Here is a 118870-nt window from a genome sequence, read left to right as displayed (position 1 = left end):
CTGTTCCCCATTAGCCACTGCTGCACTAAGCCACCGTGAACTCCACTACCAGCATTGCCCTGAAACTGATCCCCCAACTGCCATGGGCTCCCAGGCTGGGAAAGTGCTCTGGGGCCCAGCCCCACGCACTGGGGACCCCCCACACCCTCCTGCCCTGGCCAGCCCAGGCCAGCCCAGCACTCCAGATTAAAGTGGGCTCCCTCTCCCCAAACCTGTGGGAGCACAAGTTGGGGGTCTCCAGCCGCTGCTCTCTGATGCCTGTTTTGCCCCCCCCTTGCCCTGTGGTGCCCAGCAATGACGGCAGTGTGGGCAAGGAGGGCTGCAGCTGTCTCACCCCCTCCTGCCAGCCTGCTCTCTGGGTCTAGGGTTTCATCTAGGGCCAGGCTTTGCCGGCCGTTAGTCCCAGGATCTGGTTTCCTCCTTCAGCTCCCAGCTGCACTCACAGCCCCCTGCCTGGAAGCTACCTCTTCCAGCATGGAAGCTGGCTCTCTGGCACAGCCTGCCCCAAAACAGCCCAAAGTGATGGGGGCTGGCAGGTGCTGTGTGGCAGGACCTCGGCCCAGGGCAGCTGGAAAGGGAGGCCCTCGATCCTGGCTACTGCTGTGGTGGTGCCCAGATCTGAGATCACAAGAGACACAGAACTTGGGACTTGACGCAGCCATAGGTGCTGTGCCTGTTGTGAATTGTATCTGCTGGGGGCCCAACAGCTTTCAGAGCCATCCTGGTGTCCCCTCCTTCTCGCAGCCCCTCACAGGGCTGCTGGGGGATCCCACTCCAATGGCATGCTTGCAGCCTCCATGTCCAGCCCAGCTCCCCTGTCTGTTGGGACGAGCCCCCAGTCCAGCACGGCGGGAGGAGGCAGACACTGGCAGGTGTGAAACCTGCCTGTCCCGGCGGCCTGCCTGCCCGGGAAGGATCCCAGCTGTCCCATAATGTGCCAGAACCAATGCATTTCCCACAGCCCTGAATAGGGCATTCACACGCTGAAGGGCAAATTGCCCAAGCTGCCCACAGAGGCTGCCCAGGTCCTGGCCAGGATTGAGACTGAACAGGGAGAGGGGCTGTGCCCAGCATGCCCCTACCTCACTTCAGACCGGGATCCCCGTGCTGAGGGCAGCACAGAGGACAGGCAGTTCTTGCTCACCCTGCACTGCCCTTTCCCTGGAAAAAGGGGCCACAGACAATTTCACAGGGTGAGGCATAGGTGGGTTTGCTAATGTTTAATACCAAAGGGAAGGAGGGGGCCAGAAGGGGACTTTGTGAGCAGGGACCTGCCTTCCTCTCCCAAAGCCTCACTCACTCCATGCACATTTAAAAGGCTTGCTACAGGTGCAGGCAGTGCCTGCTACCCACAGCCCAACAACCCACACCAGTGCAGCCAGGGATGCTTCCAGAGTTCTGGCTGTGCCCAGTATTGTGCTCAATTGCCTGCCCCTACTTGGAGGGATGGCCGTCAGCCCATGCCCAGGCACCACTGCATCCCCCAGTGAACCCCCAAAAGCTGCAGCAGTGAGTACATGGGCTGTGCCCGAGCCAGCTGTGCCAGGCACAGGGCAGCCGAGGCCATGGCTGGGCAGGGAAGCAGCCAGAGGCATCCTGCAGCCCCACGACAACTGGAGGCAGTTTTTATTGTTTAACATTCCTGGTATTTTCTGTCAGGGCTGAACCAATTGTCCTTAATCCGCCAGGCTCTGCTGGCCAAACAAGTGTGGCTGAGCCACCAGCATCCTGTCCGCACGAACAGGCCCCTTTTGTGAGGGGGATTTAGTGTGTAGCCCAGTAAATCCTGCTGGTTTCCTGAGGCAGCGTTCCCACACCCCCCACCATTACAAACCCCCCTTGCTGCCTGCTCCCAATCCCTGAGCCCTGGCACCGATCCCTGCCTGGCCATGCCCGCGGGCATCCTGTCTGCCCAAGTTCTGGGGCCATCTACCTGCTGCCCCCTCAGAATCTGCCCACTCCAGGGCTGCAGATTCCTCTTGCACATTTCTGGGATATGTCTCTGAGTCCTTATGGGATGTGGGGTGTTGGTGGGACTGAAAAGCTTCACAGCCACCCCACTATGCTGCTGATCCTTCATGGGATTCTGCGGTCCCTGGCGGGGAGTACTGTGGTTCTGGAGGGATGCTGTACTCCTGGAGCAGATGCAGTGATCCCCGGGGAAATGCTGAGCCCTAGGGAAGGTGGTTCTGGTCTGGAGTGGGGAAAGGGGGTGTGTGGGGAATATGCTGAGTCCTGAGGGAGCTGCTGTAGTCCTTGGGGAAATGCTGAGTGCCGATGGATCTGGTTCTGGTCCTGGGAGGAATGCTGAGCTCTGGGGGAAACAGCACCTCAGGGGCCAGGACACCAGCTGGTTCCTCATTCCAGCTCCGGGATGTGGCTCGGAGCCCCCGGCCGGAGATGCCTTCGCTTAACGACTCTGTTGTTTGGCCTGGAGCTGATGTTGTCTTTTCTCCACAAAACAAAGGCGACAGGATTTTATCTGTGGGGAGAATCTGGTTTCTGTGCGGTGCAGAAAGCCTCTGCCCCCGGGCAGGAGAGGGGGGGCGGAAAGGCACCAGGCTGCTGTCTGCCCCACTGGTAGGAGGAGCTGGCACTGCCCCTCTGCCTGCTCCTGCTTGCCACAGCCCCTGTTCCACGACCTGCCCGTCATTGTCTCATGACTGTGCCCCATGTGCCCAGGCAGCGAAGGGAGGGAAGAGCCCCCATGGGCCAGCAGGCAGAGAAAAGGGGCCCATGAGCACCCACACATTGGAATAGAGGCTGAGGCACAGCCCCATGTCTCCTGTGGAAGAATCCAAACATTGGATCCTGCCACAGGTCCTGCGTCCAGGGACACCTCACACACTGGTGTAGGCACACACAGAGACGTAGGCATGTGCCCAACTCTCATATCCACACAGAAGCACCTGCACACGCACGTCCATGTGTGCACACTCACGTCACCCTGCACACACAGCTCAGGCACACCCTCCAGGAACAACCCCCCATGCATGCATCCACTTCCAGCCAAGCACACACACTACCTCTCCCAAAAAACCCCATGCACTCCAACACACCCGCACGCACCCGCTTCCACGCACACACTTGCACAGCACCATCCCTATCCACACACACTCACACACACTCACGCACACACACCTCTGCGCCTCTCTTCACTCATCCCCTCTCCCCCCAGCGGCAGAGCCGATGCTCCAGAGCCACCGCGGACCCCCAGCCCCGGTCGGACAGGCCAGGCTGGGGGTGCCAGCGAGGGCGGTGGTCCCATGCTGCGGGCCCCCCGCCCGTAGCCTCCCGTCGGCCGCCCAGACCCCGCGGTGCTGCGGGAAGCCGCGGGCTCTCAGCCCCATCTCCCGGCCGGCAGCAGCAGCTGCGCGGGGCGGGCAGAACGGAACGGGCGAGCGGCTCCCCCGCCGCACACCCCCCGCGTTTCGGCTGGTGACAGTGGCCTTCGCGGCAGGACAGGCACGGCACTGTGTTGGAAGGCTGACAAAAGCGACTGGGAAAAACGGTCTGCGGCATGGGAATGTATCCTGGCTCTGCTCTCCATCACCCGCACGGATGGATGGGGCTGGGAGCGGGGCAGGGCAGGGGATTGGGCTGCAGAACTACGCTGTGTCCCAATGTGTATCCCGTTTGTATCCGTCCGGGTGACAGGACCAGTGTGGGGAGGGCACCTCATGGGCACTCGCGAACTTGTCTCTATCTTGCATGGATGGATCAAAGCCCAGCGTGAGCTCAGCCTCGTTGCTCAGGGCTGAGAGTCCTGCGCAACCCCTAAGCTGAGAATGGGGGGCAACCTGAGGGCTGGAGAAGCAGCGTGGTCCCCGAGAGCAGCTGCAGCGCCCAGACCGGCACCCTGAGCCTCGGCCCCGCGGGATTATCCCCATGCTGGATACGGCTGCTGCAGAGACCGGCCTCCAGGTGACAGTGCAGCGAAAGCTCTTCCGCGCCGGGCGGATTTGCTCAGCAGCGATGGCTCCTGTCCCCTGCAGCTCGTGCCAGTCGTCCTGCCCGCACCCACCGCCCTTGTGTGTCAGTGGGCTGCCCCGCAAGGTTTTGGGGAGCTATGGAAACACCTGGGTAGGGGGACTGCGAGGTGAGGGACCTGGGAAGCAGAGGTCACCCGGCAGGAGGAGCAGCCCCGGCGCCAGGGACACCGGGCCGGTGCAGCCGCGCCTGCGGGCACGGAGCCGGGCTGAGCCCCACCCATCGCCCCTGCTCCCGGCGCTCCATCCCTGCGGTTTCAAGCCACGCAAGCCGCTTCCTGGGGGAAAGGGGGCCCCCGGCAAACCCTCCGGGCAGGATGCTCTCCGCTCCTCTCCTCCTCTGCTTCCTTCCTCTCCCTTGGCCGGGCCAGCCCTCCCCCTGCCCACCGCGACTCCTTAACCCTTTCGCCCACGCTCCCGGCCGTGATCCAGCCCCACGGCCGCGGCTTCCAGCCACCGCCCCCGGCCCTTTGTGCAGGATCCCGGTGCTGCCCCCGGGGTCTGCGCTCCCCCCAGGCCCCGCCCCGGCGAACATCCGCGGCCGGAGGTGACTCGCAACCAGCCCATCCTGCCCACGGCTCCCGCGGGGCCCGCATGGCCACAGCTCCCCCCACGCTGGGGTGTGGGGCTCCCCTCCGGCTGGCCGTGACGCCCCCATCTCCCTCGGGGGGAGCCCGCGGTGCGGGCCGCGGTCCCTCCGGCATCCCGGCGGCGGCGGGGAGCGGCCATGGCGGGAGCCGGGGATGCGCATTCCCGCCGGGCGCGGGGGCACCGGGCCGTTCCCGTGGGGGCACCGCGCCATCCGTGCGCGGGCACCGGGGCCTGCAGAGGGAGCCCGCAGTGCCGGGCGGTTCCGTGGCTACCGGCCTGAGCGGCGGGAGCGGGGCTGGGCTGAGCACGATGGCGGGGTGGGGGGCTGAACGCCGCGGTGGGGAGGCCGCCGCCAGCCGCGCTCCCCGCTGCAGCCCGCAGACAAAGCCCTGAGGCGGCAGGGCCGGCCACGCTGCCCGCTGTGCCGCACATCCGGGCGGAGCGGGCGGCAGCGGCCGGGATGCCATTTCCCTGTTCCTCTGCCGGAAGAGAAGGGCCGGAGAAGAGCGCTGGCCGTGCCACGGGCAGAGGTGACACAGCAGATGGGAAATGCGTCTGAGGGCATCCCGCCACCACTGCCCTGCTCCTGCCTGCGCCAGTAACCACATGGCTGCAGGTGGATCACTGCAGGGCCCACTGGGACAGCGGGATGTGGACATGCCTCGGGGTGCACAGAGCTGCCTGGGCATCGCTGCCCAAGCAGAACAGCCCCTGCACACAAGTGGTCCCATCGGGATGTGCTGTGCCGTATGCCCATGGACCAGGGGGAAAGCAGGCTGGGACGTGTCCTGATGGTGGCCCTGACTCTCCAAGAGGGGGCACTTCAGCAGAAAGAGGGCAGCTGGTGACAGTCAGTGCCCAGGATACAGCTGCCCTGCTTGGAACAGCCCTAAAGATCTCCCCAGGTGGCTCACCGAGCCTCAGACACCAAGCTCTGGGAAGACACCAGGCGCTCCTGCTCTGCACACGCCCTGCCTGCCCCTGCGGGGGTATAAATAAACCACTAGCTTTATTTTGGGAACGTGTCAGAAACGTGCGTGGCAGGTTGCTCCAATGGGAAGGGAGGAAACTTGGCTGTGGGGCCCTCTCCCAGGTGTGCCAGGCTGCGGCTACCAGTCGATCTCTGAGAGGTGGACAATGTATTTCACCCATTCAGGTGTAAAACAAGGGATCCGGGCACGCTGGGTGATGCCCCAGCTCTCTGAAGGTGGGGATAACTGTGTGGATACTGAAACGCAGTGCCAAGTTCATTCAGCACTGGGACACAGCGAGGCCCCAGCTCCCACGTGTCACCATGGCACATGAGCATGGAGGGAAAGGGCCTAAAATAGGTCAGGTGCCACCAGCTGAGCCTTAGGCTGGGACTTCGAAGGTATAAACATGTCATGAGCTTCCTGCCGAGTCACCCCACCCTCCGTGGGTGTGCTGGAGTGGCATGAGCTGAACATGGCAGCCTCTCTGTGTAGCAGCACACCAAGTGGGGTGACAGTGGGTCGGGGACCTTGGGGCGGCTCCTCAGGAGCAGATACTGGGAGAAATGGTTGCTCCATCACCAGCCACAGACAGGGCAGAGGGAGTGCTTGGGCAAGCACCAGGAAGCCAGGTGCTCTCAGTGGGGCTGCCAAGGTGTACAGGCAGAGGAGGCAAGTCCTCAGTGCCCCGCTGAGGTGCCAGCCCGCAGCCGCTCCAGGACAGCGTTTCAGCGGGGAAAACCTGCGCCTGCGGGGCAGCGAGGCCCGGGCAGCGGGCGCTCCCTGCCTGGGTGTGCAGAGCGGCTGCTCCGGGGCCCAGCCCGGCGGGGGGAGCGCGGCGCCAGCACGGCCGGGGGCTCCCGCACGGCCGGGACGTGGGGAGCGGGGGAAACAAAGGGCAGCGGCGGGCGGGGGGAGCGGGTCCGCCCGGGCAGCCCGCGGCGGCACCCCGGGGGGCGGCAGCCCGGCCCTGCCCCCCGCGCGGCCCGGGCAGCACCGCCCCGGTGCCACATCCCCGCGCTGCCCCGGCTGCCCCCCGCCCCGTGCCTGCCCAGCCGTGCCGGTGCGGCGGCGGCGCGGCGCGGCGCCCGGACCCGTGCGGCTGGCGGCGGAGACCCCGGCCCGCATCGGAGGTAGCGACGGAGCCGCCGCCCGCCGCGGGCCGGTTGCGGGGGGCGGCGGTGGCAGCCCGTCCCGGCGGAACGGGCGGGCGCGGGGCCGGTGCGCGCCGCTCGGCGGCGGGAGGGCGGGTGGGAGCGCGGCTGTCCGGGAGCGGCGGAGCCCGGCGAGGACAGCCAGGCCGCGGGCACCCGGCGCCGCTCCCCGGCGGGCGAGGCTCGGCGAGGCTCGGCAAGGCTCCCACGGCTGTGCACGGCAGCCCCGCGGAGGGCGACGGCCCGGCCCGCCGGTGCGCGGGAGGGCGGCGGGGGAGCGCGGCGGGGGCGCCGGGCCGGCCCGCGGGGCGCGGCGGACAATGGCAGGGGGTAACCCGAGCCCAGCGGGGGCGGGTGCCGACCCGCGCCACGCGCCCCCGCCGACCGCCCGCGGGCACCGGGGCCGGGAGCGGTGCCGAGCGCTGCTCGGGGGCCGGCGCCGCCCGGGTGCCCCGCCGGGGCGCAGGGCCTGGCCGACTCCATTTTGTTGGCGACCGCTCCGCCGCCGTTCGCAGGCCCGCGGCCTGCCCGGCGCGGAGGGGGGAGCGGCGGGGGAGACACCGCGGGGCCGCCCCGTCCCATCCCGCCCGGTGCCCCCTGCCGCCGCCTACGGTGGAGGTGCGGGCGGCGGCCCCGAGGCCGCGGTGCCGGTGGGGGGATGCGGGGAGCGGGGCAGGCCGGGCCGGGCCGGGGCGCGCCGGGGGGGGGCAGCACTGAGCGCCCCCTCCCCACCTCCCCCTCCCGGAGTGGGGGGGGGGGGGCCGTCGATGGGGGGGGGGGGTGCTCGTGCGGGGGTGTGGAAGGGGGGGGGGCCAGGCCCGCGCGGGCGCGCGCGCGCTGATTGGCCGCGGCCGCCGAACCCCGGGAGCGGGGGCGCGCGGGGCGGGCGCGCGCCCTCGCGGGATGGCGGCGGCGGCGTCGGGCGCGCGCATGCGGGGGAGGGAGGAGGAGGGAGGCGGCGGAGCGGCGGCGGGGCCTGGCCGGGCCGGGTCGGCGCGTCTCCCCATCCGCCCGCTCCGGGGGCAGGCGCCGAGCCGCCCGCGGCACCCGCAGGTGAGCGGCGGCCCTGCGGCAGCGCTCAGCAGGCCGAGCGACCCCGGCGCCGGCCGTGCCGAGCCGAGCCGGGGTGGCTGGGCCGCGGCCTGGGGCCTGTAATCCGGCGGTGGCGGAGCGGGGCCGGCGGAGCCCAACGCGGCCCCCGGGTGCGGCTGCCATTTTGCGGTGCAGGCTGGGCTGACCCCATTGTGCTGTGCCCGCAGGTGGATGCCCGCCGCCCGGCATGGAGCAGGCCTGCGAAGTGAGCCGCCGCAGCTGCCTCGTCCCCTTCGGCACCTCGCTGTCGGCCGCCGAGCCCAAGGGCGGCCCCTTCGGCGAGGCCCGCGGCCCCGAGCCGCCCGCCATGCAGCTGGCGGCCGCCAAGCCCGGTTACGGCCAGGACCCGTCGTCCTGCTACATCCCGCTGCGCCGGCTGCAGGACTTGGCTTCCATGATCAACGCCGAGTACCTCGGCGGTGCCGCCGACGGCGCTGAGGCCCTGCCCGACCCTGGCTCGCCGGGGCCCCGCCTGCCCGCGGCGCAGGACCCTGCGGCCGAGGTGCCCCGCGGGGCCCGGGCCTTCCCCCTGCTCCTGCGGGACGCTGGAGAGGAGGCGCTGGAGGAGGAGGAGGAGGGCGCCGAGACTCCGGAGGAGGAGGAGGAGGACGACGACTACGACGACGACGACTACGAGGAAGAGGAGGAGGACGACGACGAGGAGGAGGAGGAGGCGGCGACAGAGCCCGGCCCGCGGAGCCGCGGCCGCTCCGCTGCGCAGCGGGGCCCCGACAGCCGCCTGCAGCCGGCCGAGTCCGTGCCGGACGGCGGCCCCGGGGAGCAGCCGGAGTCCTCGGCCGCCCTGCAACTCGTAAGCACCGTCGGGGCGCGGGCGGGGGGGCCGCGGCCGCTGCCATTTTGCGGTGCGGCAGGGCCGGGCCGCGCCGGCCGCGCTGCCTCCCTCGCCCCGGCAGCCCGGAGGACGGGAGCCATCTTACCGAGCGAGGGGACCGGGACCGGGCCGGGCCCGGCTGTCACCGCGCTCACCGCGCACCTGTGTCCCGGCGCGGCCGCCCGCGCTCCCCCCACCGCGTTTTCTCCCGTCAGGAATAAGAGGCATCGTCCTTCTGCCCAGCGACTCGCTGCGGAGTTCGGTGGAGTTTTTTCCCCGTTGGAAGGGGTTTTTTTGAGCGCAGTGCAGATGAGGAGGGCAGGAGGGAGCGTTCCCATCTCCTGCCGCTCCGGCTGAACGCTGTCAGAGGCTCTTTGTCTGGCCAGGCCTGAGGTTCCCGAGCTCTGAGACCTTGGCGGTGGCCGGGGAGAGACCGTGTCATGGCCTGACAGACCTCACGGGCAGCAAACATTGCCTCTTATTCAGGCGGACTTTTTTTTTTTTTTTTTAAGTAATTTCTCTCTACACTCACAAATTCCTTTAATTATAATATAATTAATAAGAAGAAAAACCGATGGAACTGTAGTAAGAGTTCTGAAAGGAGATGCATACAGTAATTTTTTTTGTGTAATTTGCTTTTGAATCCGAGTATAAGAGATGTTTCTCAGTGTAACCTTTTATTTGCAGCCATATATGTATATTTCCTGCAGTTTTCGGTTGTTTTGGGCTTTTCTTGTGTATTTCCTCAATATGTTTTTCAACCTCAAGGTTCCCTGCTGGAGCATACTCTGGACTTAAAGTATTGATGTAGGGTTTGAAGATTAGCTCCCTTGATAGGACTAATACTGAAACCATCTTGCTCTCTAATTTCAGTAGAGCCACTGATGCCGGACAGATCCTGCTGGTGCGTGCAGTGCTTGGGAGGCAGGGCTGTGTTCCTTCGGGAACACTCAGTGTTCCTGCTGTCTGCTCTGGGAGGTGGGGAGACCTTGTCACAGAGTGCCCGTGCAAGGGGCGATTTTAGGAAAACGCTGACCGCAGCTTCATTTGTTTGTGGAGCAGTTTACACTCTTCAGCGTTCCTTGGGAAGAATCCCTCGGTCTCTGGTGGTCAGAGGCTGCTGTGGGTCTGAGGTTTATGAGTCTCTTCAGCATTGTTTTGTAGAGGAAAGCAGGGATCTCTCGCAGACATGTGCTCGGTGATGCACTTGTGGGAGGGTCTCACTTTGTAAACAGAAGCTCGCAGAGGTACTTTCACAACAGTTGCCTTTACAACCTGAACTGCAGCTGGTAGAGTGACAAAACCATTCTAGTGACAGAGCCTGTTATTTGAATATGCAACGAGGGTTGACTTTTCAGTAAAACTGCCATACCTGTGTGCTGTAGTTAGCCTTGCTGGGTTGTTCTGGCAATTTCAAAGCACAGCTGCAGTCCTAAAAAAAATGCAAAGAAGAAAAGCATTTTTTAGGCAGCCTGCAGTCCTGCTTTCCCTAATTCTTGCATTCTTTCTTCAGTAAGTAAATGCATGTTGTCTGAGTGGTCCTTCATTTTAGCCCCATTGCTTTTGGAATGGGAAGAGACAGGGCCAAGTGCCAAGTTACCTCTGAGGCGATTCAAATCTTTTAATTGTTTGACATGACATAGTAGCTTGAAATATCCAGGTTTGCTCTTCAGGTCATGTTTTCATTTAGGCATTTAATTCCAGTCTCATCTGTGTTTGGTAACTGGAATTTTTTGGTTTTTGAGAACTTGCTAAAACTTAAAACAAAAACCCACTCCAGAAAAAGCATCACAAATCAGTGGGAGTTCTGCACAGCTGTTTGTCATAGCTGGGCTACTCTTTACGGGTATCAGCTTTATGTTGCTTGTTGATGGGGCTCCACCTTACAGCATGACTGTCTCAGAGCTTTTATTTTTGAAGCTCATGGCTCCGAGTGTGCCACTGCTGCTCAAACTTCCTGTTTTGCCAAGAGGGAAGTGTGTGTGTGTGTGTATTTCCCATGTCTGTGTCTGCCCCTTGTAAGAATAGATACTTGCTTTGAAATGTCAAGAGTGCTTGCAGCAGAAGGGCCAGAATTTGGTTTAGTCTTAAGTGAGGTGCAAAGACCAGCATTTAAGTAATGCCTCTGGGCAGGAGGGGTGGTGGCAGGTATTGTTTTTCATGGGGATTTGTTAATAGCCCTGGCACCTGCTGCTCTCAAACATTTCCCCAAACAGGGGAGGTTGCTCAGGTACCATTCAGTTGTAAAGAGGGATGTGCATATTCTGAACTAAAACTATTTTAAGTGCCACCTTAATCTTCCCTTAAGGGTGTCTGGAGTTTCCAGCAGCTCCTGACAAATTTTGTGTTGTAGAGAAGGAAATGATAGCATCAATTCTTGGGTCTTGTTTTCCAGAGGTGGTGATACAGTGACTGCTGGCAGCTGCTGGCTTGCTGCCTTGTGCACATGTTGGGCTATGGCCCTTTAAATTTTAATGGGTGGTTGTTCTTGGATATCTCTGTTCTTTACCATCCTAATGTGAGTTTGTCTGTAGTGCTCTCCTGGCATTTCCAAGTTGCAGAGGCCCTGGGCAGCATTATGTGAGTTGGAGGGAGAGGTGAGTCCAGACCCTGGTGCTGGGGAGGGTGGGTACAGCCCTGGAGGTTGGAGATATTGCTTGAATTTAGATGCTGAAGAACTGGTGCAAGGTGGAGTTGTTTCTTGCAAAACTGTATTGGAAAATTTGCTCTTCTAATGTAACTTCTGATGCCTTAATACTTCAGTTTCTTGGTTTGTTGGTTTTTAGTTACTATGCACAAAGTATTTTGAGTAATTTGATTTGCAGAGTTGAGCGTTCGAGGAAGCGGAGAGTTCTTGGATTCAGGTACATCTGGGCCTCTTCTGCTTGTGTGTATACATTTTGCATTCTCAAGCTGTTTCCTCCATGGGGCTTCAGGATGTGCAGAGGCTTGCATGAGGCTCATGTTGCTTTTAATTATTACTTCCTTATTGTCCATTCCCACGATGCAGGAGTGTGGTGTTCGGGTAATGACAGTGAGGTAGTGAGGTACAGGGAAATTTAGAGCCAGATGTTTTATCCCTAAGAATGGCTACTTACAGAGGCTGGGTGTGAGGTATAAGTGAGGCATGTGTGTTAAGGCTCCTGGAAGGTTTTTGCTTTACCAGAATCACACTGTTTGCACTGTGTTAGAAGTACTGAAGGCCAGCAGAGTCCTCTCTAGAATTAGTCCACTATGAGCTTGAGTTGTGTTCTGATCTGCAGCTGTGAGAGGGTACTTTCATTTTAAAGTGTTGGTGTTGCCTGTGTGAGAGTTCCTCCGGTGCTTGGTCTATTAACTGACGTGTCTGGTGCCATTTCTCTCTCTGCTAAAAATAAAATGAAGGAACTAAAGCCACGTGATCCTTGCTACTCCTCTAAACATTTCTGAAAGAATCTCCTACTACAGACTGTTGATCCGAGGTGCAACTAACTACTGATAACATTATATCCCTGAGATACAGTAGATATGGCAGTGGTTTGTTTAAGCAGGGAACATAAATTTCCTTGGTCAATTGACATCTTCCTGGTGAGGAGATGAATTCTGTTTGGCTGTCAGTGATTCCTGCAAGCATCATCTCCTGCTCTGTGCATCTGGAGAGAACAGCATCTTTGTGTGCTACTGTCCCCATGCCTCTGATATGGCACACATCCCCCTTTGCCACTAGGATTTACACTGTTTGGAAAATGGTATTATTTCACAGAAAAGATCCCGTAGCTGGATCTTGCCTTGCTGTGCAGCCTGATGGCACCCACCAGGCCTTGTACTGAAGGGCATTCCCGTTTCAAATAGCTCTAAACTTACCTATAAAGGACTTCAGTGAGTGTCCAGAAGAATGGGAATTTCCACCGTGGGGGCCCTGTCCTTGCCTGTGTTATTGCTTGACCATAAATTTTTGAGGTCCTGAATGACTTCATGCTTTCACGGTGTGATGATGCTGCATTGCCACTTGGTCATGGTGGAGGGGTGTTAGGAGCTGTCATAGCAGGACCTGCAGTGTGTGAGGGTGTGAGAGCAGCTCCTTCTGAGGGTTTTGAAAAGTCTGTAGAATCCAGAGCTCTCCTGCACAGCAGGTCGGATCCTGGAAGTGTTTTATCATAGCATTTGGCTGAGATTGCCCTTCCTCTCCTTGTTTCGTTGTATTTGTTCTCTGATTGCTGATTAGGTGTGAAATATCTGTTTGTGTATGTTGTGTTACAGGAAATGACTTGGTTTCTTTAGAAAATACCTGGTGTGCCGTGTGAAATGTGAATGACTGATGCCTTTGCGGTTCATGTTCTGAAGCTGAACCTGTCTGTTTGCAAATAGCAAAACCAGAGGTATTTTCTTGCAGATTGGACAGTTTTGAAAGTGATGTTTTACCGGATATAACAACAGAAGCCTCTTTAATTTCTGCTTTCCAAATTTTAAACTTACTTTTAAAACTTGAGCAGGAGAGAAGTTGTTCAAACAATGTCCTGGTTAATACACTGTTTGCAGTTGTAAGTCTGGCAATAGTAACAATTAAATTGACTTTTGCAGGTGTTTTTTTGGGCTGGATACTGTTTCTCAGACCCTGCTAAATGACTATACTTGCTGGTGGGTGATTTCTTTTGGAAGAGCATGTTTCCCGCAACTTGAACCTTTTTTTCCTAAAGAATCTTAGGTTGTTGAAGGTAGTGATTCAAGTTTAACTGTTACAATTCCTTCTCAAGCCTTGGTAAAATCAATTATAGTGGCTCAGTTTGATGCTATAGCAGTAACCTTTGACTTTAGAGCAGCATATTCTGCATGAAGTCATGGATTTGTTCATTGCCTCTTGCAATGTAGCAGCTTCTTGTTGTACCATATTACACCCTTGTTCCCAGAAGTGGGGTTAAACTGTGTGATGTGCAACAATTATTAAGTGGAGTTTTTTAAAGTTTCCCCAAGTTAGCTGAACAAATCTGTAGTTGAACTCTAAATATACTTGAACTCCATAAGCTACTTGAGCCCCAAGAAAAAAAAAACAGTATTCTCTAAGATATAATTGAGATTGTATTAAAAATATATTTGTTACTGAGAAATTTGTGTTATGGATGATGGTCAAATTTCAGTGCAGTTGCTTGGAATATACGTCTGCTTTTCTTGTGACTGACAGCTTATGTATAGTAATTTTGATTGCTTTTAATTGCTTTAATATTTTCAGTTATTTGCTCTGACATTTAGAAAGGCAAAGAGAATAGAAACATTGTAGAGAGGAAATCAGGCAGGGGGTTGTCCTAGGAGTTAAAAAACTCAACAGTTTAGGTGAATGCCACTTTTAATACCAAAAAACTCTGACCTGTGTTCTGTTCTGTGTGCACAGAGCCATGTGGTGAAGAATGGTAACATGAGGGAGTTTGTCATGGCTGCAGAGCTGTGGTGCCATGCTGAGGGAAACTGTGAGGTGGAAAGTTTGGACCCCACTGTTTCAGTGCTGGGTAGGAGCACAGGCACTGCTTTGGCTGATCCAAGTGGGTGCTCCTGACCCCAGTGCCAAGGAAGGGGGGAGATGCTGCCATGTGTTGGAGCAGGTGAAGTGCTCTGTTCCTGTTACATTAGAAATCTGGTTCCAGTGTGCCTGCTCACAGTAGCTCTGCAGCAGTGATTAAATGTGTGACAGAGATAAAGATGGCCTGGGTGTGCATTTATCTCTTTTGTGTCCAAAATCATTGATGAAGCCCAGAGGAATTTCAGCAGTGTGTCTTGCCTCTACTGAAGGATGGTAAAGCACTTGTTAAAATTGACATGCTGACTCTTTGTGGTTATCATTAAGATTTATTTCACACGATTCTTTGGAAAAATGGCAGAGAGAAGTTGGGAGGAAAGTCACCTTGTATATCACTTCTTTCCCTCTCAAGGACAGGCTGGTCCTGGCTGGATGCCTTCGCTGCTGTCCCTAGCACAGCCAAGGCAGAAGGGTTGTGCTGAGTTGTCCCAGCTTATTGCCTGGACTGGTTGTAGCCTTGGCAGTGATGGAGCTGCACAATCCACAGGTGAATGATGACTTTTCCAGCAGCATCCCTGCTGTCTCTGTGGGGCTGAGGTGCTGCTGGGGTCCTGGGTGAAGAGCAAGGCTGCAGGTGGAAGGGGCACCACGTGAGTGGCATCAGGGAGGGGAGTGTTTTGGGAGCACTGTCGGTGACTGGATCACAGGGAAAGGGCAGGACATATCTTGTCCTGGAGGTTTCCCCATGTGTTTTTCCATCCTCCTCCTCATGGAGTAGGCCACTGGGGTAGGAAGGGTTGACAAGAGAAGCTTTGAGTGAGTTCTTGGTAGGGAACTTGTTCTATTGGTCATGTGCAGTAACTGGGACATCTGTGAGTGCTGCTGGAGATAGCACATCCCACTGCTGGGATCTTCAGGAAAAAACAGTTATATAGTAAAATAATTACACAATAAAATAGCAAAATAGCAGAGTAATTTGCTTTAACATTCAAACACTCATCAGAAATAATGCACTGGGGACTCCTTTCATATTTTCAGGCATTGACTTTTGCATGTGAGACACCAGAAGTGTTGAATTGGGTGGAGCAATTCAAATGTTGCATCCAAGCCAGAGGATGGAATGCCTTTTGGTGTGGTAGTCTCTAGGAAAAAGTGAACAGTGAATTTCCTGCACAGTAGTATCTCAGCACACTGGAAACTGCCAGTTTCTTTTTCAGCTCCTGCAGTGCTGAGTTTGCAGTGAGGCTCCTGCCCTCAGCCCTGCTTGAAGCTTCCATGTTCCACTTGTTTTGGAGGAGTGTGTTCATGACTTTGCCCTCCCATTGTTGGTGGAAAGATAGAAACCTGCTGTTGTCTCACGAGAAGGGTGAGGAGCAGAGTGGTTATCACCCTTTTAATAGTTCCTCCCCTTGCCCTGATGTTTCTTTGTTGTTTGGTTTTCCCCAAGTACCTGTTGGGACTTCCTACTGTTCTGGCTAATGTGGTGACTGCCTGCAGATTTCTAAATAACAGCAGTAAAACAAATCAGGTTCCTCTTGGTTGTAGTTGGCAATCCTCTCACAGTATGTTCACAATGTTTGGGAAGCTGGATTCATCACAGAAAGGTTTGGAAGCATAAGTTTGTAGTACCTGGTGCCTTAAGCATGAACCTTCCTCAGGTCATGGCTTTGACTGTGGATATAAGAAGAAATAAAAAAATAAATAAGAGAAAATAAGTAATAAATAAATAAGCACAAGGTAAATTTATTGCCCTGTTAGTGTTCATAAATTCTGATCTCAGTTTTAGTAGGAACTCAGAAAAAGCAGTCAAACTTTTAAGTGCAAATTCAAACTTGATTTTATATGAATAGAAATTTTGTTTCTTTTGGGAAAATGATGCCATTGGGTAGAGGGACTTACGTGCTGAATGCCACCTCATTTTCAGGAGGTTATGGTTTTGTGTAAGAGGCGTCTTTTTATTTGGACTAGCAAAGTGGGATTACCCCTTTCATTCCCGTGAGTAAATAAAAACTTCTGCAGAAGATGAGATTTGTAAGCCCCCTTTAAATGTTTGTTGCTTTTAAAGAATCCCCTGAACTTAAACCCAAACAACATCAACAACCAAATGAAAACAAGCAACAAGCCAGTTAATTTAATTCAACCCAAACTAACACTTTCTAGCTGTTGAGGTTTTAGTACAGTATTCACTCTTTGCACTGTACATGTTGTTCTCTAGTTCTGCTTCACTCTGGTTACAGCTTAAGCTGTAATGAATAGAACATACATATATAAATTAGACTAGCCAAGTTTCATTTTGTATAGTTTGAATCTGTTTTTCATTTCATGGATTTAGAAACTTCATGTCTGAAAAATGAGCACTATTTATCCGATGTCTTGCTTGTGAGCAATCTGATAATACATAGAGGAGCACAAAAGTAAGGCTGAAAAGGGGACAAATCTGATGACCTGATTTCAGTTAGTGATTTTTTTTGCTTGTTCTCTGAAATAAGAAGATATTTGTTGGTAATTGTGAGAATGTGCAAAGTTTTGGTAATGCCAGCAGTTCCTCACTCACTGGAACAATTAGTGCTGGTTAAAAGGAGCCAGATTTAAAGAGAATGTGGTTTATCATTTAAAATGTGTGCAGATAAGCGAGTATCAGTCTGTCCTCTGCTTCAGGCTCCTAGAAGTGGTCTGAAGTCTTCTGTGTGTTAGTGGATTTCTCTCCCCAGGGGATGTGGGTGAGATGACACCCCTTCTCTCCCACTTCCTCCTCCTGCCTCCCTCAAACCTTGCTGGCAGGTGGGTTTCTGGTAGTTAGGACAATGAAGTGCCAAAACTTTCTCTTGCACTGCTCTTCCACCCAAACCATAAGGAGAACTATCTCCACTGAGTGAAACAGGGATGATGTTACCAAGTTATCTTGGAGACTGAAAATTTGTGTTCTCTTGTAGGTACATTCTTTATTTAATATCTGTATGTGGATAACTCCTGAGCTTGATAGAGATGCTTCAGGATGTAGGAATTCTCAAAGTAGTCCAATCTGCTCTCTTAATTTTAACCTTTCAGGGTGGTTCATATGTACATATGAACCCTGAAAAACTTCAGTACCATGGAAAATGGTAGTAAAAACCGGTCAAAGACAACAAATACCCACAAGCATGTTGATAACAGAAGTTAGGTCTCTGTCATAATCTCTGCTGTATTTTTTGCTAGTGAATACTTGATTAGTGAGTATCTAACAGTTCTGGATGATAATCATCCAAGGGAAGAGGTAGTGTACTTTCTCAGACATGAATGTAGGTCAGACGCCTGTTTGCTTTTTGCTGCAATGCTGAAGAATACTGGAGCAGTTGGGACAAAGAGCATGTCCCCAGGTCCCCAGCAGCACAGGCTGCCCATGGGCTTCCAGCAGGCTTCTCCAGCTGCTCTGTTTGATTTGAAGCTTGCCATGAAATGCCAGTGTGATTATTACTCTGGTTTCTTCAGATATGCCATTACGTGCCATGGTTTGGGTGGGGGTTTTGTCCATATGGACTCCAGTTGGGCCTGCCCCTTTCCCTGTGCAGGGGTTGAAAGCTCCTGTGCTTGGTAATGGCACTTTATGTGGAGGAAACTTTGGTGATCTCTGCTTCTTTTCAAATATTTCTTAAACTATCAAGTATATAGAATTTCTCTTGGGTTTTTGGGTTTTTCTCAATCGATTTAGTTTTGATTTCAGAAAATGTTCTTTAAAACATCAATCTTTGCTAATGAGGATTATTATTTCGGGTTTCCATCACAAATAGTTACTGATTTGCTTTGTTGTTTTTTAGTCTCCTCCTTTTTATCTTTCCATGCAGCATTCCCAAGCAAAGGTTATTTCCCAATTCCTCTCTTTCCTTCTCTCTTTGTCTGTTCATTTCTCAGTGCACAAGTGCTGGGGCTGAGTGAAGTCATGAACCACGGATCACTCAGACTTCTTTCCATTCTCCCTTCATTAAGAGCAGTACAGAGGTAGGAGCTGACCTTTTAACTATCTGTCACAGCAGTCACTGTATGGCAATGGCTGCTTCATTTCTATGACCAGAGTTAAAGGATCTGGATCCCCTGGGATAGGAGCTGTATGGACAGCTCAGTGCTGAGATTAAAACTGCTCTGCTTTGTCTTAAACTCTGCTAACTCAGTGAGAGTGTGCTGTAGCTGGAGGGAAGTTCCATCTCCTGAAGGCTCTTTGGGTGGCTTTAGCAGTGCCCTTCCAGGCTTGTTCTGGGAGTATTTTAATAGGGAAAACTTGTCCCAGTTGCTGCCTCTCCTTTGTGAGGGCAGAGGGTGAATAACCTGTTCCTCCGAAATGGCAGGAGCTGGGAGTGGCCTGTCCTAGGCATGGGGCATTTGTGACACCATCTGTGGGGTTGGTTGTGTTAGTGGATAACTTCTTTATAGAATCACAGAATGGTTTAGGTTTGAAGGGGCCTTAAATACAGTGTAGTTCCAATGCCCTGGGACATTTTCTGTTAGATGAGATTGCTCAGAGCTCTATCCAGTCTGACCCTGAGCACTTCCAGGGATCCAGGGGCAGCCACAGCATCTCTGGGCAATGTGTACCATGGCCTCACTACTTCACAGGGAAGAATTTCTACCTCACATTTAATCTAAACCTACTCACAGATGATGGCCATTCCCCCTTGTCCTGTCACTCTGTGTCCTTGTAGGAAGTCCATCTCCAGCAGACTGTTAGGTCCAGGCTACCCAGGTGCTTTCAATCATCATCTTTCCCTCAAGTTCATTTTGGTAGGGTTTATTTCTGGTAAAAAAGCTGTTGCTCTTCAGCCAATTCAGCCATATGTGGCATTAGTGGCTCATAGGAGTTAGATGGACTTCTTAGCATCTCATCCTGTTAGGGAAAAATTAATGATCACTAAACTTAAAGGAATAAAAGGTGGTGGTGGGGGCAGGCTGTGGACTGATCCTCAGCAAGCTTCCAGTTTTAACTAATGAGAAGCAGGTATTGGGAACAACTTTATCCTGGGCACAGATAGAATGCAGGGAGAAGCACGAGAGTTGCTGGTCTGGGAATGAGGCTTGAATAGAGCACTGGAAGTTTGTGGGGCAGGGTTGTTGCTGTTCCTGCCCCTGGCAGTGATGTTTGGGCTGGCTCATGTGTGGGGTGTGGCTCACCTGCAGCTACCAGCGTGGTGAGATCTGCTCAGGAGATATCCCTATCCCATGCTACTGCTGCCGGGCCCTGCTGTACACTCAGAGGAAAAGGTTATTAGTGTCATTGTTTACACTGTATTGGTTAATTACCCTTTGGATGTGGCCACTTCCTTTTATTTTCATCTTTGGCTTTGATTCTGTTCAGTTTGTGCCTGAAACAGGCTTGGCAGAATCTTCCTCCATTATTTTTGGGGGATCAGTGGCTTCTTTCTTGCGTTTCATCATCGTCCTTACACACAGTGTCTTTTGCTGCCCCAGCCTTTCTGCAAAACATGTTCTATCCCTGGCTTCATTGAGTAACACTGTTTATAATTAAGTCAGGGATAAACTGTGATAGGGCTTTCTTAGCCAAGTATTTCCATGATGGCTTTCCAAAGCAGGTCTGAATTGAAAGTGCAGGGCTACAATGGCTGCAGATCAGTGCTTGATCTCTGGACAGATGTATTTTTTGCTATGTGAAATATCAAATTTGAAATTGCCTGTAACAGCAGACATATCTCTGCCCCTTTGTGTGCAGTTCAGTCTTGCTGTGGCTCTGCCAAGGTGGTCACATCCCTGGTCACGCTGTTGGGGCACGTGGGGTGTCTGCAGCTGCGTCTCCAGCTGCACTGGAGAGGCTGGTGCTGCTCTGATTTTTATTCAGAGATGTCCAGTGCTGCAGGAAAGGTGCACCTTGTAGCTGTCAGCATTGTCTGTGTTTGTGGGCTTTTGCTTTGTGCCACTTCATCCAGCAAGATGAATGGATTGAACAACAGCTTCCAGTGACAGAGCCAAGAGTGGTTAACTGGATAAAAGTTATTTTTTCCACTTTGTAATGATGTGGTTATTTTTGAGAGAGGAAGAATAGTGAGGACGGTTAAGGATTGACAGTATGTTTGCCAAAATAAAAAACACTTGGAAATTTAAGCTTTCTTTGCTTGATATGTTTCATTATTTGCAGTATGGTGAGAATTTCAGGAAGGTAAAAGTACTTGCCTTTCAAATGGAAAGCATCCTTCTCATGAAACGAGTGCCAATGTTTGGTATTTCACTTAGTGAGTTGCAGACTGGTGTGTTTGGTTGATGTAGCACAAATTCAAGAGGGGACTTTGCAGGTGGCTTTTGTGTCATCCTGCTGCTGAATCTTGGCTTGTGACCCCTTCCACAGTGATAATTTGGGGTCTTTGGTGGAGAAGGTTTGATGGAAAACATCTGCAAGGTACAGTCTTGTTTTGTCCAAAAATAGCACAGAGTGATCTGAAATGCTAAATATCATCTTGGGTTTAGGCTGTAGCTTGTCTTATCTGAACAGCAAATTAATGTCAAACATTTTGATAACAGAGTAGACAGTACTGACTCCCTTGAGGAGAACATCAGACAAATCAAAACTGTTGTTCCTTATCAATGGAGAAGATCCTGTCCTTTCCTTCCTCACTAACCAAGGCTCTTACCTGGTTTAATTTCTTCAGTGTATGTCCACTGGGTTACAACATGGATCTTGCCCAATCTGGCTCACAAATTTTCTTGTTATTTAAATACTTAGATATTTCCATGTTCTGAAGGTGAACAGTGTTGTGATCAGATGAGCGGGACTACATCTGAAGTTTATTTTTTTAAAAACTTTGGCTTTCCCCAGCTCACAGGAAAGTCACTGTTACTGCAGGGCTAAATTTTTGGCCATCAGGATTTATCAGCAGTTTAATCTTGGCATAGTAAATGCTAATTTTAATAGGAGCGAAATTTGTTGTATTCTGACATAAGAAATACATGCTTTGGGGCTATAATTTTTCTATCGTGCTGCAGCATTTAAAGAAAGAGACTTAACTGTACCAGGAAAGGACAATAACTGCTGCTTTTGCTCCTTTGCTGTTGGCTGTTCAGTGTTACTCGTTTTGAAAGTCCCCAGCAGATTTTTTTTTTTTTTAATCGTGCAAAGAATAAAATGTTAAGGCATCTCTGGCAGGTTGGTGGGATTGTAGGGAGACTAGAGAGAAAAATTATGCAAGACAGTGAGCTGCTGCAGTGCATCCTGTCACAAGGGTTCCCTCAGGACATAATGCTTCCTGATCTGCCTGTGTGACCCACTGGTGGGGACTGTGTGGTGGGTGATGGTGAGTCCAGCACCTGACTGCTTATGCTGGGGAAATGGGAGAGGAAACTGGGCAGGAATGAGAATAGCTGCTGACTTCTTGGAAAGAGGTTTAGGCATTGTCTGAACAGTTTCTTGAAAGCCACCTTTTCACTGGGCTGGGGTGTTGGAGGTTGACAAAGAGTTGATTTAAATGCAGACTTGCCTAAGGGCAGGGGTTGTGGATGTTGTTCAGGTGGATCAATGTGAATGGCTCTGGCAAACCTCCAGCGAGGTTTTACTGCCCTGTCCAGTGACCTGCTCAGGTTACAGTTGTCAGTAAGATTCACATCTATTGTGTGTGTATGCACAGCATCGGAGATGATCAGCTGGGATATACTTGTGCCACTCAAAGCCCTGGCTGGAAATCTGTGTCAAAAAAATTTGAGGCCCAAATCACTTTAACAAAAACTCAAGCAGGGAAACAGACTAAATTAAGACAGGGTTTGCATCTGAAAGTGCATCTGCATTTTAAAAGCAACGGCCAAGGCAGCACCTCTGGTTCCTGTGCTCACAGATACAGCTGGAGACACAGAGGCTGCAGCAAGGCAGTGGCAGAGAGAGGGGCTGCAGCCCCCTGCCTGGTGCTGTTCATGAACTCCTGCTCAGCAATAAGTTATTGTGTGGCTTTTGATGAGTGAGTGAGAAGAGTTTCAATATGTAGTCTGTAACATCATTACGTGCCTTTTTTCATGTGACAGGGTTTATTTTTTTGTGTTTTCTTTAACCACATGAAGAAGACTCATAAAACTCAATGAGAAACGGAATATACCTTTTATTAGAGAGGTCTGTTGTGTTTTAGTTGCTGGGATGTTGAACTGGGTATGGCAAGAGACGTGCCTGGAGCAGGGTGGTTAGCAGGATGGAGAAGTGAAGCAGAAAGGTGTGTGTTTGTGCTGTAACAACTCTAATGAGGAGCATATTGCTTGTACTTACTGGCAGGAAAAATACCTAGAGTGTTTTTTGGAGCTCTTAAAATGCTGAACCCACCTGGGACATGTTGGTGGGTGTTGCTAAACAGGCAGGATATGTCACAGCTGGGTGCAGGGACTCTTGTATCCTGTGAGAATCTATTGTATCTCGTCTTGGCTCAATTATTCACAACACCAAAGCTCCTGGATCCTCTCCTTGGCAGAGGTCCTGCTGCTAAAGCACATGCAGCCAGAGAGGCTCACAAACAGCACGGGATCTGCTCTCAGCTCTTGGGCAGTGACACAGAAATGGCATTAAACAGCTTTAGCATTTGTGTATTGAAAGATTTTGGTGTTCTTGTGGCTGCTGCGCAGCCCTGAGAAGCTGAGTGGATTTGGGTGGCTGGATCTGCAGAGTTGATACTTGTGAGCAGCTTTGGAGACAGGCAAGGTCAGTGTTGTGTCCTAGAGGGGGTGACTGTTGTTACACTCCCTTTCTGCTCCATAGTTACGGAACAAAGCAACTGGTGTTCATACAAGCTCATCCAAGCTAAACATCAGTGTATAAGGTTTTCTGTGGTTGTACCTGTCTTTGGTTTCAAATATTTTCTGGTGAAGCTTTTTCCTGAGCACATAGGAGAAGCAGGAGAGTTACTACTTGTAGATACCAACTTCTTTTTTTTTTTCTTTTTTTTTTTTTTTTTTTTTTCCCTGATGATAAACACTTGCTATTCTTATAATGTTTCAGTCAGGAAAATTTCACTGCCTCTTACTGCTGCTTTTCCCATATGTTGCAACCTTTGAAGTGAACAAACTGGTGTTGGTGAAATAATGGGGTCTAGTAGTGACTCCAAATATTTACCTGTTCAAATGTATGACGTTTGAGTGCAGTAATTTACCAGAGGTCATGTTACTAAAAAAATAACAAAAACCTTCTCAAATCCTCTTATTGTTTTGTTTTTTCAGAAGAATGAGGAGAACCATTGTGTTCTTTGAAGGTGTAGGAGCCACTAAGTAAAATCAGGACTTTCTTTTTAATGTAAATGTCTCTGCTATCCCGGTAATCTGCACACTGGGGGGGAGGCAAATCTCTTCAAAAGCATCTGGAGCTTTAGTGATTTCTTGTGTTCTGGTTTTTCCCCAAAGATCCCAGCCAAGAAGAAACCTCCAGTGAAGTATGAAGTTGGGGATCTTGTTTGGGCCAAGTTCAACAGACGCCCATGGTGGCCATGCACAGTTTGTCATGACCCAGTGCTGGACTGTCACTCAAAAATGAAAGGTACTGTATCTACTCAGACCACAAAGTGGAGGTGTTATGTATGGCAGGATCCTGCAGTTTTTAATTAATTTTAAAAGCATTTCTGGCCTTTGAAAGGTGTGAAGAAATAGACTGCTGTGGAAAACAAGACCTGGATCCATAAAGTGGAGCTAAATGAGGGAGGTGGCAGGAAGAAGGGGGTGTGGGTGATGAAGTGGCACAGATAGCTGTTGGACATTTAGGCTTTTCTTCCCAGACTGTAGGAAAGACAAAATAGCTGGGCTAAGCTCAGGGCAGTGCAGAAGAAAGAGCAGCTTCTCAAAAGTTATGTAGAGAAAAAGGAGATTGATCAGAGAAGTGTAATTGGTGAGGAAGCTGAGCTGGGAAGATTGGAGTGTGTGAGGACAGAGAGTTGTTCTTGGAGAGCAGGAGGCTGGAGAGGCTGAGGAGTCGAGTGTGGGGTAGTGCAGTGTAGCTTCTAAGTGCCTGAGGGTGTGATGGGAGTATGTGCATGGAAGTGAAATTTTTGGGTCTTGTTTGGCACAAAAAAGTAAGGGGGTGTTGATAGGGAAATTCTGGAAAAACCAAGAGATGGAGCCACATATGTGAATGTTTAGGGTAAAGTGTGAGTGAGCTGAGTATGAGGAGGAGAGATGGGCAAATATAACAGAGCTGTGTGTGCTTGACCACAGGAGAGAGCCAGGAAGGGAAAAAGAGTCTTAAAAGATCAAGACAGAGATAGGCGAGTGATGGAGAGAACAGAAGGGAAATGAGGAATTGTTTGCTTTTAGTGTCATACCAGATGCTACGGGGACACTGCCACCACCAGAAAGGTTTATTTGTTCCTGGTTTCCCCTTCTGATTCTTTTTGTTCTGTGGGCAACTGGAAACCCCTTGAACTGGTATCCTCTGCCACTGACAGCTCTAGACTGGTGAGATTGCCACTCACTACTGTATTTGTCTTCAGGTTTTGTGGCCCTTGCCAGCCTAAACACAAGTGCTGGGCATGAGTGCAGTTCTATTTGAGTGGCCATCAGCTCACTCTAGAGCTGTTTCTCTAGCCTTGAAGTAGCTTTTCCTATGTGGTGTTCACATCATCCCCAAGCCTGGTTGCTGAAGTCTTCTTTCTTCACCTCCCCCTTTATCCTTTGGGGAGGCATTTGTCCTGATTCTAGAGAATACTGAATGTGGTGTTTTAAATAGTCTGTTTTCAGCTCTCAAACTCCTGTCAGAGATGTTTCCAGAAGATATGCTGATATATATTGTTCCCCCCACATTCCTCCTCATGAAGTTTTGGGCAGGATTTAATGTCCAGTGTTCCCCTCTCAGCTTGTGCATGAGAATTGGTAATAAAGGAATTCTGCAGGGAGGAAAAGCTCTGTCAGCAAGTTCCAGCCATCTCATCTCCAGCCACATGATAGAGTCTCATCCTTGTTTTATCTGTGTTCATACCAATGGAACTCAGAGGAAAATTGTATTTTCCAGCTGTGGCTGTATGTAATCTGCTTGTCCTCCCTTCCCAATGCCAAGGTGGCAGAGCAGGTGGATCTGAACTCTGGCACTTTTGGGCAGGAAGAGCTGGGCTCAGTGTGCATTGTAGGAGCACAGTCCTACTGCCTTGGCTCTCCTGTTGCCAAGGGAACAAGCCCTTCAAAACAAGGCAGGTGGCTTCAACCTTGTCACTTGTGTTGAAAGCTCTTCTCTTGGGATTTGAGGAATGGTGTTTAGTTGAAGGCAGTTTACCTTTTTTCATCAAGCTCTTGGCTTGGAAGATTTTTGGAGCTGGAAGATACAGGCTCAGTGGCTTGAGTCCCAGAACTGTGAATGGGGTGGATGAAGGCTGTGATCTTTGCACGTGGTTTAATGTTGTTCTGGTCACTGTCAACTTTTCAGTCGTCTTGGTTAGAATCTCAATTTCAGCATCACTTAAGGCCAGGCTGCCACACTGTGCTGGCACCCAGGTAGAGGCAGCACAAACCAAGTGGGCTGGAAGTGTAATCTGCCTGTTCAGAAGGTGAAGGTGTTTCCAGGAGAAAGTTAATACATTGCAGCAAACTACTGGGAGAAATTTGTATCCCTTGTTTTCAAGTGTTGTTTGGTCTGTTCAAATGCTTGTGACCTGTCCTTTTCCACCCAGTACTGATTCAGTTCTTATTTGTACCATGTGTGTTCAACCTGCATAGAAAGTACCTTTAAAGAATCTTTGAATGTACCCCTATGATTGAATTTCTTCTCTGCAGCTCTTGTGCCTGAAGTATGGAGGGACTCATTGCAACTAATGTGTCATGTTGCACCTAATCTTTTCAGTGTGTGTGCATGTGTTTGCTTAAATGCTGCTGTTCATGTTTTATGTTGTAAATAAGATTTTGTTTGGTATTAAAACATAGGACAAGATGGGATGTATTGTGATGGAGGAGGCTCAACCTGTGAGAGTAAATCCTATCCAGAAGGATATCAGTTCTGGGTGTTGCCAGCACTGTTGTGTTTTCCCAACGGTCAGGTGCTCTGGACTGTTTAATCATTAATCAGAGAGTAGCAGAAAAGAAATGTTCTGCCTTGTGTGTTGTGTCTCTCAAGGAAAAAATATTTAGATATTTTTGCCTCTTTTTTTTTTTTTTTTTGCAAGCAATCTTTGCTGTAGGAATATGACCAGTCATAGGCATGTCAATCAATTGTCTGTAAGAAAAGAAAGCCCAAACAATTTAAAAATAGAGTAGCAATGTAGAATATAGACAGCAGCAAACAAAGGGGTCTCCCTTAGTTGTGAGTAGAAATCCCCAGAACTGGCATTTATGTGGGAATGTTGTTAAGCAACATGTAATTGAAACTTACCTCTCACATTGTTACTGTTTTCTGTGTCTCTTTTTGTGTCTTTATTCTGTAACATACAAGGGGTAATTCTGTTAAATTTCTTGAAATAGTTTCCGGTGGGAGACCATACCGAGAGTACTATGTGGATGCCTTAGGAGAACCTTCAGAGAAAACCTGGGTTGCTGGAAAAGCTGTTGTCCTCTTTGAAGGGAGACATCAGTTTGAAGAGCTGCCTGTTCTCCGGAAAAGAGGAAAGCAAAAGGAAAAAGGATACAAAAATAAGGTGAAAGAGCTGGTTTGTGTAATATGTTTTTATTTCTTTGAATATGCACAGAACAAAATATTCTTTTATGCCTGGGTTTGTACTTTGACAGCTTCTGTGAGACTGAGTGCAGCAAGTCAGCCAGGGAAGGGATTCTTTGTGTCCTTACAGCAGCATAGTTTATAAACTGCCAGGAGTTTCCAAGCTCTCTTCTGTGCTCGGGTGTGGCCTGTTGCTTCTATTGCCCTGGACAGCTCTGGAAGGCAGAGGAATCTGGGCTCTGTTGGTGTGGGATCTGTTCAGCCGTACAGCCCTGTCCTGATGTGGATTGCAGCACTGCTAAAAAACTTCTGTGCTCTCTGGCAGCCTCCTTTGGCTGATCTGAACCAGAGGTGGAGTTGCATGCTTCACTAGATCACTGGCTGAGATAAAGCAGTGGGGTTTTTAGCACTGCTTCAGTAATTCTCTTTATAGAAACCTGTTAGGACTTATAATTTGACTTGGAAAATGCTTTGTCAGTGAGCCTGTGGGAATGAGTTTTGTGGCTCATCGCACCATCTCCGTTTCCAAACATAACAGCCCTGAGCAGTTGTAGCCAGTTAATGTAATGTGACACAGGGGTCTGGTCTATGTCTTTAGGAAGGTGACTGCAGAAATTAACTCGTTAGAATTGCTGAAGTGAAGAACTACAGAGGCTACTGTGTTGCTGTAAGAGAGCAAATAGTTACACTAGGCAATGGTATCTGGTTTTTCTTTTTCTCTTAGTCTAAAGCTTTATAACCTATGTTAGTGCAGAAACATCAGATTGAATGTGCTCTTGCAGATGTGGCCCTGGGGGCAGCGGCCTTATTTGGTTTTTCTTTTCCAAGGGTATGTTCAGTATCTTCTTTAAGGACTTTTCTCCTTTTGCTCTCAGCCCTCCCAACAACTAGTGACATGCTCCCGAGTAACTTCACTGGTCCTACAAGTGCTGCATGGCTGAAATCTCATTCTGTATGTCAATGGAGTGCCAGCATGCCTGCAGTAGAGGGAATCAAATGTTTGTTACTCACATAAATGTCCAGGTTTGCACCCCTGGAAGCCAGAATTGATGCAAAGCTGAGAGTATTTGGCTGGATTGCTTTGTGAAACTTCTTGAGTCTTCCGAGATGAGACTTTGTTGTTTTGGGTTTTTCCTTTAGAAGAAAAGTGTCAGCGATGTGAGTTGTTCCTCCTGCCTTGGAATTGGTTTTGATTTTTTGAGCAGTTGTGAAGCTTTTGGTTTGCTGTTGTGCAGCCAAAAACTACACATGCAGATAAGAAACAAGTTTCATGTTAATTTTGAGTATTAGCAGAGGTTCCTGTTAAGTATGCAGAGAGCTTTCTGGTTTTTCTACAGATACAGAGTACAGGAATGAGGATTATAAACTTGATAGAGCACATCTTAGATGTGTGTGGATCTCATGTTAGTCCCGAGGTGAGTTGATGGAGAGGGCAGATCGTGCTCTGAATTCAGGGTATGCAGGAAGAATCAACAATGAGGAGAGCAAACAGGTCTGCTCAGATATTTTGAGGAAAACAATGCTGCATTTGCCTTGTGAGGCTTGCTGGCTGTCGCTTTGCATTTCTGTGCCAGGGACCCATACCATATGCATTGTCCTTTACGGACTGTTGTGTTCAGGATGTGTTGGCATGCCAAGACATCTGATTCTTTGGAGACCTTTACTTGCCAGGGACCTTTTTACTGTTTGGTAATGCACAGAGCTCAGCTGGAATGCAGGGTGCTTACCCAGGAGCAGTACTTCCTGAGTCTGCCAGACACAGTCCCAGGGAATCCATGTGATTTTCTTAAAGATGCAAAATGCAGGAATGTCACTGTGTTCTTTTATCTCTTCAGGTACCTACTCAAATTTTGTCTTTTTGTTTTTTGTCTCCAACTTTTAAGGTTCCTCAGAGATTTAGGGCTAAATGGGAAGTCAGTGTTGGACAGGCAGAAGATATTCTTCTCGGGGGGCCAGAGGATCAGAAGTGCAGCCAGAACTCCAGTGAGCCAGACAGCGAGAAGGACGAGAAGGACGTGCAGTTGGAATACTACACCAATGGCCCTGGAGCAGAAAGGGACACACAACTGAACGGCTGCTTTAAATCCTTGGCTTTTGACTCCATACATGTGGCCAGTGAAAAAGGAAAATTGCACATCAAGCCACACATGAAAACAACCTCTGAAAGCAGAAAAAGGACTAAAGTAAAAAAGAGTTGTGCAAGAGGGGAAGCATCGAGGGAAGAAATCAAAGACAAAACACCAGAGAGCGTAGTTAGAAAAGTGATTGTTGGGGACCTACCAGAGAAACACGCATCTCATGAGCTTCGCCGGATTGCTAACAGCCTGACAGCATCCAGTAGCACCAGGGAAAACCATTTGCTTTCCTCCTTTGGAGAACGACGTTTTGAAAAGACACCTCAAAAACCAGACTATGAGAATCGTAAAAGTGATGCTCTGAAAAACACCCTCCAAGGAGATTTGTTTTCCAGCCCATCTTTTGAGAGAGAGAAAAGCTCCCTGGGCATTTTGTGCAGTTCCAAGTTACAAATACACTATTCTGCATCTGATGCTGATGTTGAGAAAAAACAAACTGAATCAGATTCATCTTCTTCCCTCTCTGATGGTGGAAATAGTGATATAGATACCATGGACCAAAGTTCAGAGAGAGCCTCTAGTACTCTTGAAGTTAGTGATTCTTCAGATAAAGTGGAGAAGGACTTTCCTATGACATCAAATGAAAACATTAAACTTTCCATGTATCTTTCTCAGAAGAGCAGCAGAAGGGCCAGGAAGAAGTCGCACAGAGATCGCAAAGCTCTGGGAGGTTCAGTAACCAACAGACTTGATGCTGAATTTGTGGATGGGGAGCTTGAAGTAGGTTTGTCTGATGCTGAGATGTCATTGACACCTCTTGAGTGCTCTTCAGATGTGAGAAATTACAGTCTTTCCCTAGCAAACAAGCACACTACCCCACAAAGTGTTTCCAAGGACAGCTCCTGGCCTGCTGTTACAAATCAAGCAATCTTGAAACAGAAAAGCGTGAAATTACCCCGAATCAGGAGTATAAAATGTAAACATAAAGAAAAGGTTGCTGGGTTGGAGCCTTCTCTTGTGGAAGAGGAGGGTGGTGTGAATCGCTCTTCCTCAGATACCAAAGGTTTCTCTGGCCTTTCAAGAGATTCTCTTCAGAGAAGTGGAAAAGTTGATGGTCAGAAACTGTTAAACAACATGCATGAGAAACCCAGGGATTCTGCTGAAATCGAAACAGCCGTGGTGAAGCACGTTCTGTCAGAGTTGAAGGAACTGTCCTATCGGTCCATGAATGACGATGCCAGTGACTCTGGCACTCCAAAGGCCACAGTACCTTTGCTTTTCACTTCTACTTCTGGTCATGGTCGTTTGCCTATTGAACCAGATTACAAATTCAGCACCTTGTTAATGATGTTGAAGGATATGCATGACAGTAAGACAAAAGAGCAGCAACTGATGACTGGTCAAAATATAGTCCCATTTCGTAATACCAGCACGGGTGATGGTTCTGAAAGCAATTCTGCAAGTGGTCTCAAGTCTTTGTCTATTGTAGGTCCTCCATATAAAATAGAAAAAAACGGAGATTGTGTCCAGGAAAGAGTAACTCCAAACTCTGCTATAAGCAACTCCTCATTTTCACGTGGTCCTCCAACCAAGTTGACAGGGATTGGTACTGGTAAAAGGGAGCCTGCGAGTGCTGCTGTTTCTGGGACAAACGGCACAAATTGCATGTCCAAACGCAACTGTTCAAAATCTAAGCAGTCATCAAAGTTTGGAGATAAAACAGTTTCAAACAGAAAGGACTTAAAACCAGGAGGGCCAAGTAAGTTGCTAAGTCGGTTACCCAGAGATTCAGGAGAACATGCATTCCGTGTGCACAGTTCGGTTACCAGTCCTCTAGGGAATGAGGCAGAAGATGCTGAGAGGAAAGAGTTTATTGATTTAACAGAGCAGTCAACTGATGAAGACTCTGCCTGTTTATCTGATGACAATTTAGGTCGTATTGGAAGGAGACCTGAAGCTGGTAGAAATAAAGAGAGCTGCAATTCTGCTGAAAATGGGGAGAGTCCAGACTTGGATTCAGAGGCAAATAGTGAGAGCTCTCTTGGTGATGAGTCTAATGATATCAATCACGTAGCACCCAAAAAGCGATGGCAGCGTTTTAACCAAAGCAGTGCTAGATCTAATAAGCACATCAGTAGATCTAGGGAACAAGGAAACTTGGAGAGTGCCTTTGGCCTGAAATCTCGAGGCTTTTCACTGAAGGGAAATGAGTGCTTGGGAAGTAGGCATTCCCCTCATTCAAAGGTGCTTGAGGGAGACTTGGCAGTTCAGGACTTTGAGAATCGTTTAGACTTAGTTGATAAACGTTTGAATGTATGTGGTAAGCCAAACACCAGTGTGATGGACTCAGAAACAGAGCTTGGCAACTTTGCTCCCCAGTCTGAATTCTCTGCACAAGGTAAGGGAGCTGGACTTGCGCCAGAGTATTTGTATACATTTTACACTTTTTCATTTAAAGGATAAATTACGGAACTTGGGGCTGTCTGACAATGTGAAGATGTCTACTTCTGAGCAGAAGAAAGTGTGGGACCTTGATCTGAGTTCTCTGTAAGCATGGAGAACAAAGGAGGCGGAGTAATTATAAGTTAACTCAGGTTATTGGTCAGAAAATTTTGAACACATTAAAAATCTTTACTTCTTCCACAGTGAAAGGTAAAATAAGAAGCCTTCTGAGCCTGGGATTTTTTTTTTTTTTAACTTGCACCTTCATAATGTGTTCCTTAGAGCCACAAGCTTGGTGTTAGTGGGATAGGTCAGTGCTAGAAGATTCCAGGAAACTGAGCCTCAATGGCTGCTCTGTTTTCTATCTTTCATAGTGCTGTTTGACATAGTTTGTCTTTGGTTTGTTCTGTAGGATTTCCTCAAGACAATGTGTTGGGAGTTTTTTGGGTTTTAGTGTGGAATTTTATTAGCTGCTCATAGTGACTTGTGGAGCCCCACAGATTTCCTAATTTACGGTTCTGCTGTGGCTGCCTGATGGGTGAAAGAGAGAACAGAAGAGAGGGAAGCTGCCAGAGAGGCTGGGCTGGAGGTGGGTCTGGAATGTGGCAGACAGAATAAGGCAGCAGCATTGGAAGGGAATTGACCTAGAAAGGAGGAGGGTTCTGAGGACCAAAAGGCAAGAGAGCCCTGCCTCTCCCACAGAGGGACATCTGGGTAAAGCCAAAGGAAAAAATAAAAGGATGTGTGGAAGGAATAGGGCCAGCAGAATCATATTTGACACGTACCATCCTCTGGCTTCTGTAGGGAATCTGGGGAAACACACCTTAATAAAAGCAATAAAATTAGGATTTTGCATTTGTTTCACCACACTAAATTGCTCTAATCTAATTGTGATATCATAAAATAGTACAACTCATCATAATTTTGAGCCTGTGTGCATTCTGTCACTTAAGTATTCTCTCAGTGCAGATTTTGATGTGTGTATTTTGCTTTTTGTGGCTGCTGGAGGCAGCCTGCACTTCTGTTTCAATTGTGGCAAAGGCAGCTCCTGGCTTAGTGGTTGTGGGACCTGCCCAAGGCAAGTTGCAACAGGCAGAGGAAACAAGCCTATAGGGTGTAACACCTGGGGTAAAAGTTCTGGTTTTAAGTCATGACCAGCTTAATCATTCACTGACTCTGGCTGGGTCTGTGTGTTTTTGAGGACTGAAGTCTCTATAGAGCAGGTGAGAGGATGCACATTCTGGGCTGTGCTGTGGGTTCTTCCCTCACACTGAAATCCTGGCAGGTTCTTAGGGCTTCGTGGTGGTTTAGCAGTTGAAGCATCCCTGCAGTGATGCTGTGTGAGGTGAAATTCCCCTGCCCTAAATAGCAAGTGAGCTCTGTGCACATCCACCCCCTTTTTGTACAGATGTGCTGTGGGGAGGCATCGGTGCCACTGTCAGGGCTGCTGTAACATCCCCAGTGCTGGTGGGACTGAGTAAACATCTAATGCTGTGTTGAGACCATTCCTGTATGTTGGGCAAGGCCTAGAAAGTAGAGAAACTGATGCTGGAAACTAGACTGACTGCAATGCTGAGAGATGTGACCAATCCTTGCCCACAAAAGGCATCTTCAGTGTAAGAGATCAGAACAGATTGTAGTCACAACTGTGCCATTTCCACTAAGCTCAAACTGCATAAGGTCTTCATCATAGTTAAATGGCAGCACTGGGCATAATTTTGCCACAAACCTTGTACAGTGGTTTAGAGCAAATAAGGCAGACATGAAGATTGGAGGAATTGGCTGATGTAAACCAATTTTATAAATAATAGTTTCATCAGGTCTGTGATTTGCCACTGTCAATCTGCATTTGGGATTCTTGTATGGGATTCCTTTTGGGAACAAAAAGCAGTTAAGCCAGCCCTTCTGGCACAGTGCTGTGTACTCTGCTGCACGATTTTGGGGCTCTAAATAGTTGCCTGGTGAGGATACTCGTCCCATAACTGCTTATGTGCTGAAATGTGTGTTTCACTCAGACACCTGTGCAGAGTGTTAATAGAGGCTGAAAATAGAGCTGTGTTTGAGAAAGTTGTTTCTTTCTTCTTTTGGCCAAGTTTGACATTTTCATGCTTGTTTAACCACAAAGCCACAATAAAATGTAGCAATCTCGTCCAACATCCCTGTTCTGAAGCGTTGCATTGAAATGCTTTGTTATAAAATGCTTCTGTTCTAAAGAAGAAAAAGCCACCTCCTACAAATGAAATGAAGTAAAGAGAATATTTATTGTTTGTTCCAAAACTTCCAGGAGACCACAGGTGTTTTCCTGTCTAGGGGGAATCTTTGGGCAATATTATTTAATGATTTTGAATGCTAAAAAAGAGAATAGTCAGAGATATTCAGAGATACCCTGGGAAGTGAGAAAAAGACATAAATGTTCATCACCTTGCCTTTGCAGCTTGCTGAGAAGAGATGTTATAGCGTCAGGGTTCTGTTTTTTGGAGCTTGCCTTGTGTTGGTGTGTTGAGGTGGTGTAGCACGGGTGGTTAGGGTTGTGGTGAGGAAACACCTTTTACCTTGCAATGCTACCACACTGTGCAGAGACGAGAAGTGCCGCAGTCACTGGCTCCTGATCTCATTGTGGAACAAACAAAGCAATAAATGGGCTCACAGTAGCAGATGGGGAATTGTAGTATATAAAAAAATGCCAGAGAGGAGAGGAAGGGAAGGAATGAAGTTTATGTGTTCCTAGTGAAACTAGTGACTGAACTGTGTTTTCCTGTGCCCCTGCACTAAAACCAAAAGGGTTTGGGTAAACAGCAGAAGAGTAAAGAGTTGCTAATGACCTTTAGTTCTGGTAGAAGTATTGCAAGGAAATTAGATGTAGCTTGTAGGGACATGTTGGGTGAAATTTCAGGAGCCTCTCAGTCTGATGTGTTTTGATTTCTTACCTGAACTGCTTGAAGACCTTAAAAATCCCCCCCTGCTAAGTTGGGATTTTGGAAAATAGGAAACTCAAAAAATTCTTTGGGCTGTCACAAAGGGAGAATTATCAGTTCTTCCCACATGGAACCTCTGGAAGAGAAGGCAGAACAGCTATTATCCACAGATGTCTTGTGATCATTTCAGAAACACAGTCTTGAAGCTGCTTTCCTTTTTCTTAGCACATTCAGAGAGGAAGCGCCTTAGAAAGCCAAGTAAACGGCTTCTGGAATATGCAGAAGAATATGATCACTTGTTTGCACCCAAGAAAAAATCAAAGAAGAGCCAGGAGCAATTACAGAAGGTGGGTGAAGGCCAGTGTGCTCTTTGTGGTTATTTCTTCAGGGCTCTGGTCTGTGTGTGTTTATGTTCTTTGTGGCTGAGTGTTCTTGCTGTGTGCAGTGCCATGCAGAATGAATGTGTTCACCAACATATTTCACCATGCCAGGTGAATTCTGTGGCGAGGTCTGAATTTGAAGGAGGAGTTCCTGCCCAATGCAGTCCTGACAGAGATACCCAGCGGGGGCCGAGTTCTTTGGTTTCAACTCCATCTTCAACCAAAGAGTCCCCTCCCGTCCTTGAAGCAGAGTGTTCCTTCTCAGAACTAGGATCCCACTCCACTGATCCCCCTAGTCAAGCTCAAAGAGGATCTTCAGATTTTCCAGAGGTGGTGGTTCTGTCTTCCTCAGATGTTTCTGAAGTTTCTGCTTCTCCAGATGCAGAAGAGGGATTCCTGAAATCAGGTAAGTGGCAGGTTGTGTGATGCCGCTTTTTTAAGTAAAAGTAGCTCAAGTTCAGTGAAAAATTATTTTTGGGGCAGTATGAAAAGATCAGTGGCTGTGGCCGCTATTTGTTCTTGCCTTCCTTCACTCACTGACTGTTACTGTGTTGAGAAGGGAGAAGAGGGCAGGTGCAAGGGTGTCCAATGACCTGGTGCTGTTGGCTTTCTATGGACTGTGGTGGTCCTCTTAGATCCTTGCACAGAATGCCTCTTTTGTCCATATGAAGGAGGCCACAGCTCCTTCTCTGAGTCCTTGCTGTCTGTGCTTCCAAATAGTGACATTCCTTTAGCTTGATGATCTCTTGCTGCTGTAAACCCCTTTGAATGGACATTGCTGTGCTGAGGGTGGTGCACAAAGTCTAAGCTTCATTGCTCATGGAGTGATCTTTTGCTCTCCTAGGGAGCTGTAGCACACAATTCCCCCTGGAAGAACTTCCTATTTAATTGGTTCTAAGCATCTGTAGAATTTTTTGGGGACTAGTGTGAGCAGCAAGCCAGGGTCTTGGTCTTCAGTAAGGCATGGTATGGGAGGAGTGTGGTCTGAGGGGCCTTTTCCCCTTTCCAGCAGTGTCAATCTCAGTTCCTTTTAGTATGTTTATTCTCTGATAGCATCTAAAGATATGTCCAGAGTTAAAGCCCTGGTGTTCTGGCTGTGCTAGCTCAGAGGGAACACTGTTCCTAAAGGGCTTATAGTAAAAGAAAAAAAAAACCAAAACAAAAAGACAAGCAGGCAGATTCATGGTCAGTGGGAGGTCAGTTAGCCTGTCATGTGTGAGGGAAGAGGGATTGCCTCTGGAAACTTGTGAGTGTCACAAGGTAGTGGGAAGTTGGAGAGGATTAAAGGAGGAAAAACTGAGGATGTGAACCCAAGATTGGAGATGCAGGAGAACAGAACAGGTGCAGCAGTGGGAGCAAACATCCAGTCTGCAGAGGTTGTGTAGCTCTTTCCAGTCATTTCCCCTCACCTTTTGCTGAAGCACCCAGAGTGGGCAGAAGCTTGTCTTGAGGGTTAGGAGTGTGATGGATGAGCTGTGCCTACAGAGGTGTCAAAGGGCACAGCTGAGACTGTCAAAGCCAGTGGATGAATGGGGTGGGATGGGTAACAGGCTGTGTCTGTGAAGTGTCTGCATCAGCATCAGCATTTCCTGGTTCTAAGTTTATACTCCTGCCAAAAGTAGTGAAGGAGCCCAGGTCTAGCAACTTGCTACCTGCTGAGGGCCAGGATAAAGCTTGAGTAGGAAATAGTGCAAATTACACCTAGTTTTGTTAGGGTATCTTTTCTCAAGTAGTTTTAACCAGGATTGTGATCTTCAGCCTGTTTACTACAGCAACATAAATGCTGGTGTGAGGGGTGTGGGAATGTAGGCAAGGCTGTGTCAGTGGTAGGACTGGCTTATGCAGATCAAAGTTTTTGGGAAATTATGATGTGAATTGTGCTGCCAGCATGTGTTACCTGCTGGCAGTGAGTTCACAGCCTCTCTTCTGTGGGTGGATTTTTATATTACACATTGAGGTGAGCCTGAAGGTCATGGCAGACTGAGGTCTATTTTTATTGAAGTTGTACAGAAGCAGGTAATTGGCATCTCTGCCCTAGGAGCTTATGATCCCAAAGACAGGGTGAAGCAGATTATTTTGAACTGTTGGCTGATATTTACTTAATGGTCTTAATCTGATTGAAGACAAGAAAACCCCTGTTTATCTGATGTGAAAGGGTTTCATTGCAGGAAACTTCGAAAGCAAGCGTCAAAGGAAGCCCACTAAAAAGCTCTTGGAATCCAATGACTTGGACACTGCCTTTATGCCAAAGAAGGAGGAATGGACTCCCCAAAAGAAGGTACTTCCCTTCCAGCTCTTTTGAAAACCAGATGAAAACAGGCCCAGACAGCAGATCCTGCTAAACAAGGCCCAATGCAATGGGATGTGGTTTTTTGTTGGCTGCAGCCCAGCAGCAAAGATCCACCCTTCCCAAAGGTGCTGGTTGCTGTGTTATGATGAAATAATCCACTGTCCCCCACCCCTCCCCAATTGTAATGGGGATGGGATAGTTCTGGCTTAAAATCTCATTTTTAAAATTGATGTATATATGGAAAAGGAGTCATCTGGATGCTGGCTGGAAAGGTATGAGCATAAATGTTCTGTACAGAGGCTTTCTGTCATGTTACAACGTAGCTTGAACTTGAACCTAAGGCTTTGTCCTTTTCCATTTGATTTCCTCTGAGCAGTGTTTTCTTTGTTACCTTCCCAAATGAGCTGGTGAATGCATGTAAGTGCAGAGCTTGAAGCAGGATGGAGGCTTGAGGTGAATGACACATAGGATACCTTGTTTAGTTCAGATTTTTGAAGAAAATGCTGCTCTTCTCCGCTGAATACTCTATATTCAGTGACATGGTTTGGAAAAATGCAACTTGTATTTATTTCAGATCATGTGCCTGCACAGAACTTATTGCCACTGTTCCTAAAGTTGATTAATAACACTTCTTTTCTTTTTCTTTCTCTGAGAGGCACAATCTTAGTACAGTTATCTCCACTGCAGTAATGTAGAGGCCAGTGTAAGTGTAAACTCAGAAGAGAATGTCTTTTCCCAGCACCTTGCAGACTATTAGCAGCCTTTTTAGGAAAGCACAGGAAGCAGTGAATGGTGCTGATAGGCACAATACACATCAGACTCCACATTCCTCCCTTCCCAGAGACAGATTTTACATGTGTGATTTATCACACACACAAACCAAATATTTTCTTGGAAAATCTCTAATGACCGAATGCATGACCTGAATGGTAAATTAGGTGTTGCAGTCATTCCAGAAGGTTTCACAGCTGAGGAGTGTGTGCCTCTGTTTTCATCTGGTGACTTGACTCTCTCTCCTGTGTGTTTGTAGGGTACTGGCCCTTCAGAGAGTGACAGCTCTGAGCTCTACTCACCGGCCCACTTCCAGGACCTGGGAGAAGGTAAGTGAAGGCAGGGATAGCAGGGCAGACTGCTGTGATATTTGGATCAGTGCTTGTGGCACTGTGTGTATGTACAAATGCTTCATGCTCTGGATTCAGTAGCCCAGCAAAAGTTGCTTAAACCAGTATGAATTGGTGGTTCTGTGGTGGATGCAGGGCAGAGGGCTGAGTGCCTGGAGGCTGGTATTACCCCAGCCCTTAGGCCCTCAAGGAATATAGGACCCAGCCTGAAGCTCTCAGGCTGTAGAACTTGCTGGTGTCACCTGCAGCAAGGGAATTATATCTGTATTTTCCTTGAATGGTGTTTCTGTTGCATCCCAGCTTCTGAAAAGCTCTTGGAGAAACAGCGAAAGCGGAAGAGACAGCGCCATACCTCTGCTGCAGTCCATTCCAAGAAGGAGAAAAATGAGGAGGGGCTGGGGGAGACCCCGCACTCTGAGGTACTGTTGGATCTTCATGCTCTCATCCCTATAACCTGTTTGCTATTTCCCAGGGTACTTGGCAGAACCTAAGCCAGAGACATCTTTTGTCCTGTCATTTGAAAATTTGTCCCACTGCTGCAGCTGCATGAGCTTGGGTTAGGCTGAAGATACCTCCTTGATCTAGTAGCTATTTTATAATGATGCTTAACTCAGGTTCTGTTTTCAAACCACTGCTCAGCTAATTCTCTGTAAGAGAGGCTGTTCTGAATTTGGAACCAGGTGTTGCCTGGCACCCTGCTTTGCACCTCAGAAGATCAAACTGCTGTAAAAGGTCTTCCCTGGGGGTGGGACTCCTGCCCTTTTACAAACCAGTTTGAAGCACAAGCCTTAGACTGGACTTCAGCTCCTCCTGCTTGCACCTGAATGCCAGGATGAGTCAAGAACCCCATTGGAGGGGCTGGGGGGGGACGACTGTCTGTGACTGCTCACAAGAGCCTCTGATTGCATCCTGCCATTAGCAGAAAAGGATAACTGGGGCAATTCCCTCTGCTACATATTAGCAGGGTCAGTGTACAAATACCTCTGACAAGCACGTTTTGCCTTTTAGGAATGAGCCAGTTATCAGCAAGTGTAGGGGAAGCAAGAATTCCTGAGAGAGGCAGGACACCTCTGGGCCTCTCGCCATCGCCTCTCACTTCCAGTGGCCCAGGTTCAGCAGCAGGCAGGATAGTCAGTATGTATTTCAGGAGCCAATTATAGATCAATATTGTTATATTTGTTGTTGTAACACAGTTTACAGGAGAGCACAAACCTCGCACCACTTTAAACAGTTCCAGCCATCCTGTTGTATTTTGGAAAGGGCATTTGTGATAAAATTAATAAATTGGGGCAATACCCTTGATCCATGTAAGCTTTCCTGTGCTGGTGTTACTGTTCTTTTTGAAGTGTGCTCAGCTGGACTAATGTTATAAAACAGCCTGTTAAAATACCTTTGCCAGTGCTGGGCTGGGGCAGTTAACATTGTCTGCTGTATCCACTAAGAGACAGCAAATTCTCTGAGAAAAGAGGGGCAGCTCAGAGCAGCAAAGATCTAGGCTATGGCTCTGAATCCTGTGCTCACCACTCACTGCAGAGGAAACCCAGTCTTAACTGCCCCTAGCTGTAGACATTTGTATTGATTGAGTACCAAAAGTCAGATATGGTGTAAACCATGCCAAAAAAAAAAGGTCAATGCTTGGCACCTTTGCCAGCCTCCCTTTTTATATAATTCTGTCTCTTTAGATGGTGTGGTGGGTGTTCATCCCCTGGCTTAGGTAAGTATTGGGATGCTGTGGAGATGCAGTTGTGCTTTCATGTGGAATTCAGACCATGCTGGTCCCTCAGTGACTGCACACGCTGGGCAAGGAACTCCACTTTGCTAGAAAAAATACATTGTTTGATGATACAGCACAGTGAAGCCTTGGATCTAGCTGCCTTCCAAGGAAAAGAGGGCAGAGGAAAGCTTGTCAGCCTGGGCTGAGCTAAGCAGCTTTCTCTGATCTTGCCCATCTGTGGAGCCAGGAGTGCAAATTTACAACATCAGGGCAGTAAGAGACTGACAGAATGGGATGGAAAATGCTATTTAAATGGTTGCCAAGGTTGTGAGCCAAGGTCAGGCTGTGCCAAAGAACAGGTCAGGCTTTGGGCTTGTGCCAGACAACAGCAGCAGGGATAGTTCTGGAAGAAGACCTGGGATGAGCTTTTCTTTTTGCAGGAGGTATGTAGTGTTGCAGTGCTTGTGCTGGGCAGAGGAAGGAGGGGAAACAGGCAGATCCTTGAGTGGCAATGCCTTTTTCCATGTTCACAAAGGATGGCTTTGCCCATCCTGCCTAACTCTGGGCAGTTCTGGGAGCAGTGTTAGAACAAGGCTGTACTCTGTAAGGTATGTTGGAATGGCAGTAGCCTGTAGTTGGGACTTTGCTTTTTTTCTTTTTTTCTCTCAATAAAGTCAGTTCATACCATTCATCTTTGTAATGTGTACTTCAATATACCCTCAGTGTATCTGTGCATCAATGCTCACAGAAGGCACCTGGCTTTAAAGTGTCCCCAAATAAAGTCATACTGCTACATTCAGGGAATAGGGGAAAAAGCAAAAGTTCCAGGCAATGCAAGCATCATTATCTGAGCAGAATACTAGCTCCAGGTTCTTCCAGCTTTAAACTTTAGAAGTCTTTATGTCCTTTTTTTGCCCAGATTCAGAATGTGTTCAAAAGACATTCAATTCAGCTTACAAGCTTTAGTAGCATCACAGCTCAGACTTCCCCATACAGAAAGTGGTGCAAAGCTCCCTCTCGTGATTGTTAGCTGGACAGGCTTGCACCAAGCAGGCCTGGAGGTGTGGGAGTGATGGCTGCTGCTTCTGCCAGCAGTTTGAATTCCTCACAGGGTCTCTCAGGTGTACTATTTGTGCCTGGGTATACAATGGCTACAGCTTGGTGACCCAGGGAGGAACTGGCAGCTGTGCACGATCACTCAGCTACCTGCAGTAAGCTGGCTTATTTAAAAGTGGCAGAGTCCTTAAAATATTCTGGCTCAAAGCACGTAGCTAAAGGCATCACTTTGGTGCAGTATTAATAGTCCTTAAATTGTACCTACTCTGGAGTGGCAGCTGGGGCTGCTGAGGCCACTGAAGTGTTGTTCCCTAGAGCTCCCAGGTGGGCTGGAAGCTGGCAGGATGGTGTTTCCTGGCCCTTAGTTGCCTGTTCTGACAAAATCCGTGGCACTGCTGACGGGTGTAGCTGCAGGACAGACGTATTTTATGCTAGAACACGTGTCTCTAGGATACCTGCTGTTCCTCTCTCTTAACAGTGCCTGGGCAGGTCCCATGGACACTGGGAAGCCTCATGGCAGGATCCTTCACTTGGCCCATGAATATGTAGTTGGACCTTTATCATTTGAAACCCAGCCTCTCCCCAGGATGGTTTTTCACCAGTGGATGTTATGGGCAGTGCTGTACACTCGTACAGGACAGTGAGAGACTCCACACCTCAGTCAGGATGGGGTGTGAATGCCCTGCTGTGCTGCTCCTTTTGGTGTTGGCTGTCTTCATACCAGCACAGGCTTTGAGTACCTTTGTGTCTCTCTTTTACGTGGATTAGGACAAGCTGAGATAAGTGTAGAGGAAAAATGTAGTTCATTTAGTATGTGACAGGTGCTATGAAGATTGAGGATTTTCATTTGTGTTTCTAGTGCAAGTAGATACTGGGGTGCTTCTGATTTTTTAGCCTGCCTGATTTGTTTCCATTCAGGGCTCACTCCTTGCTCAGAGAGGGGTTATGCACAGGAATATAATTGTATTAAGTGTGTATTTTTAGTAACCTAGTAAAATAAGAGCTCTTTCCTTTCCTTTCCTGTAAATCTTTTGGTGGAACTGTAATGGGGAATATTCTCTCCAGGGTGGGTAACATGCAGATCACCTGCCAAACTCATTAAGTGCTCAGTGGCTGATTTGTAGTTTCCAAGTCAGGATAGGTGCTACTAACAATCCTAATTCTAGTTTTCTCTTTAAAGGGGGAAACATCAGTTCATGGGACTGCTGCAAGCCCCAAAGAGGGTCATGAGGAGGGGTCAGAGAATGACCATGGAGTGCCTTCATCCAAAAAGATACAGGGAGAGCGTGGAGGAGGAGCAGCTCTCAAGGAGAATGTGTGTCAGGTAGTGTTCCTTTAGAAAATCTCTTTGAAACTATCCCACTGTAAAGTATTTTTGTGTAAGTTCTGGGACACATTGTGCCCCAGGTAAGCCCAGGTAGCCTCCAAATGCTTATTGTAGAATTAATCAGCTTTTTGTGCTCTGTATCAAGCATTTCTCCTGCACTGGCATGTCTTCCTTTTAATGTTCACAGAGGTTAAGGAGATGTGACCAATGTAAGATACCCTACATTGGCTAAAATGTATCAGGGAGTTGGATGGTAAATGACAGTGGCTGTACACAAACTAAGGGAATTAACTGACACAAGGAAAATGTAACATTTTTCCTTGGGGAGGTCTCTGCTGGCAGTTCTGACCAGTTGCTGCTGCGTGGGATGCTGCTGGGAAGAAAATTGCTCAAGCTGCTACTGTGTTTCTTCCCCACAGATCTGTGAGAAGCCAGGGGAGTTGCTGCTGTGTGAGGCGCAGTGCTGTGGTGCTTTCCACCTGCAGTGCCTTGGGCTCTCCGAGATGCCAAAGGGCAAATTCATCTGCAATGAGTGTTCCACAGGTAGGGCAGCTTCTGTGAGTGCAGGACTGTGGGCTTACCTGGTGCTTCCTTGACTGGAGTGATGTGCCTGCTGTAGGACTGCTGAGTAGCTCTCAGTCCTCAGATTATTGATTTGATGTCTGATAATGACTTTCTGATTAGAATCACCGGGTGATTTGGGTTGGAAGGGACCTTAAAGATCATCAGATTCCACCCCCCTGCCACAGGCAGGAGCACCTTCCACTAGACCACTCCAAGCCCTGTCCAACCAGGGCTTGAGCACTTCCAGATATGAGGCATCCACAGCTTCTCTGAGCAACCTATACTAGGGCCTCACCACCCTCACATGGAAGAATTTTTTCCTAATATTTAATCTAAACCTACTCTTTGTTGATTTGAAGCCATTAATAATGGCTTCAAATATTTACCACCCTTACTGTTAATTCAGATTTGGTGTACAAAGAAGTAAAAGTCCATGATCTGCTAGGAAAGAGATAAATTTGTACCTGAGACTATGGAAAGGGGTCAGGTGAGGAGGAGAAGTCTTTTTCAGGCTGGAAAGGAGGAAATCTCAAAGTAGGGTTATTTAATTTTTTTAATTTTTTTTTTCCTGGCCTGAAGTCCCAGCTATAATAAAATTTCTTTTGATGTGGAGTTCTACTGCAGCTTCAGGCCAAACCAACCTGGTGCAGAGACCTGTGCTGTGGGATGGGTGCAGCAGGCTGGGAAGTTGTGCTGTGCTATTAGGCAGCCTGGTGACAGCATCAGGTCCTCATTTAGCCCTCGTGTGTGACCAGTGCCTTGCTCTTTCTCCAGGGGTCCACACCTGCTTTGTGTGCAAGAGCTGCGGGGAGGATGTGAAGCGGTGCTTGCTGCCCCTCTGTGGGAAGTACTACCACGAAGCCTGCATCCAGAAATACCCACCCACAGTCATGCAGAACAAGGGCTTCCGCTGCTCCCTGCACATCTGCATGACCTGCCATGCTGCTAACCCAGCAAACATCTCTGCCTCCAAAGGTACCCGAGTCCTCCAGGGTGGTCTGGGGGTGTAGTCACCTTGTGTTTCACATTCACCTGGTTCACCAGTTCTTTGCACTGTTGCCTTTGTGTCCTTGCCACAGCACTGGCTGTGTTTGCTGAGGAGTAGCTGCTCCCAGGGGAGTGGAAGGGGTGGTGTCAGAGCATGAGGCTCAGCAGCACTCCCCATGGTCGGCCATGGCAGCTGGAATGTTCTCAGGCTGTCCAGAGGCTCAGATTCCTGCACGCCCAGCCTTGCCTCAGGCCTCTGGGTTTTTGAGTAAATCTCTGGAGCTGTACAGACACGCTTGTGTTTCTCCCACCTGCTCCTCACTGTGCCAGTGCTGCAGATGGCGCCTTGCTTAGCAGCACGGGCTGTCAACACAGTGGCATCAAGAGCTGCACAGGGCAAACTATGATATTGTTCTACTAATCCATTTTTTTCTATGTAAACTCTCACCTTGTAGTGGAGACACCCTTGGGCTAAGCTTCCCAGGCAAACATTTGTTTGAGCTGTTTGCAGCAATACCTTGACCTTTATCTCACATGATCAAACTTAAAACTTTTGTGATTGCTGTGTATGTTTGCTTCTAAGCCTGCTTTTCTTTAATCCTTGGTATCTTAAGATGAGACAATAAGACCAGCTCTATTTTTATCCTCAGAGTCTGTGTTAAAGTTGGCTTTTTTGCCCCCATTTATCGATATTTGGTGTAGAAAACAGCACCAAGGCCAAAAGCCTGCAGCCCACAGCTGGCCTCTTCCCCACTGAACATTTCTTGACTGGCTGCTGCTTCTTAGTGGTCACATTTACCCCTTTTCTCCCACCTCTTCTTCCTGTTTATAGTCTGCTGTGAGGAACTGAAAAGGAGCTCTTAAAAACCTCACATAAACTAGGCCTGTAGGGAAGTCTGAATTGCCTGGAAGTTCTGGAATTTCAGGGTAAAATCTGATAAACAAGGGGCAAGTGCTTGTGTTTTCAGAAGCTACATGGATTGATTTCATTATGTGCAGCTAAGCACTTGGAACACCCCATCTGTAATTACTGTCGGAGCTGATTTAGTAATTATTTGTGCATGATAGGAAGCAGTCCCAGTCTGTGAACTCTTGAACTGTTTCTGCACAGCATGCAGGATATTTTTCACTTCTAAATAATGTCATTTTATCTATGGTATAGGTATTATAGATTTTATAATTTTATATATATTTAGTTACGTTAAATAACTTAATAGAAATCCAGTGAGTATATCATGGGTGATCTATAAAAATTAAAAGTCAGCTTCCTTCTCCAAAGCTCATTTTGAGCTTAGGAATAAGTAGAGCCTAGTTTTAGTAGGAGGGAGTGGTGGTGCTGCAGAGGCTGACTGTGTTGGGGCTGTTTGGTGCCAGGTCGCCTGATGCGCTGCGTGCGGTGTCCGGTCGCGTATCACTCCAACGACTTCTGCCTGGCCGCCGGCTCCGTGGTGCTGGCCTCCAACAGCATCATCTGCCCCAACCACTTCACCGCGCGCCGCGGCTGCCGCAACCACGAGCACGTCAACGTCAGCTGGTGCTTTGTCTGCTCGGAAGGTGAGGTGCTCAGTGCTGGGTCCCCTGCCACGGAAGGCCCTGGCAAGAATTCATTACAAAGGGCAGAAGCTTTTCCCATCCAGAATGTCCCAGTAGCAACTGCAGAGAGCAGACTGCCTCTCTGTCATTCCACATTTAAGTCCAGCTTCAGGCTATGACTTTTTCTGGAGTTTAGAGGGGTTCTTTTTTTACTACGAGTAGGGCCCAGCTTTTGTAAAAGGGTTTGCAGGAGACCATCAATTCACTTTTTCCAGGTCTGTCTGGAAATGGGGAGTGAGGGGCTTCTGCAGTGACTGATAAATTCTTCCTCTTTCTCTTTGCTTCTGCACAGTGACTGATAAATTTCTCCTCTCTCTTTGCAGGGGGCAGCCTTTTATGCTGTGAGTCGTGCCCGGCTGCATTTCACCGTGAGTGTCTAAACATCGAGATGCCAGAGGGAAGCTGGTATTGTAATGATTGCAAGGCAGGCAAAAAGCCACACTACAAAGAAGTAGTCTGGGTGAAAGTTGGGCGCTACAGGTAGGTGAAGATAGACCAGACTTGTCCCCATCCCTTCTTCATGCAGTGCTCATGGTGATGGAAGTGAGGAGCTGCTCCTCTCTGCAGGGTTCATTGTAGCAGGCCTCTGCATTTTTTGCATGCACATTGCTGGTAAAATATGAGCTTTCCTCCTTCAGTAGCCTCTTTTCTCCCCACCAGCCTTGCTGGTAAGCCCTCACACACTTTTTCCCATGTCTCCATGCAGTAGCATACTTTTGAGGTGGCTGAAAGTAGGGAAGCCAGAGGTTTCATCTGCCCTTTCCTGTGTTGTAGGTGGTGGCCAGCTGAGATTTGCCATCCTAGGACAATTCCTGTCAACATCCAGAAAATGAAACATGACATTGGTGAGTTCCCTGTGCTGTTCTTTGGCTCCAAGGACTACCTGTGGACCCACCAGGCTCGTGTGTTCCCTTACATGGAAGGCGATGTCAGCAGCAAAGACAAGATGGGGAAGGGCGTGGATGGCATATACAAAAAAGGTAACTTGTCTTCAGGGAAGTACATGGTCTTACCCTCTTCTTTCCTCTTTGGAAAAGTGTCATTCATGTAGCAGAGAAAAATGTCTTCTTATAACTGAAGTGAAATTAAATTTGTAGAATGAGCTGCTGCTTATGTATCATCCAGCATGCTCAGAGTGTTTGTTTGACTCCCAGAGAGGGAGAAGGGTGTGCAGATTTCAAATCTTTGTCCAGCTCTGACAGAACATCTCAAAATTTAAGTGAGCTGCTGCTGTGTCAGCTTCTTTCTGTGAAATGCAGTCATTATCTTGATATAAATGTGCACTTGAGAGTCGTGGATGTAGCTGCATGGCATCTCTGCCCAAGAGAGCAGGCAAAGATAACCAACAGATGGGATGCTTAATCACCTATGAGCAGACTCTTGACTGTAACTTCTGTACTTCCCTGCTGCATTGGCCTTTTCTTCACCCTCCTCTGTTGAGCCTTGTGAACACTGAGTGGACAGTGGCTGCCCAGCTCTCTGTGAGCAGAGGGAGTTCCTCATAACAGAGCCTGTTTTCTCACTTAGCTCTTCAGGAAGCTGCTGTGAGATTTGAAGAGTTGAAAGCACAGAAAGAACTGAGACAACTTCAGGAAGACAAAAAGAATGACAAGAAACCTCCTCCCTACAAACACATCAAGGTGAGGGGAGGTGGTGGGGGGCAGGTGCGGAAGAGAAGTCTTGAGCTGTCGGTGCAGGTGATTTACAGGTATACAGAAACATTTCTGATGTTTGGGTGTCTGGCTGATATTGAAGGTTCCTTTGATCGTCTTTTCATCCTCAGCAAGCTGGGATGCAGTAACAGGGGTGCTCTGGTTTGCTGGAACAGATCTGGTCATGTCTTTGCTGTCCATGTCAGTTGTGTGGTCCAAAGGAAGTGCCTACCTTGAGAACTCGTGGGAAAGGGCTGGTAATGCTCAGTGTGGTCAAATGCTCTGTGCTGCTGATGGCAAGGTGGGCAAACCAGGTGGTCAGGGTGCAGTGCAGCAAGGCTGTGTGGAGGGTGGTAACCCACAGTATCTTCTATAATCTGCTATTGTTTTATATCTCTATCAGTTAGTGACTGAACAGAAGTACTGAAGCAGGGCTACGGGCTGCAATATCAGCCTTTTTCCTCAGTTTTGGGGAACTATTCATGTTAAGGGTTGTTAAATATTATAAATATTGAGTTAGAATTGAAGCAGCACTAGATACAGGATGGAGGTGACTTGAGAGGAGAGCTGGGGCCAAGCATGTACTTGTGTCTGAGAAGTGGATCCCAACTGACGAGAAACCCATTGACTCAGGGACTGTGTTCTTTTTTTACTGCTTCTGTCTGCTCCTTCCCTTTTTATGTGGCAAATTATGAAAGCTTAACTGATTTCTGGCACTTTTTGTATCTAGCTAGGATTTTTAGGCAGGCAGGTATATCCTTCATGAGTTACTGTGTGGTGTAAAGAGCACAACTGAATGCTGTGGCAGCAGTATGGGCCTTGCAGCTTCAGTGGAGGAAGTAGTTTCTCATTATAGCTATTTTTAGGCTTCTCTGGCCGCAACATGAAGGAACTCTGGATGCAGTTTAGAGCCTTTGAAAATACCCTTTTACATAAATAATGACGGTTGTGGTCATTAGTCATGGCAGCTCTTCTGAGGTCTGGGTGCAAGCTGTTTGTCTCTCTGAAAGCAAAGTAGCTTGCAGGAGCAGATGGTGAACTGGAGAAGGCTTCAGGATGGAATGGCTGAAGCTGTTTGTGTCCACTCCTTCTAAGGAGATCCACATCTCAAGTCCATTCCAAGGAACACCCACACGAAAGGCTGCTGCAGAATATACTTGGGATCCTTCATCACATCAGGCTTCTGATGAGTCCAAGCATTGCCCTGTTTTGTTTTTTTCCCAGCAGTGCCTCATAGGATAGGGCAGGTGTGCTGGGCATATGTGGTGTGGAGTGGCAGTGCTAAAGCAGTACCAGTGGTGGATTGACCCATTCCTGTAAGTCTTGCCACTCTTGATGAGTCTGGGTAAGAGACAGGAAGCAGCAGAGGAGAACCTGAGTGACAAGGAACGTTGGAGGTGGGGCACAGTTCTAGGAGGAAGGTGGGGGAGACTGTGTTGAAGTGATTAACGAGGAGTTTCTGCAGGGTTTGTGTTTAAACAAAGGGGGATCAGGACTGGGCCAGCCTCAGACAGGCTGTCAATGTGGAAACTCTGTGGGTGGGACTAGGTAACTTATATGGGGGTGGAATAGTTTTGCTAAAATCCCTTCCTTTCATGTTCTGGGAGAGGAAAGCGAGACAATGGTTCACTCAGGGAAAGAGCAGCAAGGAGCTTTTCTAGTGTGTCTCTCTCCAAAGTCCTGACTTTCTGTTGCCTGCTTTTCAGCGTTTGCTGCCTTTAACCAAACCCCAAGGACCCAGCTCATGCCACAGACACGCCAGTCGCTTCTCCACCTGGTGCTGCACTCTGCTTCCCTCTGGAGTGGTTTTTAGAGAGCTCCTTGGCTTAACTCTGAGCTCCTCTTTGGGCCTTTCAACCCCAGCCTTGTCTGGTTTGGCTTCCATTTACATCTGCAGGACAGTTGGGTAGGGAGGTAACTGCATGGTAGGCCCTATGTCACAGGTGTGACAGCTGAGAGCACAAACCAGCTTGAAGGTAACATTCGAAAAGCAGGGCAGTAAGGGAAAGCTGAGGAAAAGCACCTGACACTCAGACTGGAAAAGGTGCAGTTTGATGCAGAAAATGGTTTGGTGCTGATCACAGTGATGCTGTGTCCCCAACAAGAGCACTGGGCTGGCCACCTGAGCTGGATGTGGGCTCAGTAATGATGGGAGGGGGACACTTGGCAGCCTCTCGCCCTTCCAGGGTCACAGAATACACACTGCACCAGGTGATGCTAATGGGGAAGCTGCATCCTCCTGAACTCTTTCCTCTAACCTTCTGCCTCTCAAAATAGCATTCCCAGAAGTACAGCTGCGCCTGTACTTGTGTCCTTCTGCCCCTCGCTGTCACTAAGTCACTACAGCCCGTCATCTCGTAGGCGAGGGTGGAGCACAGAAGTGCCTGTCGGGGTAACCTGTAGCTCCCAAGAGCTCATGTCCCTGGTGTGCATTGAAGGTGAACCGGCCGGTGGGGAAGGTGCAGATCTTCACTGCAGACCTGTCCGAGATCCCGCGCTGCAACTGCAAACCCACGGACGAGAACCCCTGCGGCCTGGACTCGGAGTGCATCAACCGCATGCTGCTCTACGAGTGCCACCCCTTGGTGTGCCCTGCTGGCGAGCGCTGCCAGAACCAGTGCTTCTCCAAGCGCCAGTACCCCGAGGTGCAGATCTTCCGCACGCTGGCACGAGGCTGGGGCTTGCAGGCCAAAACGGACATCAGGAAGGTACCTGGGCTCTTTCTGTGTCGTGTTCTCTTGTCGCTTCTCTCTTGATCGCTATTGGTTTGAAAACTGAGTTTGAAAAAGACTTCTTGCTGTGGGAATGCTATTTAGACACAAAATTGATTAATTTAGTCATTCTAGTCTTGAAGACAGTGTTATGACTCAGCTGACCGAGAGAATGATTTGCATGTTGATGTCCCACAGGATAAGAAAGGTGATTGCTTGGTCAGTCTGCTTGTAAGAACAATGGAATGGTGCTCAGGATTTCCAGATGGGGAATAGTGATTATTCCTCCCCACCATTTTTGACTAGCCAGGCTTATCCAGCATGAGAATCTTGTGTCAGAAACAGAAACCAGGGCTTGGATCCTAAAAAAGGGCAGTGTCTTGGGCATGGCTGTTATTACTGCTGAAACTGATTATCTCCACCTAAAACACTTGTATGTGTTTTTTAAATGCAAGGAATAGCAATTATTTGGACTCACATCTGTGCTGAATGAAGAAGGAGGAATGTTAAATCCAAAAGAGCCCCAAAGCTAATAAAGAATAAAGTGAAATAGAGGATTATTAGCATAGTAAGAGAAGAATGTCTGAAAAGGGAATAGTGATGACCTGATAAGAGGGAGGCCTTGATAGAAGAGGCAAAATGTTATTTTGTCCTGTTGAAAACTTTGTTGTCTGCTGTGCCATAAGTTAAAGGATATTTCTACCATTCCATGTGCTTGTTTCACTTTCAGCAGACAGTCTGGAAACAGAAACACTCAGTTATTTAGTGGGGGGACCTATTAGCCCCACAGGAGCAGAGCTAGGGTTCTCTTTAAAGGCTGGAGTAAGGTCTCTGCAGTACTTCACCACAGGAGAACTCCTGCACTCACTGCAGGAGCAGGTGCTCCAGGTGCATCCTGCTGCTCCATGTGGTTGGTCCCCAGAGGGATATTGTTTTCAGCTGGAATGCAATTAGGGCAGTGCTTTGAGCTTTGCAGCAAAGTGCTGCTCTTGTGGTTAGCTTCTGTGCTGTCCCTGGATGCTTATTCTTTCTTTGGCACAAAGAGTAACCTGATGGTCACAGTTCTTTATTTAATTTATTTTGAGTTATTTGAGCATGTGAAACGGATGTATGGTTCAGGGCTCTTGGTGAAGGTTAAGGGCCAAACTGGCTGTAGAGCACAGGGAGAGATTTTTAGGAAGGAAACAGGAGCTAAGTTCTAGCACAAAGGGAGACATCCCTCCATCCTGCAGATAATTTGTCTTATAAACTTGTTGTTTTGTGTCTGGCAGGGTGAATTTGTTAATGAATATGTTGGGGAGCTAATTGATGAAGAGGAGTGCCGAGCCCGAATCCGCTATGCTCAAGAGCATGACATTACCAATTTCTACATGTTGACACTGGATAAGGTATGTGCAATGAATCTCTTGCCAGCATTCTGAACAGAAGTAAAAAGATGGGAAGGAAGTCGTGGTACTCCATGTAGCAAAAAGATGCTAAGCATTGCTGATGAGCTGGTCTTCATTTCCTCTGAAATTACTAAATGAGTTAATGTGTCGTAGAGGAGCTTCAGGATGGATTTCAGGGTTAGGAGGAAAGTCTGAACAGGCATTACCTGAGTTTGTTCAGAAGTGAGGACAGTTGTCTGAGGACTGTAGATCCTACTTCTGCATAAGAGGTTGAATTTGGGAACATTGGGATCCTTCCTAGCACCTGAACTTTGGAGAGCCCAGAATGGGGTTGGTGTGTGCCAGAAGAGGCAGGTAAGTTATAGGCATAGCAAGACCTTCATCTCAGTTCAGATCTTAGGTCTTGCTGTTCTCAGTAGACTGATGGATTTAGTTACACCCACAGGGTTCCCAGTGGCTCCTGCAGGCCAGGTTGTTGCTGTGAACTCTTGATTTTCAGAGGTTTAAGTGGTTTTGTCAGCTGCTTTCCACACTTTGTCACTCAGCCATGGAAAGATGGGTTACATGAAAGCAGGCATGGGGAGGAAGCTGTAGAGTGTGGTCAGGATAACAGTGACTGCTTTCTTTCCCCTCATCCTGCTGCAAGTTCACGCTGACCATATCTTGTTTTCCTTGTATGGCTGATGGGGCAGACCCAAGTGTTAATATCTCCCTTATTACTAGAAAAGCAAATCTCAGTTGCAGCTTCCCTCTCCTCTCCAGCCCCACAACAAGCTGTGCACCAGTGTACCTCAGCTCACACACTCTTCCTCTTTTCCTTCTATACACTGACATGCAAGAAATAGGAACTTCTATTTTGCTTTTAAGCAGAAGTTGGGGCCTGGAAGCAGAAGCACTGCCTTGGAAGTGTGCTGGGGTGGTGATTATCCAGTACTGATGCCACAGGGAGACCTTTTTTTCCAGAAAGCAACAGTGGCACTGTCCTGGCTGTTTAGGAACCCCATGTCTTTGAGGAGAAGGATGATGTGCAGGGGGCTGTATTGCCATGTGATCTGCCAGCAGTAGCCAGAGGCATCAGAGTTGGTTGATTGCAGTTGATGACAGATGATTGAAATGTGGTTTTTCGGTTTTGTTTTTTTTTTAAAATTCCAGGATCGAATCATTGATGCTGGGCCAAAGGGCAACTATGCTCGGTTCATGAACCATTGCTGCCAGCCCAACTGTGAGACTCAGAAATGGTGTGTGAATGGTGACACTCGGGTCGGGCTCTTCGCACTTGTAAATATCAAAGCTGGTAAGGAACACGCTGCTAATGCCTGCAGTAACCTCAGGGGTTTTGTAAGGAAAAGGGAGGGTGTGTAGCTCTATGGAAGGGGATTTAATTTTTATTTTCATAGGGGTATTATTTAGGCTTAACAGCAGCACTAACGTAATGAAACACACAGCCATGGTATCAGTGGAGGTTGGTACAGGGCCCTGCTACAGAATAAATGCCCTTTTTAGCTGTAAAATGTGGTAGGGATGAGGGATCACACTGAATTTTCAATCTACACGGATCTTTGGGGGAGATGAATAGTTTGGTGTCTTACGTAGTGGTGGAAGTGACTTGTGTCATTGTATTTAAAAAGTGCTTTTACTTTAGCAGTAAAACATTTTATCTACTCTGTAATTCATTAACAACTTGCTGGGTTTTGATCTGCTCTTGTGCCAGGGACTGAGCTAACTTTCAACTACAATCTGGAGTGTTTGGGAAATGGAAAGACTGTTTGTAAATGTGGTGCACCAAACTGCAGTGGCTTCCTAGGAGTAAGGCCAAAGGTACGATGCATGCTTTAAGCTTTTGTTCTTCCAGATTGCCTCTTTGCATAGATGTGTATCAATCATTGGTTGCAGAGGTTTCGTGTTGAAGAGATCATTTAAGTGTGGCCATGGGAACAAGTGTTTGAAATGAGTTAAATATTCGAGTTTTCATTCTGAGAGAGCAAGTCTTAGTCTTCAGTTATCAGAGTTGCTATAAATAATGACAGGAAGCTTTATTTTACACTGAAAGAATAAGAGAAGGAGGGTGGTTCTTTAGTATTTTTTTTTTAATTTTCTACTTCTTATCATTACATTTTCCACAGCACCAGAGGAGCAAAGGACAGGCATGGGAAAGACTTTATTAGATAACCAAGAAAACACAACAGCCCATTTCCCAAAGTAAAGGCTGAGTAAATTGTAAGCATACATGGAAGGCCAGCAAACTCACATTCCTTCACACTGAAATTGCTTAGAACCAGAATGCTGCGACCTTACCATGTATTCTGCAGCAAAGTTCTTGGTTTTAGTCTGGGTTTAATGAAATGAGTGATTTTTACACATCAGATAGACGTGAAGACATTTACCATATCTGTAGTTGGAAAACCACCAGCTTTTAGAACTCAATGACTTTTTGAGGGCTTCGATTTGTAACTATAATGTTGCAGTAACAGGAATTGATTTCAATTACCTCCTTGTGTGAGCTGGTTCTCACTGGGAAAAGGAAATAACAGGAGCAGTTGGCCAAGTTCCCAGCTGTCACCCGCTAAATCTATGTCTCAGCTGTTGGTTTGTTACAAGTGCTTCACCAAATCAGTCTGTTCTGGCATGTGGATCATGCTGTGCCCACAGTTGAGGGTTAAAAACCTCCAGTGGCACAGTTGTTGAGCCCCATCAATATATAGGGAAGGTTTTATGAATTCTCCAGAGATGAGTTCTTGAGAAAAATTAACTTACAAAACTAAAAAATGGATGTCTTCAGAAGCTGAGAGATGAGGGGAGTGGCACATCTGATGTATTTAGTTCTTTTTCGGGTTGCAATTTAAAGTTCAATTGATTTTGTGCTGCCCCTGTGTTATACATGGTTTGACTGTCATTTTTGCCTTGAAATTGCAGGCTGCACGATGGAAATTAGAGAAAGGTGCCCTTTAGTTGGCATTCATGTTCCATTGTGATATCTGAGGCGACTCATTCCATCTTGATGAGATGGGCTAAGGAACAGCACCGAGAAAACAGTACCTTGGGGTGTTTTTTAAAAAAATTCTTCTCACAATAGATGCATTTTTAAGCTTTCTGAAGATACAGCAAGATAAAACTGATTATACTCAAGTTCACTCTTAAAAGTGCCTTCTAACAGAGAGTGTGGAAAAATGTTTGGGAGTCTATGGTACTGCAGGGAGCAAGTTGGAATCAGCTTAGTCCAGCTGTTAGACCTCTCTTAGACATTCAAATTAGCTGTGAAGGGATTTTCTTGTTCTCTTTGTAATTAGGTGGCCAAGGAGCTAGACTTAAAAATGGGTGGCATAGTTTAGGTAGAGGAATTTCAGTGCCTGCATTTTCAGTGATAAGAAAGGCTCAGCTTGTCCCCATTGTCAAGGGGAATGATGGTATGAAAGCAGAAACATCCACATATGAAGGGGAAGGAAACAATCAAGAGATGTAACTCCTTGGTGACAGGAAAGCTGAATAGCCAACTGCAAAGTTCTGAAATTGTAGGTCTGGAGACCAAAGTTTTTAAATGTTTTGGTGATGAAAATATTATGCACAATATTTTTGCAGAATAAGGGATGTAAAAATTGCTTCATAGGCATCGTCTCAGAACACAGATATATCCTGCATGGAGAACACACATTTGAACACAAGGAGATGTAGAAAATAGCACAGAATTTAGCTCATGTCTCCTTAGATAAACTAAACTGATGGTGCTTTGATAAGGTCAGGGCTGAGGGCAAGAAGCATCATCTTTGTGGAGTTGAGTGTTGCACACAATGGGAGGCTCAGCCTGGCTTGGAGGGGGAGTTGGAAGAGCAGGCTTGGAGGAAGCCTTAGGCCAGAGAAGAGAGCACTTGAACCATTTAATTGCCTGTCCTTGGTCCAGTTGTTGTTACTTCACTACACTGATAATTTAACTGTACTGATATGCAGAATTTGGTTGTCATTGGCATGAGAGAGAGTGAGAGGATGGGGCAGTTGCAAATGAATAACTGCATATAGGGGGAATGGCAATTGGATATTCACATGTGGAGAGGTTAACAGCAGAAACAAATCCACCATGAGAGGGTCATAGCTGGGCAGTCGTGGTAGAGAAGGAGCCACTCTGCTGCTTAGCTGCCACAGGACTGAGCTGTGGTGTGACCCAGCTGTGAAAGAAGCAAATGGGGGCAGTGCTTTGGGGGAATTTCCTGTTCTTTTGGCTAAGTGTTGATGTCTCTGTACACTGTCTGTGATGTGTTATCTGAGGTAGCATGTGTAATTCTGTAATTTTTGTTTGGGATAAATATACTCAATGAGAGCAGAGAAAAGCCACTGAGAAGACTGAGTGTGCAGACTGTGAAAGTTTCAGTTTGCAAGCAGGAGAGTGTGTCCCAGAGATTTCTTCAGGGAGATAGAAAAGTTTCAAATGTTGAACTTGATCTTGGAGGTCTTTTCCATAAAGATTTTGCAATTCTGGTGCAAAAGAGCAGCATTGACACAAGAACAAAGGTCTAAACTGATGACAGATAAATTCAGACTGGAAATGGAGAGGGAAGTGATGAATGTGAAAAAGTGCAGGAAGGCTCTGGGTAGACTCCTTATGAGTCATGTGTGCCAGGAGACCTGACTACTTTGACCTGAAGAGTCTGGGACTGGTGGCACGAGCTCAGTGACACCAGGCAGCCCCAGCTCCTCATTCTGCTGTTGCTGGTTATAGAAATCCCATGTCCAGTCAAGCTTTGCTGCACGACTTCCAGGCTCTTTCAAAATAACTGGGAGCTAGTTCCTGTCGTAACTTGGTTGCCAAACACCAAGTAGCACCAGAGATGCTGCGCAGGTCTCAGGTATAGCTGGCAGTGGGATTTGTGTCAGCAGGGTTTGCAGCAGGAAGGGAGCAGGTGAATGGGGCAGAACCTTGCATTAACCAACATCTTTTCACCCCCAGAGCCAGCCCAGCCTCAGCGAGGAGAAGTCCAAGAAGCTCAAGAGGCGGCCGCAGATGAAGCGCAGGTCGCAGGCGGAGGTGATGAAGGAGCGGGAGGACGAGTGCTTCAGCTGCGGGGACGGAGGGCAGCTGGTCTCTTGTAAGAAGTCAGGCTGCCCCAAGGTGTACCATGCTGACTGCCTCAACCTGACCAAGAGACCTGCAGGTCAGTGCTCTGCACAGCTGGGCTCTGCTTGGCTCACAGTTTTGGCTCTGGGTGTCGTGGGTGCTGCTCGTGACCTTGCATTCTATTAACATTTAGAGAAATCTTTCTCACTTGAACAGATCTTGTTGTCCAACCAACCCAGCCCTGGTTTGCACCCCACTGTGACTGCAAAAGGTGAACTAGTTGCTGAAGGGGGAGCAGGTCCTTGCCTGGTGCTTGTGAACTGACCCCATTCCTGGGTTCTGGCAGAGCACAATCCTAACAATAGCTGAGGTATTGGTCATCACACTGGCTGTTTTCCCAGAGTTGAAGACAGTTGTGAGTAGAAGCACTGCTGGAAAATAGGAGTTAGAAAAGAATCTCTTAAATGTCTGAACAGCCATCTTTCTCATACATAAGAGAACTATACCAAAGTATATTCTAGTTTGTAGTGAAATGAGGGCAAAAATTTGAAATAAAGATATACTCAAAAAGTACAGTCCAGCCTCCAGCCTGTTCACCTGCTTTCCATTTGCAAAGTCTCTCCTAACAGCCTGACTTAAAAACACAAAGGATTGCCAGCTCTCTGATATATATTTTTATATAGTGGAAGGTTGTTGTCTCAGTCCTTTTCTGGCTTGTACAAACATAGCCTGAAGTTTTTATTCGTGATCTACTCTGGACTGTGTCCCATTTGCCTACACATTTTTTTAAAACTGGAAACAAGTATTTTAACAACATTGCAGCTGAGACCTTGCTTTGTTCTGACAGAAGACAAAAACTGTTTTTTACATAAAATGCCTTTGGAAATTATGTTTTAGTTGTTTTGCAGAAAAAACTTATGTGATGTTGATGGTTTGCTTTATCCTTCTTGAGTTTTCATCTTGATAATTTTCTTATATTTATTTCTTCCTTTTGCAATCCTGTTTTGCACTTGTCTTTAATTACACCTTGTTGGTGCAAGAGCATTTGTCCAGTTTAAATTCTGAGCCTGTCCAAATTGATTTTTGCATTCCCTTACAGGTTCAATGTGATCTACCTGTATCTGTAAGAGTATTTACTGTTCTGCTTTCAGAAATTTAAATAATTGTACAGATTAAAATACACTCCTGAAGGATGTAATGTGAAATGGCTCCTCAGCTTGCCACAAAACCATTAATAACTGTTTTTTGAGAATGATTTTCAGTCAGTTAGAGCAATTTTACTCTTTTTATATATAGGCAGTGACTTTCATGGCCTGCTCCTCAGAGTATCACTCAGGACATGAAAGGTTCAGCACTTTCTACTTCAAATGTTTCCTCTGCCATGGGCATTGCTGTCAAGTAATTGGAATTTCCTGCTTGTTTGCATGTTTGCTAATTGTGTGATCTTACTTGCAAGAGCTCCAGGCTGTCCCTGGAGAGGGTGCTTATTCATTAGACCTTTTTATCCTGTCAAAGACCATTAGAGTAGTTTGATAGGATTTATCCTTCCTGCAACAAATTAGCAGGTTTTGACTTTTTAAATTTTCCATCTGTACAAATGACCTTTATAAGAATGGTCCCAGGGTCTTTGCAGTGTTGTGTGGGTCTCTGGGATGCTGCTGGTGCAGGGGGAGCAGTGACAGCCTGTGCTGCAGCACCATGAGCCAGGAGCAGGGGAGACCATGGGAAGTGTTAAACATCCTCATTTAGAAAAAAATGCTGAAAAATTGGAAAAGATACATAAAAGCAGCATGCATATTTTGAGACTGAAACAGAAGCCTTGGACTGGCTTCAAAGGAGGGGAAAAACTTACTACATGTTGCCTTCAATCCCAGGGGGAAAGCAGCATGAGAGAGGGGAGTGGAGAGCTGCTGTTGCACAAGCCCAGGGAGCAATGGCCACAGCTGCTCAGTCTGTGCTGCAGGAACCAGCCTCCCTGGAAAGGAGCTGTAGCCACAGGTCTATGGGTTTGGTTCAGGCAGGCTGGGAAGTGCTCTGTCCTGGCTGGTGTCTGTGATTGCCCTCTGGCTCAGAGCTCTGTGTCAGGGCTGCTCTGCGAGGAGCTGCTCCCCACAGCAAGGCAGGGAGCAGGAGAGATGGGGGATGTGGGTGCTGGGAAAGCACAGAGGCAGGAGGTGTATTTGGAAAAACATCTTTGCTCATCCTGTGGTGAGAGGACAGGAACTCAGCATGTGTCTGGTTGTGTTCCTGATCTGGAAGTGTTTGGTATAGACAGACACAGCCTTGGCTGAGGGAGCAGGAGGCTGAGCCAGTGAGGTCAATTACAAGTGAGAAAAGCAGCGGGCTCTGAAGTGTAATGTTGTGTTTTGCCTGCTGGTGGTATTGGTACTGATGGTCAATAGCTTGGCTGTGAAGATGGAACTGCTGGGAGAGCAGTTTTGTTTTATCGTGGCCATACATGGCTAGAGCTTAAGGATGTGCCTTTGAGTTCAGAGACAATAGAAACTTACCCCTTGTGATCACTGCTCTCTCACTTCTTCTTTCTAAAAAACGGGAAGGGAGGTTTTTGACCCAGGATTAAAAGATGAATCTGACATGTTTGCTTTAAAAGTCCTTTGGGTGTTGTGTACAGATAAACTCTGCCATTTTCTATGAAAATTAGAGCTACAGAGATGTGAAAACAGTGGATGTCTGCTCATCTCTAGACACCTCTGTTGGTTAGTGCTGTGCAGGAGCCAGGTGGGCTTTTGGTGTGAGCTGATGTGGCTTGTGTTTGTCATGATTATCATTGCCCTTGCTGCTTCTGAAAATGCAGATTTGTATTAATTACCTGTTGAGCTAAGCCAGAAACTGAAGAGGCCATGTAGAATTGTATGTGGGTATTTACCAGAGTGTTCTCACTTTCCCCTGAACTCCCTTTACAGCAGGCCTTTGTGTCTTGCCCTTGTCCTACTCCTAAGGTGTGTCTTTTCTCCCATGTCCATGCTGCAGGAAAGTGGGAGTGCCCGTGGCATCAGTGTGACGTGTGTGGTAAGGAAGCAGCTTCATTCTGCGAGATGTGCCCCAGGTCCTTCTGCAAGCAGCACCGGGAAGGAATGCTCTTCATCTCCAAGCTGGATGGACGATTATGCTGCACAGAGCATGATCCCTGTGGGCCTCACCCTTTAGAGCCAGGAGAAATCCGTGAGTATGCACCTCCCATAGAAGACCTGACTAACGGCGAGGACACCCAGCCACCAGAGCAGTTGCCTGCAGACACAGAGGCAGACACAGACCTGAGTGTTCAGCCCCAGGACAGCCTACCTCAGTCTGTGGCCCTCAGACTGCAGTCACCAGAAAAGCCCCCTGCTACCCTAGCGCTGAGGCTGCCTTCTTCAGACAAGCCCCCCACCACCCTTGCCCTGAGGTTGCAGCCATCAAACAAGCCCCCCACCACCCTGGCCCTCAGGCTACCTTCACCAGACAAACCACCTGCCACCCTGGCTCTGAGACTGCCACCGTCAAATAAACCCCCCGCCACCTTGTCACTGAGGCTGAAGCCATCCAACAAACCCTCCACCACCCTCTCGCTCCGGCTTCAGCCTTCGGACAAACCTCCCACCACCCTGTCTCTCCGCCTGCAGCCATCAGACAAGCCCCAGGCTGCCCTGTCGCTGAGGCTGCAGTCAGAGAAGCAGCCCATCATTGTAGCGCTGCGGCCTCAGCAGCCCGACAAACCTCCCAGCAACGCGGTGCTCTGGCCGCTGGACGAGTCCTCCAGTGACGCCTCGCAGCCGCAGCTGCCGAGCAAATCTCCTCCGGGATCGCCGCAGTCCCCGTTGGATGCGTCACTTGTTAGTGCTGGTGACCTGCAGCTCCAGCTGTCAGATGAGGCTCCTGACGCCCCCGAGGTTTTGGAGTTATCGGACAAGTCCCTCATTGACAGCAGGGACCAGCAGCCCGAGCTGCTGGATGAGTTCCCCGTGAAATGCCTGCATCCTCCCCTGTCTGACAGACTCCTCACCACGGTGGGGATGCTGCAGTCCCAGCCGGAGGATGAGCCTCCTGAGGCCCATCAGCTCCAGCCGCTGGATGATTCCTCTGCCCAGAGTCCGCAGCCACAGGCTGTGGAAGAGGCTTCCAGCTCTGTGGTGCCAGAGGTCCCAGCATTGGAGGTGGCTTCCAGTCCTGAGGTGCTGTGGTCTGTTTCCGTTGACAAAGTCCCAGACTCCCCAGTCTCACGGATCCTGCCCTCAGAGAAGGCTCCTGGATCAGCTGTACCACAATCCTTGCCTCTAGAAAAGGCTTCCTTCTCTGGGGTAGTGTGGGTTCCAGACACAGAGAAGTCTCCCAGCTCTGGGTCACCCCATCCTGTGCCTCCAGAGAAGGCTGCTGATTCGGGTTTGCCTCAGATCCTGCCCACTGAGAAGGCCCCTGGCTCCCACTCACCACATGCCCTGCCCACAGAGAAGGGTCTCAGCTCTGGGGCCCTTCGGATCCCGCTCACACAGAAGTCTCTCTCCCCCGGGGTGCTGCGACCCCTTCCTCCAGAGAAGGCTGCTGACTCTGGGGCCCTGCGAGTTCTTCCTTTGGAAAAGGCTCTCAGCTCTGGGGTGTCTCGGCCTCAGCTCTTGGAGAGGCCTCTTGCTCCTACAGCCCCGTGGCCTCAGGCATCAGATAAGCTGGCTCCTGCTGTGGCTCCTCGGCCTCAAGCCTCGGACAAGCCTCTATCTGCATCAGCTCCGAGGCTGTTGCTGTCAGAGAAGGCGCTGCGTCCTGTCGACCAGAACGCTCAGCTGAAGGAGAGAGGAGCCCCAGCCATGGAGCTGAGTCCCCAGCAGAAAGAGAGGACCATGTTAGCTGGGGAGCAAATCTCTTGGTCTGCTGGGAAGGTGGTGACACAGGTTGGACAAGTACCTTGGCCTACAGAGAAACTACAGACGCATGAGCAAAGCCACTGGTCCACCACGAAAACCCTGACGCCTGCGGAGCAGCCTTCCCGGACAGCAGAGAAACTACCAGAGCCAACCCTTCAACCCAGCTGGGAAGTGGCCTCAGCCCCCTCAGAGCAGACCCCGTGGACATCAGAGAGATTGTGTGCATTCGAGCAGACCCCTCGGCCAGCCAGGGAAGCGCCGGTGCCCCCGGAGCAGATGCCGTGGATTGTCACAAACATTCAGACAATTGATCAGATTTCTTGGCTGAATGGAAATGTACAGACTCCTCGGGGGCAGGACCCTTTGCCTGAGCAAAACACAGCGCTAGCCCGTAACCAGGATTCTGTCTGTCGTGAGTTGGCTGACTCAGAGCCAAAGTGAGGTTGGTGAATATGGGAGGCAGGTTTCAGTCGTTTAATGTTTAGGGAGGGGGAATTTTTGTTTTGTTTTTTTTTTATTCACTTCCCTGAGCCCAGCCCCTAACCCATGCACATCCCATCCATATTCTCTTGTGACACGAGCAAGGACATTCTCTTAAATCTGAGTCTGGCCCAGCCAAAGGAAGAGAGCATCTGTGACCTTCTCATCTTCCTTTTACAAATGGTAAAGCTGAAATAAAGAGTCCGCTCTGGGTAAAAATCTCAAATTCCATTGAAATAGTCACATTACTGATCCAGCGTGTCCAAGCTCCAGGTTTGATTTGTAGGTGGGCTCCTAGGCACAGCCAGGGGCCTTGCTCTTGTTACTGCATTTAAAGAAAATGGATCAGTCAGGCTGCCCTGGCACTGGAGATGTTTCAGGGATCACGCAGTGAGCAGTCAGGTGTGTGTCCTTGCCAGACTCCAGAAGCAGGGAAAGGATTTTATGTCACCTGGCCAGGTCTCTGTCCCTGCAGGTCGTTGCTTTATGAGGTTTGTCCATGTGTTTACTGGGACATGCTGTGTGTGTGGTTTGCTCAAGGACAGGGATCATCTCCAGTGAGATGGGAGAGGAGCTCCTGCCCTCACTCAGTGCAGTTTTCTCCAACAATAGGCAGTATCCATTCAGGCTCCTTTTTTACAGAGCTGGCCAGGCCCAAGGAGCGGGAAATGTGGAGAAAGTCAGGGAAAAGAGAGATCTTGGAAGAAGTCATCTGGGAGTTTTTTCATTCTTGTGTCTTAATCCTTTAGCACAGGACACGTGGAGTGTTTTCCTGCACTTGACAACGTAGTGACCCATAAAGCAGCAATAGCAGAGCAGAGTGGGTTCCTGGAGGTGCTGAGCACTGCCCTGCCAGAGGGACAGTGCTCCCTTTCAAATTTCCATCCAGTCTCTTCTAGACCTCTGTTGTCAGCGTGAGCCAGCAGACTGAGCAGTCCTTTCTCCCTTTGCCTCAGATGTGTTCGGAACGCGTTCCTGTCACGCCTGGTGTTGCCAGCAGCAAGCCAAGCCTGTCCCGCTCACTGCACAGCACAGAGACAAGGGTGCCCTAGCTGGATCGGGACCCATCTCAACACCTTCCCCTTGTGTAGCTTCTGGCTTAACTCTTCTACAACCAAAGGAGACTTGAATTAACTGGACTGTGTCGGTGTGCATGTGTGTGTGCGCGTGTGTGTGTCCATCCAACTGAATTGTAGTTCTCACACTGGAACACGGTGGACTCCAGCAGCAGGCTGGCTTTCTTTTTTTCTCTTCTCCCTTTTACAGTGAAGGCGATGTTTAGTACCTGGTGGTCATCGGGCTGGTGTGCAGACTAGGCCTTCTGAAAGCCGTTCACTCAAGCGTTGAGGCAGAAGTTGGCTTGGCTGTGGTGCTCGTGGGGCAGGCAGTAGAGTCCCAGGGACCTGAAGCATCTTGTGACCACCGGCACCCTCGCAGGCAGGAGGAGGACAGACCTCCTTTGGTGGCACTGCCTGGCCTGGATAGGGTTGGTATCCTGCCGAGGAAACGCTGCTGACCAGCTTTTTCCCACTCTCACAACACATTACCTCTGTAATTACCTGAGCTCCACCAATCTGGGGCCGCAGCCTCGGACCTCCGTGCCACAGCCAGACCCTTGCGCAGCTCCAGTGTGCGTATCCTTCTTCTTCTTCTCCTTCCAGGCAGATCCACAGGCCCCTCCCAAGGAAGGGAGAGTCCAGCCCCATGCTGACCTCCTTCCTCCAGCATGGGAGCAGGTCCTTGTTCCCACCTGGCTTGCAAGTGCCTGCTGCTCCCAGAGCAGACAGTCATGAGCTTTGCAGTTTTCTATGAAGGGAGGCAGACACCTTGTACCAAGACAAAGCCTGATCCGTTCTCCTTTCCTGATGTGTGCACCCTGAGACAACGTCCTGCTGTAAAGGCCGGGTGTGCTGGGCACAAGGGGACATTACCAGTGCTGTCTCTTCTCTAGTCCGAATCATTTCAGATGCTTTGTAGAATAGCTCACAACTTGGAAAAGCTTTATGGCTTATGGAAACTTACTTGTTTAATGTTGTTTTTTTCCGGGAAGACTGGCAGGTCAGTTCCTGCTTGCTGCTGAAACTAGGGAAGTGCAAGCATTTCTGCGTGACTCCTCCACAAAGGGAATCAGGACAACTCAGATCCATTGAGAGAGAAGATTACTTTAAGGGCATTCATTAAGGTTTTTAAACAAAAATGAAAAAAAAATTATGGCGTTCAGTATATTAAGTATTTATCATGTGTGAGAAGGAAAATAAATCTTGAATTTACATTTATAAGCCTTCCATGAGCTGGACTTAGTCATGTAGATTGTGTAAGTAGGGTTTCCTCAGTGCCAGCACCCAGCTAGCTCCCACTGTAACCAGAGAGGTCTCTGCACTGCTCTGTCCACCTCCGCTTTGCATTGTCACGTGTTAACTAGTTACTTGTTTCATGAAAAAATAAACTGTGAATATTTTTGGTGCAGGCTTTTTTAAATCTGTAAAATGGAGAAGTTCTCATTGAATTCTCACAAGAGCAGGTTTGAAAAAAATCACTTCTATAGATCGTGGGCTCACGTAGCAGGGTGAGGCTCACGGCAGCAGCCGCCTTTCATGCCAGCAGGTGCTTACCCAAAAGCTTGTTTGGAACAGTGACTATGGATTAAACCTTTGCATGGCATTTTCCACAGCCTACTTTGTTGCAGCTACTGTACCCTGTCTCTCTTCTTGTCTCCCTTTTCCACAAGGATCTGGGTTTTTGGCTTCTTACCTTGCAGCTACTGTTGGAAACTTGAGTTCAGCATAGCTTGGCAAAACTGGTGTTGAGGAACATCACTGAAGGAGGAAGACAGGAAGCTGCTCTTCCCTCTTCACCCTTGCTGGAGCCTTGGGCGATGATCTGTCAGATCAGAAGGGCTTTTCAGAGGAAGCAGTGGTATGTTTGGGAGTCTCTGGGCTTTCCTGGGTCACGTAGACAAGGTCTCACCAGCTGTAGAGAGAAGTTCCAGCAGCCCTGCCTTTGTCCAGCCTGCCCTCATTAGGGAGCATGAGCTGGGGAACAGCTTCAGGCAGCAAAACCCCTGTGGAGGAAATGTGGGCATCTTCTGTACTCAAGGTGACTCACTGGTGGCAGCTGGCAGCACTGCCTTGGAGGAGGAGAGGGACATGTCTGTGTTGAAGCAGTTAGGTAAGTTTGCTGCCATTTGTTACTGCCTTCAGAATTCAGCCAGTTTGAATCACAGGGGATTTCAAAAATAAAGGGTCGAGGCAAGGTAACCCATACCCCTGGCAGACTTTGCAGGAGAGACACTGCTGCAGCCTTGAGCTGGGCTCAGACCTGTGCAACAGCTCCATGCCAAGGTTGTGATGCTCTTTTGCTGTGTTGGAGGGATCCAGTCACCTCGTCACTTAGTCCTGGGTCAGCCCTAATTGCACCCAAGATGGGTGAGAGGTGACTCCTGTGTTGATTCACTGGTGTGGAGCACTGTAGAAGCAGAATCAAGGGTGTAATTACCTCTGTCCCTTCCCTGGTGTCCCACAACGGCTCACAGGAATTTTCCAGACTCATTCCTGGTAGGAGTGGCTCTCTCTTCCCATTTCTGAAGGGGATGCAGCCTCTGCTCCTGTGTGAACATTTTGCTGGTCAACATCCCTGCTGCCAGGATAAGTGCTGCCCCTGCTCAGAGCAGTGGGCTGGGGTCAGCAGTGGGCCCGTGACCTCCACCCCACTGGAGGACCCACTTTAGTGTTGGATTTCCACTGTGGGCAGGAGGGTCCCAGGTGCCCTTTGGTGACAGAGGAGCTCTGATGAGGGGTAGCAGCGTGGTCAGGGCCTTGTGCCCCATCGGGATGAGGGTTGCAGAGGAAGAGCCACCACAGGACATGTGGGATGTGTGGGCAGGAGGGGAGCTTGTCCCATCTTTCCCAGTGCCCACTGTCAGCCAGGGCTCTGGTGAATCTAGCAGGAGGTTATCACTGTAAGGAATAATCACCTATGCACGTCTCTAAATGCAAATTAGCTCATGGTAGCTTGCTTTATTGTTGTTCTCCAATTAAAACTTTTCCTATTTAACAAAAAAGCTCCGGAGGAACCAGAATCACGTCAATACACAAAGCATCTGGGTGGTACTGTGGGAGCACGTGTTAATTCAGGGTTAAACCCCTGCAGGCAGAGGCTCTGAAGGTGTGGCTGGTGTTAAAGTTTGGGAGATAAGAGAGGCGATTGAATGTAAAGGACATTAAGGAACTAAAGTGAGACGGTGCATTTGCTAGAAAAGCTTCAGCTTAGTTTCACAGAAAAAGAAAACCGAAGAGAAAGAAAAAGCAGCTCTAACCTTGATGCTCTTGGCAGTGTGTTAGCCCTGAGCTGCTCTGGGTGTGCCCATCCTATCTGGACACCACATCCAGTGTTGTGACAGGGCAGGCACAGTTTGAGAAACTTCAGACCTTCAACACCTTCTGTTTATTTTTAATTTCAGCCTTAACTTCTGATTTTGCTCGATGTTTGGAATAAGCATAATTGTAACCTGCTTGTAATGTGCTTTGCCCTAAATTACTGATGAGGCTTTGGCCTTTGCTAGCCAGTGAGTGTTAAAGCAAAGTGGCAAATTGTGCAGCTACTCTGAAAGTACAGGGGGATGCTGTGTTTGTTCTCCCAGGCTTTGCCCGTGCTAATTACCCACCTTCCTGTGATAGTGATAACGCTGGTGGCAGCATTTGCAGCCAAGGCTGTTCCTCCTGCAGCAGCACAGCTGGGCTGATGGGTGCTTGGGGCTCCCTGGGCCTGGGACATGGGACACTGGAGCTTGGGGACTGCTCTGCCACGTGCCTGGCTTCAGCAGCAGTCTCAGCTGTCGGGTTGCAGGAGATGGGAGGATGCAAGATTCCTGCTCCAGGTCCTACAAAAGTGATGTAAGCAAAGTTTGGTGCCGGGGGAACAGGACAGATTGTGTGAGCTCGGGCTGGAGGAGCAGCAGTGATGGACAGTCCCTACAGCACTGAATCTACCTCCTAGGGAAATCTGAGAAATGGGTGTTGCTATGGCCTATTTCAAGGTAAAGTTTTAATCATGTTTGCCCTTGGCAAAGCCCTTGGGCTATTGTGGTGCTATTGTAAACCGTTGGCAGCTTAGCACAGTAGGGCTGGACTCACCTCCTGGCCCTCGGGCTGGGGCTTCTTGGCCAGCTGATCCCCTCCCCGTGGAGCTGGGGCTGGATTTCAGCACCTGTGACTGAAACAGGACAAGGAGCTACTCGGTTCCTTCAGTTTATGGTGGCTTTGAGACTAAACCAGTGTGCCACTGAGCCCCCTGGGGAGCCCGTGGAGCCACGTGAAGCAAGCAGGCATCCGCTACTGCATGTTCTTCGTGTCCGTTTGGTACTGAGCTGGTTTCAGTTTTTATTTCTTTTTCTGATGTTTCCGAGTTGTTGACTTCAAGGAACTGGGTTTTGTGTATTTTTTGTAGACACTGGGAACTTGTTAAAAGGAAAAGCAGCAAGCACACCGGGAGGCTCAAGGTGGAGCATGGCTGGAGCTGAGGGTGGCCCCGGCCGGCGTGGGTGGGAGGTGAGATGAGCTGGCAGCAGTGGGAGCAGGCAGGGAGTGGCTCTCCCTGCGAGGGGCCATGGAAGCCTTGCTGCAGTGGCACTCCCAGCCCTGCAGATCCGTGGTGCTGAGCTCGCTGCCCCAGCAGCCTGCTCGCCTCCAAGACAGACCATGCTGGGCGCCATGCCTCACTCTTGATGTCCCTGCCACCCTCCAGCACTGTGTGCTCCTTGCTGGGTCCTGGCTGCAGCTAGCCAAGGGCCCTGGGGAGGGTGGCTGCCCACTGCCCAGGGACATGGGGGGCCACTCACGGCAGCAGCGAAAGTTCTGCTGGAGCCATGAGAGAGGTTTGCTCATGGGAAGAACCTTGGTGTGAGCAGCCCCACGCTGCCTCCCTTCCCCTCCGAGGTCTACTGCGCATGGGGTGACAGTGAATGGGGGTCCCCCTCAGGGTCCTGTTCTGCAGGCTCAGGCAGAGGGAAACACATCAGGAGTCAAGGATCCCAGCCAAGGCAGAGGCCAGCACTGGAGCACTGCAGGGGGGACAAAGGGGTGCTCAGCCCTGGACAGGAGTCGTCTGTCAGTTGTAAGAAGGAATGTCAGAGCAGGTGAGAGTAAACTACATATTTCCAGCATGTATATTATTTTTAGAAGAGGGAGAGGGGAGAGTCTTGGACCATTGATTACTTTAATTTTGCTCCCCTTAGACTGTTGGCTGTGTATGTGAAACTTATCATGAAAAGAGGGTTGCCCTGCCCAGGTGCTCCCAGAACATGTACTGTAATTCTTTGTATATAGAAGAAAAATTACTGTAAAGTAAAGTTTAACTTTACTCTCGATGTCCTCTTGTGGTTTGTCTTGCTGAGTGGGGGGAGGCAGGGAGGGGAGAGCCCTGACAGCCTCGCGCGCAGGGGTACGGCTCAGACCACAACGCGTTTTATTTACATTGTACACCTCGAGAGAAGATGCTTAAATAAATCTGCAAAGAACCGAGCATCTCTGAGAGAATAAGTTACTGGCCACCGCTGGGCCACCACAGCTCCCACAAACGCCACAGGTGGCAGGGAGGGGGTCCCCAGAGTGACAGTCCGTGATTCCTGGCACTGCACGGCAGCCCTGTGCCGCTCTGTGCCAGCTGAGCAGTCCGTAGGCTGTGCTGCAGACAGGCCCCAACAGCTAAAACACAGCAGGTAAAAAACCAGAGGAGTCCGGTGCGCGCCAGCTGCCCCTCCGGCAGCAGCAATTCCCTTTTGGCACAGGAGCTCAGTGGTGGCAGCAGCTGTAGAAGTAGGGACTGTTCCTCTGGCCCAGGTTGACACCCTTGTCCTCTGGAAGAGAGCAGGAGCAGCAGGCTGCTGGCACGTCCACACCACCAAAGCTGCTGGTGCCAGGTGTGGGGAGGGTTTGGTGTCCCGTGGAGAAGCGGTGAGGTTCAGGGTCATGGCACAGCTCACACAGCCCAGGGCAGGAGGCACAGCCAGGCTGAGCGTGCCTGGGCAGGGCTGGTGCAGAGCTGAGCCAGTCCTGTAGCCCAGCAAGGCTCCTGGCTCCCAGCTGCCAAATGCCACCATAACCCAGCTGGGTGGATGTGCTGAGCCTGGCCTGAGCAGGCCATGAGGATGCTGTGATGGAACTCAAACTCCGTGAGACAAACCCTGGCACAGAGCCACAGCAGCCCCCCAGGGAAGCCTTTTCGGACCCCCAGAGCTCATGCTCTGCACCCAGAAGTACAGGGTAGGGTGTCTGGGAAGGGACAGGCCCTGCCTACTCACCTGTCATCACCTGGAAGGCGGAGAAGTTGACATAGTCCTCGGCAACCTTTTGGAACAGCTCATCTGGGGGGAGAGGAGGCATGGCAGCTGTGGGTGCCCCCTGCCAGGCAGAGCCCCCAGCCCTGCTCAGCTAGAACATGGCCCCAGCAAGGGGCTACTCACCCACGCTCTGGCCCGTTTTACTGGAGGTCTCAAAGAGGTCTGCTTTGATCTCTGAAATGAGGGCCCAGGTTGGCACCTGCTGCATGTGCAGCAGATATGGCTCCATGGGCTCGTCTGCCCCCAGAGTCACCCCTCGGGCACAGCTGCTGCCAGCAGGCTGGCAGGGACCCAGGGCAGGGCTCCCAGCCCCTTGGCCCAGCTGGCCACGTGCCTGCCCATGTCAGGACATGCTGTGCCCAGGGAGGTCCCTGGCAGAGCCGGTGCCTCACCATACAGGGATCAGCCATCAGATCTGCTGTGGGCCCACGGCAAGGGCAGAGCTCGCAGCAGCTCAATCCTCCCTCACTCCCCACCCACTCAATGTTCATGCGCCCGGGAAGGGCCAGCACTGGCCCTACCATCAGCGTAGTCCTGCACATCGTGGAAGTCAACCCCCCTCTTCCTCCTGTCCTCCTCCAGCAGGTCGCTCTTGGTGCCACACAGGTAAATCCGGCAGCCCTGCGGCAGGAAAAGGGTTGGGAGGGGTGTGCCCACGTCCCCACCACCAGCACCCCTCGTCCTGTGGGGAGGCTTCACAGCCCCCGGCCCCCCCGTACCTCCTCACAGTTCTGCAGCTCGTTCACCCAGAACTTGGCTCGCTGGAAGCTGCCGCTGTCGGTGAGATCTGGGGAGAGGAATCAGGGTCTGCTGACACTGCTCCTCAGCGCCCGACCCACCGGTGCCACCACCACCCCAGCCCGGGCCCTTTGCAGCCTCCAGCTCCTTCCCCTTCCCGTTCTCCGTGCCCTTACCGTAGCAGACGACGGCAGCCCGGGCTCCCCGGTAGTAGATGCGGCTCATGGCCTCATAGCGCTCCGAGCCCGCCGTGTCCTGGGGGCGGCAGGGGTCGGAGGGGCTCAGGGTTAGGGGGTGCCGGGGATGTCAGCGGGGCGCTGGCACAGCCCTCGCCCCTGCACTTACCCAGATGCCCAGCGTCACCGTCTGGTCCCCCACGGTCATCACCTTGGCCACGAAAGCGGCTCCGATCGTCTGGAAGCGAAGCAAGAGGAGAGGTGGGATCCGGCCCGGGGATGCGGGGGCATCTGGCCTGGGACACACGGTGGAAACCGGCGCAGGGACACGGGGGAATTGATCCCGGGGCGTGCGGAGAGAGGGTGAGGACACGAGGGGACCGACCCGCGGGCGCGGGGGGGGATGCGGCGGGTCCCAGCGCGGACACGGGGGGAACAACGCGAGGGGAGACGCGGGTGGCAGCACCCGGGCACACGCCGCGGGAACGGGGCGCCCACGGGCAGCGTGCGGGGGTGCCACGCGAGGGGCTCATCCCGGGGAGGCGGGGGCCGCCATCCCGGGGCCGGGAGGTGCCGGTGTGCGACTCACGTTCTGGTAGGGCCCGGCGCGGAAGCGGCCGTGGGCGCAGCGCTCCACGAGGCTGCTCTTGCCCACCCCCTCCTGCCCCAGCAGCACCACCTTGGCGTCCACCCGCCTCCCGCTCATCCTCGCGCCGCCGCCGCCGCCGCGGGGCGGGGCCGCACCGGGCGGGGCGGGGCCGGAACCGGGCGGGGCGGGGCCGGAACCGGGCCGGGAGTGCCGGAAGTGCGCGGCGCGGCGGGGCGGGCCGGGGCCGCATGGCGGCCGCCCAGCAGGCGCGGGCCTGAGCGGCGGCCCCATGGGGAAATACTGCGCCAGCCTGGGCGTCCTCAAGGGGCCCTGGGACCAGGTGTTCGCCGCCTTCTGGCAGCGCTACCCCAACCCCTACAGGTGCGCCGGGGCCCTCCGCGCCCGCCTCCCGCCGCTCGGCCCCACCGGGGGTTGCTGCCGCCCCCCGTGCCCAGCCCAGCCCTGTCCCCGGGGGTCCCGCGGGCTCCGGCCGGCGGGGATGGGTGTCCCGCAGCCCAAGCGCCCAGCTTGGTTCCTCCCTGCCCGCCTTAATCCTTCAGTTCCTGGCGATTCCCAGCCCCGGGGGAGAGTCGGCGAGGAGCAGGGCGTGATGTTTCCTTCCCCGTTTCAGCAAACATGTCCTGACCGAAGACATCGTGCACCGGGAGGTGACGCCGGACCACAAGCTGCTCTCTCGGCGGCTCCTGACCAAGACCAACCGGATGCCGCGCTGGGCAGAGCGATTCTTCCCTGCCAATGTCGCCCACTCCGTCTACATCCTGGAGGACTCTATCGTGGACCCCAAGAACCGAACCATGACCACGTTCACCTGGAACATCAACCACGCTCGTCTGATGGTAGGCGCTGCCGCTGGGCGGGTGTGCGGGGCGGAGGGGACACAGCAGTGCCCACGGCCGGGCTGTGCCTCGCGCAGGTGGTGGAGGAGCGCTGCGAGTACCGGGTGAACCCCGAGAACAGCAACTGGACCCAGGTCAAGCGGGAAGCCTGGGTATCTTCCAGCCTGTTTGGCGTCTCGCGGGCCATCCAGGTGAGCTCAAGCAGTAAAGCTGCTGCTCCCCTCCGCTCTACCCTTTCCTTGTGCTGGCTTTTACACCCTTTCCCGTTGTTCCCCCCCATCCTCATGAGCTCTTGAGGCACCCAGAACCATCACTGTGAAAGTCAGTGTGACTTTTCAAGCTGGGACAAAGCCCCAGGGGCTGTGTGTGACAGGGCTCGCACCTTCACTGACTTTTCTCTTGCAGGAATTTGGTCTGGCCAGGTTCAAAAGCAACGTGACCAAGAGCACTAAGGGATTTGAATATGTGCTAGCAAAAATGCAAGGTGGGCACCAAGGGCAGGCTGAGCGGGATGGGGCTCTTGGAGTTAGAGGTCACTCTGGGAACACTCCAGTCCGTGGGCAGGTTGTTGCTTGAACTGATCTGACCGTGAAATCCTCACGCCTTGCCTTTGCCCTCTGTCTTGGCACTGCCTGCTCTTCCCGAGTGGATCAGGCCAGCAGTGATTGCAGGGTCGGGCAAGGGTGGAGTGCAGGCAGGAGGGGTGGAACATGGCAACATCACGTGCCTGTGGTTCCCCTTTGCGACGTGCCCTGACGTGCTGGGGTCAGGAACACCGGGCTCATCTTCCTCCCTGCGTGGGGAAGTGCCTCGGTGGCAGGGCCGGTCTAGCCGGCACTCCTGTGGGGTTAATGGCTTCCATGTTGTAGGAGAAGCTCCATCCAAAACACTGGTGGAGACAGCCAAGGAAGCGACCGAGAAAGCCAAGGAAACAGCTCTGGCTGCTACAGAGAAAGCCAAGGACCTGGCGAGCAAGGCAGCCACCAAGAAGAAGCAGTACGTGTGAGGGGCCAGCTGCACCAGGACAGATAGGAGACTCCTTAGATTTTATATTTTTAAAGAAACTGTATAAGTCTGACAATCAGCTGCTGCTTGACCCTTTCTGAGATGTAATTATCATTAAAGAATCTACTCCCACCTCTGATTTGGCTGAGGCTGGCCTGGCTAGAGCAGAGCCCAGCGCTGCTCTCCACTCTGGGGGTCCAGCACTCTGTAGGGAAGACACAGGCCAGGGTTTTACCAAGTGCCTTTACTATAAAAGTGTCGGGTCTGTACAAAAGAGGGGTGGCTGCAGGAGCATGAAGGCATGTTGCTTAATGCACTCATTTCCCCTTCCTGGCTCTCCAGGGGCAGGAGAGCCTTTCTGTAGTCATGACCTTCAGTGGGCAGCACCACACCAGGCACCCCCAGACTGCCCGTGGGTGCAGGAGGATGTCCTCAATGACAGCTGGGCCTTCATCCAACACCTCTTCCAGTGCCTTGAGGTGCACAGCAGGTGCCACAGCCCAGCCCCATGCACCCAGTGCCACAGCCAGTGCCACCCAGCTGTGGGGGGGTAAAGCCGGACTCTTGCCTCCATCTGTGGCCCCTTAGCCTGGCAGCTGTGATGAGGCTGGCCGGGGCTGGGTTTCCAGCAGGAAGGAGGCAGGCAGGCAGTGCAGGGAAGGCAGCGGGCACCGTCAGGATGCGGGGCTGTGGGGGCTTGAGTAGCTGTGGTCCCTCCCGGTGCCAAAGCTGGGCAGCAGGTCCCCGCTGAGCACCACACCATCCACCTCTACCTCGGCATCCTCTGGGCATGGGGGAAGGCCGGGTCAGGCCCTTGGCTGCTTTCCTTCCCTGCCCACCCTCGTTCTTTCTTTCCCCTTTCTTACCTTCCTCGGAGGGCTCTGAGAGCCGGGACGAGTCCAGGCTGTCAGCCCGTGCCCGTTCCCCATCAGCGGGCAAGAGCAGCGATTCCAGCCGCCGCTGCAGGCTCCGCTGCCGGTCCCGCAGCCGGTCCTTGGCCCTTCGTGCCCTCAGTTCCTGCTCCTCCAGCCTCTGTGGGGACCCGGTGAGCCATGAGCTGGGCAGCCCTGATGCCACACAGAGACCTCCCGAGCCATGCCGGTGCCACCACCCCCCTCACCTGGATGTGAAGCCGGGCACGGTGCAGGAGGCTCAGCGTGGTGGAACGGGACGGCCCCGCGCCCACCGGCACCTGCTGCTTCAGCCGCTCCAGGCAGCACCGGAGCTGCGCTCTCCTGCGGCCGGGCAGGGGAGGGGAGCAACACGGGGGTCAGCCACGGAGAGCCACGGGCTCTACCACCGCCTGCCCCGCCGCTCTCCCCCCACCCACCCATACCTGTGCTTCTCCAGCGCGTTGTGCACCGACCTGCGGAAGAGACCCGGGTGATCAGCACCGCCGCCACCGTCCCTCCATCCATCCATCCAGCCACCCACCGCTTACCTGACGCTGCCCACGGCCCGGCGCGCCGGCGCGGGGCAGATGGCGGCGTATCCGTGCTCGGCCTCGGGCGGGCCGGGCGGGTGCCGGTGCTGGCGGTGCTCCAGGAACTCGGCCGCCTGCAGCAGCACCTGGAGCCTGCTGCCCGCGGCCTCCATGGCGGGAGCGCGGGGGGGACCGCCAGCCGCGCGCTCATTGGCTGCGGGGCGCCCCGCGCCGCTGACGTCACCTCGGCGGGCAAACAAATTCAGGCGGGAAAGCGCGTGCTTCAAATTTGAATTGGCGGGAGGGGACGACGCGGGCCACGCCCCCTCGGCGGCAGGCCACGCCCCCTCGGCGGCAGACCTTGCCCTCGATTGGCCACGCCCCAAACGGTCACGCCCCCCAGTGCCACGCCCCCGGGAAAGGCGCGCTCCCGCCCACGTGCGCGCCCCGTGACGGGAGGGAGCGCGCACGCCCTGCCGCCCCCAGCCCCTCGTCCCCCGCCCCACCGAGCCCACGCGTGTCCCCGCACCGGGGGTCGCCGCGGCCCAGCGCCACAGGGCCCACACAGACGGGTTTATCGCTTTATTAAAATCCATCCGGTGGAGGCGACAAGGAGGGAAGGGGAGCGCCGGGCCCCAGCCCCCGGGCACGGCACGGCACGGGCGGCCCCGGGGCACCCGCTGTCATGTGAGGGCTGTTTGCGCCTTCTCAGGCCAGGCCCCGGGGGGAGACTCTGCCCCGGGCCCAACAGCAGGCAAAGTTCACCTGTAAAAAACCACCACGAAGCACATTTCCAGCCGGGGGGCAGGTGCACGGCAGCAGCAGGCAGCTCACCCAAAGCACAGCAGCCATGGTGCACCGGGACAGGCGGTCCTGCGCCCACCATCATCGCCACCATCTGCATGGGCTGCCACCGTGTGCGGGGTCCTGCCCCTGCGCACCGGGGGGAAGCCTAAAACCAGGTTGGGAGGGTCCTGCTGCCATGCCCACCAAGCTCTGAGGAGCCGAGGTGCTGCCCCGCAGCCCCGAGTGGCCCTGGGCACCCAGCTGTCCTGCGATGCAGGTCTGGCAGAGGGGCTCTCACTGGCTCCGGGCACAGCGGGCTGTGGGCGGGAGGTGTGTGGTGTAGCAGTGGGTGCAGACACGTACGGGTTTGGTCTGGCCGTAGTAAGGCAGCACTGCAGTGTTCGGTGAGCAGCGGGCACAGAAGATCTGCCGAGAGGCCAGAGAGGGGCTGAGCAGAGCTGGGTCCCTCGGGGACCCCACATGCCCCATCCCAACCCCGTCCTACCTTCCCACAGCAGCGGCAGTGGTGCCGGCGGCGCAGCAGGGTGAAGGGCGAGCGGCAGGCAGAGCACTGGCTGCATGTGCTGTCGGGCACCCACTCGGGCAGGTGGCGGGCACCTGCTGGGCAAAAGACATCGGTAAAAGCCCCTCAGGCTGGCTCCCCTCACAGCCAGACCCCCTAAGGCAGAATGGGGCAGGATCAGCCCCAGCCTCACACCCTGCCCCAGAGCCACAGCACCTGGGCAGCCGCTCACCTGCCCTCCGGAGCCTGGCAGCCTCTGTAGGGCTGGAGCACAGTGGGCAGTCAGCCACGCGAGGAGCATCTGTCACACAGGAGTCACCATCTTTCTCTTCTGCGGGGACAAGGGTTGGTCCAGCCTAGCTGGAGCTGGGCGGGCACGATGGCCACGTTTTTCCCAAGCCTAGGGCTGTGGCCTTGTCTCACCAGGGATGGGTGACGGGCAGGGCAGAGGAGCAGTCACACATGTCCCTGGGGATTACTCACTGCTGTAACTCTGCTCCTCTGAGGGCTCCGCCTGCGAGCACACAATCTTGAAGACTGTTTTCAAGATGCTCCTCATGTCACTGGCAAAGTTGGTCTGGAGCTGATCAGCCACCCCTGCACCAGGAGGGTGGGGGGTCAGGGTGCTGGGGAGATCAGGTGCTGGAGGTTGGCTTGGGGGTCACTCACCTGAGATGCAGACAAAGAGGGTGTGCAGCATGTCCTTGGTGCTGCTGTAGCGGGAGCGCAGCTCCGAGCAGCGGGCACCTGAGCTGGCATTGACCCCCATCCCTGGGCCGCTCTCAAGGGGCTGGGGACTGCGCAGGGGGGAGGTGACCATTACACCAGGGATGGTATGAGATTTGCCATCTTGGTCCTGTTCCCTGCCCACTGCACACCCCTGCTGCCGATCAGTGCCCAGGCCATCCATTGCTCTGGGGGGTCCCAGTCGTGTCGTGCAGGTGGGGAGAGGTTGGGTGGCATTAGGGACCTCCGGAAGACTGAAGGGAGCAGGAGGGTCTGCACTGGGCACAGCTGCCCCCCCATCTGGACTGCAGGGATCCTCCTGTTCGGCTGTGCACAGGCTCCTCTCCAGCAGGCAGAGCTCCTCTGCTGACAGCACCCACAACAGGTCCCTGCGGTGAGGGGTTGGCATCAGCCCCATGTCACAGCCCCATTGCTGCCCCACAGCCCCACCCATGGCCCCTCACTGCACACCTGATCTTCTTCAGGAGGCTGTAGAAGGGGCTGAAGACCCGGGACATCTCCTCAGGGCTCCGCTCCAGGCTGAGGGGACCCTCAGGGTAGATGAGGAGACCACTGTGAGGAGACAGAGCCCAGCTCATGTCAGGGGCTGCCTGGGTCCCCAGCTCCCCATGAGGAGAAGGGGCTGATACAGGGAAGGGAACACACCCCCTTCTCCAGGGGCTGCACCCACCTGATAATGGCCAGGCGAGGGATGGTGAACATCAGCAGTGGTTCATAGCCATCAATCATCTCCTGGGTCAGGTAGCCCAGGTGCAGGGCTCTGGGGGCACACAGACACCCTTACAGTGCATCTGAGCCTAGGGATGCTGCCCATCCTTGGGGCTGGAGTCCCTGCAGCCCCCACCTGATACACTGTGCCCCTCACTCACCTTTCCACTGTCTCACAGAAAAGCACGATGATCTCCTGCTGCCTGAAGATCTCATCAGGAGACTTCACTGCCACCAGCGAGGACACGTAGCTGGAGAGATGGGGAGACTGTGAGGGCCCTACAGTCCACCATGACACCAGCATCCTCCCCTGCCCCTTACCTCAGCTCAAACTCTGCAAATAGCCGGTCAAATTGGATGAGCACAGCCCGCACAGGCTCTGGGTAGGAGTTGGGTTGGCTCAGGCTTTGCTCCCGCAGCACTGTCCGGACCAGCTCCAGGCTGCAGAGCAGATTCCTGGCCTGGGGGATCAGCTGTGCCCCATCTGACTCCTCCATCTCCAGGAAGGTCCCAGCCAGGAGGCACTGCCGGGAAAGGCACTGTGTCAGCAGCCAGCACCAAAGGCAATGCCTAACCCCAGGGTCAGCTCACGGTGGGGTGTCCATCGCCCCACGCTCACCTCGGCAGCAAACAGCATGTGGTTCCCCAAGTTGTCCACCAAGAGCTCCTCGGGGAACTTGACCAGATAGTCACGGCTGTGCCGCTGCGTGGGGATGCACTCCTCCATGATCCGCTCCAGGACGGCCAGCAGGTGAGCCTGGGGACGGCAGGGGTGTCACCCGCGGCTTGCCGGGGGGACGGAGTCACAGCGGGGTGTGGGCTGCCCCCATACCTGGCTGAGGTGGAGCTGGTTGAGGAGCACCAGGTACTGCTGCGGATCCAGTTCGGCATCCAGCCCGTTGATCTCGGCCACCACCCGTGTCACCCTCTCGTCGGCAAAGAAGAACTGGGAGAGCAGGCGTGGGTCGGAGCGCTGCGGGAAGAGCAGGGGGGTGATGGTGGGGGCACCCTGCATCTGCATCTGCTGCTTCAGAGAGATCCCAAACCTCCCATTCCCACAGTCGCAGAGGGATCGGACCCCACGGATCCACAAACACCTATTCGGGCAGGTACGTGGGACCTCCCACGGAAGCTTTGGCTCCTCCCGGGGAGCGCCGCCCTCCCCACCCACCCGTGCCTCAGTTTCCCCGGGGGCAGAGCAGGATGAACAAGCTCAGCCGCATCCGGGCAGCTTTGGCACCGATCCGTGGGTGGCTCTAAACACCGGGAAAGGTCCTCCGGAGTCCCCCCGCTTCCTTCTCCCGCTCCCCCACGAGGGACCCCGGCCGCCCTCCTCACTGCTCCCGCGATCTCCGGAGCTCCTGGATGGCCCCGACGGGGGCGGTCCGGGGGCTCCGCCGGTCCCGGGCGCAGGGAGGGCGGCCCCGGTGCGCACCCCCGGTCTCACCTTGGGTCGGCGGAGCCATCGGCGGAGGGCAGCGGGCAGCATGGCGCGTCCCGCGGCTCTGCCGCCGCCCGGCTCCCCGCGCCCGCCGCTCGCCGACGGGGCGGGCCGGCACCGGGCACCGCCCGGGGGCGGATCGGAGCGGTGTCCGCCCAGTCCCGGCACCGGGGCGACCCGTCTGCTCCTCGACGGACCGGTTCTCTGTGATGGGAAGGGTGAGGGCGCGTCTGCCGTGGGGCGGGATGGGTTTCACCGCCGGCTTTCCTTCCCGGTCTTGGTTCCCGTCTCAAATTCCCGATTGCATCCCCGGCTATCCTCCCCCCGTTTTCTCTCTGCCCAACCTTCCAGGGACAGGGACACCCCAGCGCTTCCCACAGCCCGTCGAGCACTCCCGAGTGATGGGAAATACCGGGAGAAGCACCCGCAGGCATCTTCACCGTGCAGGGCATGGGGTGCGGGGCCGGGTAATGCAGTGGGAAGGGGGTAAAGTGGCCTCTCGGTGGGACAAAGAGGAACTAAGTGGCCAAGAAGAGGTGCCGGGGGGGGTACGCGGGGTGTTGGCCACAGCAAACCACGCCAGCTGTGTCAAAGAAGTATTTGCTCCAGAGCTGGCACTGCTGGCTACAGGATGTGGGTACCGATAATTCAGGTGGCTCAAAGCCTAACAGGGTGGATTCATGGGTAAAGAATCCGTGGAGGATGGTTGAACAAACACGGCAGTGGCACGTCCTCGGCTTCAGAAAGTCCCTGAGTCATGGCAGTGCCCAGCCTGCACCGGACGGGTGCAGGTGTGGGACTGGCCCCGGTGTTGGGGCTCCCTGTGTACCCCACAGACCCCGGCTCTGTTTTCAGCCGTGTCCTGGTTCCCGCGGATGGGGATCCCTGAGCACACAGTGAGACTGGAGCCCTGCTTGTCCCACAGGTCCCTGAAGATCTGGGCACCATAATAAAAAAGAATAAAGCTATTAGAGAGTGTCCAAATGAGACTGCAAAGAGTCTAGAGGGGATGTCACATGAAAAGCTGCTGAAGTCCCTTGGTCTGTTCAGTCTGGAGAAGAGGAGCCTGAGGAGAGACCTCCTTATGGGATGCAGCTTCCTCAGGAGGGGCGGCCGAGGGCAGCTCCAGTCTCTGCTCTGTGATAGTAACAGGACCTGAGGGAATGGCTAGAGCTATGTCAGGGGAAGTTTAGGTTGAATATCAGGAAAAGGTTCTTTGCCCAGAGGGTGGTCAGGCACTGAACAAGCTCCCCAGGGAAGTGATCATGGCCCCAAGGCTGACGGAGCTCCAGGAACATTCAGACAATGTTCTCAGTCACAGGGTGAGATTCTTGGGGTTGTCCTGTGCAGGGCCAGGAATCACAGAATCACAGAATAGTTTGGAAGTGACCTTAAATTGTTCCATTCCACTGCCATGCACAGGGACACCTTCCACCAACCCAGGTTGCTCCAGACCCCGTCCAGCCTGGAACCTCCAGGCATGGGGCAGCCACAGCTTCTCTGGGCACCCTGTGCCAGGGCCTCCCTACCCTCGCAGGGAAGACTTTTTTCCTAATACCTAACCTAATCCTGCTCTCTTTCAGCGTGAACCCGTGGAGCTGTACTCCGATGACCCAGCGGGGGATGCGATCGCGGTGCGGCCCCGCTCTCGGCAGCGGCGCCCTGAGGGCGGCGGGAGCCGCGGGGCGCGGGGCCGGACTCGAACCCGCGGCCCTGCCGCCGCTCCCCCTGGCCGCCAGGGGGCGCAGCGCTGCCCTCTCGCAAGATGGCGGCGGCGGCTTCACCTCCCCGAGCGTTTCCCCCTCCCTCCCTCCCTCCTTCCCGCGGGCAGGGGCCGGACGGGCCGCGCCGCCATATTGGCTGTTGTCCTGGCTGCGGCGGGCTCGCCATGACTCGCCGGCGGAACAAGGCGGCAACGGCGGCAACGGCGGCGGCGGCAGGTGGCTCCGGGCCTCGCCGTGACAGGATGGCGGGTCCCGACGTCGGGCCTCCCCCGCCTCCACCACCACCGGAACCGCCCGCCACGCCTGAGGTGGCGGCGGCGGCGGGCAGCGGCGGGGAGTCGGGCAGAGGCAGCGCGCAGGTACCGGGGTAGCGCTGCGGCGGGCACGGGGCTGAACCCGAGCGGGGTTCAGCCTGGGCGGCGATGGGACTCTGCCCCTTGCACCGCATCCCCCCGGGCACTGCTCCATCCCCGCCCCGACCCCCGACTCGGAGCATCCCTGCGGATGGGGCTCGGAGCGTTCTCGGAGCGGGAGGGCCCGGCCCTGCCACAGCCCCGGCACAGCCCTGCCACAGCCCTGCCACGGCCCCTCCACAGCCCTGCCACGGCCCCTCCACAGCTCTGTCACAGCACTGCCACAGCCCCTCCACAGCCCTGCCACAGCCCCTCCACAGCCCTGCCACGGCCCCTCCACATCCCTGTCACAGCACTGCCACAGCCCCGCCACAGCCCTGCCACAGCCCCGCCACAGCCCTGCCACGGCCCCTCCACAGCCCTGCCACAGCCCTGCCACAGCCCCTCCACAGCCCTGCCACAGCCCTGTCACAGCCCTGCCACAGCCCCTCCACAGCCCCTCCACAGCACTGCCACAGCCCCTCCACAGCCCTGCCACAGCCCCTCCACAGCCCCGCCACAGCCCTGCCACAGCCCCTCCACAGCCCCGCCACAGCCCCTCCACAGCCCCTCCACAGCCCCTCCACATCCCTGCCACAGCCCTGCCACAGCCCTGCCGCTGGGCGATGGCAGGTGGCTCCAGCATCCTCATTCAGCGCGCTTGTCCCCGCTGGACACACCTGGCTGCCGCCACCTGCTCCGGGTCGTGGGCAGGGAGGCGGGGGTGGGCGCGGGTGTGGATGTGCTCGGTGCATTGGGGACAGCCGCGGTGTCGCCAGCCGTGGTGTCACCCGCCATGGTAGCTGTGTCAGCTGGCACACGGGGTGGCCCGGTTGCTCGCCCCTCGCCGTGGGTGGGCAGGGGAGCTGTGCCCCCACTCTGCTCTCCTTGGCCTCTGACCTTTGCTTCACCTTGAGGCTGCAGACGCCATCTGTTTGGCAGCAGCAGTTAAATGCACGGCTCATTGTGGCAGGGCCCCGCTGCGCCGGTAGACAATGGGGGCCCCCTCGCCCGCGCCACGCCGGGCTCGTCATGGCTGTCAGGGCTCCAGCGAGCCCGAGGGATGCAGCCCAGCTCCTGCAGGGAAGCCCCAACCTGGCTGTGCCTGTGCAGGGACAGCGTGAAGCAGCACGGGGGGCTGCACCCCACCCTGGCGCATCAGCACCGCTGGCTGTGCAGAACAAAGAGGCAGGAGAGAGGGCTTGGGGCTCTTGGGTGACACAGTGGGGACATCTTTGATGGGGAAGGAGGGAGAGCTGAGGCTGTCGGACCCACCCTTCATGTCCCTGTGTGGGATTTCTGTGGGTCTTGCTTTGCTATGCAAGTGCTGTCAGTCTCACTGTACCAGAGGTGATGGTGGGAGTTGCTGATTTCTTCCAGCTTTGCTTGGTGACAAGGCTGTCTCTTTGGCATGCTGTGATCTTCCCAGAAGTCCAAACACTCCCAAGCTAGCACATGGCAGGTTGGCAGCAGCTGGTCAGCCTGAGGCTGCTCTGCTCCAGTGGGAGAAGGTGTAATACCACATGTAGCCTCTAAGAATTCCCTTGGTTTGGTGTCAGCGTCCTGAGGTCTCTTTCACTGTCTCGTCTGCCCCACATCTGCACCGTGACTCACAGTCTGTGTGTCCTTCCTCAGGTGCTGCCCACTGCCAACCAGTCCGTGCAGACGTGCTGCCTGCTCTGTCACCGGGAGCGCAAGGACTGGGGAGGGCCGTCCCACAATGGGCTGGTTTCCCCAGGCGAGAGGCTGCCACCAGACTTTGTGCCAACGCTCGTGCAGAACCTCCTGGGAGAAATGCCACTGTGGATCTGCCAGAGCTGCCGGAAGAGCGTGGAGGAGGAAGAGCGACGGGCGGTGCAGGAGCAGGCCCTGGCGGTACGCGGTTACGGTGCTGGGGTTTGAGAGCCGGGGCTGTAGCTGTAGGAATAGGGCACTGACCACCTGTGGCACTGACTGGGTGTGTGGGTCCCATCCTCACCCTGAGCTGAGTGTCGCAGACATCCCAGCCTTCACTTCCCTGCGCAGTGCTACCTCCAGCTCAGCAGGGACAGGCCCTGTTGGGGCAGTGCATGGTGCTGTGGAGGCTCATCAAGCAGCTTGCCGTGGCTTGGGGCTGCCAGGCTGGCAAGGCTGACAGTGCCACTGCTTTCCTGCCAGCCCCGCTCTGCGGCGCGTTGTGCCGCGTCCCCCAGCCCCAGGGCTGCTCCCTTCATGACGCAGAGAGAGGCAGCGGCTGCCAGGGCAAGTGCCTGCTTGTGCATGGGACTCGGGTAGAGGAGCTGGCTCATGCCTGGCTTTATTTAACCCTGCCCTGGTGTGTGTGGGTCCAGCACAGGCATCTGGCCCTTGGCATGGCCCAGCCTCTGTGAGCCACCTGTGTTGGTGTTGGATGGAGGGGGTGTTTGGCATTCCCAAGACAATGATAAAAGTGGTTCACATGAGCTGAGCCCCTGCTGCAATGGAGGGAGTCTTGGTGCTGACACCTGAGGGCCAAGGATGTCCCCTCAGCCACTTCATTCTGTGTTTCCTTTGATAGGTCTCATTATCCCACACATCCTGCAAGTCGCAGTCTTGTGGGGGTGGCTCACACTCCTCTTCCTCCTCCTCGTCTTCTTCCTCTTCGTGCCATGGGAACTCAGGGGACTGGGACCCCAGCTCGTTTTTGTCTGCTCACAAGCTCTCGGGCCTCTGGAACTCGCAGCACACCAATGGGACTGTGCAGGGCAGCCCCCTTGGGACTCCCCCAGTGGCACTAGGTGAGCTGAAGCCGGCTATGGGGTTGAGCAGAGGTTTCTGCCCAGTTCTTGGTTTAAGTGGTTACTTTGTGGGCAAGGGTGGGCAGGCTGGGCCTCTGAATCTCAGTACCAGCAGCATATTGGACCCCTTTGAAAAAGACACAGGGTGCTGGGATTCAGCCCCAGCTCTGCTTTCCTCCCAGGCAACAAGCTGCCCGGCCTTTCTCTGTATCCGGAGTGCACCAGCCAGGTGTCGGCCATGGCGCCGGGGCTGAAGGCCTGTCCCTACAGCCACACGGCCTCTGCCACCTCCAGCAACGCCACACCAGGCTCGCCTCTGCCTACCTCACTCGACTTCTGCAAGACGCTGCCGAAGCAGTTCAAAAGCTTGTGCCGGAGGGCCACCCCACCAGGTACGTGCCCAGGGACAGCACCGGCCACAACCTCCCAGCCTGCTGCTCCAGACCCTTTCCTCTTGCCCTGTTCTCCGTGGGGCAGGGCTGGATCTTGTGGGGGGAAACACATGACCCCAAGGCCCTGTGTGAGCACGGATGGCTTCTGTCCCATCACTTTGATGTCTGGGAGGAGAAACAGCTTGTGCAAAGGTGGCGGGTGGCTCTGAGCATGGCCTTGGTCCGTGCAGCACAGCCAGTGTCTGACTGTCTCTGCTCCTGCCTCTCTTCAGGTGAGGCCTTCCACTCCTCAGAGCATCATCAGCACTCCGACCTCACTGCTCCTCCCAACAGTCCCACGGGCCTCCCCTCCCAGCCGCCGGCGCTGATCCCCTCCAAGCAGACGCCTCCCCATCCGGGGCCCTTCAGCTCCCCACCGCACATCCCGCTGGGCACCTCCTCGCAGGCCGCGCTCTTCCCTGCTCCCAGCGCGCAGACGGCAGCCCCCAAGCCGCTGTCCGAGTCCCCTCCGGCCAGCGCGGCCTCACACAGCCCAGGGCCATGCAAGAGCCCTCACTTGCCCACTGCCAACGTGCCGCTGCTGAAGATGCCGCCGCCGCTGTCGGGCTGTGCTCATCCCTGCAACGGGCACTGCAGCACTTCACTTATCCCTCCTCCTGCCTCCCACCAGCTGCCCAGCACGAACAGGTGAGTAGAGGAACCCTGCATGCTTCCAGCCTCTCCTTGTGAGGCCACATGCCTTTTTTGCCATCCTTGACCATGGATGCACTTTTCCCTGTGGAGGGACTGACCGCCCTGGCATGGTGGTGCAGGAAGCTGCTGTCTTTGTGGGCCAATTCCACTGCTGCAGACCGAAGGTGAAGCTCTTTCTCTCCCAGCACATGTTCCTCCTGTGGTTGTCCTTTGGTTCTGTGGTGCAGAAGAGGCTGTGCTTCTCCTCCAGCTAAAACACCCAAAGGAACACCCTGATCAACCTGCAGATGGCCAACAGAACCTATATCAGTGAGACCTGTGGGGCAGCTGTGGCACTGAGCAAGAGTCCTCGAGAAGATGAAGCCTGTGGACTTGTTCTGCTCACCTGTTTCTCCAGCCCTCTCCGGGCTGCTCGTGCCCTGAAGAGAGCACATTGGTCCCTTTCTGCTAATTAGCTCTCTCTGTGGAGATCCAGTCGGGTCCTGAGCTGGATCTTGAGGAATGACGCTATGGGCAGTGCCCTGGCCTCCCTGTCTCTGTGCTGGGCAGCCTGTGCCCTTGTAAGCTGGTCCTGCCTCACATGGGGATGTCTGGCAGCTGCACAGTCCCAGTGTTCCTCACCTGTGCTTCCTGCTACTCCCAGTGAGTACCGTGCCCTGCCCTGCTTGCAGCCCAGGGCCTGGTTCACTGGGGCTCTGCTGCACCAGCCTCCTGCTGGCCAGAGGCCCTGAGGGCTGGGAGTGACAGATTGTTGCTCCTGTGGGTTCCTCGGCCATCTTCCCCAGAAGAGGAGAATGCAGGGGAGGGGGTTTGTTCTGCAAATCCTTCTGCTTGGGAACGGGCTTCCCCAGGAGGGCTGTTCTAAATGCATGGGCCAATTTTTGAGATACCCTGGCACCTGCTCACCTCTCACCCTTCTCCTCAGGGACCCCTCTTGCAAAGGGCACAAATTCCCCAACGGTACCAGCTGCCACCCGCCGCAGCCCTGCGAGGCAGACGAGGGACTCGGGGAGGATGAGGACAGCAGCTCAGAGCGCAGCTCCTGCACCTCCTCCTCCACCAACCAGAAAGATGGGAAGTTCTGCGACTGCTGCTACTGTGAGTTCTTCGGCCACAACACGGTGAGTGAGGGGCTGGTCTGCAGCCACCCCCAGTCCTTGCTTTGTGTGGGGAGATACCACTCAGTCCCTGTGCCCACATTGGGAGGTGGGCAGGTCTGGCCACAGCTGTTTCCTGCAGGCACGTACATCCCCCGCTGCCTTTTTACCCTGCTTCATCAGCCTGCTGATCCCTTGCTCCCGACTCGCAGCCGCCTGCCCAGCCCCAGGGCTCGGAGCAGCCGGCCAAGGCCTGTGGCTTCACGGTGGAAGAGCTCAGTAGGGCTGTGCTGACTTGTCCCTGAGACTGCAGGGAAGGGAGTGGCTGGAAGGTCATGGGGGGCTGTTGGGGGAGCCAGGGCTGCCTGCCCCTCATGCTGGCTGACAGCACTTGCCTTCCACAGCCCCCGGCCGCTCCCACGAGCCGCAACTACGCTGAGATCCGAGAGAAGTTGCGTTCTCGCCTTACCAAGAGAAAAGAGGAGCTGCCACAGAAACTTGGACACAACAGCAGCTCAGGAGAGCCCGCTGTGGACCACCGCAATGTGGATGAGCTGCTGGACTACATTAACAGCACAGAGCCCAAGCCCTTGAACAGTGCCAAGGCGGCCAAGAGGGCACGGCACAAGCAGAAGAAGAAGGTAAGGCTGGGCAGGGTTGTGGTGCTGGCAGGACCTTCTCTCCTTTGCATCCATTCCTTCTCTCCTTTGCGCCCATTTGGGTTCTTGAATTCTGTGTCACCCAAGGTGGCAACAGTGCCTGTCCCCATGTATAACTCCCCCTGCCTCTGTTCCAGCAGAGGGTTGCCCAGCCCTCCTGGGTGCTTTGGGCTGCACTGTCCAGTCTGCTCCATGCCACATCCTGACACCATGCATCTCTGGCAGAGAGAGGCAGTGCCATGATGGCTCTTTCTGGTGCCTGGTGCCCAGAGCAGTGTCAGGTGTGCAGTGTCCAGCTGTTGCAGTGCCCGTGGGGGAAACGTGACAGTTAGGGGCTGTGGAAGATGTGGCATAGCTGTGCTGAGCAGCTGCCCTTGAGTTTGCTGTCAGGCAAAGCTGGAGCAAAGCTCTGCGTCCTGCACCCATGGTTCTGTGGCCCAGCCCAAGTGATCCTTATGGCACCTGTATTGCAGGAGAAGGAGAAAGCCCAGCTGGAGGCAGAGGCCCAGAAGCGGGCAGAGCGTGCGCCTGCAGCCAGCCAAGCCAGGGAGCCAGCCGAGGAAAAGCTGCTGGAGTGGCCGGAGCTGGAGCTGGAGCGGGTGAACAGCTTCCTCAGCAGCCGGCTGCAGGAGATCAAGAACACCATCAAGGACTCCATCCGAGCCAGTTTCAGTGTCTATGACCTCAACCTGGATGTCAATGACTTCCCCAAGAAGGCAGCTGTCCTGGAGCAGAAGAACCTGCTCTCCAACCTCAATGGGTCTTCTGACCTGCAGGACATAGACCTGGCGCTAGCCCCGCTCAGCCTGGGCCCCGCCAAGAGCCACACGCTGCTGCGGGGTGAACTGGGCCCGCGATGGGGCGAGGGGCCCGGGGAGCCCCCGCCAGCCCCGGCGGCCGAGAACGGCGTGGTGAAACGCCTCAGCGCCGTGCCCAGCCTGTCCCGCATGATCTGGGTGCAGTCCAAGGCCGCGGACTCCACTGCAGACGGGAACGGGCTGAGCCAGGAGCCCAAGGAGGGGCCGCAGCCCAAGGGGCCGGAACCGCCCGAGTCGCTGCCCGCGGGAAGCCGGCAGCGGAAGAACAAGCGGCAGAACGGGCAGGCGAAGAAAGGGGAGGGCAGCACACCCGTGCCCAGCGGCCAGGCCCGGCTGGAGAGCCCTGGCATGAAGGGGCAGGTGCTGGGAACCAAGCACCCTTCCAAGGCCAGTGCCCCGGAGCCACAGCGGGCGAGCGGCTGTGCCGAGCCTGGGGAGAGCGGCCAGGGGCAGCCTTGGGCCTGCAGCAGCGCTGCCAGGGCAGAGAAGGAGAGAACCAGCGAGTGGAAAGGCCGGAGGGGAGAGGGCAAAGCGGAGCTGCCAGAGCTGGCGCCGCAGCAGCCACCTGCCCCAGCCACTCACCTTGCCCTGGGAGGCTCCCCCCAGCCCAAGGGCAAGGGTAGGAAGAGCCGAAACAAAGTGGAGAAATCCAATACCTCTATCGGTGAGTGCTGGGTGCACCATCCCCTTGCCCAGCTGGCAGCCCCTGCCTGCCCTGCAGCGCTGACCCTCTGCTCTGCTTTCCCAGATGATGTGTTCCTGCCCAAGGACCTGGATGGGGCAGAGATGGATGAGACTGACAGAGAAGTGGAGTATTTCAAAAGGTGAGGGGGGAGCCATGCCGGCCTGAGCTCTGCCAGCATGGCTGGAGGTGTGAAGGGGCTGGGAGCTGACTGGGGCTGGGGGCTGACCGGGGCTGGGGGCTGACCGGGGCTGGGGGCTGACCGGGGCTGTCCTTTCCCTGCCAGGTTCTGCCTAGACTCGGCCAAGCAGACGCGGCAGAAGGTGGCCGTGAACTGGACCAACTTCACCCTGAAGAAAACCACTTCCAGCGCAGCCCAGTGAGGTGCGGAGGGGCCACCCCCGCCCACCCACGGCCGCTCGCCTCTCCTCACTGTGCCCCCCGCCTCACCTCGGTGGGGTCCCCTCCTTCGCGGGGGGCCCCGGTGCTCTCCTGCCCCGCGGGGACCCTCGGGGCTCCCTCCATCCTCCTGCCCCTCCCCGCGGGGTGATCCCGGCCGTCCCGTCCCCCTCTCCGCGGGCACACGGTTCCCCGTGCCGCGGGGAAGGACCGTGCTGGACCCAATAAAGAACTTTTTAATTTTTTATTTTATTTAAACCCCGGTGTCTGCTGCTTTCTGGCGCGCCGGAAAAATTGGCGGGCGGGAGGGAGGAGCTGTGGAGTAACGCGTTCTGCGCAAGTCTGGCCGCCGCGGGGACCCGTCGGTTGCCGAGCGGCGGCCCCTGCGCGTTGCTAGGCGATGGCGCCGCGCCGGTGACGTCACTTCCGGCATCTCTTCCGGGAAGGAGCCATGGAGGCCGTGGCGGAGCGGAAGGTGCGAGCGGGCCTGGCCCCCGGTACCGCCCGCCCCGCGCTGCCGGCGCCGCCCCGCGCCCCCCTCACCGCCTGTCTCCCCACAGAGGCAGCGCGAGGAGCCGGCGGACACGTCCGATCTGTCCGGAGAGGATGATGACGACTACGTGCCCTACGTGCCCGTCAAGCAGCGCAAGCAGCAGATGGTAACGGGGTAGCGGGGCTGCCCGGGGAGAGCTCCGAGCCGTGCTCCCGCCGCCAGGCTGTTCACTCCGCCTCCATCCACGCCCTTCCAGCTGCAGAAGCTGCTGCAGATGCGGAGGAAGGTGGTGTCCGAGGAGGAGCAGCGGGACAGCGGGAGCGAGCAGCGCGGCGACGAGGATGACATCCCGCTGGGCCCCCAGTCCAACATCAGCCTGCTGGACCAGCACCAGCACCTCAAAGAGAAGGCGGAAGGTGAGGGAGGAGCTGGTGGCCGCACTGGGTGGCTTTCGGGGTACAGCAAACCCCCTCATTGTGTCTTGGTTCTCCCCCAGCTCGGAAGGAGTCAGCCAAGGAGAAGCAGCTGAAGGAGGAAGAGAAGATCCTGGAGAGCGTGGCAGAGGGCCGAGGTGAGTGGGAGCTCTGTGTCTCTGTCTGTAGAGCTCCCGGGGCAGCGGGAGAGTTGTTCCCTGTCTCGGGAGTGCCCACACTCAGGGGTGGGACCGGTGGTGACAGTGGGTGCCCTCAGTTGGCACTGCCTGCCTTGGCTGAAACCTGGCTGTGACAGGGCTCTGGGCACAGCAGCACTTGGTGTTCCTGTGCCAGAGGGGCTGTCAGTGCTGCTGCTTCTCCTCTTCTGCCTCCAGACATGATCTCCCAGACTGTTTGCCCAAGTAGCGAGGTTGGTGTGGATGAGGAGAGTTTGGTCTGATCATCTTTGTTCCTGCAGCTCTGATGTCGGTGAAGGAGATGGCGAAGGGCATCACGTATGATGACCCAATCAAAACCAGGTAAGTTTCACAGCACAGCTCAGTTTTCCTTCTGAAAACATCACTTTATCATGGATGAAGAGAACTAGAAGCCACAGTCTTGCAAGAGCAGTGTGGCTCTGTAGCCTCTTGCCTGAGTGACTGGGTTTGTGTCATTTTCTCTAAAATCAAACGTTGTTGAGTCACATTGGATGTTGTTTTGTATACAATAAGGCTTGATAAAGGACATTTATGTTAAACTAGGAGGCCTGAAGGTTGGTCTTCAGGTCTGGGAGGTCACTAAGCCAGAGAAAGAGTCTGGAGGAGGCTTTGTAGCCAGTGCTGCTTGAGGCAGCATTGTCGAGGTGGTGACTGATCAAAGATTGAACTCAGTGATCTCAGAGATGTTTTCCAACTTCAGTGATTCTGAGGCAATGTCAGGGAGATGATTGAGGTGTGTCCAGACATTTGTGGCATGTTCCATCCACCATCCATAGGCTGTTCAGAGCTGTTAGTTTAGCACTTTTCACTGAGATTTTGGGGAAGGGTTTAATGTGTGGAACTGGCTCAGATCTGCTCTGACACTCACTCCATGGAGCCCCTTGGGGTTACCTGTTTTATCTGGGAGGATATTGGAGCCTAACAGGGAGTTCCCCTGAATTCCTCCATGGGAGCTGCTGGTTCTGGAGCCCATGACCTGTTTCTGTTGCTTTCACAGCTGGAGAGCCCCTCGCTACATCCTGGGCATGTCAGAGGCACGGCACGACCGTGTACGCAAGAAGTACCACATCCTGGTGGAGGGGGAGGGCATCCCACCCCCCATCAAGAGCTTCAAGGAAATGAAGTTCCCAGCAGGTAGGCCAGGAGCAGATCCTGGAAGGGATCCCACCTTTTTCCTGGCTGTTGGCCTGAGGGGTGTTTGTCACTGGTGGAAGAGCTGCTGCTGGGACCCGAGTGGGAGAAGAGAGGAAATAGTTCAGGTCATGAACATGCGTTGTTCCTTGTTCTCTGACAGCTATCCTGAGAGGCTTGAAGAAGAAGGGAATCCAGCAGCCAACACCCATACAGATCCAAGGCATCCCCACAATGTGAGTGCTCTGTCCCAACCTGGAGTACAGAGTGGTTGTTCCCACAGCCCACTCAAGGCTGCGGACCAGGCGCTCTTCCCTGGTGACACATGCACCCCGTCACCTTGCTGAGCCCTGGGGTTTGAGTTGTTCCATGATGTTTCTCCTCTCCATTGGCCCCGTTTCTCTGGCAGACTCTCAGGAAGGGATATGATTGGCATTGCATTCACTGGTTCTGGGAAGACCTTGGTGTTCACCCTCCCGGTGATCATGTTCTGCCTGGAGCAGGAGAAGAGGCTGCCATTCTCCAAGCGAGAGGGACCCTATGGACTCATCATCTGTCCCTCGGTGAGTGCCAGGACGAGCTGTGATTGACTTGCAGTGGCAATCCTAAATTCTACCTGCACAGAGGTGTAGGAATGAGCTGGTTTTGTCTCGGTAGCGGGAGCTGGCCCGGCAGACCCACGGCATCCTGGAGTACTACTGTCATCTGCTGCAGGAGGATGGGCTGCCCCCGCTGCGCTGCGCCCTCTGCATCGGGGGCATGTCTGTCAAGGAGCAGATGGAGACCATCAAACAGTAAGACCTGGGGGAGTCTGTGGGGCTGGAGCTGCTCTGTTTTCTGGCAGGGGCTAAGGAGTGTCACCCTGGCTTCAGGACACTGTCAGGGGGAAAATGGTGTGCCAGGGAGGTGTCCTGCATGGAGCAGGAATGCTGAGGGACTGACTGTGGCCTCCTCTCACCCCACAGTGGGGTACACATGATGGTGGCAACCCCTGGGCGCCTGATGGACCTGCTGCAGAAGAAGATGGTGAGCCTGGACATCTGCCGGTACCTGGCCTTGGATGAGGCTGACAGGATGATCGATATGGGCTTTGAGGGGGACATCCGTACCATCTTCTCCTACTTCAAGGTACTGAACTGCCACGGTAGGAGCACCCTGAAGCTCAGTCCTGCATATGCCAGATTGGGTGAGTACTAAAGGCTTTTTCCCTGTGCAGGGCCAGCGGCAAACCCTCCTCTTCAGTGCCACAATGCCCAAGAAAATCCAGAACTTCGCCAAGAGTGCCCTGGTGAAGCCCATCACCATTAACGTTGGGCGAGCGGGTGCTGCCAGCCTGGATGTTGTGCAGGTGAGGTGTTTGGGTGCTTCCTCGTGCCTGTGTGGGAGACCAGAAACATTCATGAGGGCACTTAATTTCTTTCTCTGCCAGGGAGCTGGAATTCATGGCCCTCCTTCCCAGTTAAGGGGTACCAAGCAGTGGCAGTTCCTCTGCTGCCTGACCCATGTCTCTGCTTGTTTCTAGGAAGTGGAGTACGTGAAAGAGGAGGCCAAGATGGTGTACCTGCTGGAGTGCCTGCAGAAGACCCCTCCACCTGTGAGTATGCTGGGGACAGTGTGGTCATGCTGGGGTGTGGGGGGAGTTGGGAGGAGGGACCCCCTGTGCGGAGTGGGCCTGTGACTGAGCCATGCTGGGGATCAGCAGTGCTGTGTGCTCTGCTCAGCAAGAGGGAGTGGGCTTCCCCCGGGGGCTGTGCTGGTGCCAGCAGTGCCAGCCTGCAGAAGGGGCTCTGAGACAATGCCTGTGCTGCTGCAGGTGCTGATCTTCGCAGAGAAGAAGGCAGATGTTGATGCAATCCACGAGTACCTGCTGCTCAAGGGTGTGGAAGCTGTGGCCATCCACGGAGGGAAAGGTCAGTGAGGGTCCCAGAGAGGCCTGGGTTCCTGGTGTGACCCCACTCCTGCCAGAATTGTGTGTGGCCACAGAAGGTCCCAGCCTGGAGCAGTTGTTGATGGTGTGAGGAAGGGCTGTGACAGTGTCAGGAGTGAGCTCCACGGTGTACATAGCAGGCATAAACACAGTGCAGATCCCTATGGGATGTGGAGGCCCCTCTGCTCCCTCACTGGGAGAAAGGCAGCCTGAGGAAGTGATGCTTGACTCTGAGGCCACAGTGTTTGCTGCAGTAGGTAGGGCTGGGAGCTCTGCCATGGCTGATCTCTGCTGGGCCTTTGCAGATCAGGAAGAACGGACAAAAGCCATTGAGGCCTTCCGGGATGGGAAGAAGGATGTCCTGGTTGCCACTGATGTCGCTTCCAAGGGCCTGGATTTCCCAGCCATCCAGCACGTCATCAACTACGACATGCCAGAGGAGATTGAGAACTATGGTAGGCACTGGGCCTTGTGGGAGGGCTCTGGAGGCCAGCAAGGCTCTGTGCCTGTCTCTGCAGTGTCTTGGGACAGGGATGCTCTGTCCCACTGTGCTCACCCGGGGCTGATCCTGTCCCTGTCTCTGCAGTTCACCGCATCGGGCGTACAGGCCGTTCAGGCAACACTGGCATTGCCACCACCTTCATCAACAAGGCCTGTGGTGAGGAACAGCACGGGGCTAGGGGCTGGAGGAGGCAGCTGGGCAGTGCCAGGGGGGTGTTCTGAGCAAGCAGAATGGCTTTGCCTGACCTGTGTCTGTGCCCCCAGATGAGTCAGTGCTGATGGACCTGAAGGCTCTGCTCCTGGAGGCGAAGCAAAAGGTGCCACCGGTGCTCCAGGTGCTGCACTGTGGGGACGAGACCATGCTGGACATCAATGGTGAGAGACCCCAGGCTGACACAGGGACCCCTGTGGGGCTGCTGCAAAACCTGGGCTCCAGACGGGACCCTCCAGCTCCCAGTGCCACAGCATTGGGAAGACACTGGTGTAGCCCCTTTGCTCTGGGGTGGGGGCTGCTGTCCTGGTGTGGCACTGTGCTGCCCTGGCGTGGCATTGTCCTGGCCCTGACCCCATCCCTCCCATTGCAGGTGAGCGGGGCTGTGCCTTCTGTGGTGGCCTGGGCCATCGCATCACCGACTGCCCCAAGCTGGAGGCCATGCAGACCAAGCAAGTCAGCAACATCGGCCGCAAGGACTACCTGGCCCACAGCTCTATGGACTTCTAGCCTGGACAATGTGCTGCCCCTGGGTGGGCCTGGGCTTCCTTTCAGCCTAGGGGCCTGTCTTGTACTGCTGTGGCCCCATTTCTAGAATTTTGGTCACTGGGACTTTGCCAGCTCAGGCCCTGCAGGAAATGTATGGAGCTGTGCTGCAACAGCCCATTACATCAGCGGTGTGTTGGGCAAGCAGGTAGCAGTGCCTCAGGGCAAGGGAAAGCCCCAGGTGGGGCCACTGGTCTGCTGCCTCTGCCAGCCCCCTGAAGTGGTGAGGTCATGGTCTTGTGTTGCTCCTCACAAATCCACCCAGTTTCTCTGGGCCCATCTCCCTCACCTGGATTTGTGCATTCTCAGGTGGCTGTTCCTGTCTCCCCAGACATGCTGGGAGGATGCAGCCAGGGTGAGGTGGAGCATGCTGTGCTCATGTCAGGCACTCCCCGAGGTGCTTCCTGTGCTCTGCCCCCGCGTTCTGCCCCACTGCCCTGCTGTGAGGGGGAGGGACAGGCACACGGACACCTCCTGCAGCCCAGCCTCTGCCCCCCATCCCACACCCCAAAAAGGGGAAGTCTCTCAGAGACGGAAGTCTGCCCCATGCCTTTCCTTCGACTGCAGCAGTCACATTTTCTCTGCTGCGGGTAGCCTGAGTCCCTTATCCTTGCGCTGGCTGCCCAGGTGAACTCGGCCCATGGAGAGACCAGTGAAGGATGGGATCCTTTATGTGCAGCACACCAAATTTGGAAAGGTAAAGGGTGGATTTGGGGTTGGTAGAGGGTTTGCTCTGATTTGACATGATGCTGGGCCTGGGGCTGGGCCCTTAGCAGCCTGAGAAGGGGCAACTGCAGCAGTGGGGGAGCCCTGGGCTCAGCAGCCCCATAAGTGGGGTTTTCCCGTGGGGCTGAGGGGACTCATCTGTGTGGGCACCCACTCTGGCTCACGTGTGTGTTGGGTTCTTCTTGCTTGGTCACCACGAGAGTCTCAATGGAAGAATAAACGTGTTAATATGGCGCAGCTTCAGCATCTGTGTGTGTGTGTGTGAGCAGGACCCTGGGCCAGCACGTGGGACGTGTCCCTGTGACCTCCATCGGCCTGGCCCTGTGGGGCCAGTGCCATACAGCAACACCCTCATGGCTTGGGCTGCTTCTCTGTGCTTTTGGAAGGGGCACTGAGTGCTGCAGCTCTTGGGGCAGGGTATGGGTGACATGGTGAGAGTACCTGGGGTCGGGCCAGCTCCAGAGAGCAGTTGGGTGTTGGCAAAGTAGGTTCTGCCGGCACACTGGTCACGCCATGGCAGGGTGGCCATGTCCTGTGGGGGTCTCAGTGGATGTGTGGGGCTGCAATCGCACTCTGACCTCCCTGCTGAAGAAGAACCAAGCCCTGAAAGTGCAGCAGGCAGCCGTGTGTGTGAAGAGCTGGTGCCCTGCCATGTAGGAGGCAGGTGGGCTGGGGGTGGTGGGTATTTTGGGTGCTTGGCTGCATGTGGTTCCTGCAGGGCGGAGGCTCTGCTGCACTTTTGAGGTACATGGTGGCACGCGCCCCCGCTATCCCATGACAGACTGGGAAGGTGCTGGTGCTACAGATGCTCCCCTGGGAGGAAGCAGGCTGCTGAGCAGATGTGAAGCTGCCAACAGGAGCCTTAGCAGCTCAAAATGGCTTTAATTTGCATCAGGGTCTGTCCTGAGAACAGCTCGAGAGCTCAGCTATAGGTCGGCAGGCCAGCACTTGCAGCAGGGAACAAAGAGCAGGACCTGGTGCTCAGGGAGCCAGGAGTGAGTGTGACTCACCCAGTGAGCCATGCCAAGCCTGCTCGGGGCAAGGCGCCCCTCTGCCCAGCTTTGTGCCTGCCCTGCCCCACAGTTCAGGGGTCTGTGCTGGCCCCTGTTCTCTGTGCCCTCCAACAGCATCTGGTGGGTGCAGGCCAGGACTCCCCAATGCCCCTCATGCCCTGTATGGAGGGCAGTGCTGCCAGATGCAGCAGCCAGCTCTTCACTGATCCATTTTTTCCCTGCTTTGCCCTTTCCATGCATTAGAGGTCCTGGAGGAAGATGAGAGCCCAGCTGTTCGCTGCCAGCCCGTCCGGCGTGGCCCGCATGGAGAAGTTTGATGTGCGGGATGATGGCACGATGCCAGAGAAGACATCCCTGCAGCGGTGTGCCCGCCGGGTGATCCGCCTCTCTGACTGCGTCTCTGTGGGCCCGGCGGGCACAGAGAGCTGCCCCAAAGCCACCGCTGCCTTCTACCTCACCACCACGGAGAAGAGCTATGTGCTGGCAGCCGAGCAGCGCGATGAATGGATCACCCAGCTCTGCCAGCTGGCTTTCCAGGTACCAAGGGGTCTGGCAGAGCCCAGAGCCCTACTTGGGTGAACTGCGAAGCTCCAGGGCAGGCAGGGGATTTGTCCTCCCCACCCCCTGTCCCAGGTCATACTCACATCTCTTTGTTTCAGGGTGCAAAAGAGACAGTGCCGAGTAGTGCCAGCACTCAGCCTGGCCCCGCTGTCCCCATGGAGGAGAACTCCCTCTACTCGTCCTGGCAGGACCGTACGTGCAGGGGTGGTGGAGAGGGCTGGGGTGGGCTGCAGCTCAGTCCTGCGGTGCTGACCTGTGGCTTGCTCGGCTCTCACAGTGACTGAATTCTTGGTGCTGGTGGTCCAGACAGACGCAGCCACCCGCTGTGGGCTGCACGGGCACTACCTGCTCTCAGCCCTTCCCCAGAGCCTGACGCTGAAGGACCCCCAGTCTCGCCAGCCTCTGCTCACCTGGCCCTACCCCTTCCTTCGCAAGTTTGGCCAGGATCAGGTGCGTTCCCCACTCCCTTTTGGGGCTGTTGCCTGCCCAGGGTGGGTGGCAGCCCCTCACTCTCGCCTCTGACCCTGCAGGCTGTCTTCTCCTTCGAGGCTGGCCGCCGCAGTGACTCCGGCGAGGGCACCTTCACCTTCAGCACCCCACGGGCCCCTGAGCTCTGCCGGGCTGTGGCTGCTGCCATTGCCTGCCAGCAGCAGGGCAAGGACACCCTGGACCCCAGACTCTTCTGTGTCTCAGAGCCCCAGCTCTTTGCACAGGGCCTTGAGCCCCAGCCCTGGGGGTCTGGGACCGATGATCCCCAGCCCAGCCCAGCCCTGGGGGGGACACAGCCCGCCTCCCACCCCCCTGCCAACCTTCTCCGCTTCACCCCACCAGAGCCGGAGGGCTCATGCCCCATCGTCTATGCCTCCATCGCCCGGGGCCAGCAGCCCCTCTTTGTGTCAGGGCAGCCAGGCTCTGGGGAGCCCTGGGCCGTGGGGAAGCCGCTCCCTGAGCATCTCTACGAGAACATCTTCACCGCAGAAGCACATCCAACCGGGGCCCAGGAAGAGGAGGAGGAAGGGCAGTGGGAGCTGGGGCGCCGGCAGGCCCCCGAGGGCCACAGCAGTGATGGGGGGCCCGTCTATGACAACCGGGCCGCCCTGGCACAGAACCCGCGGGCCGCGGGCTGGGGGCGCGCAGGGCAGGCGGCGCTGTCGGGGCGCTCCAGCCACAAGCCTCACAGCACCCTTCGGGCCAAGCTGGTGCGGCTGCTGAGCCGGGAGAGCCCCGGAGCGCGGGACTGGGCTTGATGTGGCCGGTGCCGTTCGGTCAATAAAGGCCCTGCCCGGACTCGGCTCCGCCGCTGCTGCCGGGGGCGGGGGGGGCGGGCGGGGGCAGCTCCAGCCTCCCCGCTAGGGGGCGCCGCCGCGCCCGCCCCGCCAGGCAGAGGCGCGCTCGGGGATTGGCCGAAGCGCCCGCTGGCTCCGCCTCCCCCCGGTCCTATATTAGTGGGGCCGGGCCGGGCGGGGGCGGTGCCCGGGTTCGAGTCCCGCGTCCGCCCGCTCCGCTCCGCTCCCGCCCGCTTCGCCGGGCCCCGCTGGCCGCGGGTGAGTCCGGGGAGCCGGGCCGTGCGGCTCCGTCCTCTGCCGGGGGGATGGGAGTGTGAGGGGTGGAGGGCTGGGGCTTGGCTTAACGGGAAAGCGGGTGGTCAGGGTCGGGCCCGTGTGGGGCAGAGCCGGCGTCCCCAGCCCCTGTAGGGGGGCGGCGGTGTGGGATGGGGAGGGGTCCCGAGGCGCCCCGGGGTAAGGGTGGGACCGCCCAGCAATAAGCAGGGCTGCCCAGCCTGTGCACGCCGGGGACCCCCGTGCAGTCGGGGAGGGTGTGGGGTCTCCGCCCGCCCCGTCCCGGCGCCTCGCTGGGGCTTGCGCGGCTCCCGGGCGCCGGGAATGCCTGACACGCAGCTCTTCCCCCGGCCCTCCCGAGCGGGGAGCGGGCTGGTGTCGTCTTACACGCCTTATATAGACCGCACCGGCCCGGGGAGAGCGGGGGCACGCTGGCCCCCGGCCCGTGCGAGGCGTGGGGAGCCCCGCCGCCGGCCCTGGCCGCCCTCGGCAGGAAGGTCCTGGGGCCGTTCGGAGGGGTCTGGCGGCTTCTTCCAGGTAAAAGGTGACGGGAGGCTGGTGCTGGCCCATCTGTCCGGAGCCTTGGCCGGCTGACAGCTGTCAGGCAGGGGAGTGCCGGGATTCCCTCCTGCCGAAGCCCCGGAGATGGGCTCGCTCCCAGGGAGCATCTGCTCGGCCGGCTGCCGGAGCGCCAGCCCCTCTTCTCTGCCAGGCGCCTCGGGTGGCATCACGCAGCTCCTGTGCTGCGGCTGCTGCTAATTCATCCGGCAAAAATGCTTCTGGTTCCTACCGTTCTGTACCTGCTGTTGATTCTCTGCGGTCTGAACAGCCTTGGCTCTCAGCAGCAGGAGTTCCTGGGGTGCTGCAAAGGAGAGCACATCCCAGGTTTGGGAAGAGAGCAGAGCCCACAGACACTCCGCTGTGGGTGGCAGCAGGGCTGTGCCTGGCTTCCTGGCACTAGTCAGTGTTAGCCTGGGCCCCTCAGCTCTGATGTTGCTGGAGGAGATGCTGATGGATTTGGGGTGCGTCTCTAACCACAGTGTAGGATGATCAGGGTGGAGTTACAGCTGGAAACGTGACCTGCCTCCTGTCCTACCCTGCCAGGCACTGAGCCTTCTCCTCGCCTGCTCTTCCTGCATTGTTTCCACATACCCTAACGCTGGAATCACATCCTCTTCCCTTGCAGAGATGGGCGACATGGAGTCCTACAAGGTGATGCTGAATGGGCCGGCACCCTGGGGCTTCAGGCTGCAGGGAGGGAAGGATTTCAGCATGCCACTCTCCATCTCCAGGGTAAGAGAAACCGAGGCTGGTGACACCCATCCTTCCTCCTGCCTCTGTGGGCGGGAGGCCGCAGTGGCTGAGGCAGAACCCTACGGGGGATGTAGATGAGCTGGGGCCCCGGGAATGCTGCATCCTGCCCTGCCTGGCTCCACGTAGCCTCCTTGGTCCCTTATCAGCTGCAGCTCAGCACGGGGGTGTTCCGGGCAGAGAGCTGCAGCAGAAACATGAAATTCTGCACAGCCTCTGCAGAGGGGGGCAGGGGAGGCCCCTTCCGGAGTGTTCCCACTACAGCAGGAGGGGATCTGCACTCTGAGATGTGGGACTGGCTTCCTGGTCTGCACCCCAGCACTGGGCTTGGCATCCCAGGACTTAGCCAGTGCCCTTCAGCACCCTCATTTCCCCAGCACAGCTCCCAGCTCTGTGCCTGTGGTCATTCCTGAAATGGGCAGGGAGAGGAGGAAGCTGCACTGCTACCTGCATGGATGTGACTCCCTCCGCAAAATTCTCCCATTTCTCCAGTGAGAGCCATTGGCCACAGCTGGTTGTGCCTGTGACCGCTGGTTTGAGCCTCTCCTGTGGCAATGTTCCCGGGTCTGACCCTGACTGTGTGCAGGTCCCCGGCCCTGGGCGGGTGCTGGCCACAGCTTTGGCCACGCAATTGCCTTATAAGCCTTGGAATGTGAGTGCATCGCCTGTGCCGCTGGCGCTTGGGCAGCTGGCACGGAGGCGGCTTCTCAAAGGACAGCTTTGCCTGTGGCATCGAGTGCTGCGTGGGGACCTGCCCCTGGCTCGAGCTGGGCACTGCACACGTCCCCCAGAGGGCACAGATCTCCACAGCATCCCAGCATGGAGCATGGGCCCTGAGGGCACTGTGTGAGGCTGGAGTCGCCTGTGCCGCTGCCCTGGGGCCTGCTGATCTCTGCTGAGCACGCAGAGACAGATTCAGCGAGTTTATTCTCTAAAAAATGTTTCTCTTGGCTGCGAGCCAGTTCTTAACAAAGGGTCTGGTTGGATGGAGGAGCCTCCCAGAGCCTGGGGCAGGGGCCTCGTGAAGCAGTTCTCGGTGAGGCTTGGGCAGTGCTGCTGTCCTGGGCAGGGCAGGAGCAGCAAGGACATTCCCAGGGGATGCAGCCAGATTTGGGGGCTCTCTGGTGAGGCTGGGCTGCATGGCAGGGCGGTGTGCTCTGATGGGAAAGTGTCAGCCTGTGCTGCTCTGCACTGCAGAGGCACCCCCAGACCCAGAGCTCCTGCCCAGAGCATGCCGCTGTCCTTGGCTACTGCTTCCCATGAGCTGGCTCTGCTGCAGAGGCTGGAAGGAAGCATCCTGCCCTAGCTTTGTGGGCTGCAGTGGGGCCCTGCTCTGCAGGTCTGCAAGGGTGGGCAGCACAGGACAATGCTGTCCATTGGCTTGACTTTCAGCTGTGTCCATCACTGTGGCACTCCTGGGTGAGCAGTGAAGCTGTTTCAGCTCACTGATCACACAAAAGAGGTGCCACCATGGTCCTGCTAGGGTGCTGACACGGGGCCTGCTAGGGTGCTGACACCCTGGCTAGGCAGGCTGTAAACCATGGTCCCTGTGCAGGAGCTGTGATAAGGACTGCAGTCTGGATAGCTGGATGCTGTGTGGCACCTCCTGGCATCTGCCAGCTGGGAAAGAGGAGACACTTGGGTGCTAGTGGTGGGAAGGCACTGAGGGATGCGCTGAGGAAGGCTCTGTCCTGGAGGGGACAGGGCAGTAGGTGAGCACCTCTCTGGATGTGTTGATGGAGGTGCAGGGAACAAAAGACTGGGTGGAGAGGGGAGGAAGGAAGCCCTGGTTAGTGGGTCTGGGAGGGAAATAGGAAGGCTGGCACTGGCATGGCTCCTGGCTGAGCTGGCACCTGTCAAAGGGGTTTCCTGCACGTTGGCATGGAGGGGGACGGGAAGTGCTGGCCAGGCTGGGTGAGGCTTCATGACGCAGCCTGGCATGCTCTCTCCTTCCTGGGCAGCCGTGTGAAAACCTCTCCCAGCTCCTGCTCCTGCCTCCAAACCCACGCAGCTGCCCTGTGCCTTCCCCAGCTCTCCAGGGCAGCAAGCTGGGGCTTGCAGAGCATGGCCAGGAGCTTGGGGGCATCACTGCTGCTGAGGGCACCCTCCTGTGCCGGGCGGAGAAACGGGAGGGCACTGTGGGGGTACCCATGTCCTGCTGGGAATAGCAGTGGGATGCAGGTGGAACTGGGCCACATCCAGCCCATATGTGGTGTTTGGCCTTGCATGGAGGCTGGTGTTGGCCTAGAGAAGGGATTTGTGGCTCTGGGGCGAGCCGGGTTCTGCAAGGAGGGGCCAGGACTCTGTGGCAGGGATTTTTCAGCCCTCTGACAGTGCTGGGAATCTGGCTCGCTCCTTTTATGTTCATGTCGAACAGGACTTGAGGAAATACTTGGTCTGGGTCCAAGCGCCTTGAGTTCTTCCATGCTGGAGGAGCAGGAATGGCTGCAGCCTGCCCACATCTGTCTGTCTGTCTGTCTGTCAGTGCCTGGGAGCTGTGTGCGCTGCCCTGGGCCCTGCTCGCCTCTGGCTGTGCATCGCTGGTGGGAGGGGAGGGGATGTACAGCCAGCACGGGGTTCTACAGCCGTGCCACGGAGCCACAGCAGGGGCAAGGCGCATCCCTGGCACTGTGGCCGGGAAGGGAAACTTGTGGCTGTGCTCCCCAGCAGGGCAACATGGGTGGGGGTGGTGTCTCCGTGCCCCGGCAGGGCTCCTGCTCCTCTGTGGGAATGAGGTAATGTCTGTGCCTGGTGGGAACGGAGCGCGGGCGGCTGGGGGAGTGCCCAAGGGGTGCCTCCCCTGTCCTTCCCCGCCCCAGGCGAAGGGCTGGACATGCCTGTGGTTTGCAGTGAGATGTGGCCCTGACTCACTGTGCTCTCTTCCTGCCCCGGGACCATAGCGATGACTCCAAAGCGTGGCTGGGCTTCTTGTTGAGGCTGAAGCAGCACTGCCTCTGTGTTTGGCGTCATGGCAATGAGGCCCTGGGGTGCTGGCAGGGTCCCCAGGCATGCCAGAGGGCAAGGGCTGGGCAGTGCCCTGGAGAAGTGCTTTGCCTTCTGCTGCTGCCAAGGGGAAGAGGCTGCTCTGGGCTCATGCACTGGGCAGTGGGGAGTTATCTGGGAGTCCCCACTTTCCCTGGGTCAGGTCTGTGTGATATCCTGTGCTGGGCATCCTGAGCCTTGGAAGGCTCCTGCCCTCACGAGGATGTCCCTCTACTCCCATGTCACTGCTTGGCTGTTCCAGCTCTCCCTAACTCTGTCTGTCCTGCAGCTGACTCTGGGTGGGAAGGCAGCCCAGGCCGGCGTGGGAGTGGGCGACTGGGTGCTGTACATCGACGGGGAGAGCACCAGTGCCATGACACACATCGAGGCCCAGAACAGGATCCGTGCCTGTGGGGACAGGCTCTGCCTCACCTTGAGCAGGTAGGAGTTGTGAGTCCCTCAAACGTGGGGTTCTGGTATGACTGGAGTGTAATCAGGGCCCTCTGCCCAGTGCTGCCTCCTGGTATCACCATCTTCCAGCATTACTTAGAGCCTGGAAGTCCCTGGCTGTGTCCAAGGGCTCTGCTTGCCTGGATAAGCCTTGACCTGACTGCAAGCCACAGGGCAGTGCCAGCTGGCCATGTGTCCCCTCAGCTGGGTGCTGCATCCCTGAGGCACCAGCATGCCGGTGGTGTCTGGACCAACTCCAGTACCTGCCCATCTGTCTCCTCTCTTGCAGAGCCCAGACCCAGCTGGGGAAGCCGCAGAAGGTACGTGTTGCTCCTGATGCCGCAGTGGCAGCTCAGCCTCATCTCAGGGGAAGGGAATCTCAGTGTAGTGAAACAAGTGGATATTGCTCTTGGGGCTTTTAGGGGGCTGGGGTGTGTTTGAAGGTCTAGCAAGCCCAGCTGGAGGAGCAGCTATGATCTCTGGCACCATGGAGGATCAGAGGGAGCAGGATCTGCGCAGTAGGTGCCTGGGCCCAGATTGTCTGTGCCCCTGCTGGTGCTGGGTGTGGGCAGGGATGCCGAGGGGCCAGCACAGGGGAGGAGGCTGGGCAGGTGCAGCACCATGTTTGCTAGTGCTGGGGAGTGCCCTGGCACAGGGAGGCAGGGCTGGGGCTGGTGACTGGTGGCTCCTGGGCAGAAGCCACCTGCATGCATTCAGCTTTGTGCCATGGGACGGTTGCAGTCGGCGTGTGTGCATGCACCGCCCTGCCACGGGCAGCAGCGAGTGTCCGGGGCACTTACTAATCTTCAAATGACCCTCAGGCTGGGTTTGTGACCTGCTGTCGCTGGGCCAGGTGCCCAGTGGAGTGTGTGCCAGCCTGGCAGAGCCTGGTCTCCAAGGTGCACGTGCTGCCCGGCTTTCCTACCTGGCTGCCTGCTGCTCTGCCTGGCCCAGGGCTGCCCCTTGCATGCTGCTTGACGTGTGAGCCCGTGTCTGTGTGTTTTGTCTCGCTCAGGACTCACTCCCCTGCTCTGAACCCCTGAAATATAACTTCGCTCCCAGCACCGCCCTCAACAAAACAGCTCGGCCCTTCGGGGCCGGCTCACCTCCGAACCCACGGCCCGGGCTGGTGACGAAACCCGTGACGTACGCGCCCCTGGCGCCCGCCTGCACCCCCCAGCACAACGGGTACGTTGCTGTCCCTCCTGCTCCCTGAGGATCGGGGGCAGCTGCTGCCCGGCCCTGCTGCGCCTTGCATGCCAGGCACCCGGGGGGGGAGCGGGTGACCGTGCCCGTGCTGGGTAACCGGTGGCACAACAGAACTGTCTCACACAGGGACACACAGCCACGCTCATGCCAGCCCCTTGCTCAGGGATGTGTCAGCCTCGGGGGACTCCTGCCAGGCTTGATGTGGTGGCTGTAGCAGGACACTGGCTGGCATCTGCAGTGACAGGGAAACCGTGGCTGGCTGTGACCACCAGCCAGTGCCTGCCTGGGGAAGTCCTGCTGTTCCCCTGGCTGCAGGAAGGGGCTGGGCAGAGTGATGGCCTCCAGCCCTGCCACTCTGTTCCCCGGCTCTGGTCCCTGCTCCTCCTGCCAGAGCTGCCGTAGTGCCCAGGAACTGGGCAATGAGGCAGGATGTGGCACTGACTGCCTTGGGCATCCAGGCCTGTTCTGGGGGCTGAGGGAGTACAGTCTGGTCTGCTGGCATCTGCCCCTGTGCCCCAGTGTGCTCTCAGCCCTGGGTGAGCTGGGTATGAGGCTCAGGGACAGGGGGCTAATGCAGGCCATAGGTGAGCTCTGGGAACTTCTTGGGTGCTGTAGGTCTAATTTCACCTTCCTTTTTCTTTCTTTCTCTCCTCCCTTTCTCTTTCCCTCTCCCTACAGGTGCTGAGCCTTGACAAGTCAGTAAGCCTTTTACCTGCTCTCTCTATCCTCCCTGCATGCCTCTTCCCTGCCAGTGCCCCGTCCTTCTGGGCAGGGCCAGCCTGGGGATGGGCAGCAGGCGCTGCTCTGCCCATGTGGGTGGGTCACTCCTGGCACCAAGCTGTCCCCACTGTAGAGGGGACAGCTGCCTGTCTCTGCTAGCTGCTGGGGCCCTGGAGTGTCCTTGTGTGTGATCCATTCCCTGTTCCCCAAGATCTGTCTGTGCTGGGCAAGGGCTGATGGGCTGTGCTGGGCACTGTGCCCATGGCCAGGTGGCACTGCCATAGACAGCTGTGGTGCAGCTTCCCTGATGCTGTTTTTTGACCTTGGCTTATTCTTGCTCTGTCCTTTCTCTTTCTGGCCCCTGGGGCCAGTTTCAAATTGCCAGGAATGGTGGTGGTCATTCCAGAGTCAGTCCTTCACAGGCCCAGCCTTTGTGAGGGAGGAGCTGGGGAGTGGGGTGTGACATCTCTGGTACTGGTGTGCTGTGATTCTGTGCTGGGGAAGGAGGGGGACAGCCCCAGGAGATCTGTCAGATTTGACAGACGACTCTGTCACTCACAGGCAGCCCCCACAGCTGCTGGAGTCCCCCAGCACCCCTGTGTGTGACCCTGTGAAGCTGCGGATGTTAGAGGACATTGACGACTCAAAGCCCCACAGCTGGACCTCCCAGTCCCGTTCCTTCCGCAAACTGTCCCGCCTGGTGGGCGCAGACGCCAGTGAGTTCCCACGGGGGCTGGCACTGGCTGACTGCCCAGCTTTGCTGGGGAAACTGGAGCTGGATAAAGGCTTTGGTGCCTCGTGAAGTGTTGGTTTTGGCTCTGTGGGGCAGTTAAGCCAGGCAGAGCTGCCTGGGGCTGTGTGGGCTCATGGTGGTGTCACTGGGCTGGGGCCGTGCTCTGCCCCGTGGCCAGGCAGGGCTGTGTGTTGGGACAGGGGGGCAGTGGGAGGAGAGGTCCTTTTCCCTTTCCTGTTCCTTTTCCCTTTCCGCTGTCTCTGGGCCTCAGTTGCTACAGACTGACTCCATCTCCCCCTTTCTCTCCTGCTGTGCTCAGTGGAGGATGGTGAGGACGAGCTTGTTAAAAAGCCCAGGTAAGGGGAGTGTGTGCTGGAGCAGCAGCAGGAGCCACAAGGTGCCCACCTCAGGCTCAGCCCGCACGCCTGGTTCTCTCTTGCTGCTTGCAGTCACTCAGGGGAAGCTCTTTGCTCTGTTGCTGTTTTTTCTCTCTGTCTCCAAGAGCCGAGCTGTTGGTGGAGCAGCAGAGCTCTCCCTGCACTCACCCCACAGTGGGCACTGCCAGAGCTCAGCCACTGCTCTGGCCATCACCTCGGAGAGTCCTGCCAGGGCACCCACTGGCCAGACAAGATGTCCTGTGCTGGGTAGGACCTGCTGGGCACTGCTGGCACCAAGCTGGGGAGGCCAAGTTCTGCCATTGCTTCTTGAGAAAAGGGATCTGGAGAAGGCTGGTGCACTGACAACACCTTGCTGGGTGCATTGGGAGGTGCTAGGCAGCAACTGGGCAGTGTGCTGTGAGCCTGGCGTGGGGCTGTGGGATGGCAGGGCAGAGCTGGCTGAGTGTCTCCAAATTCTACTTCTGGAGTGCATTTGTGAGGGATGGGCTGTGCTGTGGTCAAATACTGAGTGTTGTGCTACCATTGTTTTCAACATCACAGGGATGCCCATGGGTCCAGCTGGGGCACAGTGGAGCAGTGGTGAGTGCCAGGGTCTGGTGAGGGCACATTTGGCAGCACTGCCCTGTGCTGAAGCAGGGTCTGTGCTTGGTGCTGGCTGAAGTTCCTGCCCTCTGTCACTCACAGGCAGCCCCCGCAGCCTCTGGAGCCCCCCAGCACCCCCGGGTGTGATCCTGGGAAGCTGAGGATGTTGGAGGATGCTGAGGACTGGCAGCCCCGCACCGGGACCTCCCAGTCCCTCTCCTTCCGCAAACTGGCCCAGCTGACAGGCACAGATGGCAGTGAGTTCCACAGGGCCTGCCACTGCCTGGGGATATGGGACTGTTTTGGGGTAACCAGAGGTTGGGAGAGGCAGTGGGGTGATGCAGCACCTGGGAGTGTTGGTTTTGGCTACAATTAACTCCCTGAAGGCAGCTGAGCCAGCAGGAACTGCTGGGAGCTGTGTGTGGGCTCCTGGTGGTGCCGCTGGTCTGGGGTTGTACTCTGCCCTGTGGCCAGACAGGGCTGTGCAGTGGGGCCAGGCGAGTGGAGAGGTTGGTTTTCCTCCTTTCCCTTCCTGCTTTTCCTGGACCATAGTTGCTGCAGACTGACTCCATCTCCCCCTTTCTCTCCTGCTGCACTCAGTGGAGGATGGTGAGGATGAATTTATTAAAAAGCCCAGGTAAGGGGATCGTGTGCCAGGGCAGCAGCAGGAGCCACAGGGTACCCACCTTGGGCTCAGCCCACAAGGCTTGTTTTCTCTCACTGCTTGCAGTCACTCAGGAGAAGCTCTTTGCCCTGTTACTCTTTCTTCTTTCCTCTCCTTATTCTCCACCCTCTATTCTGTACTTTCCTTTTTCCTAGAACCAGGCTGTTGGCAGAGCCGCAGGCTCACCCCACAACAGGCACTGCCAGTGCTCATCCACTGCTCTGACTCACCTCAGGAGGGTCCTGCCCAGACACCCACCAGCCAGGCAGGCTGTCCCCAGATGAGGTGTCCTCCTGCTGGGTGTGCAGGCAGGACCTGCTTGGCACTGCTGGCACCAAGCTGGGGAGCCCAAGATGCAGCACAGTGTGCTGGACACAGTGGGCAGGGGTGGCTGGTGGCACTGACAGCACCTTGCTGGGGGTGTCAGGAGTTGCAGGGTAGGGAACTAGACCAGACCTGGGGCACAATGTCATATGGGGCCAGGGAATGGCTGCAAGGCTGATGAGGATTGAATGCTGTCAACATTTCCACAAGGCTCATGCGTCTCTGGGGTTGTGGATACGTATGGGGAGGGATGTGCTGGTCAAACACTGACTGTTGTGCCACCATTCTTTCTGATACTACAGGGATGCCCACGGGTCCAACTGGGGCACGGGGCAACATCGGTGAGTGCCAGGTTCTGGCAGAGGTGTTGGCATGTGCCAGGGCACCTTTTGGAGTGCTTCCCTGTTCCAGAGCAGGGTCCAGTCCTGGTGCTGAGCTCCTGCCCTCTGTCACTCACAGGCAGCCCCCGCAGCCTCTGGAGCCCCCCGGTGACACAGTGTGTGACCCTGTGAAGCTGCGGATGTTAGAGGACATTGTGGACTCAAAGCCCCACACCTGGACCTCCCAGTCCCGCTCCTTCCGCAAACTGGCGCGGCTGGTGGGCGCAAACAGCAGTGAGTGAGCAGGGCCTGGCACTGGCTGGCTGCCCAGGCGTGCCCAGCTTTGCTGGGGCAGCTGGTGAAGGCCGTGGTGTGTTGTTACAGCAGGGCATTGGTTTTGGCCCCATTTGGGCCCTCTGCAGCAGCTGAACCAGCAGGAGCTGCTGAGGGTTGTGTGGGCTCGTGGTGGAGCCGCTGGGCTGGAGCTGCACTCTGCCCCGTGGCCAGGCAGGGCTGTGTGTTGGGGAAGGGGGGCAGTGGGAGGAGAGGGCACTTTTCCTTCCTCTCCCTTCCCTTTCCTTCCTGCTGTGCCTGGGCCTCAGCTGCCGCAGACTGACTCCATCTCCCCCTTTCTCTCCTGGTGTCCTCAGTGGATGATGGTGAGGACGAGCCCATTAAAAAGCCCAGGTAAGGGGCAGCAGTGGGACCCACAAGGTGCCCGTGCCAGGCTCAACCCCCACAGCCACTTCACCCTTGCTGCTTGCAGTCACTCTGGGGGTGCTCTTTGCGCTGCTGGGGGTTCTTCCCTCCCTCCCAGACTTGGGGTGTTTTCAGAGCTGCACAATGGGCACTGCCAGCACTCAGCCACTGCTCTGTCACCTCAGGAGAGTCCTGCACCAAGAACTCACCTGGGTAAGGGTGGCTGGTGACAATCACAACACCTTGCTGGAGAGGTTGGGAGGTACTGAGCAGCAACTGGTCTTGGTGCTTTGCATCCCGTACAGCTGTGGTCCGTATTTCCACGTGGCTCGTGCCTCCGTGGGGCTGTGGGTGCATATGGCAGGGATGGTCCAACAGTGACTGTTGTGCTGCTGTTTTTCCCAATGTCACAGGGATTCCCATGGGTCCGGCTGGGGCATAGTGGAGCAGCGGTGAGTGCCAGGGTCTGGCATAGGTGTTGCCGTGTGCCAGGTCACATTTGGCAGCACTGCCCTGTGCTGCAGTGTTGGGCAGGGTCTGTGCTTGGTGCTGGCTGAGCTCCTGCCCTCTGTCACTCACAGGCAGCCTCTGGAGCCCCCCAGCACCCCCGGGTGTGATCCTGGGAAGCTGCGACTGATGGAGGATGCTGAGGGCTGGCAGCCCCGCACTGGGACCTCGCAGTCCCGCTCCTTCCGCAAACTGGCCCAGCTGACGGGCACAGATGGCAGTGAGTTCCACAGGGCCTGGCACTGCCTGGGGATGCGGGACTGTTTTGGGGTAACCAGAGGTTGGGAGAGGCAGTGGGGTGATGTGGCATCAGGAGTTTGATTTTGGCCCCGAGTCACCCCTTGAGGCAGCTGAGCCAGTGAGATCTGTCCGGGGCTGGTCTGGGGCCATGCTCTGCCCCGTGGCCAAGCAGGGCTGTGTGATAGGGCAAGGGTGTGGTGGGTGGGGAGGTTGGTTTTCCTCTGTTCCTTTTCTGCTTTTCTTGGGCATCAGTCACTGCAGACTGATGCCATCTCCCCCTTTCTCTCCTGCTGCACTCAGTGGAGGATGGCGAGGATGAGGTTGTTAAAAAGCCCAGGTAAGGGGAGCACGTGCTGAGGCTGCATGTCCCAGGTGTCTGGGCACTGCTGGCTCTGAGCTGGCGATGCTGAGCTGTGCTGTAGCCCTTTGGGCATACAATGAGTGGAGGAGGCTGATGGCACTGGGAAAACCTGGCTATGGGATGTTGGGAGGTGCTGGGTAGTGCCTGCACCTGGGGCATGTTGTCCTGTGACCCTGGTGGGGCAGAGCTGGGTGAGTGCTGCTGGCTCATTTCCCCTCAGCATCGCTACTTCTCATGACTCTGGTCAAACTCTTTGTCCTATTGTGGATTCTTCTCTCCCTCTTTGTCCTCTCCCAGAGCTGAGGTGGTGGTGGAGCTGCAGAGCCCACCCTGTACTCGCCCCACAACAGGCACTGCTAGTGCTCAACCACTGCTTTGACCTTCACCTTGGGATATTCCTGCCTGGACACACCCTGGCCAGAAAGTTTGTCCCCAAATGGGTGTGCAGGCAAGACTCGCTGGGCACTGCTGGCACCAAGCGGGGGAGGTCAACATGCAGCATGATGTGTAGGGGTGGCTGGTGGCACAACACTTCACTGGGCAGTTTTGGAGTCACAGGGCAGGCACTGTACCTAGGGCACAATATCATGTGGGGTCATGGAATGGCTGCAAGGCTGCTCAGGAGTGAATGCTGTTGGCATTTCCATGAGGTTCTTATATCTCTGAGATCGTGGGTGTGTATGGAAAGCATGGGCTGAGCCATGGATCAGCCACTGACTGCTGTGCCACCATTTTTTCTGATGCCACAGGGATTCCCACGGGTCCAGCTGGGGCACGGTGGAGCAGCGGTGAGTGCCAGGGTTTGGCAGAGGTGTTGCCATGCGCCAGGGCACCTTTTGGAGTGCTTCCCTGTTCCGGAGCAGAGTGTGTGCTTTGTGCTGGCTGAGCTCCTGCCCTCTGTCACTCACAGACAGCCCCCGCAGCCTCTGGAGCCCCCCAGCACCCCCGGGTGCAACCCCGGGAAGCTGCGACTGATGGAGGATGCTGAGGACTGGCAGCCCCGCACCGGGACCTCGCAGTCCCGCTCCTTCCGCAAACTGGCCCAGCTGACGGGCACAGACAGCAGCAGTGAGTTCCCACAGGGCCTGGCACTGCCTGGGGGTGCTGCACTCTCCCTGTGCTGCCAGGGTCCAGCAAAGTCTGGAGTGTTGGATTTGGCCCCATGTGATCCCTGTGGGGTGGTTGTGTCTGTGGGAGCTGCCTGGGGCTGTGCGTGGTCTCGTGATGGTAACATTGGTCTGGGGTTGTGGTCTGCCCTGTGGCCAGGCAGGGCTTTGTTTTGGGGCAGGGGTTGCTGGGAGGAGAGATTGGTTTTCCTCTTTTCCCTTTTCCCTTCTTGATGTGCCCGGGCCTCTTTCTGTGAGGACTGACTGTTTCCTCCTTTCTCTCCTGCTGCGCTCAGTGGAGGATCATGATGATGTGTTTGTTAGGAAGCCCAGGTAAGGGGAGTGTGTGGCAGCAGGAGCTGGGGGGCTGCACGTCCTGGGCAGAACCTCTTGGGCATTGCTGCCCCTCAGCTGGGAATGCTGAGCTGCGCCGTGGTGTCCCAGAAACGGCGGGTTGGGAGTGGCTGGTGGCACTGGCCAAATCTCACTGGGTTGTTGTGATGTTTAGGCAGTATCTGGACCTAGGGCAAAGTGTCCTGCAAGCCTGACGTGGGGCTGTGGGACAGCTGAGCTTGTGGATGTCACCAGCTTGTCAGGGTCGTTCCTTGTTCTGTGCAGCCAGGCGTGGGGGTGGAAAGCACCCCACTTTTTGCCTTTACGTCTCTGTGACACCTCCTGCCCTGGTGCCATGACCCTTGGGTACCAGCTCTGTCCAGCTTGCTCTGACACAAATCAAAGTTGTGTTTGTTGCCATCTCCTTTTTGAATTTGTCCTGGAGAAGCACAGAGCCACTGGCTGTCCCTCTCTCTGTCCCCCTTCTTTCACTGGGCTGTGCCTCTTAGCCCTGGCTTGCCCTGGCTGTTCTCAGAGCTGCTGAGCTGGATCCTGGATCCCTGCATCAGGTCACATCCAGGTTCCCCTGCACCCCAATGAGACTGGGGGTGATCATCAGATGTTAGTAGGCAGCCAAAGTGTGGTCCCTGGGGTCCCTGGTCAGTCTGGAGAAGCCCAGAACCTTCCCTCCTGCCTCTCCCCAGACCACCACGGTGGGTACCAGAGACCCTGGGGGTGCTGTGTCTTGGCAGGACTGAAGGACCTTGGCTCAGTACTTCATCTCTAAACCAGTTACTGCTGGGCATGGGGGCTTGGCCAGCTCCCTCCTGCTTGTTGGGATGGGGAGCCCTGCCTGCACCCCCTGGGCAGTGGGGGCGAGCAGGGCAGGCTGGATTAACTGCTTGCTCTGTAGCCAGGTCTCCGTGCCGGACCCGTCCCCAGGAGCAACGATGAAGACTGAGCCAGGACTGGGTGAGCAAAACATCTCTGGGCTTTTTGGGGAGGGGCTGCCGAGGGATCAGGAGCATTCTCCTTAAGACTTGTGTGTGTGTGTGTGTGTGCAGCCCCCAGGACCCCCAGTGCCACCCCCAGCCCCACCAGCCGCCCACCCTGGGCTGTGGACCCCTCGTTTGCCGAGCGCTACGCCCCGGACAAGACGAGCACGGTGGTGAGCAAGCACAGCCAGCCGGCCACGCCGACCCCCATGCAGAACCGCAGCTCCATCGTGCAGGCAGCCCAGCAAGCCCCCGAGGGGCCCGGCCGCACCCCCCTCTGCTACAAGTGCAACAAGGTCATCAGGTGAGCCCTGGCTGCCACCACTGCCACACCAGCGTCCTGGGCCCCAGCGTGGCTGACCTGGCTCTGTCCTGCCACAGGGGACGGTACCTCGTGGCGCTGGGACATTATTACCACCCCGAGGAGTTCATCTGCTGCCAGTGCAGGAAGGTGCTGGATGAGGGCGGCTTCTTTGAGGAGAAAGGCTCCATCTTCTGCCCCAAGTGCTACGACACGCGCTACGCACCCAGCTGCGCCAAGTGCAAGAAGAAGATCACTGGGGTGAGTGTCCCTCAGCCTGCCCTCCATCTCCTGTCCTTGTCCTCTGCTGTGAGTGCCTGGCTCTGTCCCTTCCCGCCTTGGTCCATCTCAGGGGATTCCTTGACCCTTCCTGCCCTTGGTGCTCCTGCCCCTGGCTGACAGTGGCTCCCCTCCAGGAGGTGATGCACGCACTGAAGATGACCTGGCACGTGCAGTGCTTCACCTGCAACGCCTGCAAAACTCCCATCCGCAACCGAGCCTTCTACATGGAGGAGGGACAGCCCTACTGCGAGAGAGGTAGGACCCAGGGGCCCCATGTGTCACCTCATGTGGCCCTGGGGCGCATTGGGACTCAGCAGCTGCACACAGGGCTGGGGGTATGAGCTGCCCTGCTCTGCAGGGCTCCCCCTGGGCTGCGGGGAGCACAGAGACCCCAATCCCACAGCCCTGAGCCCTCCACCTGGTTCTCCCTAGCTGCAGGGTAGTGCCATAGCTCCTATGTTGCCATGGCGATGAGGGAGGATGTACATCAAAGCGAGTGCTGCATCCTGGGAGATGAGGTTCTCCTCCTCCCCCTGGAGCTCTGTGTTGGCTATGCCACCCTACACCTTTCCCGGGTGTCCCAGGCTTTTTCTCACCTGAATGGGGGCTGGCAGAGTTGTCCCCAGGCTGTGCCTGTGGGATCCTGGCTGAGCTGCAGCCCTGCTCCCCTGGCATGAGCGGCTGTAGTGCATGGAAATGCTGACCTGGCTCTGCCTTTCCTCACAGACTATGAGAAGATGTTTGGCACCAAGTGCCGCGGCTGTGACTTCAAGATCGATGCTGGGGACCGGTTCCTGGAGGCGCTGGGGTTCAGCTGGCATGACACTTGCTTTGTCTGTGCGGTGAGCAGTGTGCCTCCCTCCCCGACTGTTGCAGGGCCTGTGCCTCTCCCCGACAGTCCTGCTCTGGGTGGGGTACACCAGCAGCACAGGGAACCTGCTGCCACAAGATTTGTCCCACTTGCCTCCGTTCCGGACGCCTGGGGCTCTGCTCTGAGCCTTCTGTTCCCTCGCAGTGCCCCAGGGCCATGTGGAGGTCCCTGTGTAACACCAGTGCTGGGCTGTGGGGGACCAGAGGCTGACTCAGCCCCCCGACCTGACCACCTGTACTTTCCTCCCCAGATCTGCCAGACCAACCTGGAAGGGAAGACGTTCTACTCCAAGAAGGACAAGCCTCTGTGCAAGAGCCATGCTTTCTCCCATGTGTGAGGGGTGGGAATTCAGCTGTGCCTACACATGCCCCTGGCCCTGCATGCTCCTCTTCCCCTGCCCTGCTGGCCCCAGGGAGCCAGACTGGGCCCTTGGCCCTTTCCCTTGCTTCTGCCTCTTTCCTGGCAGCTCCTGGCTCGACTTCAGCCAGATACAGTGCTGGGTCCAGAGCCTTTTATAGCTGGGTGGCTTCTTACATGCTTCTCAACTGGCCCTAGGAGCCCTGGAAAGGGGATGCTGCATGGATCTCCTGCCCCTGAGCCACGCAGCATGGTGGGTACAACCATGCTGAGGCTGGAATTGGAGGGGGTCTGCCACGGCTGGCCTGCTCCCTTGCTGCCTGGCAGCTCAGTGCTGGGGCAGGGATACTCCTTACACATCCCTGAGTGGGTGAGGACCAGCTCTTGTCTCACTCTCCCCAACCTTCCCTGCTGTGTGCTTGGGGCTGGAGACCCGGCCCTGCTCCCCTGCTGGGGCCCTGCCCATGACAACCCACCAGCCACCCTCAAACTGCAGTGGCTTCCTGCCCCAGTTGCATTCCAGGGGTGTCTGTGCCTCATGCCTCCCACCCTGCTGCCCCCCTGCTCCCCTGGGGCTGGCAACACCCCCAGCCTGGCATGGCCCAGCCGTGGGCTGGCAGCGTGTAATGATGGCCAGCCCAGTCAGGCTGCTGCTCCCGCAAGGCTTGGGCACAGCTTCCTACCAAAGAGATCTCTGCCACTGCCATCCTGGGGCCACCGATGCCTCCCCCCAAACCACACCCTCTGGTCGGGCTGCGCTGATGTAGCCACGGTGCTTTTAGTGCCTTTAATAAACACATCTCTGCAAGTGCCGGCTGTCTCCAGGCCAGTGGTTTTGCCGAGTGAGGTGTGGCCGGCTGGGAAGGTCATGCTCTGCCCTCATCCCGCTCCCTCTGGGGCCTGACTCAGCTCCTTCCAGCTTTCCAGGGAAACTCTTCGCCTCAGATTTCTCCACCTCTGCCCAGGCTTGACCTTTTGTGTCGGCTGGGTCGTCCCTCTTGTAGCAGGCAGGACCGCTAATGGGGGCAGTAATTAATCTGGGGGGCAAAATGCAGCAAGGAGAGATGGGGAAGGGGTGAGACCTTAGTGGAGGTCCTTGTATACCTGGCAGCGTCCTGAGTACTGTAGAGGGGTTGAGGAGTCGTGGGGCACGCGTGGGCCACGTGCACCAGCTCTGGGCGTTCTCCAGCGTGGAGCGGCCAAGCGTTCGCTCACACGCTGCAGCTGCCGTCCCGAAGGACGGCTGAGGCCACACCAGCACCTCCGGCTGGAACGGGCTCGAGGGCAGCGCGTGTGGGTGTTCTCCTCCCTCTCCACTCTGACAGCTGGAACGGTCATTAATAATTGCAGCTCTTGCCATGATGAGCAATTGTAAGGAAAATCGTCTTGCTCATCTACTGGAAGGTTCTGCCTGGGGCAGGAGCTGGCTGTGGGAAGCCAAATACCTCCTGGCATCACCCAGATCTGGGCTGCGGTGCCACATCTTCTCACTGCCAGTTCCAGGAGTGCAAAAGCACATCAAAGATGGGGCAAGGAAAGGTGAGGGATGAAGTCAAGCTGGGGCTGGGCCAGGCAGTCGGGCTGGGGCACGTGAGAGCAGTGGGATGGTCACACTGAGAAGCAGCAGGACATGGCACAGAAGCAGCTGGTGCCTGCCTGGCAGGGCTGGCAGGAGCAGGGCTGAGTGCCCACGTGTGAGTCCCAGCTGTGCAGCCAAGGTCAGAGGAAGCACAGGGGAAGGTGAGGTGGCTGTGGCCCCACATGGGCAGGCCCTGAACCAACCCTGGGTTGGCTGGACAGCAACCCGTGAGTGGAGGGTAGGAAAGGGGCAGGGGCAGGCAGTGGTGCGGGACGGAGCCTGCTGGGCTAGCACAGGCTGGGAACAGGTTCTGCCAGATCAGCCCCGGGGTGCCCAGCTGTGCAGCAGGGCCAGGGTGCTACAGTCAACCTGCCTCTTCCCTGGGGAGAGCCAAGCATCCCCTGGTGCCACTGCAAGGTCTGTGCTCGCGGGGGGCTTAGCTCTGCTTGGTTCCCTGTTGCCTCTGGGCCCTCCTGATGACTCCTCTACCACCCAAGGTGCCTCTGCGCTTTGCCAAGGGCATCTCTTGCCCACCAGCTCTGCGCACCATGTGAGGACCTTGTGCACAGGCAGCGGAAGGAGGGTCTCGGGTGGGCTGCGGAGGTGGAGCCTGGGGAGGGGCTGCAGCCTCGCTGCTCGGAGAACAAAGCCTGGCGGCGGTAGGCTCGGAGCTCCCACCACATCCCTGAGCGGGGTCTCACCACATCCACCCCCAAAGCCATCTGAGCCGCTTGTGGGGCGCCTGCCCCGGCCCCAGCCCCCGCGCTGGCCCCGGCAGCTGCTCCACAGCTGCTCCCAAACTCTCACAGCCTCTTAGGGCGGCTCCGGCTCTGGCCTCGCTCGGAAATGCTGGTGTGAGGAGGGCGTGGGGGGAGCGGGCGGCAGCGCCAGGACCCTCGGCACCCTGTCCCATGTCCCTCATCTCCCATGTCCCCGTGTCCCACGGGCTGCCTGAAGGGATTCTTTTGTGACGGGCCACTCCACCAACATCCCCATCCCGCAGGAATCGGGCCCTGCGTGCTCTCCATTGCTGCTCTGGCACAGAGACCCCTCCAGCGCGGTGCTGGTCCAGGCTGGGGGCAGCGCCGGGGACAGGGAATCGCTGGCAGGAGCATTAGGACCTGGCTGAGAGCCCCTTCAGAGCCCTTCGAGGGTCAGTGCAAAACCAGCTGTGGGGTCGCACAGAGGCAAAACCTCCTGAAAAAGGTGATTGAAGGGTTCTGAAAGGACCGGTGGCTTGGCAGTGGTGGGGGTAGAGGAGCAGATGGGCAGCAAAGACGCCCCCAGAAAGGCTGTGTCCAGTGACCCCTTGTGCGAGCAGTGAGGGCATGGCTGGGTGTTTAGGGCAAAGCCGACGGTGCCGTGTCCTTGGAGAGGAAACCTTGGACACGGGGGCTCGGCGTGGGGCAGCGGAGGGCACGGGAAGCCATGTGTGCCACATCCCTGGGTGTAGAGGATGTGGGGCAGGGGAGAATATGGGAATGGAGAGGACCACCCAGCACGAGAGGTCTCCAGAGTGCAAGTTCCCAGGAGGGGCAGCGCAGGATGCGTCCCCAGGGCGGAGGAGAGCCCGGAATGCGAAATCACCCGGCGTGCAGGTTCCCAGGAGGAGCTGAGCCGGGGTTCAGTGTCCCTGGGGCTGGGGACGGCCCGGAGCGCGGTGTTGCGGGGGCAGAGCAGAGCCCAGGCTGCGGGATCCCGGGGGCGAGCTGCGTGCGGGGGCGGCCCGCGGCGGGGGTGATGCTGCCCGCACCCCCGGGGTCCCGGCTCGGGGCCGGGCGGCGCGGCCGGCGGGCTGCCCCGGGGGCGCCCCGGGGGCGCGGCGGGGGCGGGGGCCGGGCGGGGGGGCGGAGGGGAGGGGAGGGGGGCCGCCGTTCGCGGCGCTAGGACCGGGCGCGGCGGCGGGCGGAGCCTCCCCGCCGCTCGCCCCTCCGCCCGGCCGCTGCGGCAGTGTCTCGGAGGCGGGCAGGCGGCCGGTCCCTCCGGTCCCCCGGCAGCATCCCGGCCCCGCCATGGCTGGCGTCGGCTTCGCGGCGCACCGCCTGGAGCTGCTCGCCTCCTACCAGGACGTGATCGGCGAGGACAGCCCCACCGACTGGTGAGCGCGCCCGCCGCCGCCGCCGCCCCTTTGTCCCCGCCGCCGCCGCCGCCCTTTGTGCACGGAGCCGCCCGGTAACACCGGCCGCGCCCCGAGCTGCGCCCCCCGCCGTCCCCGCGAGCCCCGGCACACAAAGGCGGGCGGGGCGGCGGGGGGTGTGCCCGGCTCGCCGCCCCCGGTGCCCGCACCTGCCCGCCGCACCGGGCCGGGGCGCGGTCCCCGCTTTGTCTGCGCCGGGCCGGCACGTGCGGGCGCCGGGACCCGTCGGCCCCGGGAGTCCCGGCACGGCCCGGTCCGACCCCCAGCCGGGCAGCGAGAGCGGGGAGCGGGGGAATTCGCGCACGACGGGGAGGGCCCCGTGGGGCTCCCCGGTGCTGGGCCCGGCACCGGTTCCTCGCCATTGTCTGGAGCTGGAGCCGCGGGCAGGGGCGCCGGGGCAACGGGGGATGGGGAGGGGATCGGGGCGCCCGCAGCCCGGCCCCGCTCCCGACCGGTCCTGCTCCCGACCGGCTTCACCGGTATCCCGGCAGCGGGCGGCCCCGCTGCCCGGCGGAGAGAGGCCTGAAGCCGCGGGGACACCGAGCATCTCCCGCCGCTCCCGCTACCCTGAGATTCCCCCAAGCTCCGGGGCTGCCGCATCCCTGGGGGGTCGCGGTGTGTCGGCCCGGGGTTGCCCCGCCGGGCTGGGGTTGCTGTTGAGTCGGGGAGGGGAGTGGTTCTCTCCGCTGGGACCCCCGGCTTGTCGCGCTGCCCGCGCCCCGGTGCGGGGCACCGGTTGTCGAGGTCGGCTGGATCCGGGCCCGCTGCAGGGAGCATCACCCACTGCCAGCCCACCCGCATCTCCCAGCCCAGCCGGGTGCCGGGAGGCTGGCTGGGGCCATCTGCCCCGCCATCCCCTCCCTGCCCTCCAGGGTGCCTCTGGCAGGCTGGGTGGGAGCGCTGCCGGCGCGCTGGGGCGCATCTCGCTGGGCAGTGTGGAGTGCTGGGTGCATGCTGTGCATGATGCTTTTGGTGGGGGGCGGACGGAGGAGAGCTACTGTGCACCCACCATCCAGCCAGGGGCATCCACCACCCCTCCGGGATATACCCACCGCCCATCCGGGGACTCCCACCTCCCAGCTGGGCTGCACCCACAACCCAGCCGGTCAGACGTCTGTCTCTAAGCAGGTCCTTGCTCTCAGGACAGGGCTGGGTGGGCCTGGGCAGGTCCAGGTGCCCCCAGTCCCCGGGGGTCTCCGGAGGGCCCCACAGTCCCGCTGTCAGCCCAGGGGCGCTGCGGGCAAGCGCCGTGTGTGTCGCCGGCCAGGCGGCAGCTGTCAGCCCTGGGTACATCTCGCTTCCCGGCATCCGCTGCAAAGGAGCCGTCCCTGCCAAAGCTGCTGAGAGAAGCAGAATCGGTTCCCGGGAAGGCGAGGGGGCCGGTGGCGGCTCCCCCACAAACACCTCCAACGCTGATCCCGGCCAGGCAGTGATCCCCTGGCATCCCCATCCGTGGGGCTGACTTTGGTCCATCGTCCCCAGCTGCTCCAATGTCCCCAGCCACCCCATGCCATTGTCACCGGAGCTCCTGGCACTCAGTGCCTGTGGGAACATCATCCCCTCTGCAGGGCCCGCTGCGGGGGTGCTGGATGAGGGGCGATGCTGGTGGGGCTCCATCGGGCAAGGTGATGGGGACAGTCCACGGGGAGGAGGGCCCAGACTGGCTGAGCCAGGGAGCTGCCTGGGGGGACACTGTGCCAGAGCCTGGCCCTGGGCCGCCACCGCGGAATGCCACGCTCATGCCCGCCCGGGATCCCTCGGTTTAGTCTGGGATTTCCCCTGCTCCAGCCCGGTCCTGAAGGGTCCGAGCATCCCCTCCCCCTGCCCGGCCCCGCGAAGGCTGCTGGGGCCCATTACTCGATCGGAAAGGAATTTGGTGCTGCTTTCTGAGCACGCCGACTCCCTGGAGCTCCCAGCCACATTGGAAACACATGTGCCGGGGCTGGGGCGGGAGGCTGGGGCGATGTGACCCCTCCCTGGCCGTGGCATGGGGGGTGGGCTGCCGCGGGAGCCCCGTTCCGGCGCCCGGGGATGCTGCTCTGCCTGCTCCGGTGAGCAGCGGGGCCATGCGAGGGCAGCGGGGCTGCGGTGCCTTTGCCTGGGGTGATGAGGGATCCTCAGTGGAGGCCCCCGGCTGCGGGGAGCCCCCGCTCCGGGCTGCACAGGGCATCTCCACCCACGGGTGACCCACATACCTGGAGCCCGGGGGTGGGAAAGGGCTGTATGGGTTGGGTGGAGGGATTAAAGCCATGGAAGTGGGGTAAGTGATGCATGATGCTGACAGCACCCGCTGTGACACAGCTGGTCCCCACTGCCAGGGGTTGTGGTGGTGCTGTTGGGCTGTGGGGCCCTGGGGGCACCCCTGGGGATGCTACTGGCCCCAGCACGGCTTCTCTGTCTCCTGGAATGGAAACCTCCATCCTGGCATGGAGTCAGGCTGTGCTGCTGAGCTGTGTCCACAGCAAGCCCCATCTGCCCTGGGAGCACCCCCGGGTGCAGGCAGCAGCTTTGTGTCCAGAAACCACCCAGCATGGCAGGGTTCTGGGGAAGAAAAGCAGGCAGTGGGTGCCCCCAGCACCCACAGGGCTCCCCAGGCAGTGATGCTGTAGCTCTGCCCTACTTCTTTTCTCCTGTCTGCTGCCAGCTGCATCCCACCCTGCCAGCTTCCAGCTCGCCGCCCTGGGCTCCCCCAAACTGCTGCCATTCCTCCCCCATTCCTGGGGGGACCAGGGGCTGCATTTGCCACCCTTCCCTGTCACAGACGGCACTTTGCAGCTGTTCCAGGCCTGGAAGCTGGCGCCGGCTGGGGCGGCCGATTAGCGGGATCGGGATGTGCGGATTAAAGTCAATCTTGTTGGTGCAATTATCTGCGGCTCCCTGCCAGGGGCT

The 118870-nt window shown here is 55.1% G+C and overlaps 10 protein-coding genes across 13 annotated transcripts in view; 7 read left to right on the top strand and 3 right to left on the bottom strand.

Moving 5' to 3' along the window:
* The first annotated feature begins 7723 nt into the window (after nt 1-7723).
* On the top strand, nt 7724-67644 carry NSD1 (nuclear receptor binding SET domain protein 1). 2 transcript variants are annotated; one of them, XM_031506031.2, is made up of 23 exons: nt 7724-7758; nt 7965-8608; nt 23460-23592; nt 26493-26665; nt 28569-30519; nt 34343-34464; nt 34609-34903; nt 36666-36775; nt 37818-37887; nt 38209-38327; nt 41859-42002; nt 42425-42548; nt 43344-43544; nt 44931-45110; nt 45473-45629; nt 45924-46129; nt 46677-46789; nt 49240-49509; nt 50784-50900; nt 52053-52194; nt 52612-52718; nt 55837-56041; nt 58936-67644. In XM_031506031.2, the coding sequence occupies exons 2-23, from the start codon at nt 7985-7987 to the stop codon at nt 61239-61241; spliced, it is 7869 nt and encodes a 2622-aa protein (XP_031361891.2). In that variant the 5' UTR covers nt 7724-7758; nt 7965-7984; the 3' UTR covers nt 61242-67644. The 2 variants fall into 2 exon arrangements, with proteins under 2 accessions (XP_031361891.2, XP_031361890.2); XM_031506030.2 differs by lacking the exon at nt 7724-7758 and having other exon boundaries at nt 7970-8608; nt 28569-31158; nt 58936-61242; nt 62547-67644.
* An 81-nt stretch (nt 67645-67725) lies between these two features.
* Nucleotides 67726-70282, bottom strand: RAB24 (RAB24, member RAS oncogene family). Its single transcript, XM_021530686.2, has 8 exons — nt 70120-70282; nt 69700-69768; nt 69531-69609; nt 69336-69403; nt 69138-69237; nt 68740-68790; nt 68578-68640; nt 67726-68133 (listed from the first exon to the last, which is right to left on the bottom strand). Exons 1-8 carry the CDS (start codon nt 70234-70236, stop codon nt 68069-68071), a joined length of 612 nt encoding a protein of 203 aa, XP_021386361.1. The 5' UTR covers nt 70237-70282; the 3' UTR covers nt 67726-68068.
* A 48-nt stretch (nt 70283-70330) lies between these two features.
* PRELID1 (PRELI domain containing 1) lies at nt 70331-72113 on the top strand. The gene is made up of 5 exons (XM_021530684.2): nt 70331-70500; nt 70751-70976; nt 71054-71167; nt 71382-71460; nt 71846-72113. The coding sequence occupies exons 1-5, from the start codon at nt 70409-70411 to the stop codon at nt 71980-71982; spliced, it is 648 nt and encodes a 215-aa protein (XP_021386359.1). The 5' UTR covers nt 70331-70408; the 3' UTR covers nt 71983-72113.
* Nucleotides 72114-72210: 97 nt separating this feature from the next.
* MXD3 (MAX dimerization protein 3) lies at nt 72211-73592 on the bottom strand. The gene is made up of 5 exons (XM_021530685.2): nt 73423-73592; nt 73318-73347; nt 73102-73216; nt 72848-73013; nt 72211-72765 (listed from the first exon to the last, which is right to left on the bottom strand). Exons 1-5 carry the CDS (start codon nt 73575-73577, stop codon nt 72656-72658), a joined length of 576 nt encoding a protein of 191 aa, XP_021386360.1. The 5' UTR covers nt 73578-73592; the 3' UTR covers nt 72211-72655.
* An 813-nt stretch (nt 73593-74405) lies between these two features.
* On the bottom strand, nt 74406-77657 carry LOC110470817 (lateral signaling target protein 2 homolog). Its single transcript, XM_077786732.1, has 12 exons — nt 77616-77657; nt 77001-77141; nt 76788-76925; nt 76490-76692; nt 76330-76419; nt 76131-76220; nt 75911-76012; nt 75383-75828; nt 75197-75310; nt 74946-75044; nt 74704-74808; nt 74406-74648 (listed from the first exon to the last, which is right to left on the bottom strand). Exons 1-12 carry the CDS (start codon nt 77655-77657, stop codon nt 74485-74487), a joined length of 1734 nt encoding a protein of 577 aa, XP_077642858.1. The 3' UTR covers nt 74406-74484.
* A 1801-nt stretch (nt 77658-79458) lies between these two features.
* Nucleotides 79459-87498, top strand: FAM193B (family with sequence similarity 193 member B). The gene is made up of 10 exons (XM_031506020.2): nt 79459-79692; nt 81361-81600; nt 82262-82481; nt 82664-82873; nt 83146-83560; nt 84492-84687; nt 85068-85304; nt 85796-86804; nt 86889-86964; nt 87109-87498. The coding sequence occupies exons 1-10, from the start codon at nt 79498-79500 to the stop codon at nt 87203-87205; spliced, it is 2895 nt and encodes a 964-aa protein (XP_031361880.2). The 5' UTR covers nt 79459-79497; the 3' UTR covers nt 87206-87498.
* Nucleotides 87499-87593: 95 nt separating this feature from the next.
* Nucleotides 87594-92635, top strand: DDX41 (DEAD-box helicase 41). Its single transcript, XM_021530766.2, has 17 exons — nt 87594-87696; nt 87782-87880; nt 87971-88130; nt 88211-88285; nt 88606-88666; nt 89343-89479; nt 89640-89712; nt 89886-90039; nt 90134-90270; nt 90442-90604; nt 90693-90824; nt 90999-91070; nt 91290-91386; nt 91709-91858; nt 91990-92061; nt 92169-92279; nt 92489-92635. Exons 1-17 carry the CDS (start codon nt 87673-87675, stop codon nt 92623-92625), a joined length of 1854 nt encoding a protein of 617 aa, XP_021386441.2. The 5' UTR covers nt 87594-87672; the 3' UTR covers nt 92626-92635.
* A 666-nt stretch (nt 92636-93301) lies between these two features.
* Nucleotides 93302-96208, top strand: DOK3 (docking protein 3). Its single transcript, XM_021530767.3, has 5 exons — nt 93302-93358; nt 94644-94937; nt 95060-95153; nt 95239-95411; nt 95492-96208. The coding sequence occupies exons 1-5, from the start codon at nt 93302-93304 to the stop codon at nt 96206-96208; spliced, it is 1335 nt and encodes a 444-aa protein (XP_021386442.2).
* A 232-nt stretch (nt 96209-96440) lies between these two features.
* Nucleotides 96441-113077, top strand: PDLIM7 (PDZ and LIM domain 7). 3 transcript variants are annotated; one of them, XM_077786653.1, is made up of 13 exons: nt 96441-96505; nt 97707-97813; nt 101103-101254; nt 101553-101583; nt 103151-103171; nt 105021-105162; nt 106864-106900; nt 110373-110431; nt 110524-110758; nt 110836-111016; nt 111172-111292; nt 111764-111879; nt 112159-113077. In XM_077786653.1, exons 2-13 carry the CDS (start codon nt 97709-97711, stop codon nt 112243-112245), a joined length of 1287 nt encoding a protein of 428 aa, XP_077642779.1. In that variant the 5' UTR covers nt 96441-96505; nt 97707-97708; the 3' UTR covers nt 112246-113077. The 3 variants fall into 3 exon arrangements, with proteins under 3 accessions (XP_077642779.1, XP_077642778.1, XP_077642777.1); XM_077786652.1 differs by lacking the exons at nt 96441-96505; nt 97707-97813; nt 101103-101254; ... (2 more) ...; nt 105021-105162; nt 106864-106900 and adding exons at nt 107242-107364; nt 107494-107639; nt 107960-107996; ... (1 more) ...; nt 108931-109088; nt 109423-109459; XM_077786651.1 differs by lacking the exons at nt 96441-96505; nt 97707-97813; nt 101103-101254; ... (2 more) ...; nt 105021-105162; nt 106864-106900 and adding exons at nt 107541-109088; nt 109423-109459.
* Nucleotides 113078-115756: 2679 nt separating this feature from the next.
* DBN1 (drebrin 1) overlaps nt 115757-118870 on the top strand; it is an 11135-nt gene continuing 8021 nt past the window's right edge. The window contains exon 1 of the mRNA XM_021530681.3: nt 115757-115942. Coding sequence (XP_021386356.2) covers nt 115857-115942 — 86 coding nt within the window. The 5' untranslated portion in view covers nt 115757-115856. The remainder of the gene's footprint in view (nt 115943-118870) is intronic.

The sequence above is a fragment of the Lonchura striata genome, chromosome 15 (assembly GCF_046129695.1).
Source record: "Lonchura striata isolate bLonStr1 chromosome 15, bLonStr1.mat, whole genome shotgun sequence".
In the NCBI taxonomy this organism is placed as follows: Eukaryota; Metazoa; Chordata; class Aves; order Passeriformes; family Estrildidae; genus Lonchura; species Lonchura striata.
The sequence above is the reverse complement of the archived record's forward strand: the minus strand, read 5'-3'. Positions and strand labels throughout refer to the sequence as shown.

Bases quoted from the DNA above. Each gene is read 5' to 3' on its own strand.
- NSD1 (XM_031506030.2), top strand. From the start codon at position 7,985: ATGGAGCAGGCCTGCGAAGTGAGCCGCCGCAGCTGCCTCGTCCCCTTC. The intron at 23,593-26,492 runs GTACTGTATCTA...TTCTTGAAATAG, and splicing joins CTGTCACTCAAAAATGAAAG to TTTCCGGTGGGAGACCATAC. The intron at 50,901-52,052 runs GTATGTGCAATG...TTAAAATTCCAG, and splicing joins ACATGTTGACACTGGATAAG to GATCGAATCATTGATGCTGG.
- RAB24 (XM_021530686.2), bottom strand. From the start codon at position 70,236: ATGAGCGGGAGGCGGGTGGACGCCAAGGTGGTGCTGCTGGGGCAGGAG. The intron at 69,610-69,699 runs GTAAGTGCAGGG...TGCCGCCCCCAG, and splicing joins CGGTGACGCTGGGCATCTGG to GACACGGCGGGCTCGGAGCG. The intron at 69,404-69,530 runs GTAAGGGCACGG...TCCTCTCCCCAG, and splicing joins GGCTGCCGTCGTCTGCTACG to ATCTCACCGACAGCGGCAGC.
- PRELID1 (XM_021530684.2), top strand. From the start codon at position 70,409: ATGGGGAAATACTGCGCCAGCCTGGGCGTCCTCAAGGGGCCCTGGGAC. The intron at 70,977-71,053 runs GTAGGCGCTGCC...TGCCTCGCGCAG, and splicing joins TCAACCACGCTCGTCTGATG to GTGGTGGAGGAGCGCTGCGA. The intron at 71,461-71,845 runs GTGGGCACCAAG...TCCATGTTGTAG, and splicing joins TGTGCTAGCAAAAATGCAAG to GAGAAGCTCCATCCAAAACA.
- MXD3 (XM_021530685.2), bottom strand. From the start codon at position 73,577: ATGGAGGCCGCGGGCAGCAGGCTCCAGGTGCTGCTGCAGGCGGCCGAG. The intron at 73,217-73,317 runs GTATGGGTGGGT...GCCCGGCCGCAG, and splicing joins AACGCGCTGGAGAAGCACAG to GAGAGCGCAGCTCCGGTGCT. The intron at 72,766-72,847 runs GTAAGAAAGGGG...CCCCATGCCCAG, and splicing joins CTCAGAGCCCTCCGAGGAAG to AGGATGCCGAGGTAGAGGTG.
- LOC110470817 (XM_077786732.1), bottom strand. From the start codon at position 77,657: ATGCTGCCCGCTGCCCTCCGCCGATGGCTCCGCCGACCCAAG. The intron at 76,926-77,000 runs GTATGGGGGCAG...TGCCGTCCCCAG, and splicing joins ACCAGCTCCACCTCAGCCAG to GCTCACCTGCTGGCCGTCCT. The intron at 75,045-75,196 runs GTGAGTAATCCC...TTGTCCCCGCAG, and splicing joins AGAGGAGCAGAGTTACAGCA to AAGAGAAAGATGGTGACTCC.
- FAM193B (XM_031506020.2), top strand. From the start codon at position 79,498: ATGACTCGCCGGCGGAACAAGGCGGCAACGGCGGCAACGGCGGCGGCG. The intron at 81,601-82,261 runs GTACGCGGTTAC...TTCCTTTGATAG, and splicing joins TGCAGGAGCAGGCCCTGGCG to GTCTCATTATCCCACACATC. The intron at 82,874-83,145 runs GTACGTGCCCAG...GCCTCTCTTCAG, and splicing joins CCGGAGGGCCACCCCACCAG to GTGAGGCCTTCCACTCCTCA.
- DDX41 (XM_021530766.2), top strand. From the start codon at position 87,673: ATGGAGGCCGTGGCGGAGCGGAAG. The intron at 90,271-90,441 runs GTAAGACCTGGG...CTCACCCCACAG, and splicing joins CAGATGGAGACCATCAAACA to TGGGGTACACATGATGGTGG. The intron at 90,825-90,998 runs GTGAGGTGTTTG...GCTTGTTTCTAG, and splicing joins CCAGCCTGGATGTTGTGCAG to GAAGTGGAGTACGTGAAAGA.
- DOK3 (XM_021530767.3), top strand. From the start codon at position 93,302: ATGGAGAGACCAGTGAAGGATGGGATCCTTTATGTGCAGCACACCAAA. The intron at 94,938-95,059 runs GTACCAAGGGGT...TCTTTGTTTCAG, and splicing joins TCTGCCAGCTGGCTTTCCAG to GGTGCAAAAGAGACAGTGCC. The intron at 95,412-95,491 runs GTGCGTTCCCCA...CTGACCCTGCAG, and splicing joins GCAAGTTTGGCCAGGATCAG to GCTGTCTTCTCCTTCGAGGC.
- PDLIM7 (XM_077786653.1), top strand. From the start codon at position 97,709: ATGGGCGACATGGAGTCCTACAAGGTGATGCTGAATGGGCCGGCACCC. The intron at 103,172-105,020 runs GTAAGCCTTTTA...CAGCCCCCGCAG, and splicing joins TGCTGAGCCTTGACAAGTCA to CCTCTGGAGCCCCCCAGCAC. The intron at 110,759-110,835 runs GTGAGCCCTGGC...GTCCTGCCACAG, and splicing joins AAGTGCAACAAGGTCATCAG to GGGACGGTACCTCGTGGCGC.